Raw genomic sequence first — 124222 nt, forward strand, 5'->3', positions numbered from 1 at the left:
CATGTCTAGACACTAGCAAAGAGTAGAAAGAAATATGCAAACCAAGACTTGAGTTCTTGCCAAAGCAGTTCATGGACTCTCCTGGTACATTTTAATGAACAGAATTGTAATCTGATATAGTCACATATCACCTTGCCACTGGGCTAAGTCCTGAAGAATGTACCCTTTGGCCAGTCCATCACTGTGGGAAGATGAGAGAATGGACTTAATATAATCTAAGATGCTTCAATATCATCAAGATATTATGTTATGGGGGGCTGGGGATATGGCCTAGTGGCAAGAGTGCCTGCCTTGTATACATGAGGCCCTGGGTTCGATTCCCCAGCACCACATATACAGAAAAATGGCCAGAAGTGGCGCTGTGGCTTAAGTGGCAGAGTGCTAGCTTTGAGCAAAAAGAAGCCAGGGACAGTGCTCAGGCCCTGAGTCCAAGCCCCAGGACTGGCAAAAAAAAAAAAAAAGATATTATGTATGGTACCAGATTGTATATAGGGTGCATTATTAAATTGCCCAGAATGTCATTGTGTGTCACGTGTTTCTACTTGAAAGTCTGTCAAATAGGAGGAAGAATTTGTAAACTTCTATTTTGCCATGGAAGAACAGTACCAGCATTGAGGTATTAAAGCCTCATGAACACACCTCAGAATTCAAGATAAGCACAGCTTCCTGGCCATTGGGTTTCTTCCTAATTAGACTCTGCTTCTTAGTGCAGCAGCATCTGTGCAATCAGTGAAGGCCATTGAGAGGAATCTTGGTGTGGGCTGATTGAGAATGTGTAGCAGATTGAAAACAAAACAAAACAAAACAAAATGTTGGGCACAGCCTGAGTATTGGAACTTATTAGCAAGAAGCCTATGGATGAAATGCCAGGCTGAGCCCAAATGTAGGAACAACCTGAATCCTCAATGACACATACAGGGGTAAACTGAATTCCATCTGTCTAGACAATGAGCCATTCTTCTTCCAAAAGAAGGAATTTGGGATCTACCTTACAACAGTGGAGACCCTGGAAGAGCAAAAAAGGACCCAAATACTGCCTGATTCCACAGCATGTGAGCTGTATCAAGATGACTAAGAGCTTTCAGATTTATAGAGACAAAGAGTAGATTTGGTATCGCACGGGTACAAAAGTTCTGTTTGGGATGTCAAAAAGTTTCTGGTAGTGATGGTTGCACAGCAATGTGAATATGCTTGAGGCCACTGGACCATGCAGTTAAAAGTAGTTCATTCAAGTTAGCCACCTGTGGCTCTCACCTATAACCTAGCTACTTGGGAGGCTGAGAATGAGAGGATTACAGATCAAAACCAGACTAGGAGAAAAAAGCTTACAACACCCCTTTTCAACCAAAAGCTGAGCATAGCCTGTCATCCTAAGCTATGTGAGAGGCTGAAATTGGAAGGATCACGATTCCAGGCCACCCAGGAAGAAAAGTCTCACCCATTGCAATGGAAAGATGTTGAACATAATTGTGTGTCTCTGTCACCCCAGCTATGATGGAAAGCCTAACTAAATGGACAGTGTTCCAGGCATGTACCAAGGTGAGAAGTGAAACCCTATCTCAGTGGCTCATTCCTGTAATCCTAGCTGCAAAGGAGGCTGAGCTCTGAAGACCACTAGTTGAAGCCAGCGCTGGCAGGAAAATCCATGAGACTATTCTCTCCAGCTAACCAGCAAAAAGCTACAAATAGATCTGTAGCTCAAGGGTGCTCAAGGGTGAAAAAAAAATACTAAGGGACAGTGCTGAGGGCCTGAGTTCAAGCCCAGGACTAGCGTATAAAAAAAAAATGAGTTAAAAAGAGAGCTGGAGGTAAGGCTAAGCAGTACAACACTTGGCTGGCAAGGTTCAAACCTTAGCCCTACAAAATAAGTGGTTGTATATCTTTTGCCTTTTTATATTTTACTTAAATGTGAACCTGGCTCTGTTATTCTTATGTGACAGACACTTAGGTTCAGCAAAGTCAGCAAGTACCTCTAACCCATGAACTCTCGCTATGTTGTCTGAGCTGGTATCAAATTATGAGCTCAAGAGATCCTCCCACCCCAGCTTCCTGAGTGCTAGGATGCCAAGTATATGCCATTGCATCTGGCTTTTATTTTACATTGAGAAAGAAAGAATGAATGAGAGAAAAGAAGGAAGAAAGGTAGGAAGAAAGGAAGGAAGGAAGTAGAGAAAGAAAGAGAGAAGGAAGGAAGAAAAAAGGAGAGAGAGAGAAAAGAAAGGAGAGAAAGAGCAAAACTCCAGCAGTGATTCCATCAGGCCCTGAGAGCGTTGTAGTCTTTTCTGCATCATGCCTGATACACTTCCGCCCACAATGGGAAAGGTCGTGTTCTACCTTGAACCTGACGTTCACTGGAGTACAGACCAGTCAGGCAGTTGCAAATGTTTGCTTTTAAACTGGTTGTCAGGCTGGAACAGCTGATGACATCATGAGCTTCCACCTTGCTGATTGGAAGGAGCCACACTCCGAGGTACTCGGTGATAGATACAGTGGATAACAGCATCTTCTCAGCTTTGTCCATTCGTGACTTCTCTTGGGCCTTGGGAGAAGTGGTCTCAGCCAGAGCCCAGAGGAAAGGGCTTGGGCAGATCAGAGTCTAGGTTTGGTGGAAGGGAAGAAAAACTTTGGGAGAATCATGGCCAATTCTCAACCATCTTCTCAATCTGAGGACCAGAGTCCCCAGCCCTCAGGCTACTCCTCCGAGGTAGTGGTGGAAGAAGATGTGCCAGGGCCATCAGGTGAGGGTCTGGGGTGAGAAGAGATTTAGGAGGGTGACTGGTAATAAGGAAGTGGTACACAAGAAGGAAGGAGGGACCCAGGATGTCAGGGACTGGACAGGAAGGGAGGATCAGACATGGGACAAAGTGGTCCAGCTGGATAGAAAATCTTCAGAGTAGTGTTAGTGCTGGTGGCTCACACCTGTAATCCTAGCTATTCAGGAGGCTGAAAGCTGAAGATCACGGTTTGAAGCCAACCCAGGCAGGGGAGTCCATGAAACTCTTATCTCCAGTTAACCACCAGAAAACTAGGACTGGAGCTGTGGCTCAAAGCGGTAGAGTGCTAGCCTTGATTAGAAAATCTCAGAGACAGTGCCTAGGCCAGTGCCCACAACTGACTAAAAGAAAGAAAAGAAAACTTCCAGAGCAAGCAAGAGTTAAGAGATGAGATGAAGATCTGGGCACTGGTAGTCCACACCTGAAAACTTAGCTACCCAGGAGGCTGAGATCTAAGGATCATGATTCAAAACCAGCCTGAATAGGAAAGTTCACTAGATTCTTCAATTAACCAGAGAACCAGAAGTGGAGATATGGTTCAAAGTGGTGGAGCTCTAGCCTTGAGCAGAAAAGCTCAGGGACAGAGCCCCGAGTTCAAGCTTCATTACCAACCCGAAAAAAGAAAGAAAGATGAGATGAAGGGCAGGAAAGAGGGTAAGGGGTCCCCTCCTCTGTGGAGGAAGTACCTATAGTGAGGAAGAGTTTTGAGAAAGAAGGATAGGGAACAGAGGCCAGGTGATCTGCAGGGGACAGATCATCATGAGGATAGAGAACAATGGGTTATCTGTATTATGTTGGAGCAGGCTTTCTTTACTCAGCCCCATGGATGAGCCCCAGGCCCCAGCCTCAGTGCTCTAGTCTGAAGAGGAAGAGGGACTGGTCATCGGATTCTGAATCAGAGGAGGAGCCAGATGAAGAGCTGGTACAGGAGAAGGCGCTGGCCTCCAAGCCCATGTGGTGTGTGGAGAAGCTCTGTGGGCTGAAGATGAGGATCAAGAGGCGGCGCCTGTCACGCGTGCTTCCCGTGCATCACCAGGTCTTCACCCAGCTGCTTGGTAGGGACGCTGCCCCTACCAGAGCGCATGGCAGCTCCTCCACCACCACTGCCTCCGGGGAGTCGCCTGGTGTGCAGTTGGGGCGGGGGGGGGGGGGGAGACACACGTGCCTTTGATGGCTCCCATCCTTGGGGGACACATAGACGACCATGTCCACATGAGACCTGACAGAGGTTACACCCCACCCCAGAGCTTAGTCTGTACTAGCCCCTCGGAAACTTAGCTCTTTTCTTTTCTTTTTTTTCTTTTTGTGCTGGTCCAAGGGCCTAGACACTGTCCATGAGCTTTTCTTTTTTTGCTCCAGGCTAGTACTTAACCATTTGAGCCACAGTTCAACTTCTGACTTTTTTGGGGTGGGAGAGGTTAGTTTATTAGAGATAAGACTCTCACAGATTTTCCTGCCTGGACTGGCTTTAAACTATGGTCATCAGATCTCAGTCACCTGAGTAGCTAGGGTGACAGGCATTAAGCCACCAGTGCTCAGCTTAAAACTTAGGTCTTGCTGACCTTTGCTGACTCAAAGTGTGTGTCCCAAGGGAGTGACAGAGCCATGTTCACATCGTGATGTGACATCAAAGGACCCCATTGTGTGAGTTACTTTTTGGCTTCTGCCGTGGAGCCTTAAGATACAATGAGGTGCCTCTGTTGAATCAAAGACCTGAATCCAGCCCATATTTGACTGGTACCTGGGTGTTCTGCTCTCCCTCTGGAGCTCCTTGGAGTGGGTCAGACAGGCCATTGTCCCTTGCCTGGAGAATCTTCTCTTCTATCTCGTGCCCTGCATCTGTCCTTGGACTTGAGCACTCTAAAAGGAGCAGGACCTCCCTGTGCTCTGTTCCCAAGAAGTTCTGTCCTGCTTCCCACCCTCACACATGTGCTCTCTCCACAGAGGATCCAGTGGTGAAAAGATTCCTGGCCTGGGACAAGAAACTGAGGGTATCTGACAAGGTAAGGGGATTGTCCACTGAGATGGGCTGATGGGGAGAAGCCCCTCTAACCCACAGTCTTCCTGGCCCCTGATGACCTGTCAGTCTCTCCCTTGGAACATGGAGGTTTGTCACAGAGGGGAAGGGCAGCCCCTGCCACTGCTTGGGGTCTAGGTTACCCTCTTGCCCTGGGAAGCTCTTTTAAGCTGTTGCCACCTGAAAGTTTCTACTCCACTCCCTCCTCCTCAGCTCTCTGTGACCCTTTGCTCCAGATGACCAAACATCCTCCTGAACCATCTGTGTCCCCAGTGCTGGCCATCATGGGACTTGGCTGACATCCCTCCCCTTGACCTCTCTGACTCACCACCGACCTTCCAGCCCCTTTCCTCCCCTCATAAGCAGGTCATTCCACACTGAGGGTCGCTGCTCAGAGCCATGCCCATTCCCCAGCCTCCCTTTCCTCTGTCCCCAAGCCTCTCCTCTCCAGAGTGTAGCTTCTCTCTTACTGGTTTCCTCTGTGTCCATCAGTACCTCCTGGCTATGGTCATAGCTTATTTCAGCCGTGCTGGCCTCTTCTCCTGGCAATTTCGGCGAATCCATTTCTTCCTGGCTCTGTGAGTATTTTGTTTCTCCTGTCCTTTGGTGTCCAGTGCCCTGTGAGGGTTTGAGAAATGGGCTGTTATCTTTGATCCATTTAGCACCTCTCCGTGCTCTGCTCTGTATGTTAAAAGGACAGCTTGAACTCTGGTGTTCCTTTAAAACAACCTTTTTTTTTTTCCAGTCCTGGGCCTTGAACTCAGGGCCTGAGCACTGTCCCTGGCTTCTTTTTGCTCAAGACTAGCACTCTGCCACTTGAGCCACAGTGCCACTTCTGGCTGTTTTCTGTATATGTGGTGCTGGGGAATTGAACCCAGGGCTTCATGTATACAAGGCAAGCACTCTTGCACTAGGCCATATTCCCAGCCCTTTAAAACAATTTTTTACATTGTTTATACATAGGCAATGTACAGAGGGGTTATAGTTTCGTAAGTCAGGTAAAGAATACATTTCCTTTTGGACAGTGTCACGCTCTTCCCTCGCACTATCCCGATTTTTCCCTCCTGTCCCCATGCACAAGTCATATGGTTCATTTTCCACATTCACATGTCTAGTGAGTACCACTGCTGCATTTGTTAAGTCTGGTATTCTTCACATTAAAAAATTTATCTTTAAGTGGTTGTTCAAAGGGCTTCCAATTCAATAAATCAGTTTAAAAGTACAATGGATTTTAATGTCACTTCCTCCATTTTCCCCAACCTCATTCATACCCTTGTTATGTGTTATACTGATTTTATGTAATAAAAAATCAACTCTAGTATCAAGATTTTAAAAAAGTGAAACAAAGGGCTGGTTGTCCATATCTAATAATTGTCTACTCAGGAGCTACAGTCTGAGAATCAAAGTTCAAAACCAATGCCAGACAGACAAATCTGAGAGATTCTTATGTCTAAGTCATCAACAAAAAGCTGGAAATGGAGCTGTGGCTCAAGTAATAGAGCCTTGAACAAAATAGCTGAGTGAAGAGTGTGAGGGCTGCAATTGAAAACCCAATACCACTGAACACACACATACACACACCACACACATATATGTGTGCATACACACATACACAAAGATATAACTGGAACACAACCAAAGGCAACATAGAGAGGAGTAAGAAGGAAGGGAGAGATCTGACCTCCACACAAACGGTTCTGACTCTTTCACACCTGTCCTTCCTCGACCCACCCCACAGCTATTCCATTATCCTCTTCTGCCCTCTCAGACAGGTGCCCAATCCAGGCCTCCTTGTCCCGCACAGGTCAATGGTGAAATTCTCGCTGCTGGTGCTGCTTGCCAGCCTCTCCCCAAATCAGTGGGCTTTGCATATGTGTCCAGAGCATCCTTCCAAACACAGGCCAACCGCACCCAGGCTTCTCAGCAACTGCACTGTCTATTATTCTCTAGACAAAGGCTGTGGTTCTCAATGTGAATTCAGCCAGCTGTGCCATCTCTACAACCAAACTTGCTTACTATCTATATTCTTTTGGCTTTTTCTTTCTAGTGCCCTTCTCTCTATGTACAGCTTGTGTTTCCTAGGCTGCCGTATTCCCAAACATGAACCTAGAAACAATCACCATTCCTCACTTCAATTTGAACATGAAAAACCTGGTCAAACTCATGGGACTCACTTTTAGCCCAAGTCATTGAGAGGCTGAGGGCACGAGAAACCTTTGAACCCAGGAGTTTGACCATCCAGGACAACTTCAGAATATCCATTTTAAAACAACCAAACCAAACCAAAAAATGGCCCAAGGGGCTGGGGATATAGCCTAGTGGCAAGAGTGCCTGCCTCGGATACATGAGGCCCTAGGTTCGGTTCCCCAGCACCACATATACAGAAAATGGCCAGAAGCGGCGCTGTGGCTCAAGTGGCGGAGTGCTAGCCTTGAGCAAAAAGGAAGCCAGGGACAGTGCTCAGGCCCTGAGTCCAAGGCCCAGGACTGGCCAAAAAAAAAAAAAAAAAAAAAATGGCCCAAATCATTTTGCTTCCTCCATTAACCTGCAAGTTCTGCCATCATAATAGAATTTAGGAGATTAAAGTCTCTTGCCCTGCCCCTACCCCATTCCCTAATCCCCTTAGACACTATTGAAGGCGGGGACCTATCAAATCATACACCATCCTTAAAACACTCAGCTCAAGGCTGTTCATTGTGCATGTTTTTGTTACAGTCAATGAGGTATTCATTAATGGCATGTGGTACTCATGCAATAATTTTTTTGTACCAGTCCAGGGGCTTGAACTCAGGGCCTGGGTGCTCTGTCCCTGAGCTCTCTTGCTCAAGGCTAGCATTCTACCACTTGAGCCACAGCTCCATTTCTGGCTTTTTGCTAGCTAACTAAAGATAAGAGTCTCACTGTCGACATATTGTCTAATGTCGACATTACATTTAAAGCCCTAGGCGAATTTTCTTTGGCGTAGGCCACGTGGCTACTGTATATGTTCTTGGTACATTGTGTATTGTATATATGTCTACCTGACCTAGGGAAGGGAAAGAAAAACAGGGTGTAAGATATCACAAGAAATGTACACACTGCCCTACTATGTAACTGTACCATTTTTGCACAACACCTTGTCAAAAAATTTTTGTTTAATTAATAAATTACAAAAAAAAGATAAGAGTCTCCATGGACTTTCCTTCTGGGGCTGACTGCCAAACCACAACTCTCAGATCTCAGCCTCCTGAGCATCTAAAATGACAGGCATGAGTTACCAGTGCCTGGCAACAAAATCTTATAAAGAGCTTCCTTTTCACTAAGAGTAGAATAAGATAATAGAAACAGAAATCTAAGAAATCCTGGTCGAATCGATATACCTCATGAACTCATCCCTCCAGTGACCATTTGGTAGGGCAGAAATAAATTGGCAAGTGGATTAGGGATAGGCTGTACCTTGGGTCTGTGGCAGAGAGACAGGTGTACACATGGCATGAGTAGGGGAAAAAGAGTGAGGATGATGACGAGGAAGTCTGAAGTCAGTTGTATGGCACCAGCATGGGAAAGGCCCAGCCTTGAACTTTGCACATTAGCTTTGTCTTCAGCATCATTCGGAGAGGGGCCTTCAGGGGCCTCTGCCTAGCAATGAGTTCTGGATGGCCTGAGAGGGTCCACCAGGTACAGGTGCTCCCTGACACCTGCCCTGATTTCTCTCCCCAGCTACCTGGCCAATGACATGGAGGAGGACAACCAGGCCCCCAAACAAGACATTTTCTACTTCCTCTATGGAAAGAGCTATGCAGAGCGCCCCTTGTTCCACAGATTGCGCTACCAATGGATCCGGTCCATGGGCTGGAATGTTCGGGTTTCCCGGGAGGAGTGCGAGGAGGTAGGGATCTGGGAGTTTATGTGGGGATAGAGAAGGGAAGGATGAATGGAAGAGAAGTGGGAAAGGATGGGTAGAAGAAGGATGTGGGGACTAGACGGGGGAAAATGGAGGTTGGAAAAATGGAAGGGGTCCTTGTGAGGAGCAGCACCTGTTCAGAGAATTGTCTATTTTCAGATTCAAAGTTATGACCCAGATCTCTGGGTTTGGGGGCGAGACCGTGACCGCTTGCCCTAGGCATCCTGGGACTGTAAGGGTCATCAGCCTGAAGGCAGGTACAGCTGTGTCTTCTGGGGATCTGTTCTCTAATTAGGAAATCCACGGATCTACTTGCTTGGCTATTCTCATCCTACTGCCACAGATCAGACTGACACTCCCAGCCACATCACACAGCTGGACCCTCCCCTCACTTCTCAACCACACAAAAATGACAACCACAGGGACATGACCTTGAGAGACATGCTGAGTGACTCAAGGACATTCATCCTGACCTCAGAATTACCCATTGGCCACAGGAGGTACATTGGGTAGAAATCCTTTAACCCCAAGCAATTGGATCCAAATGATAGATTTGTCCACAGTAAATATCGTCTGGCCATAACTTTCTTCGGCCTCCTCCCTCTACAATTTGTGCTTTTATTTTCCCTTAATTCGTCCTTTGGTTCCTTTAGGGATCCTAACTCTGTGGACTTACTTGTCACAAAGAGTTTTAAGAATAGGCCACTGGACAGAACAGTCTATCTATTGGCAATGAAAAATAACCATTGACCTTTTTGCATTCTAATTTGCCTTCAAATAATTCTCTTTTGACTTCTTACTCTCCCCTTACTTTCCACTGCAAGATTAAGTTCTCCTCTTGGAAAATTCCAGATGTGCCCTTCAGGCTATGATCAAGAAAGTCAGAATGTGCGGGTTAAGAAATAGGAGGTTCTGCTGGGAATGTGGCTTAGTGGTAGAGTGCTTTCCTGGCATGCACGAAGCCCTGGATTTAATTCCTTAGCACTACATAAACAGAAAAGGCCGGAAGTGGTGCTGTGGCTCAAGAAGTAGAGTGCTAGCCTTGAGCAAAAAGAAGCCAGGGACAGTGACCAGGTCCTGAGTTCAAGCCCCAGAAAGATAAAAAAGAAATAGGAGGTTCTACTGGGTGCCAGTGGCTCACACCTGTCATCCTAGCTACTCAGAAGGCTGCGATCTGAGGATCTTGGTTCAAAGCCAGCCCAGGAAGGAAAGTCCGTGATATTCTTATCTCCAATTAACAACTAAAAACGCCAGAAGTGGAGCTGTGGCTCAAATGGTAGAATGCTAGCCTTGGGCACAAAAATGCATGGGCAGAGCCTAGGCCTCAAGTTCAAACCTCAAGACTGACTGGCACAGAGAGATACACACAGACACAGACACAGACAGACAGACACACACACACGGACGAAGGGGCTAGAGATGAAACTGGATCTATAAGGGTTTCTAAACTCTTAAGTGGGACTGACTTCTTGTGTCAATGATCTTCATGCCTGGAAATTTTCATCTAACATCCAATGTCTTTTGCCTCCCAGATTGCTGGACCCAAGGAAATGTACCTTTTCAACAGGAAGTCTAACCAACACTTATGACAACATGAAGGAAGAGAAGAGCCTTCTTACAGAAAATCTAGAAAAACCCAGGCTTTATTAGAAACACCTGCATAAAATGGCTATGAACCCTCCTGGGAGCCGAGGGTACATTTAGGATCTCCTGGAGGGATGATGACAAACCAGGACTCTTTCTGAATCTCTCCACCCTCCACCCCCCACCCCGCCAAAGCACCACCTTACTTTTAGATTGTTAAGATTCTGGTCTCTCCAAAATTGAAGGTCCTGATTTTTGTGGTGGAGATTTTGGTGGTGGAGATTTTGGTGGTGGAGTCAGAGACTATCTGAAGTTCTAGAGGTATAGACTTAGCCTGGAAAAAGGTTAGAATCATATAGTTTTAATAGATGGGGTTAGTATGTAAACATTCTTACTGAATTATTTTGAATAGGTTAGGCATGGAATTATTTATGATCTTTAAATAATTTAGGGATATCTATAGTTTCAAAAATAGTTTCCTATAGTTTTATGATCTCATGTATTCATGAACACTTTCACTTACATGTAATTCATACCAACAGCTTACACATCTATAATGCTTACAGCTAGGCAGCATTAGCTCAAATTCTTGTAAATATCAATTTGATTTGACACGTAGTCTTCCTAATTGGCTTGTAATCAGTGAGCTGTATTGGCTAATTTGTCTGGATTTATTTCTATGTCATTTCAAACAGGACATTTCTTTTGAAAGAATACATGAGAATTGTGTTTGTAAAGAGGAAAAATTCAATAAAAATGAAATATTTCCTACCTCATGATGTGTGAGATTTGTGCAAATATTATTTGACATCATTGTGCCTATTTGCCCTAATTCAGAGCTCTGAAACAGAATCATGGATTCTTTTTAATGTAGGAGAAAAATTTTAAAAAGCTGGCATGGCAGATCCTCAGCTAGAACTTGAAGCCAGAAACAAGGGGAAAGGTATCTGGGGAAAATCATTCAGAAGAATAGAAAAAAGAAAATTGCATGTGTGTGAAAAAGTAGTCCTCTACCAAACAAACAAACAAAAGAGGTAAAAACTTTGGTATTCCTTTCCTTAGTCTGTCCAGTTCTGCCTCTGGATGGAACTTCTCAGCAAGGTAGGTAGAGGAGCAGTGATCTTTCTGGAACTGTGAAGGTATTCTTGAGTTTCCTCACATGATGCATGAGGGGAGATAGGAAAGAAAAAAAAGTTTCTTATCTTGAATAGCTGAAAGCATGCTAGTCAGTAAAGGGCTGTAGTTACTGAAGTCACACTGCAGTTGGGAGCATAGTTAGATGTCTGCTCCTATTAGATTTTGTTGTCTGAATAACTGACTGCAACATCATACACGGAGTTCACTTAAATGCTGGGAATATGGGCTGGGGATATAGCCTAGTGGCAAGAGTGCCTGCCTCGGATACACGAGGCCCTAGGTTCGATTCCCCAGCACCACATATACAGAAAACGGCCAGAAGCGGCGCTGTGGCTCAAGTGGCAGAGTGCTAGCCTTGAGCGGGAAGAAGCCAGGGACAGTGCTCAGGCCCTGAGTCCAAGGCCCAGGACTGGCCAAAAAAAAAAAGAAATGCTGGGAATATGCCCAAATCTGACCTTCAGATTTGAGTGACCTTCAGAAAAGAATGGCTGCCATGAATTCTCCTATACACGGGATAGTGGGACTTGGGGGAGGGGAAATAGAAGCACATCCCTGGAAAGGAGGCACAGAAAAGGCAGAGGCAAAGGCTCCTTCCCCTGAGGAAAGATGGAAGAAGAGGCCAGGCCCCTGGAGAGGGAGGGCATGTGACATCTGACCAATCGGCAGAGATTATCTTCCCTTTCCAGTGTGATTGGCTAATGTCCAAACATGAGCCCAGTCAGTTCCCATAGATCAGGACTCTCTCAGATTCCTGGGGAGGCAGTTGTTGAGGCAGTTGCTGAGACAGTTGGTGCCTCTTGCAGTTGCTGACAGTTAGTGCCATCTTGTAACCTGAAAGACAGAGCCCAGCCCAGAGGGCAGAAGGCAGAGTCAGGAGAGGTAATTTCTGGTATCATCATCCAGCACCCAGGTACAGCCATGCCTGACACCATCTGCCATTAGATTGTTAGTGCCTGAATTTTTTTTTCAAAATTAGGGATTGAACTCAGGATCTCACACTTATTAGGGGAGTAATTTACCCCCTTGCCACACCTTGATAATTTTGCTTTTACTTTTTTTTAATGCCAGTACCGGGGGTTGAACTCAGGACCTGAATGCTGTATTTGAGCCTGCCTTTTTTTTTTTTTAAGCCAAGGCTAGTACTCTACCACTTGAGCCACAGCTCTGCTTCCAGCTTTTTTGCTGCATAATTGGAGGATAAGAATCCCACTTTCTTTCATTCCTGGGCTGACTTTGAACTACTATCCTCAGATCTCAGGCTCCCATGTAGCTGGATTACAGGCGTGAGCCTCCAGTGCCCTGCTGCTTCTTCTTTTGTTTTTCAGTTGGAGGTTTGTCCTAACTGTGCCCAGGATGGCCTCCAATGTGTGATTTTCCTGTCTCAAATATTTTAAGAATACAGGCATATACCACCACACGACACACCTACACGCTTTAGTTTTGTAAATCTTTCTCCCAACTTTGAATTGGGTTTTACTCCAGTAGCCAACCAAAGTCAGCCCGTCCTTCCAGCTGTCTTAAGGGATGAGCCAGGAGCTGCAGTAGCATGGACTTAGGCTAGATACCAGGATGGGCATCCTGGTCACAGTGCAGTTTGGGACTCCCAGCATACATGCCCATGGGGCTCTAATCTGGAGGGTTTGAGCAATGTCAGTGATGGGAGGCAGAGGCCAGCTCACCCATGTTGCCCAGAGAATGGTCTGAGGATGAACCCAGATAAGGAAAACAACCTGGAGTCACTGACTCGACTAAAGTGAGACTCACGGAAGGAAGAGCGGGGGGTGGGGGTGGGTCAGAAAGAGCAGGTGCAGAGCTGCAGAGTAGACCTAGTGTGTGCTCAGGAAAGCGGCACACACACTGTGAACTGTCTGTATGATGGGGCTCAGGGCCCTTCCCGGTGCTCTCCATCCCACTCCCTTCAGACGAAATGGGCAGAGGGCGCTCTGCTCCACAGTGGCAGGATGTCCACAGCCATCTTACACAGTGTGAGTTCATAGCAGGTAATTTGGTCACAGTCTAATGGTCTGGAAAAGCCTATGAGGATCTGTGAGTTGTTTTTGTTCCTCATCAGGGAAGTGTTGAATCCTATTTCCTTACAATCACTTTCTTTTGCTAGAAATCCAAAAGGCAAATGAGCAAATATCAATGCCCAATGAATAAAATTGAGAGAAAAAAAAACATTTTTAAACATTTTGTTGTCCTCTCAAATAAAAAAGTATTTTTTTCTCCCAATTAAAATGAACGATTCCAGCCCTTAGTGGAATCATATCCACATGTTCCTTATCATAAAAGGAGACCATGAAGGTCCTAACATAATTCTGTCAAACATAATTATTAGACTAAAGTGCTGTATGGAATTAGCATAATGAATTGCTAAGTGTTTATTTTTTGTCAGGCCTGGGTGTTGTCCCTGATCTCTTTTGCTGAAGGCTAGCACTCTACCACTTTGAGCCATACCTTCACTTCATTTTCTGGTGATTTGTTGGAAGTAAGTATCTCATAGACTTACCTGCCTGAGCTGGCTTTGAACCACGATCCTTAGATCTCAGCCTCTTGAGTAGCTTGGGTAGGTGTGAGCCACCAGTGCTCAGCTTTCCAAAAATTTTAATTATGACAATTCTAAGCCTTTTGCAATTGCAGTTTGGTCCTATTTTTTTTTCTTTTTTGGTGCCAGTCCTGTGGCTTGAACATCTGGTCCTGGGCACTGTCCGTGAGCTTTGTTTTTACCCAAGACTAGCACCCTACCATTTATTTCTGACTTTTTGGTGGTTACTTGGAGATAAGAGTCTCACAGACTTTCCTGCTCTGGCTGGCTTTGGACAGCAATCTCAGATCTCAACCTCCTGCGAAGCTAGGATTACAGGCGGGAGCCACTGGCCCCTGGGCTCATGTCCTTCTCATGACCTGCTGTGATGCAGCTTAGGGACTTGATGCCATTCCCAGTCTTGTGTGAGTGAAACATGGTGACCTCCATGTAGCCATGAGGAGATGCAGAAGGATCCACTCAGAAGGGACTTAGGAAGAGATTGGACTGGTCTTTTCCATGACAGGTTTTTCTTGTCCTTGCTTGTTCTCTAGCCACCACAGGAGCATCCGTTTGTACCACTTTGGGTGGCAATGACAAGAGCCATGCTTTTGCTAGATGGACTCCCATCTGCCACACGTCAAGGGTGCTTGGGCGAAGGGGAAGGGACAGCAACAGAGACTTGCAGTCTGCTGGTTGAAATAATGAAGACAAGAGACTTTGTAATCAAGGCTCAAAAAATGGTCAAGTTAGGAAGGTATTGTCCTGAAGCCTTAGAGAAGTTTTGAAGTGGCAGCTTAGAGCACAGAAGCATTCAGTATAGTGTTCGTGATGATGGGGGCAATAGCCAGAAATGATGGCAGAAAAGAAACATTTCCTCTGACTAGAAGTCTCCTAGAATAAAGTGTGTAAGGTCTCTATCATTTATGTTTTCCATGATGAGGGATGGTTTCCAAAATTGTGTGTGTGTGTGTGTGTGTGTGTGTGTGTGTGAGAGAGAGAGAGAGAGAGAGAGAGAGAGAGAGAGAGAGAGAGAGAGAGAGAGAGAGAGAGAGAGAGAGAAGGAGGGAGAGGGAGAGAGAATGTGTGTACCTGGGCTTGGGCTCAGGGTCATGTGCTCTGGGATAGTCAGCTTTCTTGCTCATGACTGGAGCTCTACCACTTGAGCCAAGCCTCGGTCCTGTCCATAGTTTAGATTATATAAATGAGAGTGATTGTACAAGGATGGTTGAAACTTTTGCATATTGTCCGTTTCATGAGACAGGAAGTAACCTGTGTCTTTGTAAGCCGTAGCCAGGCCAGTTTGCCTGGGCAAAAGTACCTTTGCCAGTGGACTATATAATGGTCTCTGATTTCTTCTCATAGAAGGAGGTGTTGTAAGGGACTGCTTTTCATAAGACTTTTTTCTTTTTAAGTGAGATTTAGCAGGATTTGTCTTTTTGAGGTGATAAGAATTACTTAGCTGTCTTGCAGTATCTAGAGATATCTGAAGATTACATTGCACTTATACATCTACATGCTTTTGAGTTGTCATTTTTGAGTGACGAGAGACTTATGGCAGAGATAAAATGATGTGCAGAAGCAGACCAGGCCCGCACCCCTGGGCTTGGGTTTCTGTGGGTCTTGGCTGTCATCCCCTTTCATTGGAAGCAGTTTGTTCCTGAATTGTTCTTTCTGGCAGGCAGGAAGCAGTATAGTCTTAGAGTACAAGACGCCAACCTTGAGTCTTGTCACAGGAAGAAACACGGAGCACACCATGGGGTTGTGCCATGGATATGGATGTTTCTCCTGGTGACATAGCAGCGAGTCTCTGCTTGCAGGTACCCCGCGGAGGATGCAAAGACCCCGTGAAGTCATGGAGTGAGGAGGAACTGTTCTCCCAAGGATGAGTATTGACCGGACAGGCTGATCACTTGATCATGCCTGAAGGCTGGGGGAGGGGGGGTAGAGGTGGGGAGGCCTGGTCACCAGCAAGTTCTCTGACCACACCCAGTGTTCATTCAGCCTGTAGGAGAGGCTAGGATCCCTTCATGGGGAATTAGTATGGTAGGAGTTGTTGTGTGAGCTTTTTCACTGGCAAACATGCCAACTTCTGTCCCACAGCCCTGGCATGTCAGCCAGGGGGGCCAGGAACCCAGAGGGCAGCTTTAGGACCACATGAAGAGGCTTTGCTGGAAAATGGCACTCACATCATGGAGAGGCATCGGCCTATCACCAGCAAGGTGAGCTCTTGCGTGTCCCTTCTGCCTTGACTGCTTGTCATCTTCAGGCAGATGTTGGTGTGAGGAGGAGGTGCAGGTGTGTTCAGCACGATCACTGGCTCTCCTCTTAGTGGGGAGACAGAGGTGGAAGGATCCTTTGGAGGGTCCTAATGTGTATCCCACAGATGTCTCTCCCCCACATGGATATCTTGTGTGGCACACAAACTGCATGACTATCATCAGTGCACTGGATTGCCTCAGTAGCTGAGGATCCCGACCTCTCGTGAAACGTGAGACATGGGAACCTATGGTGCAGGTGATGGTCACAGTCTCCCTAGGGTGACCAGTGGACACATGTCTTACCTGGGCTAAGCCAACCAAGCTGTCATGTGGGTTTGTGCCTGAGAGCAACAGAGAATAACTCCCAGATGATGGCTGAACTTGTGCAAAAAGGTGAGAGGGAATGTCTCCACTGCATGCTGGCTGGAGACTGCTGTTTCAGCTGGCAAACGCTGCCTCCAGGAGAGGGGAGAGAGCCTGTGAGCTGCCCCTTGGCTCCAGATATCAAGGGAGGGTCTATCACACGCTTCACCCTCAAAAACTTCTGGGGCTCAGGGTGTGCTGTGCCAGACATGATGTCATGATGCCGCTCAGCTCCAATCTTGGGCACCTAGTGCCCAGGTGTCTAGCCCGATCTCTCCTTTTGGGTTCACCAGAATGCTTCGTGGGGTCTGATCGCTGTGCTACTCTGCCTGTGGCCGGGCAGTGGCACGGGGCACGTGTGTTCTGCAGGACCGGGCATGTGTGTTTGGCAGGAGCGTGCCCAGGTTTCTCCTCCCCTGGGAGCTGACCCACCCTACCAGCTATGGTCTGGCAGATCTCCTTGGTTTCAATTCCCGGGACCAGGAATGTGTTGCCAATGCTTTCAATTACATGGAACAACTTGATCACATTTGGGTGGTCCCAGATTTTCCAAATGCCCCCTTGAGAGGAAAGTGGCTCATTTGGCTCAGCATTTGATCAGTAGGTATGAGTTCATGTGTCCATACTGAAGCTGTCGTATTGTGGTGTGGAGAAGCCTCTAGTGGTGGGACTCTTTTCATTCCGTGGCCAGTTTTTTGGTCAACTCGTCCCTTCTTTCACTAGAAACCTTTAGCATAAATACCAGGAACAATGCCAGGTAAAGAAAAAACTTGAAAAAAAAGGTAAAGGAATGGTTTCTGATATTGGTATACTTGCGATTAAAATGATGAGTCCTAGCAACCCCCTTCCACTTTCTGCCCTTAACAAGGAGAGCTTGAAGGTCCTAACACAGTGCCGCTCACTCTAATCGTTAACCTAAAGTGCTTCAGCAATGAAAATAGCCTGCCTCTGGTGACAATTCTTGTGTTTAGCTGAGCAAGCCATGGCCATTCTGTTTGTGTCTGGTGGTTATGGTCCTTGTCTTGCCTCTCTATGATGGAGCTCAGGCATTCAGTGCCATCCTCGGTGGGTGGGGTGTATCTGAGCTTGATGTTTCTGAGTGTGGTGGCGAGCAGACTCACCCTGAAGGGAGGTAGGGAGAGGTGCCTACTCTTTCCCTTTGCTTTGTCCTTTCTGCACCAGTTCCCAATGGCCAGCATCCCTCTCCCTTATTGGACAATGGTGGAGGCATGCCCTGTGGTGGGCCTCTACCTCCTCCCCCATTAGCCACAAGTTAGCACCCATGAGCTGCTGCCTGGCTAAGCTAAAGGGAAAATCACCGGCAGAGCTTAAGTCTGTTGGGGAAGTGCAAAGACTAGGGAATTTATAACCAAGTCTCAAAGGCTGGATTGCTCAGGAACCTGTTGGCCAGAAGTGTCAGAGAACTCTTCTCATAGCAGCTCAGATGACAAGAAGGTTCCTTGTGTAGTGTTCCATGACTGTGTGAGTGAGGGAAGGTACAGAGGTGGCAACACGAAAGACCCACTGTTCCTGTGTCTCCTGATTCTGCAACAACCCCAGGCTGCCATTTTCTATGACAAAGTCCATAAACTCTCCATAATAGCATTTTTCACTAGATGAGATGTGGCCATGTTTTGCATCATCAAGGTGGAATGATCCCAACTTGTGTCTCTTTCACTTGGTTTAAAGGATTCTGCTCTAACTTGAACATTATTTTCTCAACAACTTGGGTCTCTGTGAGTTAGTGGCAGATCAGTTTCACCTCTCCATACTTCAGCAACCCCCCTCCGTAACTATCCAGAGGAACGGGTTTTGGTCTCATGTCCTCTCAATTAGGAAACCTCAGGAGGAGGTTTTCTTTTTTTTTTACAGTCTACTTAATAAGTTTTGTTTATTTTCTGTGTCTCTAAACTTACTCCAGTAGTTTATTTGACAGTTCGGAGATTTTAGATTGTTGTGCTTGCACTGTCGATGTCCAAACAGAGTCTTAATATGCTTGAGCTCTGGTTTGTTCCTATAAAAAGTTGGACACTTTTTCTATTTGTTCTGTTACTTCTCTTTCAGATTTTTGTTTGAGAAATATTTTACTGTTCTACCATAGATATTGTACACTTGTAACTCTCATTTAGACGTTTTTGGTCTTCCTTCAACTTTGTATTCTCCTGAGCCTGTGAATCATTTTTCCTTTGCAGGGACTGTAACTGCTCTTTGAGAAATTTATTTTCCTCTTCCAGCTCTTGACATTTGCCAATCTGCAGTTTCTCTGAGACAGCAGAAACCTTAGAGATATCTTTGTATTTCTTGTTCTGAATTTTTGCACTGTGTAGTTTTTGATTCAGCTTTGCAATCTCTTCTCTCTGTGTCATATTTGCTTTTCATGAGCTGTAACTCCTCTGTGAGGAGATGTATTTCCTTTTCCAGTTGTTCACATTTTGAGGATTTGAGCTGCAGATTTTCATCCTTTGAAACATTCAATTCCGTATCAAGTGGCTTAATATCCGCTTCAAGTTCTGTTTTCAATTTGAGTTTGTTGTTACTTAGCTCTTCTTCTGGAACATTTGCATGAGATGGACTAGCTGCTTCTTTCTTGCTTTCCTCTTGTTCTTGGTATTTCCTTTCCATCTTATCCACTTCACATTCATTTACTTCACTCTTTAATGACGTCTCTATCTTTTGGAGTTCATATTCCTTTTCAGCAGTGCTAATTGCCAAGGGGTCATCCTTTCCATCTTATCCACTTCGCATTCTTTTACTTCACTCTTTAATGACGTGTCTGTCATCTGGTGTTCGTCTACCTTTACAGCATCCATAATTTCTAAGAGGATTTCCTTTCTAATGTTGTCCATGTTGACCCCAAATGCAACCAGTTTAGCAGCTATCCTTATGTTCTCCACAGAAAGGGCATGGTGGAGGGCAGTTTTGCCATAGGCATCTTTCCTGTTTGGATCAGCATCGTGTTTCAGTAGAATACAGACACATTCCTCCTGGTGGAAAAGAGGAGGTTTTCTTAACATTCACTTTAGCTTCAGCAGTTGGCATGACACATCAGCAACTTTCTGGTGTGATGGATGCGTTATGGAGATTGATGTAATTGTCCCACAATGTATAGATATATGTCAACTTTGTTCTCTGTCACCTACATAGATACAAGTATGAGGTGCCATTTGGAATGACGTTAGTGGTGGCGAAGATCAAACCAAATGCAGAAGTATAGAGGGCTCAACATTGCTACTTGCTCTTTGGTCCTACTTGCTCTGTCTACTCCTTTCATTGGAATAGGTGAATTCCTGAAATGTGGTGCTTCCTTTCCCACCTTTTGTTAGAGATAACACTGATAATCCTGATGACTGTTTTCTGGTTTCAAGTCATGTCCTGGACAAAACCTTGGCTCTCACAATTGGGCTGTCCCCTGAGGACTGGCATTTGTCGTGACACACATGGCTACAGACGATGTCACAGCATCGGAGAACTTGCTGCTGTTTGTGTCTTGACTAGGAGACTCAGCCACTCCAGTAGCACCCCAGTGTGGAGCTGGTGCCCAGCGTGGGGCTCCCACACAGAGGGAATGTGGGAGTGAATATCTTGTTAGTTTTCAGGCTATGGTTTGTGTCACAGGGGCTGGGTTTGGCCCCACCATCAGCTGGCCAAGTGGAGACCAAGTTTTCTGAGCAGGTCCTGTGGGACAACATCCCGGATGTTCTGGCTGGCACTAGGGTGGGATGTCTCCGTGGTCCAGTGGGGATGTGGATGACCACACAGAAAGACCATGCTAGAAACTGTTGTTCTTGACTTAGGCTGCATGGAGGTATCCCCCTCATGGTGGCTCTTTCCCGCCTCTTCTGCCCTGACTGCTTTTCATTCTCAGGTGGCTCCTGGTCTGAGAAATCAAAGTGGAGAAGGGCACACTCATTGGCCTTCATCACCTTCACTGAAGTAAGAGGTGCTGCCAAATGTGGGGTGTCAGCCAGCTGGTGCGTGCCCTTGACATGAGAGGGTCTCTTGTCACTATGCTGAATGGCTTCAGCCAGGCACTAAGGTGCCATCACCAAATCAAGTTTGCCTTATGCAGACAATTTGTGTCTCTTCTGCAGGGTGACGTGTGTCCTGTGTCATGATCACCTGTGATGATTTCTCCCTGTGTGGTGCACGGGGGCCCCATCTTGGGCTACCCCATGGGCTTCTACCCGGTGTCTTCGGTTAGTAATTGATTAATGATGTTTGAACTCTGGCAGGTATGGAATCTGAAAGTTTCCATGTTGGAAACCACTGTTCCAGCTGTCAGAAGCTGCCTGCAGAAAATAGAAGGTCCTATGCGCCCATGTTCTATCGGACAACCCACAGGCTGCAGATGTCAGCCCCAGGCCCATCATGCACTGGGCCTCGGAATACTTCTTGGGCAACCAATGGTTTCTTGGCACAGAGGGTGTCTAGTTTCTGGTTTTCTCTACACTTAATATGAAGCCAAGGTCACTAAACTTGGCATTGCCTTCAGTGTCTAACAAAACATTGTCTAGTTTCAGCATTGTATTTTCCTATGCCCTTCTCATGGCAGTACCACCGGGCACCTGTGAGCTACAGGAACACTGTTCCAGAAACTTCCACCAGGGTATGGGGAGATGGTCTCCATCTATGGATTCTATGGATCTATTCATTTTATGGGTCAACTTGGTCCCAGTTGAGTGCTCCAAATACTTTCTGATGTTCCTTTCAGATGGAGGTGGGTGGAGGGATCCCGCAGTACCTCTGTCAAGCTCTTCAGGGTCACCCCGGTCTTCATGATTTTGTTGTGGGCCATTTTGACTTTGTGGTACATTTTTTCTCCCTCTAGTCAGTAGGATCCTGTAACCAGGTGTTACTTCTCCTGGTCAGAAGATGTGTTCTTGGGTTCCTGCCCCATTGTCCCCTCCTGTCTTCTTTGCTTTTAATCCTCCTTACCAACACCATGTCACCATTTCAGGAAAATGAAAATTCCATACAGCCTTTAAATGACATGTTTTATACTTCAGAGTCATTCCAATTAAAATAGGGACGAAAGGCTTTGCAAGTGGAAGCTCTTCTGTTGTAACAAGCATAGCTTGGCGATTCTAAGATAATGCTGCCAATCATAGTTATTAGGATTTAGCATGGGTGCAGCAAAATAACTGGCTGTTTTCCAGTTTCTAACATGTTTTGTTTTCCTTAGCATTGTGATCATGGCTGTTCTAAGCTATTTGTCAACTTCAGTTATGATTCTTCTCTGGAGTGTATTTTCAGAATCACAGTGGACACAGTGGGACACTGTTATCCTTTCTAGTCATCTCCTTTGGTCGGGTTTGTTTGTAGTGTCCTTAATAGAGCTGTGTCCTTGTTGTCTGTTGACATTGTGCAAATGGACAGCTTCTAGCAGCAGCAGCCACACCGCGTTCTTACTGCTCAGACCTCACCTATAAAGCAGACACAATTAGAGAAGTTGTGCTCCAGGTAAGCTCAGGATAAGAGCCTCTTTTTCTAAGCCTCTTTGTTGCTGAAATTTGGCCAGAAGCAAAAGGAGTCTTCCTGGCAGCTTCTCACTTGACCAGTGCGTCCTTCCCTGTGACAGAGGGTCCCAGCAGACCAGCGAGGATATGTTTTCCTGGCAATGAGGAAAGACTCTCTAGAACAGCTCTCATCCCAGGATGAGGGGCTCACAAAAGGCAACCTCTGGCTGGCTATCCACTGGATATCTGCAGAGGACACCATTTAGAGGCAAATTGCAAAAGAATTCTTATACACCAGGGGCAGTTGTCTGATTTTCTAGGGTAGTGACTGGTGCCAGCCCGTCCACAAGTCACTGAGGCCGATGTGTTATCAAACATTGTTTCACAAGTATGGCTGCCTGGTGCTAAAGGCCATGTTGTCTAGGTTGTTTCCACTGCAGTGGGCAAGGGCCTTCCACCTTGCCTCTCTAGTGCCTGCTGCTCTTGTAGCACCAGGAGAAGAAGCGCAGCCACTCCTCCCCATGTCTGGGCATTGCCAGCCTCCTAGAAACAGGAGGGCTGTCCAGTGGGTCCCTCTGCTCATAGGCCTTGGAATGAGATTGGGCACAGGGACTCGTGTGATAATTTTGTTTTCCTCCTTGGTCTATACTAGACACCTTAGTCCAAACCCTCCCCGATGTACAGGCAGACATGGACTCCCTAGCAGCCATGATCCTACAGAACAGAGGGCTTTTCTTAGGCGCACTCCATCCAGGGGAGCTTGTGTAATGCTTGCGGGCAATGGCTGCTTATGGGAGATGCAGTCTAACACAGTCAACCCAACAGGCCTCTCAGCTTTAACAACCATCTCTCCAGGATGAATCTCATGGAAAAGCTGCTGCCCATGGCTTTCCTGTCTTCTCTTCCTCATGACCTTCTGTTTCCTCCTTACATTTCCTCATTGGACTGTGCCTCCTTCATTTTCTCACCGTGTCTTTCCTCTCATTCCCAGGGCACACAGTTACAGATGATCTTACAACGTTGGTTCCAGGCAGGGCCACCTGGCCTAGGGCCCCTCATCCACCTGACCGAAGGCTCTTTACAGTCTTATTCCAGAGCTCCATTAGACCTGCCATAGCCTCTCAGAGTACCCCAGAACCTTCTGCCAGAACAACAAATAAGTAGGCAGGGACATCTCTACGGCCCTGCCCAGCTTGAAGCAGTTCCAAGAAGATGAGACCTCCACCCCACTTGTACCAGGGCTAGTTTTGTTGTTCTGTCAGGGGGAGATGTGGAGGAAAGTCCCTCTTCAGGGGCTATGGCAGACGTAAAATGCCAAGGGCCAGGTGGAGTAAGAAAGTAAGGGCGGAGCCAGTCTAAGGAAGAAACCATGGTCCAAGGAAGAAAGAAGCCCCCCACAAAACCCATGGGAAAGGAAACAGCCATCAAGAGAATGCCCAGCCGCCCCTTCAAGCCTGTTCCCGGCCCCTATTGTCAACTCAGGAGGGTTTCTCTTGTTGCTAGGCTGCTGGCAGTTTCCCTTTGCATAATAAACCTTTGCTTTCCTAGTACTTTGTCTTGGTGACTATTTTTTACTTCCTGTGGGCTCCAGTATTCACAACACTCCCAACTTCTTTGTGTTCTCCACATCTTCCTCACCCCTCCCTGCCTTCTTGACAATTTCCCACCTTCTTCCTCCCTCCCCTACTCTGTGCTTCCTGTCTCCCAGACGCCCTCCACTCCCCACACCACATTATGTTCCCCTACCCACTTTTCTAACCTCCCCTTCTTGCCTCCTGTATTCTTCCCAGAGTTCTCTGCAACTCCTGAGCCACAGCCACTTACTTCATTCTGGGGTACCCACCTGAGCTCCCCCAACTTCTCTGAATCTTCTCCTCTTCCATGATTTCTCCTCCTCATGCCTCCTTATCACCATTTGTCTTGACTCCTATCTGCTTCTGGAACATTTCTTTTCCTTAAAAAAAAAATTCTTTTTGGGTCAGTTGTTGGTCTTGAACTCAGGGCCTGGGCACGGTCCCTTAGCTTTTTCCCTCAAGGCTAGCACCCTACCACCTCAAGCTACAGCACCACTTCCAGTTTTCTGGTGGTTAAGAGTCTCAGGGACTTTGCTGCCTGGGCTGGTTTTGCATGGCAACCCTCAGATCTCAGCCTCCTGAGAAGCTAGAATGACAGGCACGAGCCACCAGCTGAACATTTTCCTTTCCGACCTCCAGCGCTCTTTCTACTACACCACCCACCTCCCTTGCCACACTATGCTCACTGCTCCAACCCTGCCCAACTTCTCAAGCTCCTTTCCATCTCCAGAACCCCGACCCAGGTCCCTGAACTCCCATTCCCCTTCCCTTAACCTTATCTCCACACCTCCTGGCCTGCCCCAATTACCCTGACCCCCCACTCCACCCACCCTCCTATGCCTGAGGTCCCTACCACTCCATTCCCAACTCACAGGCTCCACTCCCCTCCCCATCTCCCTACCACCTTATTCACATCTCCTTGAACCCCCTACATTCTTCCTCCTCTCTACTCCCCCACAAACATATTCTCACCTGCCTGACCTTCCTTCACCTCCCTACCCTCTCTCCCAACCTCTCCTAATACCCCATTCCCTCTCAACTTCCTTGAACTCCCTTTCTACCTCTTGACATTTTCACATCTTTGTGACTGCTCCATACACCTCTGCACCCTCTTCATCTCCCTGACTCCTTCTTTCCTCTTCCTGACGATTCCCACCATTCTGACCCTTCTCTATCCCTTGACTGCTTCCAACCACCTTATTGACTCACCGTCCTCGACCCCTGTCTTATCCTATCCATCCTACCAACTTCCATGCCCCTCCATTTATCTCTGGGAGCCTTACCTGTTTTTACATCTCCTGAAACCCTACATACATGCTTGTGTCTCTCTGTCTTCCCTTTCTCACCTCAGCCAGCGCCACCGATCTGCTTGACCTCTCCCCACCCCTCTGACCACTCCTGAGCTCCCTGAGTCTCCATCACTGCCTTCATCCCATGTCTTCCCCTTTCATTGGCCCCTGTCCACTTCCTGTTGCCTAAAATCCTGACCCCTCCCTAGCTCCTTTGCCCTGGGTCCCTTCTTTGCCTCCCTGACACCCAGATGAGATAAAAGTGGAGAAACAGGACACTTTCCCAGAGTGGATATATCTGTTCTGCCACTATCCTGTGTGGACATGAGACCTCAGCTTCTTTAGCCTTTCCACTTGGACTCAACACCCTCCATGCCAAGGAGTTCGTGAGACTTCAGCCATGGACCTGTGAGCCCTCACTGGTTGGTTGTTGGAGGCATCCAGGTTCTGAAACTGAGCAGCCACCAAGTTCTCTCTCTAGCAGGCAGACAACCAAGTTGGACTATTCAGCTACCAATTGTGTAAGTAAATTCTCTCATAATTCTCCTCCTGTTCATTCTTCTGCAGACTGGGAGCTTCCAAGATGGCCAGTGGGGTTTTTAGTATCACATTGCACAGTGCCTGTCTGCAATGGGCCTTATTTCCCAGGAACACTTCATCCCACCATTATCCTTGTCTAAATCATTTGTGATCTTTATTTGGTGATGAGCCTGGTGTTTGAATTTGGAGCCTCACTCTTACTGGGAAGGTGATCTTTCCCTGAAGCTGTGCCTCAGCTCTTTTTTTTTTTTTTTTTTTTGCTCAAATTGTTTTTCTGGTGGGGTCTCTCATTTGTTGTCTGAGGCTAGCCTTGAACTGTGAACTTCCTACCTATGTCTCTGGTATAGCTGAAATTCCAGGTGCTCCTGTAATGAATCCACCTGACTAATCATCACTCCTCAAACCCATGCTCTCCTTCAGACCTGTCCCTGAGAATTGCTCCCTCTTTTATCTCCTTTTATCCCCTTTCCCCTCAGAAGCTGGTTTCCCTGTTGTCTGCCTCTTTACATTTCTTTGCTTCCAGCTCACACTTGGCTTCTGCCTGCTGCTTTTCCCAGCTGCTCCCATGTCTTCTGGTGCTCCCATTTCCCAGGATGCTTTTCTGCAATCAGCCTCCACACAGGTAGCTCTTTGCTGTGCAGACCCATTGACGTAGCACCATCACTTCTTCCTATCATCTTATTTTTCTCGGGAATTATACCAGTACACACTACTGTTTTCAATTTCATCACAACGTCTAGTTTTTCCTTGTGTTAGGTAAGACTGGATGAGAGTTTATTAAAAAGACTCCCAGGCTGACTGAAACAGCAAATGTGTCTGTCCCCATTTTTGTCCTCTCCTGGGCCCTTTCTTGGTAGGTATCTCTGTGGATCCACCCTTATTTTAGGAATAGGGAGTATTTGCTAGCCGTGGAATTTTCTTCCTTCTAGTCTTCCTGATGTTTTCCCCTTCCATATCTTCCACTTGCTGCTGACTTCAAATTCTCCCTTAGGATCTGCTACCTCTCATTTTTCTATGTAAAGAAATAATCTATGGTCCTTTTTCAGAGCTGGGAATTTGGTCAAACATACACAACCGTGTTATACAACAGTAACATTTGACAGCAAGGAGGCAATGGTCATCCCGTGTTAGGAGGTGAGTGGACATTCCATTCCATTTTTCTCCCTTCCTTCCTTCCTTCCTTCCTTCCTTCCTTCCTTCCTTCCTTCCTTCCTTCCTTCCTTCCTTCCTTCCTTCCTTTCTTTCTTTCTTTCTTTCTTTCTTTCTTTCTTTCTTTCTTTCTTCCTTTCTCTTCTTTCTTTCTTTCTTTCTTTCTTTCTCTCTTTCTCTCTCTCTTTCTCTCTCTCTCTCTGTCTCTCTCTCTTTCTTTCTTTATTTTGCCAGTCCTGGTGCTTGAACTCAGAGCCTGGGCACTGTCCCTGAGCTTCTTTTACTCAAGGCTAGCACTCAACCACATGAGCCACAGCGATACTTCCGGCTTTTTCTGTGTATGTGGTACTGAGAAATTGAACGCAGGGCTTCATGCATGCCAGGCAAACACTCTACCAGTAAGCCACATTCCCAGCCTGGACATTCCATTTTTATTGTACTCCCCCAAGGGAAGCGTGACCTTGTCCTTTTTAGTAATCTGAGACCTGCTTGCCCTTTCAAAAGAAATGTCCTTTAAATGCCATACATATTTGTCAAGGTAAGTTAAAGAAATGTAGTTCGAGGTTCACTATTCAATGATGAAGGCTAACATCAAATATAAGTGTGTGTGTGTGTGTGTGTGTGTGTGTATCTGCAAGAATTTGGAGGTATTACCTCTTGCTATAATAGATATATAAGTATAATGCAAAAATAGTATCTTTTTAAAACCAGAGTTTGTTATTTTACTTTTATTCTGTTTTTGAATTAGTATATATCAACAGTAAGAGGGAGTCTCATTTTGGTCATTCCAAAGATGTACACAGTGTACTTTGAGCAAGTTCACCCCTCCATTCAATTCCCACACTCTGCTGCTATCCCCTGCCAGTATTTGGCTAGTTTCACCATCTCACCTCATCTTCATGTGCACAGATATGTACATATGTGTTTTTATAACATATACATAACTTACATCATTCCTCCTCACCCTTCAGATTCCTTTCTTACTACTTCTTCCTCTTGCTGACCCTCTCACCCTAAGCCTTCTTCTACATTAATGTGTCTTCAGCAGCAGCAGCACCACCACCACCTTCACCACCACTACCACTGTCACTGCCACTTCAGTTTTAGGTTATACAAGTGTAGAAAAGAGTCCCATTTCCCAGGATGCTTTTCTGGGCTCCCAGTCTCCACATTGGCAGCTCTTTCCTGTACCCACTCAGCTATGAAGCACGATCACCACTTCCTATCATGTTATTTTTCTCAGGAATTATAAAAGCTCACCTGGCATTTTGAGCCTGACTCATCTCACTCGACATGATGATCTCTGGTCCCATCCATTTTTTTTTTTTGGCAAATGACATAATTTCATTCTTTTAAGGCTGAGGGATTTTCCATGGCATATATGTTTATGTATAACAATGAGATATTAATAATTGATATCTTTTATGATATATAAGACTTCTATAATGTATGATTTTAAAGACATTAGCGTAATTTTCTTTTGAGCACAGGGTGAAAGATAGGTGTCTAGTTTTAGTCTTCTGCGAGTAGATATCCTAGTTCAGCACAATTTGCTAAATGAGATACCTTTTCCCAATGTATGTTGTTTGGCTTCTTTGTCAAGAGTCATGTGGCTGTGCCTGTGGGAGGCTTATTTCTCAGTCTTCCATTTTTATTCCACACATGTGTGTGTGTGTGTGTGTGTGTGTGTGTGTGTGTGTGTGTGTGTGTGTGTGTGTGTGTGCCAGTACCATGCTGCTCTTGTTACAGTGGCTCTGTGGTATAATCTAAAGTCAGATATTGTGATACCTCCAGCATTGCTCTTATTTATTTATTGTCTGTCATGGGGCTTGAACTCAGGGCCTGGGTGCTATTCCTGCGCTTTTCTGCTCAAGGCTAGCTAGTGCTCTACTACTGTGAGCCACAGCTCCACTTCTGGCTTTCTGGGGGTTAATTAAAGATAAGGGTCTCATAGAATTTTCTGACTGGGCTGGCTTTGGATTACAATCCTCAGACCTCAGCCTCCTGAGTGGCTAGGACTGTAGGAGCTGCCCAAGCCCTGCCAGCATTGCTCTTTTTTGCTCAGGATTGCATTGGCTACTCCGAATATTTTTATACTTCCAGCCTTAGGATTGCTGTTTGGATTTTCTTTGAAGACTGACATTAGTGCTTTGATGGAGATTGTATTGCATCTTTATGTCACTATTAGTAATGTAGCCATTTTGATACCATTAGTTCTGTCAATCCTGAATATAAATCTTTCCATCTTCTTTTGTCTTTTTACAATTTCTTCCCTGCTTTATGATCTTCATTACAGAGGCCTTTTTCTTCCTTATTAGACATTTTTCACATTTTGGGGGATGAGACTGTTGTCTGACGTACTTGTCAGTGAGTTTGCTGTTAGTGTGCAGTGAGGAGATGAGGTTAGTTGTGGATTTTGTGTCTTCCTTCTTTGCTGGATATGTTTATCAGATTTCAGAGTATTCTGGTGTCTTCTATACCTTTCAAATGTCAAATCATATCATTTGCAAAGAGACAATTTGACCTCTATTTGGAATCCTTTTATTTACTTAATTTTTGTATAGTTTTGAGAGGTTTTCCATTTCTATTCAACAAAAAGAAATTATCCTGTAGTATTTTGGGGTCATGCTCTTACATGGTTTAGATATCAACCATACTGGCAATCACAGAATATGCTTGAAAGACTACCTCAGTGGTTATGCCTCTGAATTACCACAGCTGTCACTCAAGATGTAGCAGGCATCAAGCCCATTCAGGGTTTGTCAATGGAAAAAAATTTCCTCCTCCTCTAAGGGGCAACTCATTGGTGTACAGACTACATACTGTACCTTGAGCTATTAAAAAAACACACCTGGAATAGTGTCCCAAGGAGGGTTTCATCTTGCTTTCAAAAACTGTGCTCTTGTCCAATGGCTGAAAAGAAATACCCCAAAGGTATAAATGCAAGTGTCTCCTCTGAGAGAGGCAGTTAACAAGAAGAATAACAAGAGCAGGTAGGTATGGTAGCAGCTCTGCTTTACAAAATGTAGATCTAGTTATATGTTGTGAGATGATTAAATCTTTCTATGCATCTGTCACCTCAGAAAGCCAGATTCTGCCACATCCAACTTGTACAAGTTTGGAATTAGAAGTAAATGGTGGAATAATGCTTTCCAGAGGCTGGGAGGAGGAAGAGAGTGATTGGAAGGGATAAGTTGTCTGTCAAAGGAAATAAGAGTTTCAGACAGGAAGAATCACCCAACAAAGTAAACACAGTCAAGAATAATGTCCCTTACATTTATTTTGAAGTCGCTGAAATGGTTGATGTTATGTGCCTCTCTGCATTTTAGTGATGAATGAAAGAAGCCTGTGCTCTGGGGATCCTGACTCCAGGATGTGTGGGTTTGGTCAGGTGTGTATTCGAACACCTGAAGGAGGAAGGCAAGCATGAAGTTTACACTGCTGTGTGCCCAGTGCGTTGGAGGCCTCCTTGCAGATGAGGTAAAAGTAGACTACTTCCAGATGCTCCATGTAGAGTTCTTGTCAAGAGTGCACTGGCAAAATAAGCCCCGGGAAACAGGTTCTTAGTGTGGGGCCAGGAGGAAGAGGGGCAAATGAATGAAGAGAAGTGGTGGAGAATGCAGTCAAGAATTCCATCTATAATTCCTCAGAAGGCTAAACATAGAGCTCCCCACTGACACAGCAGCCCCACTTTTGGGCATCTACCCAAAAGACCACAAACAAGAACATATTAAAGCCACCAGCACAACAATGTTCATCGCAGCACAATTTGTCATAGCTAAAATATGGAACCAACCCAGATGCCCCTCAGTAGATGAATGAATCAGGAAAATGTGGTACATATACACAATGGAATTTTATGCCTCTATCAGAAAGAATGACATTGCCCCATTCGTAAGGAAATGGAAGGACTTGGAAAAAATTATATTAAGTGAAGTGAGCCAGATCCAAAGAAACATGGACTCTATGGTTTCCCTCATAGGGAATAATTAGCACAGGTTTAGGCTAGTCACAGCAGAGGATCACAAGAGCCTAATAGCTATGCCCTTATGAATGCATAAGATAATGCTAAGTGAAATGAGCTCCATGTTATGGAAACGAGTGATATATCACTGTTGTAATTACTTTCAACATGCCATGTGAAACCATAAAAAAAAATTCCATCTATATGCTAGAAATCAAGAAAAGGGAAGAGGTGGGTGGAGAGGGGTAGGTGAGAGTTGAAATGGGTGACCCTGATCAAGATGCATTGTATTCATAAACTGCTAAATGGAAACTCTTTTGTACAACTACTTAGATAATCTTTTTTTTGTTTTTAGTGCTTTGGGAAACCTGCCAGCCTCCCAAGGCATCCAGTACAGAGGTGAAGCCAGGTGAGCTGGGATGCCCTTCTGCCCTCCCTGGGGGAAAAGTGAGAGGCTTCTGTTTCTTGGGAAACTTCCCCCCTGACTCCTTATCTGCCTATCACCATGGAGATGAGAATTACTCAGACCAGCACACCTGTCCCAGGCAGGTAGTCCAGGTGAACCACCAGTGTCCCCAGTGAGGCCAATCTCTGCCCCCTTTCTATCCAAAGGCCTGATAGGCAGCAGAGAAGGCAGTGGGTCAGTGGGAACTGGGATGCAATGCTGTCCTCGAGAAGAGTCCTGTTTTATGTTTGCTTCCCTGCCATCCCCTCACTGCCTGCTTGCCTTCCTCCCTGTGGAAGTATCACTCCCAGATAGATTGGGTCCTACGGGGTCACTGCCAACAGCCTCAGCATCTCATGGTGACTGAGGGCTACATGCTGAGGCCAAGGCTCAGTTAAAGGTTGCTCTTTTAAGTTAAGCATGGCTGTGAGGTTGTCCTTGTCAGACCTAACTGCTGGGAGAAACTGAGGCTCTAAGAGACAAGGGCTTTGACCCAAGCTATAAAGAGGACTTCCAATCTAGGTCATCCCACCCATGATGCTGTCCTCCAGAACCAGAGCATCTTCTAGGGAGATAGGCTGAGTGAGGAAATTGCTTCACACTGAGGAGATGAGAGAGAGAGAGAGAGAGAGAGAGAGAGAGAGAGAGAGAGAGAGAGAGAGAGAGAGAGAGAGATGTTGTGGTGAGGTGGGGTCAGTGGGCCAGCAGGAACAGGAGAAACTTCCCCAGAAGAGCAGAGTCTTGAAAGACTGATGGACATGGGCAGCAGGCTGTTCCTGGTGGAGGCTCAGTTTGTATAAAGAATGGTATTTCCAGTTTGTATGAAGAATAGTTTGTAACAGTGCATTCATTCATTGATTCACATATTCACTCATTTACTTATGCATTCATTCCACAAGACCTTTGGAAGTGCCTGTAGTTAGGACAGTCTAGGAGCCCGTGGACTTGTCCTGGGACCTTTGTTCTGTCTCTGGATTGGTCACTATCACAATGGCCTAACCCAGTGCCTGTCATCCATGCTTCCTGTCTTCCTGAGAATGTTCATCCATGTAACCACTATCCCATGCAAAATCATCTTTTATGTTCTCTTTTATGTACTAGGGTTTACACTCCATTTCTAGACAGGTGCTATACCATGGGAGCCACCCCCTCAGCATTTTGTATTGTGGGAGTGAGAAATCAGGACCCATGCCGGGCTCTCTATAGGAAGGAACTCAGCTCCACTGCCAGCCGGGAGACACAGCTCACAGGGCCAGGCCAGGGGCAGCAAAGGGTTGGGCCCACTCATACGAGCCACATGTCACTCTCTGCAAGTTGACATTTCCAGCCTCCAGACACTCAGAGAAGGTCCTCTGAGGCTCTGAGGAAGGATGCTCAGAGGAAGAGTCGGCAGTTTGGTTGGGCAAGGTGGTGGGCATATGTTCAGACACAAGCATGGCAGTATATCTACCATATACAGTCTTCTAGAACAAGAGGGGATTCTTGGTCAGCTGACCAAAGAAAGCTCACTGGCTCATTGTCATACTCACTACAGCTAGAAACTAGCACAAAGCCATCAGCAATGAGCATACCTGAACAGCTTTACTCAATTAGATGTCAGCCTTTCCCCTAGACACTTATTTTGTTGTAATCACTGGGGTTTGAACTGAAGGCCTCATGCTTGCTAGGCAGGCAACTCTACCATCAGCCCACACCTCCAGGCTATTTTTGCTTTAATCAATAATCAATAATCAATTTTCAGATAGGACCTCTCCTGTTTTGAGCTGAGAGGGTCATAGGGCAACAACCTTACCAAGATTTTCTTGCCTGGGATGTGCAGGTAACTTGGGACTGAAGGCATGTTTTACCATGTCCGGTTTTTGGTGGTTGGGATGGGATGACTCACATTTTTTTCACCCTGGATAGTCACAAACAATGATTCCCCTAAGCTCTACCTCCATCCACCTCCCCAAGTAGCTCAGATTATAAGAGTGAACCAGCTCCCTCGGGCAGACTCTGTCAATAGATAAGTGGAAAGTGATCAGTCAGCAGGGATGCCTTGGCCAACAGCCATTATGCAGGCTGTCTCCTGATGTCTTTCCACCAACAAGCCTTTTGGTGGAACAGGGCACTTGTGTCCCCCAGGAGTCGCTGCCTCTCCCACCTGAACTAGCAGTTCCCTGAGGGAAAAGGCCAGTGACCAAGTGGAGAGATGTTGGCCAGCATGTGACTGGCAGTACATTTGTTTCCTTCAAGTCCCCAAGATGCAGCGGCTTCTCTGAATGCCCCTCAGTAGGTGTCAATCAGCTCTTTCATGTTGAGTCTCTGAATATGGCAAAACAATAAAACATTGTATACAGCCTCCCTTTTGGTGGTTTATATCCAGCACACTTCACCTACAGCCAATTTGTTTCAGCTTCTATGGACATAGTCATCTCAATTGTAGCCAAGTACCCCAAGAAAACCCTCACTCTGTCATCCCAGCTTGAGGTACTCTCTTCTGGGTCAGCTCAACTGAATCCATCTTCAGCGTATCTCAGCATGAGTCCCCTCCTCTGCTCCCCCCCACCCCCTTAGCTCCAACTGTTGCCTTGTGACCTCTTAGCTCAAAACCTCTTTCCTTTAGGCCAAGTCCTCTGGAACTGCTCTCCTGTGAGCCAGCTCAGCTCAAGCCACTCTCAACCGGGCCAAGCTAGCCGGAATCACGCTCCTGCGAGTAGACTCAGCTCCAGCTGCTTGCCTCTGGGTCAACTCAGCTGAAACCACTCTTCTAGATCAACTCAGCTCGAATGCTTCATTTCGGGGCCCAGTCAGTAGGAATTTCTGTCCACTGGACCAGCTCAGCACGAATCCTTCTTTCCCTCAGGCCAACACAGCTGAAACTCCTCTTCTCTGGGCCAAGCCAACTCCAACTGCTCTCCTGTGGGCCAAGTCAGCTAAACAGAATGCCCTTGGGCCATGCCAGCTCAAACCTCTTTCTTTCTGTCTGGCACAGCTCAAACTGGTCGTCTCTAGGCCAGCTCAACTGAAAACCCTCTCCGGTGGGCCAAGTCAGCTGGAACTGCTGTCTTCTGGACCAATCAGCTAGCACCCTTCTCTCACCCTTCCCTAATGAGCCAACTTGGCTCCAGCCCAACTCCCCTGGGCCAAGTCAGATCAAACCTATGTCTTCCTGGCCTACAACAGCTTGAGCCACTCTTCCTCCAGCCAAGTCATCTCAAGCCCTTTTCTCTCCCAGGGATACCTCCACTGGAACTGCTCTCCTCCAGGACAATTCACTTGGAACCCTTCTCTTCTAGCCAAGTTAGCTCATGTCAAACTCCCCTTGGGCCAAGTCAGCTCAAACCTCTCTCTTCGTGGCCTACGCAGTTCAAACTGGTGGTCTCTGAGCCACCATAGGGAGCACCACTCTCTCTTCAGACTAAGTCCACTGGGAATTTCTCCCTTCCAGGCTGACTCAGCTCAGCCCAATCTCCTTGAGGCCAAGTCAACTTCATCTCCTTGAGGCCTCGTCCACTGGAACTGTTCTCTTAGCCAGATGAGTCTGAACCACTCACTCCTTTAGGCCAACTCTGCTGTGAATCACTTTTTTGTAATTTGGCTACTTCATACTATGAGTCATTGTTAGTAACCAGAATGTCTATCCATTTTCTGCCATCTCTTATTATATTTACTTTGTTCCATGTTACATAATTTTCAGCATATACTTCTTTCACTTTATTTATTCCTAAGGAGTTTTGACATAATTATGAATGAAATGGGAATTTTGTCTTGCCTTTTTTTCCTTGCTTGTTTTTTTTAAATGTGCATGTATGTGTCTGTATATCTAGTAAAGTTTTGATATTTGTTTGTGGATTTTGTATTCTGCTACTTTGCTGAAAGTGTTTGATTTTTTAAAATCAGATTTGGAGGTTTTTGATTTTGTTTTTTGATTCCATAGCATCTCTCAACTATGAAATCATAACATGGGTAACTTAACCTTTTCATTTTTTTAATTTGTATCTTTTCCTTCCCCTTCATCTCATTGAGGGTTTTTCTCTAGGTATTCATCAAGGAAAATTATCCTGTACAGTTCTTTCTCTTTCGGCATGTCCTTATGTGCTTTTGATATCAGAACAATATTCTTTCAGAAGAGTTTGTTCTTTTGTACTTTGTGGAAATGTTTGCAGACTGTTGGTGCTGGCCCCTTTTTAAAGATCTGATACAAATGACCAGTGTATTCCTCTAGACCTAGGCTTTTGCTTGTGGGGGGATTTTTTTCAGTACCTCTCCAATATAGTTGGTCATTACTGTTTTGGTTGTATTTTTGTTTTTTTAAAAGAAACAACAAATCTTCAAAAGTGTCTCCAAATCATCCACTTCTTCTAGATTTTGCATTTTCTTGCAGCACAAGTATCCAAAATCTTCCCTTAGGAGCCTCTGGATTTCGGCGGCGTCCTTTGTAATAGCACCCTCTAAATCTCAACATTTTTGCGTAGTCTCTTATTTCCTGGTTTGTCTTGTTGTTTTTACTTAAAAATTTAAAGGTTCAACTCCTTATTTCCTTTTTGTATTCTTCTTTTAGTTTCTGTTTCATTCATTTCAACTCTGACACTATTTCTTTGCTTCTACTTTTGAGTTTGATTTCTTGTTGTTTTTCTAAGACATTGGGGTGCATCGGGCTATTTGAATAGAAGATCTCTTTGCTTGATTTAGATTTTAGTTTTGTTTCAGTGGTATAGTGGTTTGAACTCAGGACTTCAGGCTTGCTAGGCAGGTGCTCCAATCCTCAGCTCTGATGTTTTCATGTAGGCATATGTACAGAAACTTCCCCTTTAGAAGCACTTTCCATTTGTATTTATCTGGCTTTGCTATTGGGTGTTGCTACTGAGCAAAAAGAAAAAAAAATGAGATGACAATGAGTTGAGCCTCATTGTCATTTGAGGATGAAAAGTTCATCGACTACTATTGGATCCTTCTCAACATAGGAAAAGATGGCGCTTTGCAAAGTTAAAATGGCCTCAGGACCCAACAGGCTGTGAAAATCCTGCCAAAGGAAGAATAGAACTCCTCTTGGGTTTTCACCTGAAGTTGGCCTCATAATCACGGTCCATGACCTTTGGACCATTTTCTAGAAGATCCTCGAAGCATCTTTCTAGTCGTGGAATATGGAAGCTGTGGGGGCTGACCAAAGGAGAGAGAGTTTTCTAACCAGGTGTCCTGGGAGATGTGCACTCACTCCCCCAAGAGGCAGCCACAGGATCACATCTGGGCAACTCCGCTGAATATGGGCCGTGCACCCCTACAGGCTGCAGAGGGGAACTGCAGGCATGGAGGCTCCACCAGCATCCTCCCTCCCTGACCCTTAACCTTTGTCAGACACCAGAGAGTCTGAGGGTAAAAAGATGGAGAGATAAAGGGCAGATTCAGTGGTTCTGACCATTTGGGAACAGTGGAAGAACTTTTGGGAAATAGGCAAGGCCCTGTCCTCTGAGATGCCCTGCCTGGACTCCCCCCAAGTATCTGATGTTGGAGCATTAGGTATGGAGCCAGGATGTCATTCAATTTTATCTTTCTTAGACTGCTGGGTCTCATGTCCATGACAATTCAGGTCACACATCTTGGGCCATGATCTTGTTCTATGACCATTTGGGGAAAATGTCACTAACACGGAATTGGTGAGCATGTCTGAATTTGTCTGAGAACCACGGTATCCACTGTTGTGCTCTGACTTGGGCTTCCACCTGGGGTCAACTCGGGTGAATAATGGATGCAAGACACCTGCTTCTCTAATTTCCAGGTTGTGCTCTGGCTTCACAGGGCTGGACTTTGAATGGAATGCTTCCCGTTACCATAAGACAGAGGGTAAATACCAAGGCATCATTCTTTTTACCCCTTAGAAGTTCAGGTGCCATTAATGGCATAGAAGTGGTCTAGTTTCAGCCCAGTGTTGAACAGAGCACTCAGGGCCCAGTCTGGGCCACTCACCAGGGTGCTCATTGGCTCTGGGTGGCTTGTAGGAGCTTTAATTTTCCCAGCAGCAGTGCAGGGCACACTTAATTTCTAAGAGTATCCTTAGGGACTCTTCCCCCTCCAGGTATATTCAGCCTCTGAATCATGACCCACAGAGCTGAGAGGCTTTCCAGTACAAGTGGAAAGAAGAGAAGCCCCTCCTCCCTGGGCATCACCAGGGTGTGATGGGACTCAAGAGAGCAACCAGACCTGGTGAGTCTTGACATGAGAGGGCAACTGGATGGTGAATCGCTGCCTCTGCTGGAAACAAGACCAGAGGCAAAGGAGGAGACTGGGAGGATGGCCTCATATGTTCTCACTTTATGCTGCTGCCTGACTGCCCTCTAACGTCAATTCAGGAATAAGTGCTTCCAATGAAAGGGGAAAACAGCATTGCAGTTGCCAAACACAAATTGGCCAAGACAGGCCCACCATGCTTCTGTATGTTATTCCATTGATTGTCCTTATTAATGTCTTTTTCATTTGACAAATCATAATTGTGTAACTAAAGGGTCCAAAGCAAAATGGAATATGTTTCTATACCCTGGGGTGATTAAATCATTCTTCTGAAAGTAAGACTTGATGGTAGGTGGCAGTGGCTCATGCTTGGAATTCTAGCCGCTCAGGAGGCTGAGACCTGAGGATCTGATCTGAGATCTGAGGGTTGTAGTTTGAAGCCAATGAGCCACCAAAAATCTGGAAGTGGCGCTGTGGTGTGGCTCAAGTGGTAGAGCACAAGCCTTGAGCAAAAAAAGCTCAGGGACAGTGCATAGGCCCTGAGTTCTAGCCCTAGAACGGGCACACACCCAAAAAAGGTATCTAGGATTTCAGAAAGAGTTATCCTGTTAGAGCTTAGAAGTAATTTTTAAAATATTGAAAAACAAGTAGACAATAGAATGATGATTAGTAGGGCCTGGAGGCAGAAGACAAAACAAGAGGGACTTGAGAGTCAAAAGTGACACAAGTTCATAGGAGGTGGAATCCCCTAGGAGATCTATCACCCAGCATGGTGAGCACACTCAAGAATAATATCCTGTGTATTTATTTCAAAATCAGTTAGACATTGTGTTTGACATGTGTCCCTCTCTGTCAATGGAAGGGCACAACCCAGGAGTAAGGGAGCCCTGACTTCATGGTATGGGGAAGTCATCTAGGGGTGCATGCTCCCAAGGAAAGGAAGCTGGGCATGAAGTGTGCTCTGCTGTGTGCCCCATAACCCAGACCAGGCCTTGCTCAGCTCTGGAGGGAGCTTTACAAACTTCTTGAGACCTTTCCGGGTGAACTTTCAGTTAAGAGGATCTGGCACTCTGCTAGCCTCCCAGAGGCTGGGGATGAGAATCCATTCTGGTGCAGATTCTCTTCCCCTCCTCAAAGGACACATCAGTGTCTGTTTCCCTAGGTCATTTCACCATGACAATCTCTCCTTCACGTTTGGCCCTCATGGTGTGATGCAGGCATGTGGAGTCACTTCTGTTGCCGTGGCAATGACTTCTGACATCCCAAGGCAGGTTGTTCAGGTGATGCAGGCAGCCCCAAGGTGCCCAGGAAGGCCCCCTGGAAGGCCCCCTCTTACCACCCTGTTCAGAGGACTCAAAGGCAACAGGAAAGGGTGTGGGTGGGAGAGGCTGTGGTTGCAGTGCTAGGCAAAGCTGGGCACTGTCCCCCCAGGAGGGCCATATTTCTTCCTCTACCCCCCCACCCCACATGATACTAATTGCTCCCCCTCCCACCACACACACCAGAAATACTGACTCCCAGATTCCAGAGTCAGCACCAAGAGCATCTCACAGTGAGGAGCAGGAGCCAGGCCTAATGCCCCCACCACTCATGGCTGCTTGAGGTGCAATCTCTGCCAGAGGCATAGAGGGAACAGAAATCTGAGACATCAGTGCATCTCATCCACTACTGCTCTTCATCATTCAACCTGTGTCGGGGATGGCTATACCTTTAAGACCTGGGACTGCTGGCTGTTATCCACTCCTACCTTCTCCCTGGGTCTGGAACCTCCCCTGGAAGAGGGAGCTAAGCCAGCCCCGCCCTCCATCTGTAAGCACGTGTGCCACAATAGCGCCAACCTGAGCCCAGGGGACCAGTCCTGGGGGGACTGTGGTCTCCGCCTCTGAGAGATGTTCCGTGACATCACCGTGATGGACAGTTCATCAGCCAATTGTTAATACCCAGTTAGTCCCTCCTCTTCCTGCCGCCATTACTGTTATATAAACCCCTCCCCTGAATAAAACTTCGGGAAGCTTCTGAAGCTTACTCCGAGATGTCCACGCGTACCTGGCCTCCTTGGCAGTATGGGGTGGGGAGGGCATTCTCGTGGCCACACCCGGTCCGGAGCTTACCTGTGACCCTCGCTCCCGCATTACTTCCTACTGGCCAGAGGCTATGTGTGAGAGCGAAAGGGGAACACACGGAGGGGGCAAATAGGCCTGGGATCTTCACGGAAGGGGGTTTAAAGTTAGCCCGGCAAACCTGGGTTAGACTCTTCCTCATGGGTCCTTTGCACTGCGGCAGAGAGGAACACACAAAGGAGTGATGGGGGAGAGGAGTAAGCATGACATCATCTGCTTGCTTGCCATGGTAGCAGCTGAAGACACTCTCAAGGTCTTCAGATAGACTTTTTCTATCATGGCATTGGCATTTGAGGGGATGTCAGGAGGCCGCTGTCTAGCAATGGGCCCTACAGTCCTCCTTTGCACTGAGCAGGGATAATGTAACCCTTGGCTGAGATCTATCTTTTTGACAAGACTTTAATTCTTCTCCCTAAGTATCTAGCCAGTGACAACCAAGCCCCTAAACAAGACATACCCTGCCTCTTGTATGAGAAGAGTTAAACTGTCTCTTGGTCCACAAATTGCTATAGTGATTTGCTATAGTCCATAGTCATTCCAGGCCATTGTCTAGATACTTGGGCTCTTGTAGGGGTCTGTGACTGTGGAGGAAAGGGGTGCCCTGGAGAGATGGGAAGGGGTGGTAAGAGGAAGGATGCAGGGAGGACCCTTGGGGGAGCATCAGCTATTCAGGGAGCTCTTTTTCTCTTCAGATCCAGGGCTAAAATCCAGAGCATAGGGGTGGGACCCTCTCCCCTTATACCCTAGAACTCCTGAGACCCAAAGGCCTGAGGTCATTCTACCCGAGGGAAGGAACTTCTGTGTCCTCTCAAGTATGGCCGGGATGTTTTGTTGTCTGCTTAGGAAATCTAAGGAAGCCGCTGACTTGACCAGGCTCATTCCATACCCACCATGCACAGTGTGAAACAGCCAAGCCATGTGACACAGAAGACCCTCCTAGTCGCAGCCATAGATGATGCAGGCAGAGGGACACAACTGGGAGAGAGATGCTGTGTGTGAGGGCCCCGTCAGCCAGCCCTCAGAAAAACTCATTTGTTGTGCTAGATCAGTGACTTCCCTGGATAGAGGTGGATGAGTGAGGAACATGGCTCAAAGGCAAGAGAGATTCAGGCAAGAGGAATCAGGTTGGATATCTATCATACATGGTGACCCCCATCAAGAATAACATGTACAGTAATAACAAGTCACCCACAGTCCATTTTACTTGGAGCCCTGCAGTTTGGTAAGGAGATGCTGACTTCCTGGTGGGAGGAGGGTTGGGAATGTCAGCCAAGGGTGCACTCAGACATGAATTTGACCAGGAGCCTGCATCCAGCTCACACTGTGGCCAGCTCACACTCCTGGTTGACTCCCATCTACCCATCAGGTTCTTTAGCTCTTGAACTATTCCTCTATTCCTTTCCAGTGTGTGTGTGTGTGTGTGTGTGTGTGTGTGTGTGTGTGTGTGTGTGTGTGTGTGTGTGTGTGTTTAGGCAGGACAGGACAGAAGGGAGCCAGGACCTGTGGAGAGGAACTCAGCTCCAGTGCCAGCTGGGAGTCACAGGTTGCTGGTCCCCACTCTTTGACAGCAAGGGATCTGGCACCTGCATGTCAATCCCTCAGTTAGGGGCCTCTGTTCAGGTATTTCCAGCCTCTTGAAGCCCAGGGCAGGGTGTTTCAGCCTCTGTCTGAAGCTCAGAGCTGAGCATGGGATGCAGGGCTGCAGCTCTCATGGCAGGATAGCGGGTAGACAGACACGGGCAGGGATTCTATTGCCTCCAACACTGAGCCATCAGTTTCTCTTGAAGAACCCAAAGGGACAGAGGTGAGTGGTGGGTCAGTAGGTCCAATGTGTCCTAAAGGTAGGAAGTCAGGAGGATGAGGATTTTGTGGACACCTCAGTGTGTGTGTGTGTGTGTGTGTGTGTGTGTGTGTGTGTATTACTAAGGCTTGTACTCAGGGCCTTAGCTTTTTTGCTCAAGGTTGATGCTCTACTGCTTGAGCCATACCTCCATTTCTGGCTTTTTGGAGGTTACTTGGAGATAGGAGTCTCGGATGTTCCTAGCTTCCTCCTCAGATGGCTGAGTAACTAGGATTATAGATACGAGCATTGGTCCCCAGTCACAGATCTTATTTCTTTCTATTCAGTCATATTCTCAAATGCCAGGTGGATGTGAGCTTGGCTTGGGACACTGTTCAGCCCAATCCAGCTTAATGTAGGTCAAGCTTGAGTATACAGAACGACCCTCCCATCTGTCCAGGGCAAGGACACCTCTGTGGACGGTCACATGCTCGAAATCGCCCCAAGCTTGTGGGTACAGATGCTGACCCAGGGGAGAGGCTGAGCTCCCAGGCCCACAGGTTCCCCACAGTGTCTACCTGGCATCGCCAACTGGGCTGTGGGTTCAGGTTACATGGAACACCTGAACCTGCCTCTGGGACCTTTGAGGGGCTCTCTCCCATGGATGTCCTGTGGCGTCTCCTCAGGTCTCAGTGTCCTGCGGTTAAAAAAAACTCCACAACAAGGAGTGTGCTTGGTGTTAACTCAGAGCATTCAAGCTTTATGTAGCAGTAATGGCCATATTTCATGGGCATGAGTTGTACAATGGCACAAATGCTATTCCCACCACAAAGTCCAAGAGTGTAAGGTCACAGTACATAGCCCCACCTCCTCACCTTTCACGCCCATCAGGTGTAGGCTGCTGAGCACACCTAGCCCAACCCGCATCTCCCCCTGCAACCTGCTCTGCTTCTCCGCCTACCCTGGTCACTCTGCTAGAGGGGGAGAGCCAGAAGCACCTGCACCCGCTTCTTCCTTCTCCAGCTCCTGGGTGATGTGTCTCATGCCAGCACCCTCAACCCACCTCCTCAGTGAACTCTGAACTTCTGCGCTTCAACAAGGAAGATTAATTTACAAAGCACACCACACTCACAAAGTAAGTGGCCTTAACATAGGACCAGGGAGCTGCAGAGGCAAAGCACAGAGGGAGCAGCTGGGCCCCAGTGCTGTGAGGGGCCGTAAGGGGCTAAAATTCATCTGAGTTCTAGCTCAAGTTCATCCCAGCAATGGTCCTTACAGTGCCAGAGGGATTCTGGGAAGCCCATGCCACACATATCTCTCAGTGTGTCCCCGTGTCCGTGTATGACTTTTTGCTTTGTATCCAGAACCTTAATCTCCTTCCCACTTCTTTAGTATAAGTCTGTGAGAGAGATAAGATTAATGAGGTGATGGCTCTGCACCTAATCCTCCAAAACCACGTACACAAGGGACAGATGCCCAACCAGGTCAAGGCTGGACATCTGGGGATAGGCCACAACTTCACCCCGAATGTTTTTCCACCTTCACAATGATGGGGGTGGCAGTGAACTTGTCCTTTCTTTGTCTCTCCATCTTCTTGTCCTCAGGACAACAGGCACCGCAGATGATAAGAGGTGAGGGAAAGAGGACACCGGAAGTGTCATTTTGCCTGTCATCTGCACTGGAGCCTGCAGATGTGCACGCACACAAGTAGGAGTGGGAGGGAGACAACTTTCAGCTTATTTTTCCAGGGTTGATAGAAAACTCCCCCTCCATAGGTCCAACCTCATGGCTTGCACAGTCCATGATTAGAAAGGTGTTATTAGTCTCTTCTGTAGCATGGTCCAAAGATTTTGTAAGGCCAACTTCAGAGGAAATACAGAAGGAGTTCTGCTCCTCCTTTGGTAGGGTTCTCACAGCCAACTGGGGCTATGCCAGTCCATTTTAACTTTAAAAAATTCCATCCTTTTCCATATTGGGAAGGACCCAATAAAAGTCTGTGAACGTTTCCTCCCAAGATAAAGTGTTCTTGAGGGTCTCGCGTCATTGTTCCAGCCTCACCTTTTCCTTTTTTACTAAGTAACAATACCAGATAACAATTCCATATAATAAAAATTAAAATGATTTTAACAGGAAAGTTTATGTCTACAATGCCTACTTTAAAAAAATCAGAGTGGGGGGGGGCTGGGAAATATGGCCTAGTGGTAGAGTGCTTGCCTCATATACATGAAGCCCTGGGTTCAATTCCCTAGCACTACATATATAGAAAAAGCCATAAGTGGTGCTGTGGCTCAAGTGGCAGAGTGCTAGCCTTGAGCAAAAGGAAGCCAGGGACAGTGCTCAGGCCCTGAGTCCAAGCCCCAGGACTGGCAAAACAAACAAACAAACAAAAAACCCTTAAGCTGCAACAAATTGTGAAATCTATAAATCTGGAGACATATATGACCTATCAATATTAAACCAGGAAGGTATTTTTTTTAAGAAAATGAAACAGAACAACAATGACACAGTAATACTGAATATCGAATACTAAGAAGAGGAATATGCTGCTAAATTGTAACAAACTTTTAAAAAAGAACTAACAATGGGCTGGGAATATGGCCTAGCAGTAGAGTGCTTGCCTCGTATACATGAAGCCCTGGGTTCGGTTCCTCAGCACCACATATACAGAAAATGGCCAGAAGTGGCGCTGTGGCTCAAGTAGTAGAGTGCTAGCCTTGAGGAAAAAGAAGCCAGGGACAGTGCTCAGGCCCTCTGTCCAAGCCCCAGGACTGGTTAAACACACACACACACAACAACAACAACAACAATGACAACGACGACGACAAAAAACCTAACGCCAATGCTCTATAAACTGTTCAAGGGCAGGAACATTTCCAAACTCCTCCTATAAAGAAAATATTATCCTGAATCAAAACCATATAAGGACATGACAAAAGGGAAAGAAAACTACAGGCTAATTTCCTTGATGAATACATAGCCAAAACCTTCAATAAAATAGAGGGAAACAAAAGGAAAAAAAGGGATAAAAATAGAAAATAAAGAGTTCACATCACTGTGTATTTATAAAGATTGTGATTCTATGGTTGAAAGATGCTCAAGAATCCAAAAACTAAAGAAGCACTTTCAGAAAGTGGAGCTTTGAGCTGAGCACCGGTGGCTCATGCCTGTGATCCTAGCTATTCAGGAGGCTGAGATCTGAAGATTGTGGTTCAAAATCAGCCTGGGCAGGAAAGTCCGTGAGAATCTCATCTCCAATTAACCACCAGAAAACCAGAAGTGGCACTGTGGCTCAAGTGGAAAAGCACCAGCCTTGAGCTGAAGAGCTCAGGGACAGTGCCCAGGCCCAGAGTTCAAACCCTATAACTGACCAAAAAGAAAGAAGAAAGTGGAGCTTTGGCTTAAGTGATAAGAGCACCAGCCTTGAGCAAAAAAGCTAAGGAACAGTATCCCAGGCCCTGAGTTCAAGGGGCCCCAGTATAGGCACAAAAAAGACAAAAGGAACACTTTCAACAAAGTAGGATACAAAATCCACAAAGAAATATTAATACCTTACTATACACCAAGGAAGCAAGCAAAAAAGCAAGCAAGAGGAGAAAGGGAAAGGGGGAAGGGGGAAGGGGGAATGAGGAAGGAGGTAACAAACAGTACAAGAAATGTATCCAATGCCTAACATACGAAACTGTAACCTCTCCGTAGATCAGTTTGACAATAAAAATTTAAAAGCAAGCAAGAAAGCAAGAAAGAGAGAAAGAGAGAGAAAGCAAGCAAGCAAGAAAGCAAGCAAGAAAGGAAGGAAGGAAGGAAGGAAGGAAGGAAGGAAGGAAGGAAGGAAGGAAGGAAGGAAGGAAGGAAGGAAGAAAGGGAGAAAGAAAGAGAGAAAGAAAGGAAACTCAGTGAAAGGGAAGAAAGAAGACAGGACAAAATTCTCATTCACAATAATGTCCAAAAATATGCAGGAATAAACATAGGAAAGGTGGCTAAAAAAAGAAGTTGCCAGGCAGCGGAGGCTCATGCCTGTAATCCTAGGTACTCAGGAGACTGAAATCTGAGTCAGGAAAGTCTGTGACACTCTTATCTCTAACCAACCACCAGAAAAACGGAAGTGGCACTGTGGCTCAAGTGGTAGAATGCTAGCTTTAAGCTGAAGAGCTCAGAGACATTGCCCAGGCCCAGAGTTCAAGCCCCACGATGGACCGAAAAGAAAAAAGAAGCTTCAACTGAAAAGTATAAAGCATAAAATGAAATGTAAAAGGCAATGGCTAATGGAAAAGACATTCTGAGTGTGGCAATGGACAGGATGAATAGTTTAAATGGCTACATTACAGAAAGTGACAAGCCAGACGATTCAATGTAGAAGAGAGAGCGGTGGGAGGGGGAGCTTTGGAGGAAGAGGGCCTGGCACAGATGTCACCCCACAAAGGTAGACGCAGCTGGGCTGACCCAGGATAGTGCACTCAGCTGAGGGAACACAGCAAGTGGCCCTAGCATGGGGTGACCGGAGGTGCCTGGCCATGCTGATTTCAGCTGGAAGTGAATGGCTAGAGATGAGGTTTGCTGGATGCAGACACTAAATGAAAGGATGTGTACAATGGTCATGGTTTTCCTGTTCTGAAATAATTCAGAGACTAAACAGGAAGGAAATGCTTGCCAGCCAGGGAGGGATCTTCAGAGGGGTCACTTGAAGAGAAGGAAACAAGAGTTCTGCCAGTCCCTTAGCTGGCCAACAGCCTTTGTTCTAGATGAGTCTCTAGTTCAGGGGGAGGAGGCAGTGTCTCCCAGGGGACAGAAGTGACCCCTCCCATCCAACTGGCTGGAAGGCCAATGGAAAGGCAGTGTGTGTGTGTGTGTGTGTGTGTGTGTGTGTGTGTGTGTGTGTGACAACTTGCACAGTGTCTGGCCAGCATTCTATTTTCACCTGTTCTGCTTATTAGCAGGATCTGCCCCAGTGAGCTGGTTCACTCTTATAATCTGAGACTAGCAGGGTCATGGTCTGTGGCAATCTGAGACCCCATCTCAACTGCTAACAAGTCAGACATGGTGAGGCACACCTTTAATCCCAGGTACTTGAACAGCATGGGTAGGACAATCATGGTTTAAGGTGACCTTGAGCAAAAAAAAAGGGGGGGGGTGGGGTGGGGAATAACTAAAGCAATGCCCCAGAAGTGTGGCTCAAGTGGTAGTAGTAGTAGAATGCCTGCTTCATAAGAGTGCTTCCTTGCAAAACACACTAGTACCAACCTAACAAGCAGGAGAAAGTTTGCAACAACTATTGGAGAAAAGGTACTCACTTGTCCTAGCCTGGTTGCTGGTGGCTGATTCTGGCTCCCAGCCCGGGGGAGCAGGAGACTGAGCTCTCGAGCCTTTTCGGGTTTGGGTATTGCCCACCATCCCACCAACCCGAGCCACAGCCTTTGCATCCAAACACCTGACTCTGAGTCTCAGAAGATCTTTCCTTGAAGCTCTGGAGGCTGGAAATGCCTGGAACAGCCACTCACGCAAGCGCTAGACCTGGGGCTGCCATTCCCATAGTGCTGTTCTGCCTGCTCGCTCCAGTGCCAAAAAAAGAGCTGGCAGTGTGGCTCAAGTGTTACAGCACCTGTCTAGAAGGTGAGAGGCCCTGACTTACACACCCCAGTACTACTAAAAGAGAACATGAAAGATTAACAAGATAGCTTTGAGAGGGATGCAAGCAACTTAGGGGTGACTGTTTCCAGGAAGGTTCCAGCACTGGGTCATGCCATTCTGAGGCTGACTGCCTGAAAGGAAGTCAAAGGTCCCACATCCAAGTCCAACGGTTCCTCTAGACAAACTTAAAGTTTGGTGCTTCAAAATATTTGATCGAATGAGTAAGTGAATGAAGAAATGAATGTGTGAATGGATGGATGGATAAGTGACTAAATGAAAGCATGCAGTTAAATGTCACTCTCCACACAAGCTGGGCCTCCACCAGGAACAACCCTCCCCTTCTCTCATCAGCTGCCCATTGTTCTTCAATCTTCCAGACTCTGCTCTCCCAGACGGCTGCTCCTGCTCAGGCCCTCCCCATCTCAGCCTCCTCCCTCTCAGCTGGCTGCAGCCCATGGCTATTTTCTCCTTCAGCCTCTCTCCCTGGGAGGCCCTCTGCACACCACAGGTGCGCTGACCTCGGTCCCCAGCCACTCTTTGGAGCTTTGGTCAAAGTCCTCAGCCCTTGGATTCTCAGTTTCTCTCTGCAGACACGTGTGACATGCCACCCTCACAGCTATGCTAAGTTAAAAGAACCGCCATCAGCAGGGCACTGGCCCTCGGCCCGGACCCTTGGTCACTGGAAGATGCTGTGGAGTCTGAGACCCAGTGTTTCTATGGAGAATGAGGAAGGAAGGCAGTAAGTGAGCAGCATGGGGGAGAAAGGAAATATGGCCCTCCTGGGGGACAGTGCCCAGTTGTGCCTTTCCAACTCTGCTCAACACTGCAATCCAGCCACACCCAACCCAGTCACACCATTTCCTGCTGCCTTTGAGGTCCCCAAAAAGATGGCAGGAGGGGGCTGACACAGGGGCCTGGCTGGCTAACTTGCCTTGGCCCAAACAGACTGGTTTCTACGGTGACAAGAAGTGGCATCACATGTCTGCCCCACCCCTTGAGGAGGACCAACTTCCTTCCCAATAAATATGCAAAGTAGTACCAAGAAAAGGTCAGGAGGAGGTGTCCAGAAATGTCCTGCTTTGTCTTTTTCCCTGGAGAGGGCGGAAGGGCGTCTCAAGTCCAGGTAACATTGGCAGCCTCAGCTCAGCTCAGCTCAGCTCAGCTCACCTCAGCTCAGCTCAGCTCAGCTCACCTCTGCATTGCAAGACTTGCAAGGCTGACACGGTTGACAGTGCACTCCTGTCAAGAATTCTACATGGAGGGGCTGGGGATATGGCCTAGTGGCAAGAGAGCTTGCCTCGTATACATGAGGCCCTGGGTTCAATTCCCCAGCACCACATATACAGAAAATGGCCAGAAGTGGCGCTGTGGCTCAAGTGGCAGAGTGCTAGCCTTGAGCAAAAGGAAGCCAGGGACAGTGCTCAGGCCCTGAGTCCAAGGCCCAGGACTGGCAAAAAAAAAAAAAGAAGAATTCAACATGGAGCATCTGGAGTTGTCTGCATCCATCCCATCAGCTGCAAGGAGGCCTTCGACGTGCCTGGAACACAGAAGTGTAAACTTCATGCTTGCCTTCTTCCTGCGGGTGTTCAAGTACACACCTGACCAAACCTACATATCATGGAGTCAGGATTCCCAGAGCACTGGCTTCTTTCATTCATCACTAAAATACAGAAAGGCACATAACATCGATGGTCTTAATGACTTTGAAATAAATATAAGGGACATTATTCTTGACTGTTGTCACCAGTTCCTCCTGTCTGAAACTCTTATTTCCTTTGACCTACAACCTATCCCTTCCAATCACTCTCTTCCCCCTCCCAGACTCTGGAAAGCATTGTTCTGTTGTCTACTTCTCTTTTATTATTTTTACTTTACTTTTTATTTTTCCTGTATAAAGCAGCTGTCATTAAGCAAGGCAGTTTATGAATACAATGAATCTTGATCAATGTCACCCCTTTCAACATTCTCACCCATCCCTCTCAACCCACTCTTCTCCCACTATTCCCCATTTTGTAGGCTATGCATTCTCCGCCCCCCCTTCTTCTCTTCACTCAACCCTTCTTCCTTTGGCCCCACCCCTTTTCAAGTGCCAGCTTCCTGGTGTCTAATTTGAACTTTGCCTTTGCCCTTCTAAAGCATCATGCCATATTGAAGTGCCAGACTTTGAACTCAGGCCCCACTTTACCACGCAAACCCCACTTTACCACGTGAACCTGAGATAAGCAGGCCCTGTGAGCAAACCCAGGACAAGCCCATTAGGGCCCAGCCAGTCTAGAACTCTAACCACTGGGAATGCTTAACTCTGACTGCCCCCAGAATGCCTCGAGCCCTGAGCCAATCAGATTTGTACCTGTGTCCTAATTTGCTTGCTTGAACACCTGATTGCTGTAACTTTGTTTTTGCCTTTATAAGCCCTGTGTAAATCGCAGCTCGAGGCTTTCTCCTAACCTCCGCTGTGTCGGTGGGTAGGACGTGGCCCAAGTTGCAGCTCGCTTGAATAAAGCCTTGCCTTGCTTTTGCATTTCGGAACGTCTGAGTCTTGGTGGCTTTCTTGGTGGTCATCTCGCGACTTGGCACAACATTTGGAGGCTCGTCCGGGATAGCCCCAGAGACCCCCCCCCCCCCGAGACCCCAGACTCCGAAGGTAAGGAAACAGCGCTGTTCATTTGTTTATTTGTCTTGTCCTGTAATTTGTCTGTTTGTCTGTTTTGCTTTTGCTTAAAGGGGTTCTTTAAGGGGTTGTCGAAGCGGATGCGCTTACTCGACAATCCCGGGGAGACTGGGGGACGCCCCAGACTCTGAGTCCACTTGGGTCCACTCCTCCTGCACCCTTGCAGGAGGTTGGGCCAACTTATGTCTGCTCCTGCTGCTTAGCAGGAGGAGGCTTGTGGGCCAATCTAGGAGATCTCCAACTCATAACTTTTCTTATTCTCAGGCCTGTGTGTTGTATTGTTTTTTTGTAGCCGTTTGAACTAAACATCTGATCAGAGCTATGGGTAATGTTCTATCTTGGGGAGCTTCATCTAGCCCCCTAGATTTGACCCTAGTTCACTGCAAGGAGGTCAAGGAGATAGCTCAGACACCTGGAAGGAACTAGTTGACAGGGACACTCCAGCTTGGGTTCGGCCTTTCTTAAAATGTTTCAGCTGTGCCCTCCGCTCTTGAGGGTCCCTACCAGTCCTGGCCCCGGCAGCCCACGGCACGGAGGCATCGGCCCTGGGTCCTGACCCGCGGCCGCCGCCGCCAGGGGCAAACACGGGGCCAGCCCAAGCCACCCGCAGGCGGTGGGGAGTGACCCCACCGTGCAGTGCTGTTGTCTGTGTTTGTAAATCTGACAGTCTCTTTTGTGTCAAACCTGCATGAGACATACAGGCAACAGCTCACAATCAGTGTGAGTGTTCGCAAAAAGAACTCTGGGGGGACACCCACCCAGCCTTCTTAAGCAGAAAATTATTTGGTGTGCTAAGATGTTTTACTAAGACTAAAAATGTTTTACTAAGACTATCAAGCCCTGGAAAATGAGGCTGGAGAATGCTAAAATCATATATTAAAGGTTTTGTCTTAAAATTTGCGTGTTGCAAGAGTAAGATTGGAAAAAATATCTCTCGCCACTGGAAAATGTACGGCCGATGCCTATTTTGCATGTTTTAAGATCTTTTGAATATGTATGTGTGTGTGCATGTGTGAGTGTGAACATGTTCAAGACTGTTAGTATGATGTAAAATTGAGTGAGTTTAAGTTTAAATTCAAATGGTCATCAAGTTTGGGCATTACCAAATGCTTTAAAGGATGATTGCATTGTTTTAAAGAGGAACTAGAGTTAAAAAAAATTAGAGCTAAGTGTCAGAAATTTGGATGTAAAAGGATATATATATTAAACTAATGGGGATAGAAGTAAACTCTCATTAACTCTATGTATGTAGGAAGAAATGGCAAAATGGGCCAATGTTTCTCACTAATATATTGGAAAGCTGAATGGATAAGTATTTCTAATTGTAATTCTTACATTAAGGAAAAATTCAAAGGTCTTCATGCCATGCAGTAACTGGGACTGAAGAAAAAAAAAAAGAGGCTCTTTTGAAACAAGCAGTCCATAGGCAAAGGGCGGCACCTGGTTTCAGAATGCCTGTGAGCTTCAGTTTTTCCAATGCAGATAAAAGCTAAAGTGTTGGGTTAGTGTTAAAAAGGCTTTGGAAATCAAGAATACATTTCTAGATAAGAAATTTGGAAGTAAAATTGTCCTAAATAATTATTGCAAAGTGAGAAAAGGAGAATTATGGCTACCAAAATGTTTAATTGCCATTCCAGCTTCTTTGTAGGTTTTTTGTAACAGTTTCCAGCAGGCCCACAGAGAAGCACAAGTGATTCCTACAAGTTTGTCAAGATCTAATACTGGCCCTTAATAAGTTCCAGGTAAGAGAGCATGCTTAAAAACTACTTCTGTGTGGACCACCTTGTTGCTTCTAATTGGAGTAAAATGGCCTCTTGTAAGACTCACTGATCTGAAATCTGCGGTTTGAAGCCAGCCCGGGCAGAGAAAGGTCCCTGTGAGAGACTTGTCTCTAAGCAGCCAGCAGAGTTCTGGGAACAGAGTTGTGTGGAGCTCAAAGTGGTAGGGTGCTAGTCTTGAGCTGAAGAGCTGGGGGACAGTGCTCAGGCCCTGAGTCCAAGTCCAGTGGAAAGTCACTCCTCCTGGGACAAAAGTGATGGAGCATCCAGAGGCAGTAAGCCATTGCTTGGATGGCAGAGATGGTGTCAGTTCCTAGAGTCACTCGTGTTTGGCCTTTCAAAAGTTAATCAAAGCCGGGAAGTCCTAGAAGAATAGTTCGTAAGCATGCCTTTCCAATGCACATGTCTGTGTACTGGGCAGGAACTTGCCAGTCATCTGTGATAGTAAGGGTAAGTTTGTCAAATGAGAGGATAGATTAAAATCTCAACCCCCCGCATTTACTCAAAGCTCTGACTGGCAGTGAGAATTTTAAGCTGATACATCTGTTTAGGAAAGAAAGCTTGTAGACCTGAGATTGTGTCCTGATTGAGATGTGTTAAAAGGCCTGCAAAGGTAATTTTTTTTAGGTCATCAGAGATCAGTTCCCCAGCCAGTCAGGAAAAAGCTTTTACAAACTAGAATGTTAAAAGGCTTAAATTTGTAAACCTGAAGTCACCTATCTGGGCTTCATATTAAGAGAGGGTAATCGTTGGCTGTCAGATGCACGTAAAGAGACTGTGCTGAAAATCCCTGTGCCTAAATCAGCCAGTCAAGTCAGAGTTCCTGGGAACAGCAACAGCAGGCTTTTGCTGGCTGTGGATACCTGGGTTTGCTGAGATGGTCAAGCTTCTATCTGAACAGAGGTATTGACTTTAGTAGACCCAGGGCCACAAGCTTTGCCTCCTGTGCTCCAGTATTCCCAAGAAGATTTGGAGTGGATAAAGAAAATTCTCATGGCCCACAAAACCCCGGACAGAGAAGGAAACAATGACTGGTGGAAAATTTGTGAAGGGAAACTTATCTTGCCACAAGGCAAGCCCCCTTAGGAACCTGGTGGCCAGACTTAGTAATAGACTTATGTGATCTGGCCACAGGCAACAGGGATGTGCCAGATCACTTGGACCCGAACCTGAATAAGCAACTTCCCAAGTGTGATGAGCAGGAGTCCTGTCCAGTTTGATGTGTGCAGTCCCTTGGTAAAGTAGACTAAGGTTATAGGTTCCTGGCTAGGTAAGGTCAATGCCCCTGAGTCAGCCTGAAGAAGTTACAGAAGATGGATGATTTTCACCCATCAGCCCCCCTTTAAAACCGAGGGACCAGAGTTATTTTTGGGAAGATGAGGCAGGATAAACTAGAGCCATGCAAAACAGAGGTACAGAGACTGTACTTGTGAGAAATGGTGACAGGCCTTTAGGTTACTACTTTGGGCCCTATTGGCCCATGCCTTATCTCTATATCATCCCCTAGACATGCAAGCCATTGAAATGGACAGAATGGGCCATGATTGGCTCCCAAGGTACCAAAGAGAAAAAGGGGGAAATGAAGTGCCAGACTTTGAAGTCAGGCCCCACTTTACCACGCGAACCCCACTTTACCACGCGAACCTGAGATAAGCAGGCCCTGTGAGCAGACCCAGGACAAGCCCATTAGGGCCCAGTCGGTCTAGAACTCTAACCGCTGGGAATGCTTAACTCTGACTGCCCCCAGAATGCCTCGAGCTCTGAGCCAATCAGATTTGTATCTGTGTCCTAATCTTGCTTGCTTGAACACTTGATTGTTGTAACTTTGTTTTTTGCTTTTATAAGCCCTGTGTAATCACAGCTCGAGGCTCCCTCCTAACCTCCGCTGTGTTGGTGGGTAGGACGAGGCCCGAGTTGCAGCTCGCTTGAATAAAGCCTTGCCTTGCTTTTGCATTTCGGAACGTCTGAGTCTCGGTGGCCTTCTTGGTGGTCGTCTCGCGACTTGGCACAACAATATTTTAGTTAATATATCTGTTCTCACTCACATGCCACCCAACAACTTACCTAATGTTTAACCACCTCCATTAGTGGGATGCTTCAGGGTCTATCTGAGGTGACAGATTCATAGAATAATTTAACCATTTCATAGTGTATAGAGAGATCTAAACTTGGCTTTTCAAACCATACTATGTATATGTGCATGTATATATATATACACATATATATGTATATATATGTATATGTGTATATATATATATATATATATATATTCGATCCCTTAATGACAGCCTAGAGATAATAAAATGCAGAAGCAGAAGCTGGTTACCATACCTACCTGCTCTCATCACTCTGGCTGTTCTTCACCTATGGGCCTGTTCCACTGTGGGCTTCTCCCTGGAGTCAACCTTTAAAATGTCACATTGGGCTGAGAGGTCATCTAGTAGGCTCCAGCTAAGAAAAGGGCTCTCCCTTCAATGGGCTGGGGCCAGATGCTCTGTGCTGTTGATGGTATTGGGATATTGAGTGGTTGTCCACCTGTAAAACAGAAACTCAGGCCAAAGCTGAGCCTAAGATTGTGGCTGCAGGATATTCTTCTGCTTCAGATATCATGGACATTCCCCCCGCCCCTGCCCCCATGTCAGTACTGCAAGATACACAGAGCCTGCCCCAGGCAGTGGCACTCCATGCAGTGATCTTAAAGGTCACCCAGGCCAGTGTCTTCCAACACATTCAGATCGTCTCAGTAATTTCAGTGACATAAATAACCTCATGATATCTAGGTAGCATAAAAACTTCAGTTCATCAGCCTCATGGTGAGATGGGGGTATGCTCTAACTTGCTCAGGATTTCATCCACCCCCTGGTTGTTGGTCAGTCTATGGTAGGCCAATTTCTCTTTCCTGTAGTCTACAGGACCCTGTCATGTTTGCTGAGTTCTTCCTCCCTAGATGAGCTATACTCCAGGTTCTGGCTTGTCACCACCCCACATTCGGCAGACTTTGTCACCACTGCCACCTAACAGTGCCAGATAAATTGAAAATTAAAAGTGGTTAGAAAAGGGATATATGCAACTAGAAGTATCTACCTGGAAAAAAATCAGAGAGGAACAACCTAATGATCTACCTCCAGGTCTTAGAAAAATAAAAACCAAACCAAACCCAAAAGGAGAAGGAAAGAAATAATAAGATCACTACTGGTCATTCACACCTGTAATCTTAGCTACTCAGGAGGCTGAGATTTGAGGATCATGGTGCAAAGCCAGCCCAGGCACTTAAGACTCTTATCTCCAAGGAGCCAGCAAAAAGCTGAAAGAGGAGTTGGGGCTTAAGTGGTAGAGCGCTACCAGCCTTAAGTGAAAGAGCTAATCAAGAATGTGAGGCCCTGGGGCTGGGAATATGGCCTAGTGGCAAGAGTGCTTGCCTTGTATATGTGAGGCCCTGGGTTCGATTCCTCAGCACCACATATACAGAAAATGGCCAGAAGTGGCACTGTGGCTCAAGTGGCAGAGTGCTAGCCTTGAGTAGAAAAGAAGCCAGGGACAGTGCTCAGGCCCTGAGTTCACAGCCCAGGACTGCCCCCCGCCCCCCCAAAAAAAAAGAATGTGAGGCTCTGAGTTCTGGCCACAGGACCAACGCGCGCGCACACACACACACACACACACACACACACACACACACACACACAAAGCCTTGTCACCTATTCTTTCTTACTGTTCAGATAAAGTAGCAGTTCTCAGAAATACAAACTAGGGTGAGCTTCTTTTAGTGGCTTCCTATCATTTTTGAAAACTATCATGCCTTTTCTCTGGTGATTTTTTTTTCCATCTGACTATGGAAGTTTTCCACTTACTACTTGCATGATTTTGCTTTTAACTTTTGGAATAGCTCATTAACTTTTGTACTAAGATATATCTTTGTATGCATCTGGGAAACATTGTCTTAATTTGGGCAGTATTGAGGTTTAAACTCAGGACTTCACCCTTGATAGGCAAGTGCAATACTACTTGAGCCTCAATTCCATACCTTTTGTGTGATTTTTTATGATTTTTATTCTCATACTGGCCTGGGACTGCAATCCTCCTACTCACACCTCCATGTAGCTGGGATTACAGAGGTGCACAACCCTACCTACCTAGTTTGTTGAGGTGTCACTTTTTTTCACTAGATTGTCTTCAGTGTTGACCCTCCCTACCTCTGCCTCAGGCATAGCTGAGATTACAGACATGTACCACTATGTCTGACCCTCCTTTGTCTAAATATGATCAATGTTTTTTTTCAGTCTATTCAATATTTTTTTCTTCATTTTTCTCTCCAAAGTGAATTTGTTGAAGTTCTAACCCCCAGTATTTGACCCCTCTGTGCCTTAGTTTCTTCATCTGACAAATGGGGCTGTCATTCTGGTACCTGCCCCATTAAAGGTTAAAATGCTACTGTTCATAAAGGCCACTCAGAGGTCACTGCCTCCCCTCTCTATCCAGCACATCTACATGTATGTGTCTTTCCTGTTGCCACCTCCAGCTCTTCCATCCCTCTTTCTGTCCCCACACTTCCTTCCATGAGTCTCACTTTAGTCGTCTCAGTGAGTCCAGGTTCTTTCCTTATCTGGGTTCATCCTCAGACCATTCTTGGGAGAACATGGGTGAGCTGGCCTCTGCCTCCCATCACCGACATTGCTCAAACCCTCCAGATTACAGCCCTGTGAGCATGCGTGCTGGGAGTCCCACACTGCACTGTGACCAGGATGCCCATCCTGGTATCTAGCCTAAGTCCATGCTGCTGCAGCTCCTGGCTCATCCCTTAGACAGCTGGAAGAATGGGCTGACCTTGGCTGGCTACCAAGGTCAATTCAATTGGCTACCAACCCAATTCAAAGTGATGAAACCACCAAATAAAATAAGGAGAATCAATAAAACTAAAAGGTTAGGTGCATGTGGTGTTACCAGCCCTGTGATGATAGCTACTTGAGAGGCAGAGACAGGAGGACCACAAATAGAAGGTAATCCTGGGAACAATTAGCTGGAGACTTATCTGAAAAACAAAACTAAAAACAAAATGACCGAGGGTGTGAGAAAAGTAGTAAAGCACTGGCCTAACCAGCTCGAGATATGGAATTAGGAACTTAATTCTCCACTACTGCAATTAAAAAAAAAAGATTAAGGAATCTAATGGCAGATGGTGTCAGGTTTGGCTGTACCTGGGTGCTGGATGATGGTACTAGAAGTTACTTCCCCTGACCCCATGGCTCTGCTTTCTGCCCTCTATGCTGGGCTCTGCCTTCCAGGTTACAAGATGGCACTAACTGTCTCAGCAAATGTCTCAGTAACTGCCTTAAAAGGGTTCCAAGACAGTCCTAATCTATGAGTCCTGATTGGTCACATGCCTAGGTCTTAACTAATCACATTGGGAAGAGAAGATAGTCTCTGCTGAGTGGTCAGGTGTCTGTCACATGACCTCCTTCTCCAAAGTGGCTTGGGCTCTGCTTCTTGGTAAGGAATCTTGTGATGCCTGAAAGGACAGGGTTAATTAAGTGTTGTCTCATTTTCTTGCCTGCTTATGTCTGCACCATGCACCCACTATCATCTGTTCACTGTAGTATTCATAGTAGCTCTCCCCTTCCTAGGCACCATTTTACCTCCCCAAATAGTGAAACTTGCTCCATGAAGGTGGGATTTGGGATTTGATCCCAGCTTGTAGGCCTGTTTCTTGTGTGATGTGTGCAATCTGTGAGTCACTAAAAATGTTGACTTTCTATGTGACAGGCCCTTACTAGATTCCAGATCTAGGAATCAACAAGACTAAAGATGTTCCTCTCTTCCTTAACAAAGAGCCAGAAAGGCTACAAATCAAAGAAAGGTTGGACAAATGGGACTGCATCAAACTGCAGAGCTTCTGCACAGCAAAGGACCTAGCTCGCAAGATAAACAGAAAGCCCACAGACTGGGAGAAGATCTTTACCGGCCATTCAACGGACAAAGGCCTCATATCTAAAATATATGCAGAACTAAAAAAATTACCTTCTTCCAAAACAAAACCGCAAAGAACCAATAGCCCCCTCATCAAGTGGGCTAAAGACTTACAAAGAGACTTCTCTGATGAGGAAATGAGAATGGCCAAGAGACATATGAAAAAATGCTCTACATCACTGGCCATAAAAGAAATGCAAATCAAAACAACATTGAGATTGCATCTCACCCCAGAAAGAATGTCATATATCAAGAAAACTAACAATAACAATTGTTGGAGGGGATGTGGCCAAAAAGGAACCCTACTTCATTGTTGGTGGGAATGTAAACTGGTTCAGCCACTCTGGCAAGCAGTATGGACATTCCTCAGAAGGCTAAATATAGAACTCCCCTATGACCCAGCAGCCCCACTTTTGGGTATCTATCCAAAAGACCACAAACAAATTCACAGCAATGCCACCAGCACAACAATGTTCATTGCAGCACAATTTGTCATAGCGAGAAGCTGGAACCAACCCAGATGCCCCTCAGTAGACGAATGGATCAGGAAAATGTGGTACATATACACAATGGAATTTTATGCCTCTATCAGAAAGAATGACATTGTCCCATTTGTAAGGAAATGGAAGGACTTGGAAAAAATTATACTAAGTGAAGTGAGCCAGACCCAAAGAAACATGGACTCTATGGTCTCCCTTATTGGGAATAATTAGTACAGGTTTAGGCAAGTCATAGCAGAGCATCACAAGGCCCAATAGCTATACCCTTATGAACACATAAGATGATGCTAAATGAAATTAACTCCATGTTATGAAGACAATTGTTATATCACAGTTGTGACTACTTTCAACGTCCCATGTGTATCTGTAGCTTCTATTACTGATGATGTTCTTGTATCACCTTCCTGTGGTTGTACCTACACTATCTCTGTAATCTTATCTGAGTATATTGGAAACCGTCTATACTGGTATTAGAACTAGGAAATTGAAAGGGAATACCAAAATTGAGAGACACAGGGTAAAAAAAGGCAACTAAAAAAGCAATACTTGCAAAACTGTTTGGTATAAATGAACTGAACACGTCAGGGGGGGAAAGGGAAAGAGGGAGAAGGGAGGGGGGTATGAGGGACAAGGTAACAAACAGTACAAGAAATGTATCCAATGCCTAACATATGAAACTGTAACCTCTCTGTACACCAGTTTGATAATAAAAATTTGAAAAAAAATAAAGATGTTCCTCTGTCCAATGTATTATCACTCTGAAGTGCCAGACTTTGAAGTCAGGCCCCATTTTACCACGCGAACCCCACTTTACCACGCGAACCTGAGATAAGCAGGCCCTGTGAGCAGACCCAGGACAAGCCCATTAGGGCCCAGTCGGTCTAGAACTCTAACCGCTGGGAATGCTTAACTCTGACCACCCCTAGAATGCCTCGAGCCCTGAGCCAATCAGATTTGTACCTGTGTCCTAATCTTGTTTGCTTGAACACCTGATTGTTGTAACCTTGTTCTTTGCCTTTATAAGCCCTGTGTAATCACAGCTCGGGGCTCCCTCCTAACCTCCTCTGTGTTGATGGGTAGGACGAGGCCCGAGTTGCAGCTCACTTAAATAAAGCCTTGCCTTGCTTTTGCATTTCGGAACATCTGAGTCTTGGTGGTCTTCTTGGTGGTGGTTTCGCGACTTGGCACAACATTTGGGGTTTCATCCTGATGGCCCCAGAGACCCCCAAGACCCCAGACTCCAAAGGTAAGAAAATAGCACTGTTCATTCTGTGTGTCTGTGCCTGTGTGTTTTATAGTTTTGTTTTCTGTTTTGGCCAGCCGCCTGAATCTGAACCTGTAGGTAGTGAAGGACCAGCCAGAGTGGACATTCTCATATGGGCAGTCCTGGAGGACTTGGGGGACATCTCAAGCCCTCCACAGGGGGCTCAGGCTTCCCACTAACACCCTGAACCTGAAGGACTGGACCGGGAGGCCCTTCTAACAGGCGCCCGCCCAGTCCACTCTATATTCAGGGTTGTCTGGTCCGCTCCTACACAGGAACAGGAGAGAGATAGCCTCAAGACTGTGTGGTCTGCCCCCTCACAGGGGCAGGAGAGACACAGTGAGACTGTGTGGTCTGCCCCCTCACAGGGGCAGGAGAGACACAGTGAGACTGTGTGGTCTGCCCCCTCACAGGGGCAGGAGAGACACAGTCAAACCTGTAAGCCGCGGCTCCCTAAGTCTGTAAGTGTTGTCTGGTCTTTGTGCCTGTGATTATTTTTGTGTGTTTCTTTCTTGCGCTGTGCCTGACTGACAAATGGATGATGGGGAATGTTCCTTCCACTCCCCTGGACTTGACTTTAGCTCACTGGAAAGATGTACAGGTGACAGCCCACAATCAGTCAATCAGTGAGAGTATCCGCAAAAAAGAACTCTAGGGGGACCCCCACCCAGCCTTCTTAAGCAGAAAATTATTTGGTGTGCTAAAATGTTTACTAAGACTATCAAGCCCTGGAAAATGAGGCTGGAGAATGCTAAAATCATTTTGTTAAAAGTTTTTGTCTTAAAATGTACGGCCAATGCTTATTCTGCACACTTTAAGATCATTTGAAAATGTATGTGTGTGTACATGTGTGAGTGTGAACATGTTAAAGACTGCAGTATGATGCAAAACTAAGTTTGTTTAAATTCAAATGGTCATCAAGTTTGGGCATTACCAAATGCTTTAAAGGTATTATTGCATTGTTTTAAAGAGGAACTAGAGTTAAAAAAGGATTTCTCAGGGTTCTTTAATTAAAATTTAAAAAAATCAGAGCTAAGTGTCAGAAATTTGGATTTAAAAGGATATATATATATATATATATATTAAACTAATGGGGTAGAAGTAAACTCTCATTAACTCTATGTATGTAGGAAGAAATGGCAAAATGGGCCAATGTTTCTCACTAATATATTGGAAAGCTGAATGGATAAGTATTTCTACTTGTAATTCTTACATTAAGGAAAAATTCAAAGGTCTTCATGCCATGCAGTAACTGGGACTGAAGAAAAAAAAAGAGGCTCTTTTGAAACAAGCAGTCCATAGGCAAAGGGCGGCACCTGGTTTCAGAATGCCTATGAGCTTCAGTTTTTCCAATGCAGATAAAAGCTAAAGTGTTGGGTTAGTGTTAAAAAGGCTTTGGAAATCAAGAATACATTTCTAGATAAGAAATTTGGGGGCTGGGGATATAGCCTAGTGGCAAGAGTGCCTGCCTCATATACACGAGGCCCTAGGTTCGATTCCCCAGCACCACATATACAGAAAACGGCCAGAAGCGGCGCTGTGGCTCAAGTGGCAGAGTGCTAGCCTTGAGCGGGAAGAAGCCAGGGACAGTGCTCAGGCCCTGAGTCCAAGGCCCAGGACTGGCCAAAAAAAAAAAAAAAGAAATTTGGAAGTAAAATTGTCCTAAATAACTATTGCAAAGTGAGAAAAGGAGAATTATGGCTACCAAAATGTTTAATTGCCATTCCAGCTTCTTTGTAGGTTTTTTGTAACAGTTTCCAGCAGGCCCACAGAGAAGCACAAGTGATTCCTACAAGTTTGTCAAGATCTAATACTGGCCCTTAATAAGTTCCAGGTAAGAGAGCATGCTTAAAAACTACTTCTGTGTGGACCACCTTGTTGCTTCTAATTGGAGTAAAGTGGCCTCTTGTAAGACTCACTGATCTGAAATCTGCGGTTTGAAGCCAGCCCGGGCAGAGAAAGGTCCCTGTGAGAGACTTGTCTCTAAGCAGCCAGCAGAGTGCTGGGAACAGAGTTGTGTGGAGCTCAAAGTGGTAGGGTGCTAGTCTTGAGCGCTCAGGCCCTGAGTCCAAGTCCAGTGGAAAGTCACTCCTCCTGGGACAAAAGTGATGGAGCATCCAGAGGCAGTAAGCCACTACTTGGATGGCAGAGATGGTGTCAGTTCCTAGAGTCACTCGTGTTTGGCCTTTCAAAAGTTAATCAAAGCCGGGAAGTCCTAGAAGAATAGTTCGTAAGCATGCCTTTCCAATGCCCATGTCTGTGTACTGGGCAGGAACTTGCCAGTCATCTGTGATAGTGGTTAGTAAGGGTAAGTTTGTCAAATGAGAGGATAGATTAAAATCTCAACCCCCGCATTTACTCAAAGCTCTGACTGGCAGTGAGAATTTTAAGCTGATACATCTGTTTAGGAAAGAAAGCTTGTAGACCTGAGATTGTGTCCTGATGGAGATCTGTTAAAGGCCTGCAAAGGTAACTTTTTAGGTCATCAGAGATCAGTTCCCCAGCCAGTCAGGAAAAAGCTTTTACAAACTAGAATGTTAAAAGGCCTAAATTTGTAAACCTGATGTCACCCATCTGGGCTTTATATTAGAAGAGAGCAAGCGTTGGCTGTCAGATGCACATAGACTGTGCTGAAAATCCCTGTGCCTAAATCAGCCAAACAAGTCAGAGTTCCTGGGAACAAACTTTACTAGACCCAGGGCCATGAGCTTTGCCTCCTGTGCCCCAGTATTCCCGAGAAGGCTTAGAGTGGATAAACAAAATTCCCATGGCCCACAAAACCCCTGGACAGAGAAGGAAACAATGACTGGTGGAAAACTTGTGAAGGGAAACTTATCCTGCCACAAGGGCTGGGTAAGGGGATCCTTAAGAGAATCCACTGAACTTCTCACATGGGAACCCGAAAAATGCAGGACTTGTTCTGACACTCCAAAGTGAAAATTAGACAAGGAGATCAACTTATTGAAGATATTGTTAAAAATTGCAAGGCCTGTCAGCTTGTCAATGCCCCCAATCAACAGATTACTAAAGGAGCTCGCCTCTGTGGGAATAGACCAGGCGTGTATTGGGAAGTAGATTTCATAGAAATTACAAATATTTGCTAGTTTTTGTAGACACCTTTTCAGGATGGGTTGAAGCCTATCCAACAAAGCATGAGACCGCGAATGTAGTGGCTGAGAAGATCCTGGAAGAAATCCTACCCAGGTATGGCTTCCCATCCACCATTGGGTCGGACAATGGACCGGCTTTCGTCTCAAAAGTAAGTCAGGGAATAGCTGCTGCACTGGGGACGGATTGGAAATTACATTGTGCTTATAGACCCCAGAGTTCAGGACAGGTAGAGAGAATGAATCGGAGTCTAAAAGAGACCTTAACTAAATTGGCCTTAGAGACTGGCGCAGACTGGGTGTCACTCCTTCCTTTTGCTCTGCTTAGGGTAAGAAATTCTCCCTATCAACTTGGCTTTACTCCTTTTGAAATAATGTACGGGTACCCTCTGCCCATTATCCCTAGCCTTCAGACTGAATTGCTTGCTGATTTGGATGATACTGAATTTTTGTGTAAACTTGATTATTTGCAGCTCGTGCACAAGAATATGTGGCCCCAACTTAAGGCATTATATGATTCTGCTTCTGTCCCTACCCCCCATTTATTCAGGCCAGGAGATTGGGTGTTCGTCCGGAGGCATAACCCCAAATCCTTAGAACCTCGATGGAAGGGACCCTACGTGGTGCTACTGACTACTCCCACCGCCCTTAAGGTAGATGGCATCACCACTTGGGTCCATTGCTCCCACGCCAGGCCAGCTGAACCTTTTGCCCTGGACAACGACTACTGTAGTGGATGGGAGGTCTCCAAGCACCCAACTCAGCCGCTTCGCCTTCGCCTCAAGAAAAGAAAGTTAGACTGAATATTGTTATAATTTTCTTTTTGCCTTCTTTCCTTACTACCCTGGCTAGTGTTGATGTTATTTTGGCAGCTCACTCCAAAGTGAGGTAACCCCCTTATTTTAGGTAGTTTTGGGCTTGCTCAGGAATACGGGTATAGCCACCCGACCCTTAGAGCATAGCTGAGAAGTTTATGTATTTTGTTGCCTACATTTGTATACTAAACACTATACAGCTAATGGTAAGTCTGTATAGCTGAAAGTTAATTTTCAGTTTGCAGTAATCCTGCAGTCCCTTGGTAAAGTAGACTAAGGTTATAGGTTCCTGGCTAGGTAAGGTCTACGCCCCTGAGTCAGCCTGAAGAAGTTACAGAAGATGGATGATCTTCACCCATCAGCCCCCCTTTAAAATCAAGGGACCAGAGTTGTTTTTGGGAAGATGAGGCAGGATAAACTAGAGGCATGAAAAACAGAGGTACAGAGACTATTCTTGTAAGAAATGGTGACAGGCCCTTTGGTTACTACATTGGGCCCTACTGGCCCATGCCTTACCTCTATATCATCCCCTAGACATGCAAGCCATTGAAATGGACAGAATGGAGCCATGATTGGCTCCCAAGGTACCAAAAAGAAAAAGGGGGAAATGAAGTGCCAAACACGTGAACCCCATTTTAGAATTAAACTCTGAGCCAATCAGATTTGTACCTGTGTCCTAATCTTGCTTGCTTGAACACCTGATTGTTGTAACCTTGTTCTTTGCCTTTATAAGCCCTGTGTAATCACAGCTCGGGGCTCCCTCCTAACCTCCACTGTGTCGGTGGGTAGGACGAGGCCCGAGTTGCAGCTCGCTTAAATAAACCCTTGCCTTGCTTTTGCATTTCAGAGTGTCTGAGTCTCGGTGGCCTTCTTGGTGGTGGTCTTGCGACTTGGCACAACAAGTGGAGCCATTCAACCATCATACCCAGTTGCTCGTGGCCTATGTTGAGTATGAGCAGTGAAACAGGTGGCACTGATGTAGTGAGCTTGTCTACTCTGGGTCAGCTCAACCACACTGTCCATTGCATTGATGCAGTGTTCTAACTGAAGCAGATATGGTGCCCAACCCATGCCAGAGCATCTGCCCACCATCCTACCCATCTGAGTTACAAGCTCTTCATATCAACACTCTTCTCTGAACCACCAAGGACCCTTCTTCCCTGAGCCTCTGATGACTGGAAATGTCTGGAACAAACATTGCCTATCTAAAGAATAACATGTGGGTCAGACAAGTGCCAGAGACCTTGCTACTGCCAACTGGGCCCTGTGAACTAGGACTGCCAGCTAATGATGGAGCCTTTTCCCTTCCATTCCTACCTTGTAACTCCCATGCCAGGCCAAACAAGATGCTTTGTTTTCCTTTCACACCAATCCTCATCTAGATCCTGTGCCTGGGACCCCAAACTGAAACCCAAGCCAGCTTCACAGTCCATCCACTCCCAGGGATATCGAAGTGAAGGTGTGCTTGTTAATCAGAGAATGGTGGGTCTAGAGCAGTCATCCCAGCACATGGAAAGTGAGGAGAATCACAAGATTAAGGCCAGCCTGAGGCACACAGTGAAACCTTATATCCAAAACATCAAAAATAGGGGCTGGGAGTATGGCTTAGTGGCAAGAGTGCTTGCCTTGTATACATGAAGCCCTGGGTTCGATTCCTCAACACATACATAGAAAACGGCCAGAAGTGGCACTGTGGCTCAAGTGGCAGAGTGCTAGCCTTGAGCAAAAAGAAGCCAGGGGGCTGAGAATATGGCCTAGTGGCAAGAGTGCTTGCCTCCTATACATGAAGCCCTGGGTTCGATTCCCCAGCACCACATATATAGAAAATGGCCAGAGGTGGCGCTGTGGCTCAAGAGGTAGAGTGCTAGCCTTGAGCAAAAAGAAGCCAGGGACAGTGCTCAGGCCCTGAGTCCAAGACCAGGACTGGCAAATAATAATAATAAATAGATGAGTAAATAAGAATGTGTGTTTACTTCATATGTCCTGAAAATGCTTTATTACATAAGTTAATTTGTAAATGCCACATACTGTGAGAGTACATTTTACCTTAAAAAATATTGTGCCCCTTATCATATTTTCATTATTATTTCTGGTGCTATATTTACTTTAGCATCTGCCTAGCATGCAAGAGGCCCTGGGTTCCAGAATATGTTAGATAGAATAACTGAATCATCCCACAGTGTATTGATACATCTGAACTTTCCACTGCAGACCATAAATTGATGATTTGTTGGTTGAAAAGGACACTAATAAAAACACAGATACAGAAGCACAGCTGGCCTATCTCTCTTACTTGGCTTTGCCTCTATTGATGTGCTCCAACTTTCATAAGAACCACATGATTCCTGCACTGGGAGGATTCTGTTTTCTTGGCATGGCAGTGCTGCCGGCCACACATGATCTGCAGGATATGGTCCTTCAGGTCTCCTCAGCTGATGTGCTGCAGGAGGATTTTTCAGTTGTTCAATGCTGTGACACAATCTGACTACATACAGGTGGTTCAAAGTTTTCATATCAACTTCAGTGATGGGTTTCTCCTCTTGTTAAAGTTTTCATGGGAGCCTAGGTCTTTGTGAGTTTGTAATGGCCTAGTATTATTTCAGAAAAGCTCAATAGTCTGGAGGAACCAGTAATGGTTGGTGAGCTCTTCTCATCAAAGAGGCTCTGAGAGTCCTACTTCTTGGTCACTTCAATTCTCTGGTGGAATTCCTGCTATCAACACCTACTAACAATGCCAGTTAAATAACACTTTAAAATGGTTCTAGGAGGGAAGTCTATAGCCCCAAATGCCTATATAAAAAAGACACCTCAAATAATCTGAGGATCTATCCTTAGGTCTTAGAAAAATAAGAATAAACCAAACCCAATAGCAGAAGGAAAGAAATAGTACAGGTCAGAGCTGAAATGAAATAGAAACTAAAAGAAGAATACTAAGGCATAAAGGATCAAGGAAACAGGGGTCGGGTCTGTGAGGGACAGAAAAAAAATAGCCAAAATAGCAAAATAAAAAAAAGAACAATAAGATTAGAGATGAGATAGGCACCGATGGTTCAAGCCTATAATCCTATAATCCTAGCTGTTCAAGAGGCCAAGATTTGAGGATCGTGGTTCAGAGCCAGCCCTGGCACTGAAAGTCCATGAGACTCTTATCTCCAATTAATCACCAGAAAACCAGAAGTGGTGCTGTAACCCAGCAGGACACAAAATACTCAACAAATGTCACCTCCCCACTGCATACCAACAGCAAAATCACAGAAAACAAGTTCACACAACAATCTCATTATTCCCACTCATGTGAAACATACCTACAAGTAAGCTTAAATAAGGAGGAAAAGACCTCTATAATGAAAATCATCAAGCATGGAAGGATGAAATTGCAAAATAAGAAAGACCTCCTGTGTTCACAGGGTACAGAACTAATGGTGTAGGTGTTACCAACAGGGAAATACAGGGGGCCATGTAATCCCCACCAAGGCACCAATGTCATTCTTCACAGAAATCCAAACCGCAATCCTAACATCCACATAGAACCATAGAAGATACTGAATAGCCAACACAATCCTGAGCAAAAAGAGCAATCCTTTAGGACTCACAATACCTGATTTTACAACATGAGGACTAGGCCGGTCTTCTTTGCTGCCAAACGTTACTGTTGTGTAGAACAAACATGCATAATTGACCAACTTCTAGCTCTGGAAAAGGACCATGGATTATTTCTTTACATAGAAATAGAATAAGGTAGAATTTGAAGCCACCAAGTGGAAGACATTGAAGGGGGAAACAACAAGAAGAGTAGAAGGAAGAAGAAAAATCTGTGGCTAGAAAATACTCGACTCCTAAAAGGAGGGTGGATCCACAGGGATACCTTCCCTAAAATCGTTCAGGAGCGGGAAGACGTGGAGAAAGACACCTTTGCTACTTTAGTCACCCTAGGAGTCTTTAAACAGGAACTCTCATCCAGTATTACCTAGTACAAAGAAAATCTAGAGGTTGTGATGAAATGGAAACAATTGAAAAGAATAGGTTCAATTGGTTCAATTCTTGAGAAATGACAACAGGAAGAAGCGATGGTGCTGCATAGATGAGTAAGGACAGCCAAGAGCTACTAATGTGGAGACTTGTGGGGCACGCCAGGCTGGCCCCGCCTGTTTGCTGCCCCAGGGTCACGTGGGGTGATTATGCAGAACCAGAAAGGCGGTTCTAGCTGGTCTTGCCTCCCATCCTTGGGACCACGTGTGGCCAAGATGGCGCCTGGAGGTGAACCCGGAGGTGGTCCTGTGGGCTGTGAGGTAGAATTAGGCTGCCTCTTAGGATTGGTCCCTCGGCTCTCCACCCTTGACGGACAGCTCAGGCCGCCCCTCATAGCCCCTAGCTAGGTGTGCGCACACCCCCTCCCCCTCCTGCCGTTTTAAGGCCGAAGCTCCTCCCAATAAAGTGAGACCATGCGTGACACTCTCACGGGCTGTCTGATTGTCCTCCTGCGAAAGGGGGGCTGGGTGTGGGAGGGGGTCGACCTTTCACCTTTTCTTGGCTCTCCTCGGTTGGGGCGGGCTTCCCCGCCTCTCCCGCTGGCCAAGAGAGCACTGGGGGCTAAGGACCCCACCAGAGACTGACTGCAGAAATGCCCATTGGGAAATGCTAGCACCAGAGAAGCATCCTGGAAAATGAGAGCAGGTGGGGAAAGGAGCAAGTGAAAGCCAAGTGTGAGCTGGAAGCAAAGAAAGGTTGGTTAATTACAGGAATACCTGTGATGTTAACCTATATCAGAGGTATAGGCAGAGGGCTGGCAGAGGCCCCCCTCCCCAGACACACACCTGAAATATAAAGCGAAAAAGATCTGAGACAGGGCTCCAGTAGTGTATAGTTGCTTAGCAAGAGTGAGGCCCAGAGTTCAAAACCCAGTACCACAAAAAGAAAGAAGGAAAGGAAGAAAGGGAGAGAGGGAGGGAGGGAGGGAGGGAGGGAAGGAAGAAGGAAGGAAGGAAGGAAGGAAGGAAGGAAGGAAGGAAGGAAGGAAAGAAAGAAAGAAAGAGCTGGGCACTGGTGGCTCATGCTTGTAATCCTAGCTACTTAGGAGGCTGAGATCTTAGTATCACAGTTTAAAGCCAGCCTGGACAGGTAAGTCTGTGAGACTCTTATCTCTACTAAAAAAAAAAAAAAAAAAAAAAAAAGAGCCAGGGGCTGGGGATATGGCCTAGTGGCAAAAGTACTTGCCTTGTATACATGAGGCCCTGGGTTCGATTCCCCAGCTCCACATATACAGAAAACGGCCAGAAGTGGCGCTGTGGCTCAAGTGGCAGAGTGCTAGCCTTGAGCGGGAAGAAGCCAGGGACAGTGCTCAGGCCCTGAGTCCGAGGCCTAGGACTGGCCAAAAAAAAAAAGAGCCAGAAATGGAACAATAGCTCAAAGTGGTAGAGCACTAGCCTTGAGCACAAAAGCTCAGAGACAGAGCCCAGGCTCTGAATTCAAGCCCCAGGACATACTCATACAGTCTTGAGTCATATTATTTCAGGGAAAGATAGTGGTTGAGGGAGTGGTACGACTGAAGGTTCCTGAGAAAACAGGAGTCATTACCAATAGGCAGTGCAATGTGATCCTGACCCACTAGAGAGCCATCAAAGAGGTCAAAGTCACAGGCCCTTAGGTGGCTCTCACTTCCCCTCCCCTGGCAATCAGTGGAGGCTCTCAGATATATTAGAGTTTTTAGAATAGAGAATTGGGAGGAAGTTTATTAGATTTACTTACACAACTATAGAGTGCATCACCCAATTTGATCATCTGTATGCTAGAGACAGATCCTAGTAACTGCTCAGTTTCAGAACCTGGATGCCTCTATTAAAAGGCAACCAATGAAGATGCACAAGCCAGGGCTAAAGTTTTGTGAGCTCCCTGGGGTGAAGGGTGTGAAGTTAGAATGCAAGGGTGAAAGAAGCTGAGATCTCATATCCACATGGGATGGCAGCAGGAACAGACATACCCATTCTTGGAAATTGTCCTCTTTCCCTGCTTTTATCTCATCTGGGTGTCAAGGAGGCAAGGAATGGACCTAGAGGTAGAGAAGGTCAGGGAGCTAGAAAGGAGTTAAGGAGCTTGGGAAGGTATGAGGGAAGTAGGCACAGGAAGTTGAGGCTCAGGAGAAGGGTGGAGGGGGAGCATTCAGAAGGAGAACAGAGGCTGAGAAAATGGGTATTGATCAGGAAAGTGAGGAAGGTCAATGAGGTACAGAAGAGGTGAGGAAATGGGGGGTATTAGGAGAGAGAGTGGATTCTGTAAGGTTGAGAGGCCTTAGATAGAGAGGTGATGGAGCTTGGAGGGGTCAGGGAGGTGGGAGGATTTGTGGGAGGTGTGTGGTAGTCAGGGAAGAGGGGAGAGGCCAAAGAAGTAGGAAAATGCCAAATAAGTGGGAGAAATGTTAGGAGGTGGAAAGGTGGGTTGAGTCGGGGCAGTTAGAGGCAGTGGAAAGGAGACAGGCAGGTGACATTCAGGGAGGTGTGTAGGATTAAGAAAGGTGGGAATATCACAGACTTTGGGTAAAAAATTATTTCTGGAGACGACATGATACAAAATTGAAGGTTTATTGAGACCTCTCCTAAGGGAGGCTATAAGCAGCCTAACACCAGAAAGGCCCCAGCTATCCTGATGAGGGTAGAGGCAAATTTTTTACAGGGGTCACTAAATACTCTCTGATGGCTTCTTTCTTCTTTAAACCATGGTTTGATTTCTCAGAAGCAGGAACATGTCAACTGCTCTGCCCTTACTTCTTCATCCCACCTGGTCCTTGGCATTTTTTTTCTACCATGCCTTCAAAAGAGGGACTGTCCTCCAGACCTCCAACCCACTGACAGAGCAACAAACCTAGCCCTGGTTCAAGTGGGGCGGAGGTCTCATCTTCTTGGAACTGCTTCAAGCTGGGCAGGGCCGTAGAGATGTCCCTGCCTACTTATTTGTTGTTCCGACAGAGGGTTCTGGGATAGTCTGAGAGGCTATGGCAGGTCCAAGGGGGCTCTGGAATAAAACTGTACAGAGCTTTGGTCCAGGTAGATGAGGGGCCCTAGGCCAGATGGCACTGCCTGGAAACAATGCTGTAACATCATCTGTAGCTATGTGGCCTGGAAAAGAGAGGAAATACATGATGAGAAAATGAAGGATGCACAGTCTAATAAGGAAAGGTAGGAAAGAAACAGAGGTCCTGAGAAAGGGGAGCCAGAAAAGCCATGGGCAGCAGCTTTCCCAGGAGATCCATCCTGGAGAGAAGATTGTTAAAGTTGAGAGGCCTGGTGGGTTGACTGTGTTAGACTGCATCTCCCATAATCAGCCATTGCCCACAAGCATTACACAAGCTCCCCTGGGCGGAGTGCGCCTGAGAAAAGCCCTCTTGTTCTGTAGGATCATGGCTGCTAGGGAGTCGATGTCTGCCTGTACATCGGGGAGGGTTTGGACTAAGGTGTCTAGGACACTGGTTAACTCTAGGGACAGGTGTCCATACACCAAGGAGGAAAACAAAATTATCACACGAGTCCCTGTGCCCAATCTCATTCCAAGGCCTATGAGCAGAGGGACCCACTGGACAGCCCTCCTGTTTCTAGGTGGCTGGCAATGCCCAGACATGGGGAGGAGTGGCTGCGCTTCTTCTCCTGGTGCTACAGGAGCAGCAGGCACTAGAGAGGCAAGGTGGAAGGCCCTTGCCCACTGCAGTGGAAACAACCTAGACAACATGGCCTTTAGCACCAGGCAGTCATACTTGTGAAACAATGTTTGATAACACATCGGCCTCAGTGACTTGTGGACGGGCTGGCACCAGTCACTACCCTAGGAAGTCAGACAACTGCCCCTGGTGTATAAGAATTCTTTTGCAATTTGCCTCTAAATGGTGTCCTCTGCAGATATCCACTGGATAGCCAGCCAGAGGTTGCCTTTTGTGAGCCCCTCATCCTGGGATGAGAGCTGTTCTAGAGAGTCTTTCCTCATTGCCAGGAAAACATATCCTCGCTGGTCTGCTGGGACCCTCTGTCACAGGGAAGGACGCACTGGTCAAGTGAGAAGCTGCCAGGAAGACTCCTTTTGCTTTTGGCCAAATTTCAGCAACAAAGAGGCTTAGAAAAAGAGGCTCTTATCCTAAGCTTACCTGGAGCACAGCTTCTCTAATTGTGTCTGCTTTATAGGTGAGGTCTGAGCAGTAAGAACGCGGTGTGGCTGCTGCTTCTAGAAGCTGTCCATTTGCACAATGTCAACAGACAACAAGGACACAGCTCTATTAAGGACACTACAAACAAACCCGACCAAAGGAGATGACTAGAAAGGATAACAGTGTCCCACTGTGTCCACTGTGATTCTGAAAATACACTCCAGAGAAGAATCATAACTGAAGTGACAAATAGCTTAGAACAGCCATGATCACAATGCCAAGGAAAACACAGCATGTTAGAAACCGGAAAACAGCCAGTTATTTTGCTGCATCCATACTAAACCCTCATAACTATGATTAGCAGCATTATCTTAGAATCGCCAAGCTATGCTTGTTACAACAAAAGAGCTTCAACTTGTAAAGCCTTTCATCCCTATTTTAATTGGAATGACTCTGAAATATAAAACATGTCATTTAAAGGCTGTATGGAATTTTCATTTTCCTGAAATGGTGACATGGTGTTGGTAAGGAGGATTAAAAGCAAAGAAAACAGGAGGGGATAATGGGGCAGGAACCCAAGAACACATCTTCTGACCAGGAGAAGTAACACCTGGTTACAGGATCCTACTGACTAGAGGGAGAAAAAATGTACCCCAAAGTCAAAATGGCCCACAACAAAATCATGAAGACCAGGGTGACCCTGAAGAGCTTGACAGAGGTACTGCGGGATCCCTCCACCCACCTCCATCTGAAAGGAACATCAGGAAGTATTTGGAGCACTCAACTGGGACCAAGTTGATCCATAAAATGAATAGATCCATAGAATCCATAGATGGAGACCATCTCCCCATACCCTGGTGGAAGTTTCTGGAACAGTGTTCCTGTAGCTCACAGGTGCCCGGTGGTACTGCCATGAGAAGGGCATAGGAAAATACAATGCTGAAACTAGACAATGTTTTGTTAGACACTGAAGGCAATGCCAAGTTTAGTGACCTTGGCTTCATATTAAGTGTAGAGAAAACCAGAAACTAGACACCCTCTGTGCCAAGAAACCACTGGTTGCCCGAGAAGTATTCCAAGGCCCAGTGCATGATGGGCCTGGGGCTGACATCTGCAGCCTGTGGGTTGTCCGATAGAACATGGGCGCATAGGACCTTCTATTTTCTGCAGGCAGCTTCTGACAGCTGGAACAGTGGTTTCCAACATGGAAACTTTCAGATTCCATACCTGCCGGAGTTCAAACATCATTAATCAATTACTAACCGAAGACACCGGGTAGAAGCCCATGGGGTAGCCCAAGATGGGGCCCCCGTGCACCACACAGGGAGAAATCATCACAGGTGATCATGACACAGGACACACGTCACCCTGCAGAAGAGACACAAATTGTCTGCATAAGGCAAACTTGATTTGGTGATGGCACCATAGTGCCTGGCTGAAGCCATTCAGCATAGTGACAAGAGACCCTCTCATGTCAAGGGCACGCACCAGCTGGCTGACACCCCACATTTGGCAGCACCTCTTACTTCAGTGAAGGTGATGAAGGCCAATGAGTGTGCCCTTCTCCACTTTGATTTCTCAGACTAGGAGCCACCTGAGAATGAAAAGCAGTCAGGGCAGAAGAGGCGGGAAAGAGCCACCATGAGGGGGATACCTCCATGCAGCCTAAGTCAAGAACAACAGTTTCTAGCATGGTCTTTCTGTGTGGTCATCCACATCCCCACTGGACCACGGAGACATCCCACCCTAGTGCCAGCCAGAACATCCGGGATGTTGTCCCACAGGATCTGCTCAGAAAACTTGGTTTCTACTTGGCCAGCTGATGGTGGGGCCAAACCCAGCCCCTGTGACACAAACTGTAACCTGAAAACTTAACAAGATATTCACTCCCACATTCCCTCTGTGTGGGAGCCCCACGCTGGGCACCAGCTCCACAATGGGGTGCTACTGGGAGTGGCTGAGTCTCCTAGTCAAGACGCAAACAGCAGCAAGTTCTCCGATGTTGTTTTGTTTTGTTTTGTTTTTTTGGCCAGTCCTGGGCCTTGGACTCAGGGCCTGAGCACTGTCCCTGGCTTCCTTTTGCTCAAGGCTAGCACTCTGCCACTTGAGCCACAGCGCCACTTCTGGCCGTTTTCTGTATATGTGGTGCTGGGGAATCGAACCCAGGGCCTCATGTATACAAGGCAAGCTCTCTTGCCACTAGGCCATATCCCCAGCCCTCCGATGTTGTGACATCGTCTGTAGCCATGTGTGTCATGACAAATGCCAGTCCTCAGGGGACAGCCCAATTGTGAGAGCCAAGGTTTTGTCCAGGACATGACTTGAAACCAGAAAACAGTCATCAGGATTATCAGTGTTACCTCTAACAAAAGGTGGGAAAGGAAGCACCACATTTCAGGAATTCACCTATTCCAATGAAAGGAGTAGACCGAGCAAGTAGGACCAAAGAGCAAGTAGCAATGTTGAGCCCTCTATACTTCTGCATTTGGTTTGATCTTCGCCACCACTAACGTCATTCCAAATGGCACCTCATACTTGTATCTATATAGGTGACAGAGAACAAAGTTGACATATATCTATACATTGTGGGACAATTACATCAATCTCCATAACGCATCCATCACACCAGAAAGTTACTGATGTGTCATGCCAACTGCTGAAGCTAAAGTGATTGTTAAGAAAACTTCCTCCTGAGATTTCCTAATTGAGAGGACACGAGACCAAAACCCATTCCTCTGTATAGTTACGGAGGGGGGTTGCTGAAGTATGGAGAGGTGAAACTGGTCTGCCACTAACTCACAGAGACCCAATTTGTTGAGAAAATAATGTTCAAGTTAGAGCAGAATCCTTTAAACCAAGTGAAAGAGACACAACAAGTTGGGATCATTCCACCGTGATGATGCAAAACATGGCCACATCTCATCTAGTGAAAAATGCTATTATGGAGAGTTTATGGACTTTGTCATAGAAGATGGCAGCCTGGGGTTGTTGCAGAATCAGGAGACACTGGAACAGTGGGTCTTTCACGTTGCCATCTCTGTACCTTCCCTCGCTCACACAGTCATGGAACACTACACAAGGAACCTTCTTGTCATCTGAGCTGCTATGAGAAGAGTTCTCTGACACTTCTGGCCAACAGGTTCCTGAGCAATCCAGCCTTTGAGACTTGGTTATAAATTCCCTAGTCTTTGCACTTCCCCAACAGACTTAAGCTCTGCCGGTGATTTTCCCTTTAGCTTAGCCAGGCAGCAGCTCATGGGTGCTAACTTGTGGCTAATGGGGGAGGAGGTAGAGGCCCACCACAGGGCATGCCTCCACCATTGTCCAATAAGGGAGAGGGATGCTGGGAACTGGTGCAGAAAGGACAAAGCAAAGGGAAAGAGTAGGCACCTCTCCCTACCTCCCTTCAGGGTGAGTCTGCTCGCCACCACACTCAGAAACATCAAGCTCAGATACACCCCACCCACCGAGGATGGCACTGAATGCCTGAGCTCCATCATAGAGAGGCAAGACAAGGACCATAACTACCAGACACAAACAGAATGGCCATGGCTTGCTCAGCTAAACACAAGAATTGTCACCAGAGGCAGGCTATTTTCATTGCTGAAGCACTTTAGGTTAACGATTAGAGTGAGCGGCACTGTGTTAGGACCTTCAAGCTCTCCTTGTTAAGGGCAGAAAGTGGAAGGGGGTTGCTAGGACTCATCATTTTAATCGCAAGTATACCAATATCAGAAACCATTCCTTTACCTTTTTTTTCAAGTTTTTTCTTTACCTGGCATTGTTCCTGGTATTTATGCTAAAGGTTTCTAGTGAAAGAAGGGACGAGTTGACCGAAAAACTGGCCACGGAATGAAAAGAGTCCTACCACTAGAGGCTTCTCCACACCACAATACGACAGCTTCAGTATGGACACATGAACTCATACCTACTGATCAAATGCTGAGCCAAATGAGCCACTTTCCTCTCAAGGGGGCATTTGGAAAATCTGGGACCACCCAAATGTGATCAAGTTGTTCCATGTAATTGAAAGCATTGGCAACACATTCCTGGTCCCGGGAATTGAAACCAAGGAGATCTGCCAGACCATAGCTGGTAGGGTGGGTCAGCTCCCAGGGGAGGAGAAACCTGGGCACGCTCCTGCCAAACACACATGCCCGGTCCTGCAGAACACACGTGCCCCGTGCCACTGCCCAGCCACAGGCAGAGTAGCACAGCGATCAGACCCCACGAAGCATTCTGGTGAACCCAAAAGGAGAGATCGGGCTAGACACCTGGCTCTAGGTGCCAAGATTGGAGCTGAGCAGCATCATGACATCATGTCTGGCACAGCACACCCTGAGCCCCAGAAGTTTTTGAGGGTGAAGCATGTGATAGAACCTTCCTTGATATCTGGACCCAAGGGGCAGCTCACAGGCTCTCTCCCCTCTCCTGGAGGCAGCGTTTGCCAGCTGAAACAGCAGTCTCCAGCCAGCATGCAGTGGAGACATTCCCTCTCACCTTTTTGCACAAGTTTAGCCATCATCTGGGAGTTATTCTCTGTTGCTCTCAGGCACAAACCCACATGACAGCTTGGTTGGCTTAGCCCAGGTAAGACATGTGTCCACTGGTAGCCCAGGTAAGACATGTGTCCACTGGTCACCCTAGGGAGACTGTGACCATTACCTGCACCATAGGTTCCCATGTCTCACGTTTCACGAGAGGTCGGGATCCTCAGCTACTGAGGCAATCCAGTGCACTGATGATAGTCGTGCAGTTTGTGTGCCACACAAGATATCCATGTGGGGGAGAGACATCTATGGGATACACATTAGGACCCTCCAAAGGATCCTTCCACCTCTGTCTCCATACTAAGAGGAGAGCCAGTGATCGTGCTGGACACACCTTCACCTCCTCCTCACACCAACATCTGCCTGAAGATGACAAGCAGTCAAGGCAGAAGGGACATGCAAGAGCTCACCTTGCTGGTGATAGGCCGATGCCTCTCCATGATGTGGGTGCCATTTTCCAGCAAAGCCTCTTCATGTGGTCCTAAAGCTGCCCTCTGGGTTCCTGGCCCCCCTGGCTGACATGCCAGGGCTGTGGGACAGAAGTTGGCATTTTTGCCAGTGAGAAAGCTCACACAACAACCCTCCCCTCAGCCACTGAGGGGGCAGACCATGTTCCTGTGTCACCAGAACACTGGGTGTGGTTAGAAAACTTACTCGTAACCAGGCAACCCCATGGTGTGTCTCTAGCCTGTACTCCTGACCCAGTGGTCAGTCTGTCCTGTCAATCGACATCAATGGATGGAAAGTCAGTCCTCACTAGGCAAGTCTATGTTATGTCTGTTTCCCTCCACGAAACCAAGGGAGCAGCAAGTTCTCCCTAATGCCCATCAGCATAACCATCTACCCTCAAGGGACAACCCTACAGTGGGCGCCATGGTTCTATTCATGACAAGATCCAAGGCCAGGGCAGGTATACTACGACAACCGTGCTTCTTTATTACAAGATCATTTAACTAGCTATGCGAAGGGAAAACACGATCCTATTTTAGAAATGACCTTGTTTTGCTGAAAGGAGTGGACAGAAGCAACAGTGACGAGAGCAGGTATGAATGAGTGGCGGGCCAGCAACGGCTCTGCTTTTTCTGTGTGTCATAACGAATGTCATTTTCAAATGACAGATCATAAGTGTATATGGGTGGAATGCAAGCTTCATATTGGTCCATAAGTTGTCGGAACATGATATCATTCTCAACTTATCTCTCACTACAAGACAAACCACACTGAATCCCAATCATGGCTAATGCAAATAAGTTGAACTAGTCATGGACCCCAGGATCATCTCCTGTGAGGAGAGAAAAATCAAAGACCATAACTGGTTCTTGTAAACCATTGGGAAAGGCACTTTGCTGAGGTTAAACTGGCCTACCACAAGCTCACAAAGACCCATGTTGCTGTAATCTCATGCCAAAGTTATACCAGTACCTCTTATGTTTTGGGAAGTGAAAATAATGAAGAGTTTAGGTCATCCAAATGTGACCATTCTATTTTCTGTTATAAACACCATGGAAACTTGCCCTTCATGAAAAACACAGTCATAGAGACTTGTCAACATTTGCCTGCTGGAGTGAGAGACCTCCTTCACAGAGGGACAGTGTATTCCTTGTGTCCTCATCTGCACCTTTGTCAGTCCTGTCATCATGAACACTACACTGAATGCTTTTGTGCTCTAAACCCCTACAAGGAAGGTTCTCTGAAACTTTAGACCAACACCCTCCTAAGTGACCCAGACTTTGGACCTTGGATACAATTTCTCTGGCCTTCACCAGAATTGGCTCTATCCCTGTCTCTCATCTTTCACACAGGCTGCAGCTCAGGTGTGCTGTCTGACTTGTGGTGAATGGAAGATATCCTAGGGCTCCCACGGACATGACTCAAATCACTGTTATATACAAGGTGGGGGTAGAGGATGCTGGGTATTGGTAGCTGGTGAAGTAAGGACAAGAAAACCATGTCACGCAAAGACTAGATCACTCCCTTCTGAGTGGTAGATATCTTTGTGATTCTCATCACAGCCACATGGTTGTTATCATGTCTCAGAGCCCCAAAGATCACTGGGGATGGCAATGAGTGCCTGAGTCCCATCACAGTGAGGGGAAAGGAAAGGACCAAAACTCTAATGACAAAAGACTTAGAGTTGTTATGGTTAAAACTGAAAAGAAAAAAACATTATCAAGTAGTTATTATTGCATACAGCATTTTAGGGTAATAATTATGATTGCTACCTTTAATATTACGGTCATATAGCTCTCCTTGTTATAACTGGAAACCCATGGGAATCAGGTTACAAAGGGCTGAATGACTATTTTAGGTCTTTTAACTTTTTTCTACCTGACATTGTTACTTGCTGTTGCTTGTAGGGATTGGTAGCAAAAGAACTGAGAAGGCAACAATTCAGACCCTGAGTGTGATGACAAGAAATCCCATAACATTAGAAACATCTCCAGACCACTGGACAAGGTAGCATCTTTGTGGCCAATGGCCTGCCACCACCCAATCAGGGTGCAGGTGGCTTATGCACATCCTGCCACTGGTTAGAGCATAACCCCTCCCTCATATTCTCTGAGATGAACATCAAGAAACTTTTGTACCACCCCCAGAATGATCAAAGTTTGACTGAAATGAAAACCATGGAAATATTTTCATCATCATCAAAAATGGAATTCAAGGTGGCCTTCTGGGACCATAACCTTGGAGGACAGACACCTAGAGGAGGAATAGTCCTAGAAAAGGTCTTGCCAAAAATATATGCACTGAGGTACTGCCATCATAGACCAGAGATCCGAGGCTGGAAAGCATGAGGGTGCTTGGCAGAGGCGATGTCAAGATAAGTGATCTTGGGCTTAGTGCCAAGATTGGCACCAGGCAGAAATGAGACATCTTGTGTGACAGGATTCCATTCTGTGCCCTCAGAATCTTTTTGGGAGGTGAAGTGTATGATGGATCTGGGGGACTGTCCTAGATGATATGCTCACAGGCTCACTCCCACCTCCTAGAGGCCACGTCTGAAAGCTGAACAGCAGTCTCCATTGGATAGTGAATGTGATTCATCTCACCTTTCTGTGTACGTTCAAACATCATCTGAGAATGATTCATTCACACTTTAGCATATGATGGGAACCTCTAGCTCCACAAAGGGGACAGATGTTCACCCAACAGTCATTCTAGGGAGATGGTAAAGTCTACCCATCTCCAGACCCAGATTCTCCACACATTTCATCCAGTTTCTCAGCTATCTAGTCTCTCAGTGATTCCAATGAGGTGACAGTCACATTGCCTTCATATCATAAACCCATTGCCCATTGGTATAGCTTCACCATCTATGGCAAAGACAGACATCTAGGACATGCACCTTGTTGACCTCCAAGAGTTTCCATCCACTTCTCTCCACCCCCTCCCCCATGTGAACAAGAGAGCCAGTGTGCCTATCCTGAATGAATCCACATCTGCCTGGGAAGGACCAGTCAAGGCAAAAAGGTCACAACAAAAGAGACAGCTGGCCTGTGATACACCAATACACCCTGAAGATGAGGGCAAAAATTCCCAGCATCGCCTCCCAATATGGCCCTGAACCTGCCCTGAGACCCATGAACCCCTTATATGAGTAGCAGTGGATGCGAGACAGAAATCAGCATGTTCTCCTCAAATGCCTTCCCCATTAGAAAGCCCACAGCCTCTCCCCTAAGTCATAACTCTCTCCCCTGTGAGCAACCCGGAAGGTGGCTCCCCAGTCTCTAACTCATGATTCAGTGATCAGCCCTGTCTTCTCAAAGTCCATCACCAGAATAAAAATGTCCGTTCAACTGGGCAACTTTGTGAGGAGACAGAGTCTGCTACAACAGGCCCAGGGAATCACAAGTTCTCCTAAGTATGTCACCAAGAAAAACATCCTTTGGAAAACCCAAGGGTGTAAGTCAAGGTTGTACTGAGACAAGACTGAAGGCTGGAAGAGGGTAACTAGAACAGTTGCCTCACAGTGTATTCTTAGACTATGTTACTATCTGCCAGCTGGAAAGATACTATCACAATTCAGAAATTAACGGGTTGCAACAAAGGGGGAAGAGAGCAGAGACTGACACAAAACTAAGTGGGAAGCCCACATGACATCACATAATAGGACAGCCATGGTTAAGTGAAGGTGAGAGGTACTCACCAATGTTCATTTAAGGGAGAATGTGGCCAGGACGGAGGACATGCAGTTTTATGCCCAAGAGATCCAGATTCTCTGCTATAGAGAAAACATAATTCTTGCTCCAAACCCAGAAGTCTGGTGTGGAGGTGGACAGGGAAGCAAGCTCAGCCTCCCAAATTAGGGCCAAGCTTCGGATGGATATGTCTTACAGAACCCTCACACAGCTTTATTGCTTCCCTCTCCCCATAAGAAGAAAGCCAGCAAGTCTGCCCTGAATTCTTTCAAGTTCTTCTCAGATTGTGAGCTGCTGAGGATGACAAGTAGTCCAGGCAGAAGATAAGGATGCCAGTTTCTAGCATGGCCTCCTAGTGGGGTCCTGAACCTGCCCCCTGGGACTCCTGGACTTCTTCCATGAGGAGTAGCAGTGGGTGTGCTGAGCTATCTTCATGTTTTCCCCAGAGCACATGCCTAGAAGACACATACTCCACTGAGAAAGCCCTCAGTGAGACCACATTCTTGCCCTGTTGACATGGAGAATAGCACTGAAACTCACAAGTGTGAGAAAACCCCCAACCCCCTGAGCAAACAACCACCCAAGGATCCTCAGCCTCTACTCATGACACAAAAGTTGCTCCTGGCTAGGCAATTCCATGGCGTGACTGTGTCCTCGCCAGAGTCCTGGGGTGTAGTGAGTTCCCCCAAATATATCACTAGAAGCAGCTTCAATCCCCAGGGGGAATAAGCCAAAGGAAAAATCTTCATGGGCCAAGAATCTACTTGTAACAAGTGGCAGGTCCCAGGAGGGTGACTGTTTCAATCACTTCCTATAATCTATACAGTTGCCTGTTGTCAGGAAGGAAACCAACACAATTCAAGAATGAAGTGGTTCCAATGAAAAGGGAAGACAGCAGAGACACAAATCAAGTAAATGAGGTCAGGGGGATAATGATGATAAACTTTATTATTTACATTTATCTGTCATCATTAGAATCATTTTCAAGTGATAAATCTTATTTGTACATACCAACAGGGCACAACACAAGATTTACATTTATCTATACATGTGGGATGATTAAATAATCCTTCTTGACATATCTATCCCATCAGAAATACAAATTTTGCTGAGTGACATTTATGTGTAATCCAAAAAAAAAAAAAAGAATTAAAAGCTGACCTACTCTGACAAGAAGAAATTAGGCCCTTATAGGTTCTTCCAGACAACTGGGAATGCTGCCTTGGTTCAGATAAAATTTAGAATATCGTCCCAAAGTTAGAGCAGAATCCTTCATGTCTCATGAAATGGTCATCACATAAATCCTCAAAGTATTTCATTTCATCAAAGCCATGGGAATTTTTTTTCCCTGGAAAATGCAGGTGGCAGAGACCTTGTGGCTATTATCCTGGACAACAGCTTCCTAGAGCAGAAGTTCTGGAAGAAGCAATTCTGTTTCCACTTCTGGACCTCCCATCACTCACATCATCAAGAACTTTACAATGGAATGCTTTGTGGCCTAAGCCACTCTTAGGAGTTCTCTGATATTTCTCCCAAGTGAGATGGCCTTGACAAGATGTCTCTTGACAGTTGTCTCCTTTCTGCCCTGTCTGTCACCCTTTACACAGGCATGCTCCCTGACTGGGGGCAAGTGGGGACTAGCCAGGAGGTGGGAAGAATATGCCTCTGTCATGGTCAAGCAAAGTAAGAGAAACAGATGCTGAGAATTGGGAACTGGTGAAGTAAGGACAAGAAAACCATGTCATGGGAAACACTAGACCTCTCTTTCCTTCCCTCCCTTCAGGGTAGACACCTTTGTGAGTCTCATCATAGCCCTATGGTGATGTCGAGGTCTCAGACACACACACTGGCCCAGTGAGGATGGTGCCCAAGTGCCTGAACCCCATCACAGAGAGAAACAAAAGAAGGACCAAAACTGCAATGACAAAAGACCTAGAAGCACCATGGCTAAAAATTTAAAACACATCTGAGCAATTTTTTGAAGAATCAAATTTATTTTCATTGCCTATAGCACTTTAAGTTACTCATTATGACTGAAAGCATTGTTAGGGCAATGAAGTTTCCCTAGTTACAATCAAATCTATAAAAAGCTGGAATTGACTAGCACTGTCATTGGGAGGATGCCAAGGTGATAAAGTATTTTAAGTTTTTATTTAATTGAAGTGTACCTGGCACTGTTATGTGGTATTGCTGCTAACAAGGCAACAAAGCAGAAGTAGACCAGATGTGAAAGAAAAAAAAAACCCACTGCTAGAAGTGTCTACAGGTTATGGACAAGGCAGCAGCATCCTAGACAAAAAATCCTACCAAAGACGAAACAGGAACATACCCCTCAGCCCTGCCTCTCCCCCCCTCCCCCCGCCAGAAGTGAACGTTATGAAAACAGAATCACCCAAATGTGGTCAAATTGTTTCATCTGTTAGAAAACACTGAAAACAAAAATAATCTTCCTCATCATGAAAAAAGTCAGGGAGTTCTTCTGGACCATAGCCTGAAGGACAGTCACTTAAAGAAAGAAGAGACCCCAAGCATGTACTTGTAAAAATATATGTTCACTGTGTATGCATGTGCCGTGGGAATGGCACAGGAGCATAGAAACGTGAGGCCACCAAGAGGAGATACCAAGGTGAGACACCAGGGTTAAGTACCAAGATTAGAGCTGAGCAGTATCATGTCTGGCACAGTCCTTCTCTGAGCCCCAGAAATTTTGGGGGATGAAGACTGTAATAGGCCTGCACTTGATATCTGGAGCCAAGAGGACTGTCCTATAAACATGTCCACAGGCTCACTTCCATTTCCTGCAGGTCACTTTTGCCAGCACAAACAGCAGTCTCCTGTCAGCATGCAGTGTAGATATTCTCCATCTCACCTTTTCACAAAAGTTCAACCATCATCTGAGAGTTAGTCACTGTCAGTCGCAGGCAGAGGCTCACATCCCAGAGGCTCAGTCCCAGGCTGAGCCCTGTGGCTCAGCCAAGGTGAGAATATTGGCCAATAGTCACCCAAGGGATTCTGTAGCCATGACATGTGAGATGGGTTACTATGCACAAGGGATCCAGATTCTTAGCTATAGGCAATATGCAAGAGGTGATAGTCATGTGACTATGACTTGGAATACGACTCTCATGGGAAGAGCTGTACTTGCAAGTCAAAGCTGGGTTTCTGGGGGATATGCCTTTAAATACCCCTAAGAGGATCCTTCCACCTCTGCCTCTCCACTAAAAGGAAAGCTGGTTAGGCACACCTTCAAGTTCTTATCCTCAGATGAACATCTGCACAAAAATGATAAGCAGTCAAAGCAGACAGAAGGGTCACAAAAGAGCCCATCTTGCCTGTGATGTCAGTGCAGCCTGAACCAAAGAGGAGGATACTAATTTCCAGAAATGTTTCTCCCTGTGTTCCTAAAGCTGTCCCCGGGTTCCTATGATCTCCTGGCTTTGAAACAACACCTTCTTCCAGCTTATGTGTTCAGAATTCTCCCTCTCCATAATGAAGCCCATCGTGAGGACACAGCTTGTCCCTTTGACACAGAAAGCAGCTTGTGTACTCACAGGGTATGTGGTCAGAAAACTTGCTCCCCATTGGACAACCCCACAGTGAGTCCCAACCTCTGGTCACTACCCATTGATCAGCCTGTTCTCCAAAGCTCATAATTGGAAGGAAATCTGCTCTTTATTGGCAACTCCATAGGGTAACCATGTCCTCTCATCAGAGTCCCAGGAAGCAGCAAATTCTCCCAAATATATCAGTAAGAGATCTGAGGCCCTAGGTAAACCGTACAGTTTATGCCAAGGTTTGAACTAATTCCTGAGGAGAGTCACCAGGACAATTTTCTCTTTTCTCTGAATATTGTTGTTAGCAGGAAGCAGACAATCACAATTCTGAAGTGAACTAGTTTCCATCAAAGGGGCAAAAAGCATAGCCCGACACAAAAACCACGTAAGTACAATGGGCCGGCTGCCATCACAATGTTATTCTCCACTAACCAGTTCTGTTATTTGTGTATGTTTACAGGTGTACTGTTATTTGTAGATACATCGATAGGCTGTGGGATGGTTAAACCATACCACTTAACTTATCTGTTACCTCAGGAAGACAAATTTGCTGTCACCCACTTATCTTTAATTGAAACTACTTGACCTAAAAGCTGAAACCAAAAACATCTCCTCTGATAAGAAGAAATCCCAGACCATAGAGTCCTCCAGATGATTGGGAAACACATCTTTGTCCAGGTCAAACTGACCTTCCACAAACTCTCTAACACCCAGACTACTTAGAAAATCATACAAACATGAGTGACTTGGGTCCTGTGCTATTGAGAAAAGTCAATGAGCTGATAGGCAGCTCGTGCTTCATACCAGACACCCATGAGTATAGCTTCAACACCCACATGAGGGACACATTATGACCCTGAGGAGGACCTTCTATGTCTGTCTCTCCACTAAGTGGAGAGCCAGTGAGCCTGTCCTTCATACCTTCAAGTTCTCATCCTCAGATCAACCATCTGCCTGAAGATGACAAGCAGTCAAGGCAGAAGGGTTGCGAAAGAGCCACCTGACCTATGACACCCCCAATGCAGCCTGAAAAGTAAGACCCCCAATTTTCAGCCTAAGCTTCTAGTATAATCTTGAATCTTTCCCCTTCTTCCTTGAGGACATTCCCCCACCTCCTCTGGCTGGCTAGCAGCAGGTAGGAGGCAGAAATCAGCACATTCCACATTCTCCCAAGGTACATGCTAGGAAAACCCCCTCCCCATTCACAGCCTGGCCTTCTGAGACAGGCACTTACAGGATATGTGGTCAGAAAACTTCCTTCCCGTTGGACAGCCCAACATGAGTTCCCAACCTCTTTTCATGATTCAGTAAGCAGCACTTCCTCAAATTTCATCCTCAGAACATTGCTCCTGCATTACCAGCTCCATATGGTGACTATATTCTCTGAGACCCAGGGAACCAGCAAATTTTTCCAAATACATCAAGAGAAATACGCCATTCCTGTAGGACAATGCAATCATGTGATTCATGTTTCTAGCAGTGACAAATACCAAGGTTGGAGGAGGGTGCCTGGGATGGTTGCCTCTTGTATTTTAAGATTATGTTGCTCGAAAGAAACAACCACGATACAGGAAATGAAGTGGTTCTGATTAAAGAGGCAGAGAGCAGAAACCAAGTAGGTGCAGCCGGCCAGTTGTGTTGGGCCTTTTATTTTTATTGTTGACCATCCCTAGTGCCATTTTCAAAGGACAAATCATAATTGTCTATATATACATATGTATTTATGGGCATAAGGCCAACCAATGGACCTAAAAGCTGACCCAAGGGAGTCTCCCCTCTGATGAAATCAGAGACCATTATAGCTTCCTCAACCTCATTAGGAAAAGGCAGATTGGGCCTGACAGACTTTCCATCAACTCAAAAGGACATAGATCGCCAAGAAAATCATGCCAAAGTCAGAGCAGAATCTCCTTGGTCATACGGAGTGAACATGATGCAAAGTTTACATCACCCAAATGTGATGAGTCTCACTTCATGTCCTTAAAAATGATAGAACCTTTTCCATTCTTAAGTCAGAAGATGTCTGCCTGGAGGAGCTGGGGGACTCCCAGAGGAACAGCCGGTCTTTATTATGTCCACTTCTGGAATTCCTGCCACTCCCACCATCACGAACACTACTTTGAATGCTTTTGTGCTGTAGGCCACTATTTGGAGGGTTCTTTGATACTTCAGGCCAACAAGCTGGTCTTTGCAGCTTGGTAACAAACCCTCTGGTCTTCACAACTTCACCAGCAAACTCAAACCTCTGTCCTGCCCCTCACTTGTCACCCAGGGAGCATCTCATACACACCATCTGCCTTGTGACGTATGGAGGACACACAGGAGGTCACAAGAGCATAACTGCCATGGTCCAGCATGGTCCAGTAGGGGAAAGCATGCTGGGTATTGGAAACTGGTGAGCTAAGGCCAAGAAAACCATGTCACTGAAAAAGACTAGGCCTCTCTCTTCTTACCTCCCCCCAGGGTGGATACCTTTGTGAGTCTCATTCATGGTCACAGAGTGATCACCACATCTCAGATACCCACAGTATATGGAGGATAGCACTCAATGCCTGAGCTCCATCACAGAGAGGACCAGCACTGCAATGACAAAAGAAGAATCACTTGATGAAGATTGCTTACAAATGTTTTAACAATTTTGCAAAGATGAAAATCTTTTTCGTTCCACCTGTCATTTTCCCCTTAATAATTATGATTGGCTGCATTATAGGAGGGCCCTTAAGCAGACTCTCTTCTTTATAATTTGGAAGCCAAACTTAAGTCTGGAAATGGCTGGATTATCAGTTTTAATTAGGAGGGCAACAACATTTTAAAGTGTGTCTTGAAATTTAGTTCATTTTTCTTCATCTGGCATTGTCACTGGTTTTTGCTTTTAGGATTTCTAGCAGGAGTTAATATGGCCACAGGGTGACAGGATCCAACAACACCTCCTCTGATGGGGGGGGGGGGGGAAGGTGGGAATCACAGATCCTTCTAGAATTCTCCAAATCATTAGACAAGACAGCTTCCCCATAGCCAAATTATCTGCCACAGAACCAAGAAGATGGAGATGGCTGTGAATATCCAGTGTGGAGGAGAACTCTCCTCATTTCATCTGAAGGGAGCATCCTAAAAGTCTACTTCTTCTACTTTATGTCATCAAAATCAATGGAAACTTCTCACCATAGAAAATGCAACTCATGGGGCTGGGAATATGGCCTAGTGGCAAGAGTGCTTGCCTCATATACATGAAGCCCTAGGTTCGATTCCCCAGCACCACATATATAGAAAATGGCCAGAGGTGGCGCTGTGGCTCAAGTGGCAGAGTGCTATCCTTGAGCAAAAAGAAGCCAGGGACAGTGCTCAGGCCCTGAGTCCAAGCCCCAGGACTGGCAAAAAAAAGCAACTCATGGAGACCTTCAGGACCTCATCATGTAAAACTTCTGCTGGCAGAGCTGGAGAATTCCCAGACATTCCTTTCCCATTTCTACCTCTGGGCCTCTCAGCACTCACACAATCCTGAGCTCTACATCTGAAAGCTTTAGTGGCCTAAGGTGTTACTAGAAGGATTCCCTGATACTTCAGACCAACATCTTCTGAAGCAATCCTACCTTAGAGGCTTGGTTACAATGGTCTGGCCTACATGATGTCCCCACAAGATTCACACCTCAATCCCTGGCCCTCACCCTCAACCTGGGCAGTATGTAGACCATGCTATCTGACTTGTAGCAAATGGAAGATATCCAGGAAGTTACATGAGGATGACTCTCATTGTGAAGCAAAGTGAAGGCAAAGTATCCTGAGGGTGGGGAGCTAGTGAAATAAGGACAAGAAAATCAGGTCACAGCAAAGACCAGCCCACTCTGTTTCAGGCGGATACCTTTGATTGTCACCATGACCACACAGTGATGACCACCTATCAGACACCCAGAGAGTGTATAGTTTCCCTGAGCACACGCCAGGTCTACACTGCAGCTTTGCACCTGCTCTTTCTGACCCTGCTCTTCCTTCCATGAGCCTCACTTTTGTCCTCTCAGTGAGTCCAGGTTTCCTTATCTGGGTTCATCCTCAAGAGCATTCTCCGGGGAACATAGGTGATCTGGCCTCTGCCTCCCATCACCGACATTGATCAACTCCTTCAAGTTAGAGCTCCAGATTAGAGCCCTGTGGGCATGCGTGCTGGGAGTTCCAGGACACACTGTGACAAGGATGCCTATCCTGGTATCTAACCTAAGTCTATGCTGCTCCTGATGCTCTTGACTCATCCCTTAGCTGGAGGAACAGGCTGACTTTGGTTGGCTACTAGAATAAAACCCAACCTAAAGTGGCATAGACCACTAAACAAATCAACAAAATAGAATAAGGATCTGTAAAATTACACTCTTGCCTGGCATTGTCACTCATGCCTGTCTTCTCAACTTCCTCATAGGCAAAGGCAGAAGGATCCCAGGTTTGAGGCCGTCCCAGGTACAGTTACCACAAGACTCTGAAAAACAAAGCAAAAACAAAATAGCTGAGGTTTCACAAAAGTAGTAGAGTGCTTCTTAAGCAAGTATGAAGCCCTGAGTTCAATCCTGATTCTGAAGGGAAAAAGAAATCAAAACTAAGGAGTCCAATGGTAGAGGGATTCAGGCATGACTGGAGCTGAGTGCTGGATGATGGGATCCCCTTTCATGATTTACAGCTCTGCCTACAGCTCTCTATGCCAGGCTCTGTCCATTTAAGAAGGTGTCGGCTCTGCCTTTCAGATGACAAGACCCCAACTGTCTCAACAACTGCAAGAGGCACCAACTGTCTCAGCAACTGCCTCCCCCCAGGGTTCCAACATGGAGGACTCACCCACCACAATCTGATTAGCCATGGGCCTAAACCTTAGCCAATCACACTGAGTAGGGAAGATAGCTTCTGCAGATTGGTCAGGTGTCAGCCATGTGACCCCCCTCCTCCAAAGTGCTCTGGGTTCTGCTTCCAGGAAAGGTACCCTGTGAATGGGCAGGGTAAAAGGAGGGGCCTCTGCCTCCTCTACCTCCAATGGTGGGGCTGCTTGTGAATCCCCCCTCACATCCCTCCACCTTCTGTTCTCAAGAGAATTTATAGTCATTCTTCCCTTTCCAGCCTGCATTGTACTTCCAATATGATACTGCAGTCCATTATCCAGCAGACACTAAAGATGCTCACAACTATAGTTTCAGTTCAATGACTAAGTTATTTTACAAGATCAGCATACCTTCAGTTATGCAAGTCAGAAAGACTATTTATTTCTTTCTTCCCTCATATCCCACTTGAGAAACATCAAGAATGTCTTCACAGCTCCAAAAAGTTCACTATACTCCTTATTTGCTTATACTGAAAGTAAAATGCTGCTGAGAGGCACCACTGGTGGATTAATGAAGGCAGCACAAAGGTTTTGGCCAGTTATGGTTTGGTTGTTTTGAGATGGATGTCACTGTGTTGCCCTGGCTAGTCTCAAACTCCTGAGCTCAAATGAGGTTTCTGCCTCAGCCTCGAATGACTTGGGCTACATATGGGCCCCATGATAGCCAAATAGTTTTTCATCTTTGAACTCACTTTAAGGATATGAAATTGTCTCTAAGTACATGTGTGTGAAGACAGCGGCACAGAAAACACAAAATACAAACAGAGGAAGTGGCACTGGAAAGGAGCACCAGTAGTTCACACCTGGAATCCTATCAACTGAGAAGGCTGAGATCTGAGGACTAAGGTTGGAAGTCAGTCTGGGCAGAAATTCCATGAGACCTTATCTCCAATAAACCAGCAAAAAACTCAAAGTGGAGCTGTGGCTCAACTAGAGTGCTAGCCTTGAGCAAAAGAGCTCAGGGACAGCACACAGGCCCTGAGCTCAAGCACCAGGACCTGTACACACACACAGACACACCATCAGTACAAGAACACCAGCTTTAAAGCTGTTTTATTTATTTATTTATTTGCTTGTTTATTTATTTATTTATTTATTTAGTCAGTCATGGGGCTTGAACTCTGGGCCTGGGTGCTGTCCCTGAGCTCTTCAGGTCAAGGATAGTGCTCTACCACTTGAGCCACAGTGCTACTTCTGGTTTTCTGATGGTTAATTGGAAGTAAGAGTCTCATGGACTTTCCTGCCCACGCTGGCTTTGAACTATGGTCCTCAGATCTCAGCTTCTGAAGTAGCTAGGATTACAGGCATGAGCCACTAGCCACTGGCTAAAGCTGTCCTTTTAATATGGAAAGTACAGAGAAGTGTTTAAAGGACCAAAGTTCACAGCCCATTTCTCTAAACCCTAATAGAGCACTGGATATTGAAGAATAGGAGAAGGCAGAGCCTCACAGAGCTAGAAGAAATACATTTGTCTAAACTGCCAGGAAAAGATGCCAGTGTGGGTGAAATAAGCTATGACCATAGCCAGGAGGTGTTGTGCCAAGTCGCGAGACGACCACCGAGAAGGCCACCAAGACTCAGACATTCTGAAATGCAAAAGCAAGGCAAGACTTTATTTAAGAGAGCTGCAACTTGAGCCTCGTCCTACCCACCGACACAGCGGAGGTTAGGAGGAAGCCTTGAGCTGCGATTACACAGGGCTTATAAAGGCAAAACAAAGTTACAGCAATCAGGTGTTCAAGCAAGCAAGATTAGGACACAGGTACAAATCTGATTGGCTTAGGGCTCGAGGCATTCTGGGGGCAGTCAGAGTTAAGCATTCCCAGCAGTTAGAGTTCTTGACTGGCTGGGCCCTAATAAGCTTGCCCTGGGTCTGCTCACAGGGCCTGCTTACCTCAGGTTCACGTGGTAAAGTGGGGTTCGCGTGGTAAAGTGGGGCCTGACTTCAAAGTCTGGCACTTCATTTCCCCCTTTTCTCTTTGGTACCTTGGGAGCCAATCATGGCTCCATTCTGTCAATTTCAATGGCTTGCATGTCTAGGGGATGATATAGAGATAAGGCATGGGCCAATAGAGCCCAAAGTAGTAACCTAAAACAACTCTGGTCCCTTGGTTTTAAAGGGGGGCTGATGGGTGAAGATCATCCATCTTCTGTAGCTTCTTCAGGCTGACTGAGGGACGTTGACCTTACCTATCCAGGAACCTATACTTTACCAAGGGACTGCAGGATCAGATGTCCATTAGGAGCTTTACTCCAAACTGGAAATTATACCCGTATTCCTGAGCAAGCCCAAAACTACCAATGCCTTCTTGCTTGCATGGGATTTTACAGGACTCCTGCTAGTTGCTAAAATAAGGGGGTCACCCCACTTTGGAGTGAGCTGCAAAAATAACATCAACATTAGCCAGGGTAGCAAGGAAAGAAGGCAAAAAGAAAATTATAACAATATTCAGTCTAACTTTCTTTTCTTTCTTTTTTTTTTTGGCCAGTCCTGGGCCTTGGACTCAGGGCCTGAGCACTGTCCCTGGCTTCTTCCCGCTCAAGGCTAGCACTCTGCCACTTGAGCCACAGCGCCGCTTCTGGCCGTTTTTCTGTATATGTGGTGCTGGGGAATCGAACCTAGGGCCTCGTGTATCCGAGGCAGGCACTCTTTCCACTAGGCCATATCCCCAGCCCTAACTTTCTTTTCTTGAGGCGAAGGCAAAGTGGCTGAGTCGGGTGCTTGGAGACCTTCCATGTTCCACCACGGTAGTCATCGTCCAGGGCAAAGGAGTCAGCTAGCCTGGTGTGGGAGCAATGGACCCAAGTGGTGATGCCATCTACCTTGAGAGCAGTGGGAGTAGTCAGTAGCACTACATAGGGTCCCTTCCATCGTGGTTCTAAGGATTTGGGGTTATGCCTCCGGACGAACACCCAGTCCCCTGGTCTGAATAAATGGGGGTTAGGGACAGAAGCAGAATCATATAATGCCTTAAGTTGGGGCCACATATTCTTGTGCATGAGCTGCAAATAATCAAGTTTACACAAAAATTCAGCATCATCCAAATCAGCAAGCAATTCAGTCTGAAGGCTAGGGATAATGGGCAGAGGGTACCCGTACATTATTTCAAAAGGAGTAAAGCCAAGCTGATAGGGAGAATTTCTTACTCTAAGCAGAGCAAAAGGAAGGAGTGACACCCAGTCTGCGCCAGTCTCTAAGGCCAATTTAGTTAAGGTCTCTTTTAGACTCCGATTCATTCTCTCTACCTGTCCTGAACTCTGGGGTCTATAAGCACACAATGCAATTTCCAATCCGTCCCCAGTGCAGCAGCTATTCCCTGACTTACTTTTGAGATGAAGGCCAGTCCATTTCCAACTCAATGGTGGATGGGAAGCCATACCTGGGTAGGATTTCTTCCAGGATCTTCTCAGCCACTACATTCGCGGTCTCATGCTTTGTTGGATAGGCTTCAACCCATCCTGAAAAGGTGTCTACAAAAACTAGCAAATATTTGTATCCAAATTTTTCCAGGTTTAATTTCTGTGAAATCTACTTCCCAATACACGCCTGGCCTATCCCCACGGAGGTGAGCTCCTTTAGTAACTTTTTGATTGGGGGCATTGGTGAGCTGACAGGCCTTACAATTTTTAACAATATTTTCAATAAGTTGATCTCCTTTCTAATTTTCACTTTGGAGTGTCGGAGCAAGTCCTGCATTCTTCGGGTTCCCATGTGAGAAGCTCAGTGGATTCTCTTAAGGATCCCCTTACCCAGCCCTTGTGGCAAGATAAGTTTCCCTTCACAAGTTTTCCACCAGTCATTGTTTCCTTCTCTGTCCAAGGGTTTTGTGGGCCATGGGCCTGAGCACTGTCCCCCAGCTCTCCAGCTCAAGACTAGCACTCTACCACTTTGATCTCCACACAACTCTGTTCCCAGCACTGTGCTGGCTGCTTAGAGACAAGTCTCTCACAGGGACCTTTCTCTGCCTGGGCTGGCTTCAAACCGCAGATTTCAGATCAGTGAGTCTTACAAGAGGCCACTTTACTCAAATTAAAGCAACAAGGTGGTCCACACAGAAGTAGCTTTTAAGCATGCTCTTACCTGGAACTTATTAAGGGCCAGTATTAGATCTTGACAAACTTGTAGGAATCACCTGTGCTTCTCTGTGGGCCGGCTGGAAACTGTTACAAAAAACCTACAAAGAAGCTGGAATGGCAATTAAACATTTTGGTAGCCATAATTCTCCTTTTCTCACTTTGCAATAATTATTTAGGACAATTTTACTTCCAAATTTCTTATCTAGAAATGTATTCTTGATTTCCAAAGCCTTTTTACTAACCCAACACTTTAGCTTTTATCTGCATTGGAAAAACTGAAGCTCACAGGCATTCTGAAACCAGGTGGCAAGTTGCCCTTTGCCTATGGACTGCTTGTTTCAAAAGAGCCTCTTTTTTTTTTTTTCTTCAGTCCCAGTTACTGCATGGCATGAAGACCTTTGAATTTTTCCTTAATGCAAGAATTACAATTAGAAATACTTATCCATTCAGTTTTCCAATATATTAGTGAGAAACATTGGCCCACTTTGCTATTTCTTCCTACATAGAGTTAATGAGAGTTTACTTTTATCCCCATTAGTTTAAAATATATCCTTTTACATCCAAATTTCTGACACTTAGCTCTGATTTTTTTTAATTAAACATTTTTTAACTCTAGTTCCTCTTTAAAACAATGCAATCATCCTTTAAAGCATTTGGTAATGCCCAAACTTGATGACCATTTGAATTTAAACTTAAACTCACTCAATTTTACATCATACTAACAGTCTTGAACATGTTCACATGTTCACACTCACACATTCACACACACATACATATTCAAAAGATTTTAAAGCGCGCAGAATAAGCATCGGCTGTACATTTTCCAGTGGCAAGAGGTATTTTGTAAATCTTACTTCTGCAACACCCAAATTTTAAGACAAAAACCTTTAACAAATGATTTTAGCATTCTCCAGCCTCATTTTCCAGGGCTTGGTAGTCTTAGTAAAACATTTTTAGTCTTAGTAAAACATCTTAGCACACCAAATAATTTTCTGCTTAAGAAGGCTGGGTGGGGGTCCCCCCAGAGTTCTTTTTGCGGACACTCACACTGATTGTGAGCTGTTGCCTGTACATCTCATGCAGGTTTGACACAAAAGAGACTGTCAGACTTACAAACACAGACAACAGCGCTGCGCGGTACGGTCACTCCCTGCCACCTGCGGATGGCTTGGGCTGGCCCCATGTCTGCCCGTCGATGGCTGAAGGTCAGGACTCGGGGCCAACGCCTCCATGCCCTTGGCTGCTGGGGCCAGGACTGGGCGGGCCCCTCCAGAGAGGAGGGCACAGATGAAACATTTTCCTCAGAGTCCTCTTGTAACTGGGGTGGGGAGTATGGAGGGGGAAATATTTCCTCCTCCACGCTTCCTCCCTGGAGGACAGGTGGGTACAATTTCTTCTCTTCCCTCTTGGTTTCTCTCTTGTCACCCCGTGAATATTGGGGTAGGGGAAGGAGTGGAGGAGGGAGTCGGTAAGAAAGGCCGAACCCAAGCTGGAGTGTCCCTGTCAACTAGTTCCCTCCAGGTGTCTATATAAGAAATCAGGTCTAGATAGCCTGAACGAGGGGCATCGATTAGGCTTTGTAAAGTCCTGATCTTAACTATGTCAAGGCTCCCCTCAGGTGGCCAATTAGCTCTCTCAAGGATGGGCCATTCTGACTTGCACAGGGTGATTTTCCTCCTTACGGGCCACACCTCAGTTCTGAGCTATCTCTTTGACCTCCCCCCAGTGAGCTAGGGTCAAATCTAGGGGGCTAGATGGAGGTCCCCAAGATAGAAAAGCTATGAGTTGGAGATCTCCTAGGTTGGCCTACAAGCCTTCTGCAAGCTAAGCAGCAGGAGCAGACCTAGGTTGGCCCACAAACTCCCGCAAGGGTGCAGGAGGAGTGGACCCAAGTGGACTCAGGTAAGGGTGGAGAGTCTCCTAGGTTGGCCCACAAGCCTCCTCCTGCAAGCTAAGAAGCAGGAGCAGACATAAGTTGGCCCACAACCTCCTGCAAAGGTGCAGGAGGAGTGGACCCAAGTGGACTCAGGTAAGGGTGGAGAGTCTGGAGCGTCCCCCAGTCTCCCCAGGATTGCCGAGTAAGCACATCCGCTTCGACAACCCCTTCAAGAACCCCTTTAAGAAGCAAAAGCAAAACAGACAGACAAATTACAGGACAAGACAAATGAACAGCGCTGTTTCCTTACCTTTGGAGTCTGGGGTCTCGGGGGTCTCTGGGGCTATCCCGGATGAGCCCCCAAATGTTGTGCCAAGTTGCGAGATGACCACCAAGAAGGCCACCAAGACTCAGACATTCCGAAATGCAAAAGCAAGGCAAGACTTTATTCAAGCAAGCTGCAACTTGAGCCTCGTCCTACCCACCGACACAGCAGAGGTTAGGAGGAAGCCTCGAGCTGCGATTACACAGGGCTTATAAAGGCAAAAACAAAGTTACAGCAACCAGGTGTTCAAGCAAGCAAAGATTAGGACACAGGTACAAATCTGATTGGCTCAGGGCTCGAGGCATTCTGAGGGCAGAGTTAAGCATTCCTAGCAGTTAGAGTTCTTGACCGGCTGGGCCCTCAGGTTCACGTGGTAAAGTGGGGTTCACATGGTAAAGTGGGGCCTGACTTCAAAGTCTGGCACTTCAGAGGTACTGATGGACACAGAGGAAACCAGTAAGAGAGAAGCTACACCCTGGAGAGGAGGGGCTTGGGGACAGAGGAAAGGGAGGCTGGGGAAGGGGCATGGCTATGAGCAGCGACCCTCAGTGTGGAATGACCTGCTTATGAGGGGAGGAAAGGGGCTGGAAGGTTAGTGGTGAGTCAGAGAGGTCAAGGGGAGGGATGTCAGCCATGTCCCATGATGGCCAGCACTGGGGACACTTGGGGCAGGGGTGGCAGATGGTTCAGGAGGGCTTTTACTCAGCTGGAGCAAAGGGTCACAGAGAGCTGAGGAGGAAGGGGAGGGGCAGAAACTTTCAGGTGATGATGCTATTCCCAACCATGGACAAGAGGAGATACTGGTGCTGAAGGCAGGGGAGGGGGAAGGGGAACGGGAGAGAGAGGGAGAGGGAGAGGGGGAGGGAGAGATTAGAAAAGGGGGTACCAGTGGGTCCAGCACCCACTGGCTTCTGAACCCTGAGTTCCCATTAGCAAGCTTGTTTGTTTAGTTCAGTGCAGGGGAGGTGACTATAGGAACATGCAGAAAATAGGGTATCAATCGATCTGTGGCTACAACCATTAACATGAAATATCGTTTGTGTATGTATACAAACTGGCATCCTGGGTTCCTCCTTCCTTCTTCTGTATCCCCTCCCCCTTAGTCACCCTCTTAAATCTCAGCCCAGTCTCCACACCTGATGGCCCTGACACATCTTCCACCATTACTGCTTGCCTGAGCTACTGGATTGGGGTCTCTGGCTTCCTTGAAACACCCAGTACCCTGCTCACCGATCCCACCCTTCTGCCCTTAAGTAAATTGCCTCGACAAGCTCTCCTTTGTCTCTCCCGGGTCATATTCCCACACCAGAAAGTCAGGCACTTCTGAAGCGAGGAAGAAGATTTAGGGACCTTGTAGGCGACCAGGAGATAAAGGGAGTGAGGGTATGTGCGAAAGTGAGGGCGGGCGTCAGGGACTAGCATTGCCCCCAGCGTAGCCCCTCGGTACTGCTGGACCAGGTGGAGACTTGAAAGACGGTCCCTGGCTGCCTGTCAGCTTAGCCTTTGGGGGCCTTGAGTCCTGGGTCCTGCCGCCGGGAGCCTCCGAGGCCCGCTTGGAATGCGATGCTGCGCGTGCGCGCCTCGCCCGCGTGCGTATCCACGCACGCGCGCGTCACCTGCGTCGCCGCCGCTCTACCCTGGCTTCCTGCAAGTGGGCGGTCGCCCCAGCCCTCGCTCCCGGGCTCTGGGTCGCCGAGCCTGTGGGGCTGAGGAACACGCGGCCTAGGGGCGGCCCGGGCGGCGTCGCTGCCAGTCCGCGAGTCACCAGGGGCGCAGGCCAAGTCCAAGGTGGGGAGACCCAGACGCCAGGTGGGGTGTAGGCGGAGCCGCTGCGTCTGCTGGGACGCTTTGTGGGGGTCTGACCGGATCCCCACTCTCCCTCTTCTCCCTGTCGCCCCTTCTTCGCTCCGGCTCCCGCTGCATGTCCCCCAGGGGTCTGCAGATACCCCTCAGCGCCTCGTTCTGTCTGCTGGTTCCCCCCCCCCCCCCAGCTCTGCCCTTAGTTTTAGAACCACAGTGCAGGGCAGGGCAGAGAAGGAGAAGTCTATTGTGTCTCCTGCATTGATGCGGGAGCAGATGGGTGAGTTGACCAAGGTCAGTGGTTGGTTGGCAGGTGTGGTTATAGGATTCCTCTGGCCAGAACTGTTCATTCACTGTACGTTTCTTAATTTTTAAAGAATGTCCTTTTGGACAACATCACTTCAGTTTATACAAGTGAAGCCTCAACCATACCGATTGTTCCTTTATTCTGAGCATCCGATAGAATTTCTGATCTTCGGTAGATAACAACAATTAGTAAGAGGGGCTGGGGATATGGCCTAGTGGCAAGAGTGCCTGCCTCATATACATGAGGCCCTGGGTTCGATTCCCCAGCACCACATATACAGAAAATGGCCAGAAGTGGCGCTGTGGCTCAAGTGGCAGAGTGCTAGCCTTGAGCAAAAAGAAGCCAGGGACAGTGCTCAGGCCCAGAGTCCAAGCCCCAGGACTGGCAAAAAAACAACAACAAAAAAAAAAACAATTAGTAAGGGCACTGATGGTTTGTGTCTTAAGAGAAAAAGCCAAACTAAGAGCAAGGCCTGAGTGCAAGGCAGGATAAGTCTGTTTGCTGGAAGCACATAACTCTCCGTGTTGAAATCAGACATTCAAGAAATTAACCCTCTAGTATCAGGAAAAAGTAATAGACATAAAAGAGATAAGGGAGAACTTGCTAAGGCTTTTTTTTTTAATGCACAGAAGAGTATGTAGACTAGGCAGGGTGGTCTCACTTTTTATCCTAACATAAAGAGTGGTGCTATCCCTTTGCCTTCAGAGCCAAGCACACATTCTGCTTAATAATTGGCTACCAAGGTGATAAGGTGATACAAAGAAGTTAGGAAACCTTCTAACAGTGAAAAAGTTCCCACTGGTGGTGATGTCTCTTTATCCCTGTTGGTAGGGACTCATACTCCTGACATGCTGGCTGGTTACAAACAACATAGCTGACAATCACAGCTTAAGGACAAAAAGTAACTAATTCCAGAAAATATAAGTACCAGGAACAAAAGGGTGACTAGTTACAAAATGAAGACACTTTAGTTTGAAAGAAAAGATTGCTTTCTCTCACATTGGATTGCCTGTGTTGATGAACTGAAGAAGGTGGAAGACTTGACCAAGGTCAGGAGTTTGTCAAGTTGTAATGTACACCACAGATCACAAATGGAAATGAAGCCCTTTCAATGCATAGAATGTGGAAAGTCCTTCTGTAAAAAGTCAAAATTCATCATACACCAGAGGGCTCACACAGGAGAAAAACCCTATGAATGCAATGTGTGTGGGAAGTCCTTTAGTCAAAAGGGAACCCTCACTGTACACCGGAGATCACACTTAGAAGAGAAGCCCTATAAATGTAACGAATGTGGGAAAACCTTCTGTCAGAAGTTACACCTCACACAACATTTGAGAACTCATTCAGGAGAGAAACCTTATGAATGTAACGAGTGTGGGAAAACCTGCCAAAAAACATACCTCACCCTACACCAGAGAAATCATTCAGGAGAAAGACCCTACCCATGTAACGAATGTGGGAAGTCCTTTTCCCGAAAGTCAGCCCTCAGTGACCATCAGAGAACGCACACGGGAGAGAAGCTTTATAAGTGTACCATGTATGGGAAATCCTACTACCACAAGTCTACACTGATTACACATCAGAGAACACACATGCAAGACAAGCTTTGTAAGCATAAAGACTGTGAGGAATCCTACTACCATAAGTCTACACTGATTACACATCAGAGAACACACATGCAAGACAAGCTTTGTAAGCATAAAGAGTGTGGGAAATCCTACTACCGCAAGTCTACACTGATTACACATCAGAGAACATACACAGGAGAGAAACCCTATCAGTGTAGTGAGTGTGGGAAATTCTTTTCCAGCATGTCATCCCTCACTATACATTATAGGAGTCATTTAGAAGAGACACCTTATGAGTGTAGTGAATGTGGCAAAAACCTTCAATCTAATTCAGTCTTCATCAGGCATCGGAAAGTAGACGCAGAAGAGAAACTCAGCAAATGCAATGAATGTGAGAAATTCTCTCAGTTGCCATATATCCCTGTCATCCAACTCATCTAGGAAAGAAACTTTATAAATGTGATGAGTGTGGGAAAACCTTCCTAGAAAATTCAGCTTTCAGTGAGCGCCAGTCACTTTCAGAAAGGGAAAAAACCTATGAATGTAATATATGTGGAAAATCATTCTCCAAGTCCATTACAGAAGCCATTTGGAAGAGAAACCCTTTGGATGTAATAAATGTGATCTTATCCCATAATTCAACCCTGTTTAGACCATCAGTGAGTGCACACAATGATGTTAAAAGCTGTATTATTGTTATGAATGAGGAAAATTCAGAAGTCATACCTCACTGTTCATCAGATTCGTTCAGGTGAGAAACTTTACAAATGCAGTAAGTGTGGAAAAGTTTCCTAGAAGTGGAACCTCGCTGTGCACTATAGAAGCCATTTATGAGAGAAGCCCCAGGAGTGTAATGGATATAGAAACACAATTTCCCCCTTTTTGGAGATGAGAAAGCATATACAGGGCGGGGAATTGGCTTAGCAGTAGAGTGCTTGCCTAGAATGCATGAAGTCCTGGATTCGATCCTCAATACCACATAAACAGAAAAAGCCAGAAGTGGTGCTGCGGCTCAAGTGGTAGAGTGCTAGCCTTGAGCAAATGAAGCTCAGGGACAGTGCCCAGGCCCTGAGTTCAAGCCCCATGACCAACAAAATACATACATACATACATACCCAAGAAAAGGATGAGATTTTTCAAGGGAAAAAAAACACCTTATGATGCAGTGAGAGCAATATATATTGTCCACAGATTCCAGAACAAAAGGGTTTCAGTTTTTCTTAACAACTCACATTCAAAACCATCTTAAAAGTCCTAGCTATTTCTTTAATGTATATTAACAAGCTAATTCTAATGTACAGATAAGCAGTTAAAAAACCAAAGTAGCCAATGTTATCTTGTCAAATAGAGCTGAACAATGTATGGTCCCATATGTTAAGACCCAGAAATTGGGATGGCGTGACCTTGGCACAAAGATAATGAACCAGTGAGACAATATTAGAAGTTCCAGAAACCAACAGGTATATACACAGTCGGCTGTCTTCAAAATCCTGTAGTGAGTGCAGTGGGGAAAAGGATGTTCTTTATAATTCCTATGTGTCAACGACATGACCCAGTTGAAAAAAAAAATAGAAAAATCCAGTGTAAAATGTAGAGTAAAGCTCAATGGAAGAATAAAAATCAGGAGACTTTGTGACCATAGAGTAAGCTGTCTTTTTAAGTAATCTAAAAAGTATTAATAAGGTTAAAAAATAGACTAGCTACTTTAGACATGCTAGCATGTATTTGCCTATACGAGCCAGTACTTGGCCTTGAACTCAGGGCTTTGCCCATCAGTCAAGGCTGGTGATCTACCACTTGAGTCACAGCTTCACTCTGGCTTTTTGCTTGTTAATTGGAGGTAAAAGTCTTAAGGAAACTGGGTGGACGCCTGTAAACCTAGCTACTCAGGAGACTGAGATCTAAGGATTGCAGTTCGAAGTCAGCTTGGGCAGAAAAGTCCATGAAACTATTATCTCCAATAAACTACTTAGGAAAAGCCAGAAATGGCACTGTGATTCAAGTGGTAGAGTGCTAGCCTTGAGCACAGAAGAGGCCCCAGGACTGGGGGGAAAAAAGGTCTCAAGGACTTTCCAGCCCAAACTAGTTTTGAGCCAGGATCCTCAGATTTCAGCCTCTGCAGTAGCTAGGATTACAGATGTGAGCCACTGGTGTTGGGCTAACTTTTCAGGACTACTTTTTTTTTTTTTTTTTTTTGGCCAGTCCTGGGCCTTGGACTCAGGGCCTGAGCACCATCCCTGGCTTCTTCCCGCTCAAGGCTAGCACTCTGCCACCTGAGCCACAGCGCCCCTTCTGGCCGTTTTCCATATATGTGGTGCTGGGGAATCGAACCGAGAGCTTCATGTGTAGGAGTCAAGCACTGTTGCCACTAGGCCATACTCCCAGCCCTCATGACTACTTCTTAACAAGACACCGTTAAGAAAGTGAATAGGGAACCACTTTTTCTGTACAGGTGGAACCTGGGGCTCGTAGAACCTGGGAATTGTTAAGACCATAGTAGAATGATAAACACCAATAATAGACTTCCTAATGAAACAAAAATCCCTGATTCATGGCGCCTACCAATTTCCACAATGTCAATAATCCCACTGTGGCCAATTTGAAGTTGATCCTTCAAATTAAGAACTGGCTCTCGGGAGGAAGTATGGGCCAGCTGTGGCACACCTCTGGCTGTCATAGTCATAGATAATGCCAACTTCTATGCTCCAGGGGTGGTGTTCTCCAGGCATTTCTGCAAACACACAGAGGAGCAGTCATCACTGGAGGGTTCTGAAACTGCCTGTGTTGAAAACAAACAAATGAACAAGTGGGCCTGAAGTCTGCAGTTCTCTAGAAATCCAGATAAAGAATAAAATAGTAATTCCCATGAGCACCAGTCTTCAGAGACCTATATCCAGAATATCTACTTTATATCAGCCATTGCAAGAAATACTTAAGGGCTGGATCCCAGTGGCTCATGCTTGTAATCCTAGCTACTCAGGAGGCTGGAATCTGAAGATTATGGTTCAAAATCAGCCCAGGCAGGAAAGTCGGGAAGTTCATGAGACTCTTATCTCCAATTAATCACCCTAATACTGGAAGTGGTGCTGTGGCTCAAGTAGTAGAGTGCCAGACTTGAGCTGAAGAGCTCAGGAACAGTGCCCTAGGCCTAGAGTTCAAGCCCCACCACCAACGACAAAAAAAAAAGTACTTAAGGTTCAAATGATTGAGAAACTCAAGAGTCTAGAGCAAAACAAGTGTATTAGCACCTGAATCATGACTCCAGTTCTTTTGCTTTTAGGGTTTTTAGGAGAAGGATTTTTGTTTTGTTTTGTTTTGTTTTTTAGATAGTGTTTCTTGCATTTGCCCAGGCCAGCCTCAGACTGTTGTGCCAAGTCGCAAGACCACCCCCTAGAAGACCACTGAGATTCAGACACTCCGAAATGCCCAAAAGGCTACAAAAACAAAACAATTAATACAAAAGGAGGAAAACACACAGGCCTAAGAAAAGCTACGAGTTGGAGATCTCCCAAGCTGGCCCACAACCTCCTACAAGGGTGCAGAAGGAATGGACCCGAGTTGGCCACAACCTCCTGCAAGAAGGAGTGGACCCGAGTTGGCCCACAACCTCCTGCCAGATAAGCAGAAGGAGCAGACCCAAGTACAAGGTGGGCGGGTTGAGTCTCGTTTAGGAGACCCTCCTGGTCAGTTCCGGCCAAAAACCAAACTGACTCGAGCCCTACAAGTATAAGCAAAAGCAAAACAGACAGACAAATTAAAGGACAAGACAAATTATCCATAGCTCTGATCAGATGTTCAGTCCAAAAGGCTACAAAAAACAAACAATTAATACAAAAGGAGGAAAACACACAGGCCTAAGAAAAGCTACGAGTTGGAGATCTCCCAAGCTGGCCCACAACCTCCTACAAGGGTGCAGAAGGAATGGACCCGAGTTGGCCCACAACCTCCTGCAAGAAGGAGTGGACCCGAGTTGGCCCACAACCTCCTGCAAGGGTGCAGAAGGAGTGGACCCGAGTTGGCCCACAACCTCCTGCAAGGGTGCAGAAGGAGTGGACCCGAGTACAAGGTGGGCAGGTTGAGTCTCGTTTAGGAGGCCCTCCTGGTCAGTTCCGCCCAAAAACCAAACTGACTCACGCCCTACAAGTATAAGCAAAAGCAAAACAGACAAACAGACAAATTACAGGACAAGACAAATGAACAGCGCTGTTTTCTTACCTTCGGAGTCTGGGATCTCGGGGTCTCTGGGGCTATCCCGGACGAGCCCCCAAATGTTGTGCCAAGTTACAAGACCACCCCCAAGAAGACCACCGAGATTCAGACACTCCAAAATGCAAAAGCAAGGCAAGGCTTTCTTTAACGAGCTGCCAACTTGGGCCTCGTCCTACCCACCGACACAGCGGAGGTTAGGAGGAAGCCCCGAGCTGTGAATACACAGGGCTTATAAAGGCAAAGAACAAGGTTACAACAATCAGCTGTGCAAGCAAGATTAGAACACAGGTACAAATCTGATTGGCTCAGGGTTCAATTCTAAAATGGGGTTCACGTGGTGGGGCCTGACTTCAAAGTCTGGCACCTCACAGACCATAACCTATTACTTCTTGAGTTGGAAATCACAAGTACGCACCATCCAGACAGCTCAATTATGTTATTTCTAAAGATGGATTTCTTTCTCCTTTTTTTTTTTTTGTTGGCGGTGGTCATGGGGCTTTAACTCTGGGCCTAGGTGCTGTCCCTGAGCTCTTCAGCTCAAGGCTAGCCCTCTACCACTTGAGCCACAGTGCCACTTCCAGTTTTCTAGTGGTTAATTGGAAATAAGAGTCTCATGGACTTTTCTGCTTGAGCTAGCTTTGAACTGCTATAATCAGATTTCAACCTCTTGAGTAGCTAGGATTACAGGTGTGAGCCACTGGGACCCAGTTTAAAATTATTTTATTTATTTTCTGTTTATGTGATACTGAGAAACAAACCCAGGGCTTCATGCATGCTAGGCAAGCACTCTACCACTAAGCCACATTCCCAGCCTAAAGATGGATTTACTAGAGTTGGGAAATAAATCAGAATCTGGAAAAGTTTTATGTCTTGAGCTCATGACACCTTGTCTTTGCAGAAAGGAATTTTTGCCCTTTGTCTTCTGCTCACCTGTGCTCCCCCTGCTGGTGGGTCTGGTAAAATCCATGAGTATCTCTGCCTAGCCCTGCCTTGCAGGGTAGCTTGTCCTTAGTCCTGTTTGTTGTTTGCTTTTTTCCCTAGCAGAAGACAACTGTGGTTTCTCATTCCACCTGGGACTGGCAGTATAGGGAAACCCACCTGGCCCTGGGCCTAGTTACCTTCTCCAAACTGCTGTTCTGCTTTGATTTAGGTTGTACTGGGATCTGAGTTCACAGCCTCTAAATTGCTAGACAAGTGCTCTACCACGTGAGCCACACCTTCAGCCTTTCTTGGTTTAGTTATTTTGCAGATCAGGTTTGTGCTTTTTGGAGGGCTGGCCATCGACCATGATCTTTTTACCTCTGCCTCTGGTGTAGCTGGGATTATAGGTATGAACTATCATACCCGGCCCCAATCCATTACTGTGAAGATCCTACTGTGAAGATCCTGTACCTGCCTCTCAAAGGCCTACAAAATGAGGAAAGGGAGGGAAGGAGTGTCAACCACTTCCCAAAGTTCCCTCCCCTGCAGGCTACAACTAGTTCCCAAATCTGCAGGATGCAACCTCTAACCTCTCCCCCATACCCTCTGTAATCTTCCCAAAGAGCCTGCAACAAACAGGAGGTATTCAATTGTGTTCATGGCTATTGTTTGTGTGGGGATAGGAAGACAGATGGCTAGAAAGCCTCTCCCACTGCTGAGCCCTGGGAGTTAATAACATACCCAAGCATCACCCTCAGGCAGAGTGGACAATTCCTGGCTAGAAAAAGGACTCCCCCCATGGGAAAAGACTCTCAGCAGCATTTGCACCAGCAGCGGTCTCAGAGGAAAAATGTGGGTAGCTCTGTCTTCTGGTGGCAGCATGAAGAACTGGACCACAAGCACATGTTACTCCCAGAATTTCACTGATCTGTCAGGGATCTGGGACACTGATCCATATAAGTGCCTTGTGGGTTTGCAGTCTGATAAGGAGAAGAGGCAAAGCTTCTGTGTAAAACAATTCATGCTTTGTCTGGGATGTAACTCAGTGGCAAAGCGCTTGCCTAGCAAGTGCAACATCCTGGGTTCGATCCTCAGTACCAAAAAAGAAAAAAACAAAAACAAAAACAATTCATGATTTAAGGGAAACAAGGCACATATGGAGGCCACAAGAGAGGGGTCACCTGAAAGCCTGTCAAGCTGCCCTATAAGATACATAATTGGTAGATTTGAGGGTAGTCTCTGGGCTCTGGACAGGGACCAAACTCTTGTGGCTGGGCTTTGTCACTGGTGACTCACTGGGCTTCAGAGCTGAGCTCCTCTTAAGTCCTGCCTCTCCACTGCAGGCTCTAAGTGGTAGACTGGGGATTCCAGTCTGACCTTGGAATTAGGACCTCTGGGCTGGTCACTCTCAGTGGCCTAGGCTCACCTAGATTCAAACTCAAGAGTTTGGGTTGGGCTCCTGGGGTCCTATTTTGTTGATTCTGACCGTAAGGTTACTGCCAGGTTCTAGGCACAAGTTCTCTTGGGCTGAGAGAACCTGGGAGGGAAGAGATGGGAACGGAGTGATGGTTTAAATACAAAGCATGGGAAATGCTGAGGCAGGCTAGTGTGGCCTGTGCTTGATGAGGACAGTTCTCTACCTCAGCCAATCCATCCTGAAGACAGTCATCCATCAATGTGTCTGTGCTGAGTGAGAATTGGTATCCCCAAAGCCACATGGGGAGTTCCCATGATTGTTCTTCCTCCTCAGGACCTGTCCCCAGGATCCATGAGCACCAGGAAAGCACAGCTTGGGAAAGAAGGATATCACTCTCACCAATGCCAAAGCCAGAGACCAAACCCAAAGCAGACAAATTAGAGAGGGAATTGCAGAGTCGGGAACAATATTAAGGAGACCTCCTCCACCTCCTGCTGTTACCCACCTCATTTGAGCTTGAGCCTAATTTATGTTCCTGTCATTCATTTTGTTTTGTTTTTCTTTTAGTTTGTATTAATGGCACCAAGAGACAGGTCAGGTTGCACTAGAGAAAAGTCCAGAGCTCTTGGAAGGTTGAGGCTGAGGCTGCTGCCCCCTCCTCTGGGAAGCCTGGCAAGGAACCCAAGGATACAGCAGATAACCCATAGGTCAGAAGTGACTGCCTAGCAAGAAGTTCAGACCTCAGTAGGTAGGATGACAGGTATGTACTGCTGCACCCAGCCATTGGTTGAGATAGAGTCACATAAATTTATGCCTGAGTCAGACTCAAACCCTTTAATCTCTGCATCTCAAGTAGCTAGAGTTTTTTGCTGGTTCATTGGAGATAAGAGTCTCACAGACTTTCCTGCCTGAACTAGCTTTGAACTATGATCCTCAGATCTCAGCCTCCTGAGTAGCTAGAATTATAGCCATGAGCCACTGGTGCCCAGCTTGATCATGTCATTTTGATCTTTGATTTGGTTAACATGGTGTTTCCCATTGGCTGAGCTGCAAATATCAAACCATCCTTGCATTCTGGGCATAAATCCCACTTGGTGGTGATATAGGATCCTTCCATTGAATGTTCATTTGTGAGCATCCACTGAGAATTTTGTGGAGCTTTTTGCATCTGTTTTCATCAGGAACATGGCTTCTAGCTTTCCTTCCCTCTGGTGTCATTGTCTGACTTGGTGTTAGGATGATGGTAGCCTAATAAAAAGGAGTTTGGAAGTGTTCTTCCTTCTTATACTTGTGGGAAGAAACTAAGAAAGGTCAGTAGTAATTCCTTTTTGGTTGTTTGGTAGAATTTTCTGGCAAAGCCATCTGGTTCTGGACTTCTCTCTGTTGGAAGGTTTTTAATTACTGAATTAATCTTATTTTTATTGATCTGTTCTGGTTTTCTATTTCTTCCAGATCCAGACTTGGCAGGTCATATATAGTAATTTATCTATTTCTCCTAGGTTATCCAGTTTATTAGCACAAAATTGTTCACAATATACATCTGAAATAACATGGTGAAGTCTCTTGGTGCCATTAGTACAAAATAAAAGAAAAACAAAACAAAACAAATGACAGGAACATAAAGTAGGCTCAAGCTCAAATGAGGTGGGTATGAGCAGGAGAAGGAGGATTAACAAAGAGGATGAAAGAGCATAAAATTGTTGATATAGTTACAAGTATAAAAACAGAATAATAAAACCTGCTGACATTGTTTTATGAAGAATGAGGGGCCTGGTGCCAGTGGCTCATGCTTATAGTCCTATCAACTCAGGAAACTGAGATCTGAGGATCACAGTTCAAAGCCAGCCCTGGCAGGAAAGTCTGCGAGACCCTTATCTCCAATTAACTACCCAAAATGCTGGATGTCGAGCTGTTGACTCAAGTGGTAGAGCACTAGCCTTGAGCAGAATAGTTCAGGGACAGTGCCCAGGACCTAAGTTCAAAGACCAGGACTAGAAAAATAGAACAAGAACAAGAAAGAGTAGGAAGAGGAGGAGGAGAAGGAGGAGGAAGAGGAGGAAGAGGAGGAGGAGGAGGAGGAGGAGGAGGAGGAGGAGGAGGAGGAGGAGGAACTTGTATAACTATAATATATGCTAATAAAGATGTTTATAATAGTCCTTTATGATCCTCTTTTAAGGTATCTGTTGTAATGTCCCCTCTTTTTTCCTTAAAAATTATTATTATAAAGGTAATGTGCAGAGGGTTACAGTTACATAAGTAAGGTAATGAGTACATTTCTTTTTGGACAATGTCACCCCTTCCCTCATGCTCTTCCAGTATTTCCCTCCTGTCCCCACTCACAAGTTGTGTGGTTTATTTTCAGCATAGTGTCTAATGAGTACTATGGCGACCTCATTATTCTATTTGTCCCTCCATTTCCAAAGACAGATAAACAGGACTGGGAATATGGCCTAGCGGTAAAGTGTTCGTCTCGTATGCATGAAGCCCTAGGTTCGATTCCTCAGCACCACATATACATAGAAAAAGCCAGAAGTGGCGCTGTGGCTCAAGTGGCAGAGTGCTACCCTTGAGCAAAAATAAGCCAGGGACAGTGCTCAGGCCCTGAGTTCAAGACCCAGGACTGGCAACCAAAACAAAAACAAACAAATGTTTCTCCAAAGACAGATAAACAAACAAACAAGACAAAAGGAAAAAAAAAAACAGTAATAAAAAAAACCTCTTGTTTCCTCCTTTTGCTTCTGACTTTATTTGTTTGAGCCTTCTCTCATTTTTCCTAGTTCATTGAGTTAGGGGTTTGTCATTGTCATATCTTGTCAAAAATCTAAACTGTAGTTTTTATTTTTTTCATTGTTTTTCTATTCCCTCTCACTTTCTTCCTCTTCCTCCCCATCTTTCTTCTTGTATTGGGGTTCAAACCTTGGGCCTCACACTTGCCAGGCAGGTGCTCTACCACTTGAACCATACCACCAGTCCTTTTTTTGTCTTGGTTATTTTCAAGGTAAGGTCTTCCTTTATGCCTTCAATTCTCCTACTTGTGCTTCCTGTGTTGCTGAGGATGCCAGGCATATGCCACTATATCCAGCCATCATGCAGCCTCTATAGGCTGGGCTAACAGGCATGCACCGTTGCTCTTGCTTATTGAGACGGAGTCTTTCAAAATTTTCTGCCCATGTTGGCCTCAAACCAAGGTCCCCAGCTTCTCAGGGTGACAGTGCAAAAAGAATTTTTGGTCTGTAATCCCAGGTACTAAGATGGCTGAAATATGAGGCATGCAGCTCAAAACCAGTGGGGCAGGAATGTCTGTGAGACTCTTCTCTCCAATTAACCAGCAAAAAATCCCAGACGTAATGCCAGCCTTGAGTGAAAAATCCAAGCCAGAACATTAGGCCATGTTCAAGCCCCCATACTAGCACACAAAACAAAACAAAATGAAACAAAACAAAAAGTGTATATTACTTAGAATTACTTTTCAGATAAGTCATGGATCTCCTTTTCTTTGGGGCCAATAAGTGGAAATTTATTGTTTTCCTTAAGTGGTGGCACGATTTCCGAGTTTCTAATGTGTTGGGCTGTAAATTGCCGGGCTTAGCTCTATCCCTCCCCAACACGTGGGGAGGGGTCCTGGGCTTATCTATCTATTCTGCGGGGGATCCATACCTACTCTCTCACGTCCCCCCCGGACAGTAGGGTTCTGACGCGGGAGCGGGGTCCCAGATGCCTTGGTTCGCGTGTGGGTGCGAGAACCCCTTGCCTGCCAGCCCAAGGAAGACACAGGCGCGTGGGGTCTCGGAGAAAACCTCTAGGGCTTCTGTTTATTCAAATGAGGAGCCAACCCAGATATACCCTCGAGGGCGGGCACAAGAGAGGGATTTCAGATTGGTCACAGAGGGCTGTCCATCAAGTGATGTCAGGGAACCTCCTTTGGGGGCAGAGGCCCAGCCACCCAAGGATGGGCCCTTGGGGTACCCCTCCATTATACACGTGCTCGCCCCAGGAGCAGGGCTTCTCTTCCTGTTAAAGGCAGGAAGGGGAGGGGCAGGCCAAGGTCAGCTGTGGCCCCTTAAAGGCACAGCTGACCCCAACACTAATGGTCTTAGACTAGGTCTATGCATTTGAAGAAATAGGATTTACAGATTTTATTGACTGACTTCTGGATGTAGACTTTGACCTGCAGGTGGACATGGCAGTGCTGACTGGGTGTGTGGAAGTCATTATGGCCCAGGACCCAAGGATAGGAGGGGGAATATATGGTGGCTTCAGCTCCTAGAAGATATGGTGGGTGTGGAGTCAGAGACTTCAGAAGCTGGAGTCCAAGACAGTGAGGTCCATGGAGACCTTGGCCATGAAGGCAGTGGGTATTTGGGGCTGCAGTAAGGGCTGGTTGAGATCTTCCTTCTCCCTTTTGTCCTGCAAAGGAATTTGTAGCCAAGGAGAGCCTCTCATCCCCAAGCTCTGCAGGCCTTGGAAACCAGATGACATTGGAACAATTTAAATATATTCTTCCTATGCAATTTGATGAAGCGATTCTCAGATTCCAGGTTGTATGGGGGGGGGGGGGCATCATAATGTTTTATTTAGACTCCAGAGCTCTACCAGAGCTATTTTAGTTCATTGATTGCTTCTAGATCATTGCTTTCTGTGAGGGTTCAAAGGTGTAAGACCTCTTAGTTTGTCATCTCAATGATATGACCCCAAGTTTGACATTATCAGTATCCTGGCCACTCCTTGGTTCAAATTTTGGAAAAATGGTGGATAAAGTAGCAACTCTTCTATCCTTCCCCCAAGCGGATGCTATCAAAGTGCTTTGAATAGGTCATCCCCTGGGTTCCTGGCTCTTACTACAGTTTTGATCTCACTACAGGAAAATGGTGTGCTCTCCTTGTCCTGTCCTCCAGAAATTTCCAACTCCCCCAGGATAGCACAGCTATGATTTCCCCTTGCTCTCCACTCCTTGTCTCTCCACAGCCCCAACCTTCTGAGACAAGCAAGATGACACAATGAAGGCTAGAGCTTACTAACAAGACCCTGGGGTTTTGAATCCAGCCAGACCCTTAAGTGGGCCCTGGGAAACCTATTAGCTATCTCTTTCCTTACTGAACGGAAGAATCACATCCTTATTGGGAAGGGAGTCTGGAAACATCAGGGGAAACAAGAGTATAGACATAGCACAGTCAATTTGGACTCATTTTCTACAAAACCCTTCTGCAATTGATTCTGTGATTTTATTATATTTGTTCAGGAAGGGATTGTGTTTACTCGGGACCTTGAAGGACAAGTAAAGTTCCAGGTGGGCAAAGTTGGATATTTTGGTATTGGAGATGCATGTGGAAGGATCCAAGAAAAAAAAATGGGTGGCTGCTGTATTGCTTGAGGTACACTATAGCCAGGGGGAGATCACAGAACTTTGGTGGGTTCAAGTTGTGGTGGACAATTGGGACTTGAACTTCTAACTGGGATCCAAAGGACCTCCTGAATATGGACTTGATCTCTTCCTACACCAGGATTCATTTATTAGAACTTGTTTTCCCTCTAGAATAGATGGTGGACAGTGGGCCGGGCGGGGCAATAATTAGTAGTTCAAAAAGAGGGGCTGGGAATATGGCCTAGTGGCAAGAGTGCTTGCCTCCTACACATGAAGCTCTCGGTTCGATTCCCCAGCACCACATATATGGAAAACGGCCAGAAGGGGCGCTGTGGCTCAGGTGGCAGAGTGCTAGCCTTGAGCAGGAAGAAGCCAGGGATGGTGCTCAGGCCCTGAGTCCAAGGCCCAGGACTGGCCAAAAAAAAAAAAAAAAAGAGGGGTAGTATTCAGGATATGATAGTCTAGAATTTGGATATATTCTATACTCCAAATGGTGCAGTGGTTTATGTCTGTAATCCTAGCTACTAAGGAGGAAGATCGTAGTTGGGAGGACAGGGGTTCAAGGTCAGCCCAGGAGAAAAACATTCATAAGGACCCATTTCAACCAATAAAAAGTTGAGTGTAGTAACACGTGCCTTTCAACCCAGCTACACTGGAAGCATAAATAGGAAGACGACAGTCCAGCCATCCTGGGAAAAAAGCAAGACTATCAGAAAGATAACAGTAAAAAGGCCTAGGGATTGGGCTCAAGTCATAGAGGACCTACCTAGCAAGTCAAGGATCTGAGTTCAAGCCCCACAACCACCAAAATAATATTCCATATTCCGGTCTTTTCCCTCAAGGAGCAAAAGAAGGCATGGCTCTTTGTGGGTAGTAAGTGCTATGGGTCAAAATCCAAAGTTGCTGGCAAAATTTAGCGAATGAAACCCATTCTGTAAGACAGGCATCTGAGCTTCAGAAGCCGGGGTGGAAGATTATTATTTCTTCTTCTTCTTCTTCTCCTTCTCCTTCTCCTTCTCCTTCTCCTTCTCCTTCTCCTTCTCCTTCTCCTTCTCCTTCTCCTTCTCCTTCTCCTTCTCCTTCTTCTTCTTCTTCTTCTTCTTTCTTCTTCTTCTTCTTCTTCTTCTTCTTCTTCTTCTTCTTCCTCCTCCTCCTCCTCCTCCTCCTCCTCCTCCTCCTCCTCCTTCTCTTCCTTCTTTCTCTCTCTCTCTCTCTCTCTCTCTTTGCTTCTCTCCCATCCTCATCCCACCTCTATCACCAGAAGCTAAAAGTGCTTAGTCAAGTACAGCAGGCCTCCAGCCCTTACCTGTCTGCAGTTGCCTGTCAGCCAACACGCACCTGCCCAAGCAGACTCTGCTGCTTCCTTTCTCGGGGTCTTCACCTCTTCATCTCTATGTGTGCTGTGGCATCTGCTTCTCGCATCTTTGTTCCCTTGTGCTTTTCCCCTCCTGAGATGGAGACAGATAAGTCCAAAGAGAAGCAGGGTCCCTTACCTCTCCTATATGTGTGGACAGGTCACAGTGTAATCTCCTTTATCTCTCTTTGGGTCTCAGCTCCTCTTCTATAAATTAATGATAATGCCTACTACACAGTTTGTGTGTGGCGGGAGAGTAAGGATAGATATAAGGATTGGGGTTTGAATTCAGGGTCTTGTGCTTGCTAGGTAAATAGTCTGCCACTTGAGCTGCACCACCAGCCCTTTTCTACTTTAGTTATTTGTCAAATGGGCTCTCACATTTTTCCCCCATAGCCAGTCTCAGACCACCTATGCCTCCTGTGCAGCTCAGATGACACTCAGCTTGTTTCTTGAGATAGAGTCTTGCTGACATTTTCCTGGGCTGGCCTCAAACTGTGATCTTCCCAATCTCTGCCTCCCAAGTCTCTGGGATTACAGGCATGAGCCTCTGTGTCTAGTATGTATTAAATAATATTCCTGTAGTTTGTTGGGAATACCATTTGCACGTTGGACAAAAGCTGGGCAAACAAGAATAATAGTACTGGAGTAATAGCAAGGCAACAGTTGAAGCTGTTTCCATTCTGTCATCTGTTTGTAGGGAATGTGGGGACAGTGGCAATGGTGAGGAGTGAGGTTAGAGACAACATCAGCAGCCAGGAGAGCCTGGAAAAGGAGCTAGGGGCTAGGGTGGGGATGGAAGACTAGGAAGCCTTAAAGGATCCATCTTGGCACAAGAGAGCAGCAGGTGAGGGGCTTCTGGTGTATTGCAAAGCTCTGCCCCACCACACACACACCATGGCTTCCTCTTCTCTCTGTCTCTCACTGTAGACTTCACCTCTCAGTGGGCATCCAGAGATTTCATGGAAATGATTTAGCATATAGTAAACAGGAAGCAAAGAAAAAGGACTAAATGCATTGTGATATTTTGGAGATTTTTTAATGTTTCACTAATATTTTCTCCTACTGTATCCTTTTTGTGGTTAAACAATAATATATGCCATATATTTATATTTATATCACCGTGTGTGTGTGTGTGTGTGTGTGTGTGTGTGTGTGTGTGCGCCAGTACTAGGGGCTTGAACTCAGGGCCTTGACCCTCACTTGGTTTTTTCACTCACAGCTGGTATCACCTGAGCCACAGCTTCACTTCCAGCGTTTTGCTGGTTACTTGGAAGTAAGAGTTTCTCAGATTTGTCTGCTTGGGCTGGCTTTGAACAGTAATCCTCAGATTTCAGCCTCCTGAGTAGCTAAAATTATGGGTATGAACCACTGGCACCCAGATAATCATATATTTGAAAATGAATTAGAAAAGATTATACACTAGAAGAAGATGAAATTCACATTTATTTTTGTTTTGTTTTGTTTTCTGATGTTGGGGCTTGAACCCAGGCACTAACCCTCAGCATTTTTCTTTTGTTCAAGCCTGGTGCTGTACCAGTTGAACCACAGCTTTTTTTTTCTGGCTTCTTTGTGCTGGTTAATAAGAGATAAGAGTCTCATGGACTTTCCAGCCTGGGCTGACTTGGAGCCACGATCCTCAGATCTCAGCCTCCTAAGTTAGGATTATAATCATGAGCCACGGGGTGGGTACTCAGCCTCATTCTATTTTCATGCATGCATTTGGATACCTTGTTTATTTACACACACATGCGCGCACGCGGAGTTCTTCTCATCTTGGTATTTGCTTATTCCTCAGTATTTCCTAACTGCAGATTGCCTTCTGACACGGGTCTACTGCCTGGGATTGAAGGACTGACAGCCATTAGTGAAGTGCAGGGACTTCTCCTTAGATGTGTGTGGACTCAGTGCTCCTATTTGTTCTACTTGTGTCAGCCAGCATCCAAGAACAAAAGGTGGGTTCCTGCTACCAGCACACAGGAACACTAGATTTAGGGGTGCTTTTAGGGACCATAGAGCTTGGATCCTCGATCAAAGAGAACAGATGAGACATTTGAGACCCAAGGAAAAAATAGGTGACCTGAGCCATGTCACTCGCCACAGGACTAAAGCTCAGTCCCTGACCCAGCCCCAGATTCCTCTGCTACCTATGGCTGCCTCAGACTGCGTCCTGGGACATAGCACACAACATGCACACACATACACAGGCACCGAGCCACCAAGAACCTGCTGGTGATGACACTGGGGTCCAATCCCTTCTAAAGTCCATTTAATAGCCTCAGCCATGTTATTTCTGGGTTTAGGGCTGCCTTGCCAACTTCCTGTTCTGTATTCAACTAGTACCTCACATTCCTTTATGGGTTGTTGAAACATCAAAAGACCCTTTGAATTTTTATTTATTTTTTTGCCAGTCCTGGGCCTTGGACTCAGGGCCTGAGCACTGTCCCTGGCTTCTTTTTCCTCAAGGCTAGCACTCTGCCACTTGAGCCACAGCGCCACTTCTGGCCGTTTTCTACATATGTGGTGCTGGGGAATCGAACCCAGGGCTTCATGGATAGGAGGCAAGCACTCTTGCCACTAGGCCATATTCCCAGCCCCCTTTGAATTTATTTTGTTTTGGTTTCATTTTTTCAGTGTTAGGTAGCAAAGCCAGCACTCTACCCTGAGTACATCTTCAATACCCCTCAAATGTCTTTTAAATTTTTCTGTATGGCCAGCACTGGGATTTGAACTCAGGGCCTTGGCTTTTTTGCTCCAGTGGTAGGCTGTGCTCCACTACTTGAGCCACAGTTCCACTTCTGGCTTTTGGCAGTTAATTAGATATAAGAAACTCACAAACTCCTGCCTGTGCTGGCTGTGAACCTTGATCTTCAGATTTCATCCCCTGAGTAGCTAGGATTACAGGCATGAACCATGTGCACCTGGCTATCTTTTATTTAAGAAACAGTGGTTAGCTTCATTTGGGTATAAAAGCAATAACCACAAACTCAACTTGTGTGTGTGAGTGTGTGTGTGTGTGTGTGTATGTGTGGTGTTGTACTGGTGCTGTGATTTGAGTTCCAAGCTTCACACTATCACTAGGCATTTTCTCTCACAGCTGATGTTCTACCACTTGAGCCATGCCTCCAGTCTGGCATTGTGCTGGTTAATTGGAAATAGAGTCTTACAGTCAAACTGCCATGATTGCCCTCGAATCATGATCATCAGACATGATCCACCAGTGCCTGGTTGACAAGCTCCACTTTTGATCATGCCACAAAAGAGCAGAACTGGAAGACACACAGCCTATTTAGTGTGCTGTCCTTCCTCAAGGGAAGGAGCAGATGGATGCAGCTCTCCTCTCCTAGTGGATGCTCAAGGCTCTCAGTGCAGGGGCTGACATTCAAGTTCTATACAAGGACCTTCGTGTGCTGCAAGCTTTCTAAGAGGAGAGAAACCATAGCTAAACATGAGGAAATGGCCCCGGTGGGGGGGGAGGGGATTTCTCCTCAGCCTGCTCCGAGGGTCTCATAGGCTGGATGGCAGGTGAAATACCTTGAAGGAGGCAATGATCCAACCTAGCCAGGTGAGGCTGGCTCCCTCCCTCCCTCCCATTCCTCTTCCTCCTCTCCTTCCTTTCTTTCCCATCTTCCCTCCCTCCTTCCCCTTCCTCCCTTCCTTTCTCCTCCCCTCCTTTCTTTCCCATCTTCCCTTCCTCCTTCCCCTTCCTTCCTTCCTTCCTCCTCTCCTCCTTCCTCCTTTCCTTCCTGCAATACTGGGGATCAAGCCCAGGACCTTGAACTTCCTGGGCAGGCACTGTAGTGCTGAACCACGCCCCTAGCCCTTTTTGGGATTAATTATTTTTTTGGATAGGAGCCTATGTTTTTGTCCTTGGGCCAATAGAAGGATGAAAGCACGGGCTGGCTGGTGTATAAAAAGAGACTTTGAAAACAACCAATGTAAAAAAGGGCTGGAGAAATGATTCAAGTGGTAAAGTACATGCCTAGAAAGTGCAATGCCCTGAGTTCAATCCCAGTCCTGCCCAAAAAAGGGGGGAGAGGGAGGAGTGAACTTTCCTCCTTGGAAACCTATTTCAGGTATTCCAGATAAACTTAAGAAATGTTGTGGGGAGAATAGTGTAGTGGTACATGCCTATGTTCCTAGGTACCAAGAGGCAGAGGATCGAAGGCTTGTCTAAGGACAAAAGCATAAGACCCTATCCAAAAAGAAATGAAAAAGGCAACTTTTAAAAGGGCTGGAGGTGGGCTGGGAATATGGCCTAGTGGTAGCGTGCTTGCCTCGTATATGTGAAGCTGGATGCGTGGTTCAGCAGTAGAGTGCCTACCTGGGAAGCTCAAGGTCCTGAGTGGTTTGCAAACAATGAAGACAAATACAACTCAAATCTTTGATTCCAGGAGACTGAGTTTTGTGGCCTTGCTGTAAGTGAAACTGTGGAATCGGAGGGTGACACCACATCTGCCTGGGGGACAGGACTCTTTGCTCGGGAAGTGGTGATCTGAGCACCACATTGGAGAATGTTTCCAGGTAGATAATATGGGGACTGAAGAGAATTCTAAGAAATGGGAACAGTATGTGCAAAAATAAGGTGCACATGGAAAGGCCCTCCCTCCCAATGGGGTCATTGTGCATAGAGGAGGCCAAAGATACTTGTCTTTCTGAGCTTTGTTTCTTCACTTACATGGAACATGGTTCTACCTATGTTGTCATGAATGACTGGAGTTCATTGTCTTTATGGCTATATAATGTTCCATTGTGTACACATGGCACATTGTCTTTATCTACTCATCAGTTAATGGACACTTATGGTTGCTTCCATTCCCTTGGCTCTTATAAACAGTGCTGTAATTGACATAATATGTCTCTTGACCATAATGATTTCATTTCTTTTTTGGCAGGACTGGAGTTTGAATTCAGTAGGCAGGCACTCTACCACTTGAGCCATACTCCCAGTCCTTTTTGCTTTTAGTTTGTTTTTCAGATAGGGTCTTGTGCTAACTTGATTTTATGATTGTACTACTTCTTCCTCCTAACTAACTGGGAATACAGGCAATGTGTCACCACATCAAGCCCTGATTTTATTCTTTTGGAAATACACTGTAGATAAGTTAGTTCTGTTTGCAATACAAAAGAAGAGAATGGAATGAAAGCAAACTTTGAAGGACCCCAATTCCACAGTGTGGATTAGTCCTGATAGCCAACAGGAAATAATTAAGTGAAAAACTGGGATCTGTTCTTGAGGAAAAGGCCACTGTAGTTGATGGTTTGCAAAGGTAAATAGGAAAGTCAAGCATGGTTATAAGTGCCTGTAACCCCATACCTTGGAAAGCTGAAGCTAGAGGATTGTAAGTTCAAGGCCAGCCTGTGCTAGAGTGAAACCCCTTCCCTCTTTTTTTTTCCAATATGGGCATTTGAATTTAGTACCTGACACTTGCTTTTTGCTCATTGGTTGGTGCTGTATGACCTGAGCCATTCCTCCAACCCCAACATTTGGTTATTTCTTTTGTCTTTTCTTCTTCTTCTTCTTCTTCTTCTTCTTCTTCTTCTTCTTCTTCTTCTTCTTCTTCTTCTTCTTCTTCTTCTTCTTCCTCCTCCTCCTCCTCCTCCTCCTCCTCCTCCTCCTCCTCCTCCTCCTCCTCCTCCTCCTCCTCCTCTTCTTCTTTTTATGAAAAAGTGATTGGGGGCTGGGCATATGGCCTAGTGGCAAGAGCACGTGCCTCATATATGTGAAGCCCTGGGTTCGATTCCTCAGCACCACATATATAGAAAATGGCCAGAAGTGGCACTGTGGCTCAAGTGGCAGAGTGCTAGCCTTGAGCAAAAAGAAGCCAGGGACAGTGCTCAGGCTCTGGGTCCAAACCCCTGGACTGGCACAAAAAAAAAAAGAAAGAAAAGTGATTGGAAAGAGGCTGAGCAGAAAGCAGAGCCCTGGTGGTTCATGCCTACAAACCTAGCTACTCAAGAGGCTGAGATCTGAGGATCTCAATTTGAAGCCAGACAGACAAGTCCAAGAGACTCTTAGGTCCAATTAACCAGCAAAAAGCCAGAGTGGAGCTTTGGCTCCAGTGGTAGAGCATCAGCCTTGAGAAAAAGAAGAAGAAAAAAAGAAAAGAAAACAATGGGAGAGCACTTTGACCCTGAGTTCAAACCCCAGTACTGACACACAGAGAGAGAGAGAGAGAGAGAGAGAGAGAGAGAGAGAGAGAGAGAGAGAACAAAGCAGTCTAGGGAAGGTGAGGAGGGGGTTGGTCTGTTTGTACAGAGCTGAAAAGCTGTGTCTCCCTGCAGGGGTGGCAGGGGCAGAGGGAGTCAGACAGACCTTTGTGAATGGAAGAGTCTAGTTCTATTCTATATGAGACACTTCATCTTCATGGTGTTATCTACAGGAAGGCCCAGCTCCGTCTCTCTGAACCTGCTGACTCTATGTGGCAGTTGTCCAGGAGGAACCTAAACCCCTCCAGCTGTCTTCCTGCCCTAGGAAGGCTCCTGGTCCTCAGAGCTACGAGTTGAAAAGAGGATGCTTGGCTCCTTAGGTATGGACCATGGGGGATTGAAAAAGGCTAGAGGCAGGCCAGGTAGTAAGGCTCATACTTGTAACCCTAGCTACTCAGGAGGTAGAAATTATGAGGCCTGTGTTTCAATGCTAGCTCAGGCAGAAAGTTGTTGAGACCTCATCCCAACCAATTAAAAACTCTGCAAAGTAGCATGTGCCCGCTATCCCAGCTACACAGGATGTGTAAATTGGAGGATCACTTTCCAAGCTAAAAACAAACAAACAAACAAAAAAACCAAACATGATTCTATCTAATAATGATAATAATGCCTATAATAAATTGGGCTGAGGGCATAATTCAGGTGGCAGAGTGAGGCCCTCAGTTCAAATCAAGAAGAAAACCCAGGGAAACTGAAGAAGCCAGGTCTGAAGGAGACATGGGGTTCCGGGGTGCACACGGGCCCAGCAGGAAGAGTGGATGGTGGAGGCATGTCAATTCCTAGAGGATGTTGGGACTCCAAGACCCTGGGCGGGGGGGGGGGGGTTATGGATAGGAGTGCAGGACGCCAGAGCAAGAACCTCAGATGGCTGATGTCATGTTCTGGGGCCCCGGAGGGAGGGCGGTAATACCGTGCTGCCTCTCTTCTAGGCCCCAACACCAGCTACTGGCCTGAGTCTAACTGGACATCCCCACAGGAGTTTGTTATCCTGGGCTTCTCTGGGTGGCCACAGGGCCTTCGCATGCTGCTCTTTGCCCTCCTGCTGCCACTCTACTTGGCCACCCTGGCGGGGAACCTGCTCATCCTGGGCCTAGCCCTGGCAGAGCCTTCCCTCCACACACCCATGTACTTCTTCCTGGGTGCACTGTCCACGGTGGAGGTGGCTTACACCCTGGTCCTCACCCCGCGAATGCTGGCTGGCTTCCTCCTGCCTCCAGGTGGCCAGGCTGTGGCCCCCTCCACCTGTGCTGCCCAGATGGGCCTTTTTGTAGCTCTGGGAGGCTCTGAGTGTCTATTGCTGGCAGCTATGGCCTTGGACCGCTACCTGGCCATCTGCCACCCACTCTACTACCCTCAGCTCATGACCACAGGGCTCTGCTGGGGCCTCCTGGCCTCCTGCTGTATGGGTGGCTCTGTCTTGGCCTTAGGTCTCACCACTGCCATATTCCAGCTGCCCTTCTGCCGAGGTGGTCTTGTCAACCATGTCTTCTGTGACCTCCCCGCGGTGCTGGTGCTGGCCTGTGGGAACAGGGACCTGCAGGAGCATGTGCTTCTGGTGGCCTGCCTGCTGCTGCTGGTGCTCCCGCTCATCCTCATCCTGCTATCCTACACCAGGGTGCTGGTGGTGATCCTGGGAGTGGGGGACACAGCCGGACGCCGCAAAGCCTTCAACACAGTGGCGTCCCACCTCACAGTAGCCGTCCTCCACTATGGCTGCGCCACGGCCATGTACGCCAGACCCCTGAGAAGCCGTTCCTTGGAGGAGGACAAATTGGTGTCGCTCATCTATATCAACCTCACACCACTGCTCTACCCGGCCATCTACACACTTCGCAATCGGGACATGCAGGGCGCCCTGCAACGGGTAGTCAGCCACAGGATGGGCCACGACACGGATCTCACCTAACTTGGATTGCCAGGCCACGGACACCATGAAGTTGCCCCCTTCAGATGGACATTGCAGAGCCATCCAAGGTTCCCCAAACCTGCAGGAGGTAAACCTGACTATGGCATGCAAAGACCTCAAAATCAGACTCCAGCTCCACTCAGCTTCTGTGGACACTCCAAATGGATAGTCCATCCTTCCTTCCTTCCTTTTTTCCTTCCTTCCTTCCTTCCTTCCTTCCTTCCTTCCTTCCTTCCTCCCTTCTTTCTTTCCTCCTTCCTTCCTTCTTCCCTTCTTGCCTTTCTTTCCCTTTCTTTCCTCCCTTTCTCTTACCTTCCTCCCTTCTTTCCTTCATCCTCCGTCTCTTCCTTTCTTTCTCTTTCCTTCCTCCCTTCCTTTCCTTTCTTCCTTCCTGTCCTTCCTTCCTTTCCTTCCTCCCTCCTTCATTCTCTTTCTCATTCTCTCCCCCTTCTCCCTCTGTCTCCTGTCTTCTCCCTCTGTCTCCTTCCCTCTCCCTCTCTTTCTTCTTTCCCTTTCTCTCTTCTTCCTTCATGTAGTACTAAGCACTGAACCCAGGGCCTCATGCTTACTAGGCAGGCACTCTACCGCTTAATCCATGCCCCAAACCCCCAGTCCTTTTGCTCTTAGTTTGTTTTCCAGATTAAGGTGTCATGAAAGGAACTCTGCCCCAGCTGGCCTCGAACAGAGATCCAGCCGAGCCACTGGGAACATGGGTGTGTCCCACCCCACAGCTGGTTTTCAAGAAACAGTCTCATTAACATTTGCCTGGACTGGACTCAAACCATGCTTCTTTTGTCTCTGCCTCCCAAGTAGAGGCAGGATTGTAGGCTTGAGCCATCCTGCCTAGCATCTGTTTGGATACAAATGTCCACAGACAGAGACTAGATAAACAGCCAGTGACGTGTTTACAGAATGTAATTCTGTGTACTAATAGAAGAGAACCAACTATTGATATTGGCCTCTCCCAACCAAAACAGAGTAAAGCCAACACAGATATCACATTTAGTCTAAGAAGCAATGTCCAGGCAGTAAATACCATAGTGTTCCATATAGACAAAGGGCAATGACAAACAGATCAATGGTGTTTGGTGGTTTTTGTGCCCAAAGTGGTTGGCTTGGTTAATGACTCAGGTAGGCACAGCACAGGAGAGAGTGCCCGGGTGCTGGAAATGTGCGCTAGATCTTGGTCTGGGTGGTAATTCTAGAAGCATATTGACATGCAAAACTTGACCAAGATGCACATTGGATATTTGGGTCCCTCACAATGTGTAAAATAAACTACAGCTGATTCCAGTTACTTCCAAGACACAGTAAGCCTACACATATTCCCACGCCTCTGCTCCAACCTCTATGTCTCATTAGTCACCTCCTTTGTAAACCCCTGTGTGATTCAAGGATCCACCAAAGTACCTTTTCTTCTGTGAAGCACTCCTTCCCTTCTCCCTGTCCAATGGGAATATGAAATCCCCAAAATATTAAAGCCCTTCCCCACCCCCCACCCCCACCCCCACCTCCCATAACAGGAATCTGAGTTCCCAGGAGCAGGCCATACCTGGCTGAACCAGGACCTGATCAGTGGGTTTGCACAACAGATTCCTGGAAACAGGCATGCGTAATTCACTTTAGGCCAAAACCACAAAGTTGTAAAACTGCACCCTCCAGCCACTGTCACCCAGGACCCTACTTAAGTCCCTTCACCCAGGCCCCCCAGCATGCTTCATGACTCCTGACTCTCCTTGGGTCCCCTTGGCACCCCACTTCAACATTCCATTAAAGTGGATCTGGTCTATTGAGGTCCAAGTCTCTGCCTGCTTTCATTCTTCTCACCCTTTCAAAGTCACTCTTTTTCCTAACACTCACTACTGATACCTAAAATGAATTGTAGCATCTGCCTCAGTTCTTCACCACCAGAACCTATAATTAGACTGTGAGCTCGTTAATGTTTGTTTTTCCTTTTTTGACCAGTCCTGGGGCTTGAACTCGGGGCCTGGGTGCTGACCCTGGGCTTTTTTTTTTTTTTTTTTTGCCAGTCCTGAGGCATGAACTCAGGGCCTGAGCACTGTCCTTGACTTCTTCTTTCTCTCTCTCTCTCTCTCTCTCTCTCTCTCTCTCTCTCTCTCTCTCTCTCTCTCTCTCGCTCTCGCTCTCTCTCGCTCTCTCTCTCTCGCTCTCTCGCCACAGAACCACTTCTGGCATATTCCCAGCCCCTGACCTTGGGCTTTTTTGTTCAAGAATAGTGTTCTACCACAGCTCCATTTCTGGCCTTTTTTTTTTTAGTTTAGTGGAGTTAAGAGCCTCGTGGACTTTCCTGCTTAGGCTGGCTTTGAGCCACAATCCTCAGATCTCAACTTTCTGTGTAGCTAGGATTACAGATGTAAGCCACCAGCACCTGACTCAGTTGTGTGTGTGTGTGTGTGTGTGTGTGTGTGTGTGTGTGTGTGTGTGATTGGATTGAACCCAGTGCCACATGCGTCCTCCAGGGTAGGATGAGGCAGGGGCTCTGGAAGCAGGTTTTCCTACATTCACTATAGCTTAAGGCTTCTCCCCTGTTTACATTCTCCAGTGCAGGATGAAATGGGATCTCTGGAAGACTTTCCACATTACTGCAGCTGTATGGTTTCTCTGCTCTCCAGGGCCACTCAAGGTGGGACTTCCGTGAGAAGGCTTCCCCACACTCACCACACATGGAGTGCTTCTCACCCATGTGGGTGTGCTGGTATTACATGAAATAGGACTTATGCAAGAAGCTTTTCCACACTCAGAACAACTTGAAGGGTTCTCTCCAGCAGGTATCAGCTCAAGCACAGAGAGACCTGTATTAGGGGACACCATGTATGCTATGGGTTTCCCTTTCATTATATAAAAGGCAAAGATATGGCTGGGAATATGGCCTAGTGGCAAGAGTGCTCGTCTCATATACATGAAGCCCTAGATTCGATTCCTCAGCACCACATATATAGAAAAAAGATGGAAGTGGCGCTGTGGCTCAAGAGGTAGAGTGCTAGCCTTGAGGAAAAAGAAGCCAGGGACAGTGCTCAAGCCCTGAGTTCAAAGCCCAGGACTGGCCAAAAAAAGGTGGGGGGAAGATAGATTAGGAAAAATGAGGCCTGGTGGTAAACTGCAGCCAGAAACTCAGAAATAAACAAGGCATTTAAAAATACAGAAGCACTACCATTTTTGTTTATAACAGAGACAACAGGATGCACTCCTTACTTCAAGAATTAGCATCTGTTTGGTGGCAGGATGCATTTCTTCCTGAGAGAAATGCCAAAGCATTAAACAGAGTTACTGAACCAGGAACTCAGAATGTATTCTACCATCTCTCCCTTTGAGTATCTCTCCCCCATTAGAGTATGCTTTTGCCTTTCTGCTTGTCTGCTTGGTCGCTTACTCAAGCTCTGTCAAGTTTTCTTGCCATTATAACTTGTCCAGAAATTCTTATTTTGTGATTGAAGTCAATGACCTTAAGTGGAGAGTCCCTATTTCTAAAAGGAAACTTCACAATCCCTCACCTAGACCCAATGACAAGGTAAGTCTTTCTCCTGGCCCCTCTCTCCTGAACACTGTCCCTACAGAATCTGTCATCTCTGTGCACCTAATAATAGACAATGAATTTTGATCTGCACAAGAAGATTTTTCCACACTGGGGACATTTGTGAGGTTTCTTAGCACCACTGGGTTCCCACTCAACAGTTACAGCTATCTGCATCTTAACTGAAAGTTCTTCTGTACTGGGTACACTCCCCAGGGTTCAGTGTAGAGGATGGAGTCTCAAGCTTACAGTAGAGAAGTAACTTCCCAGGGATGTTACACTCAAATCTCCTCAAGGTAGGCAATGGCAGTGAACTCCACACTCAGCTCCAAACTCTCTCCACACAAGCCACGTGTGTGGGCCTGCTGCATGTGTGGAATAAGGTGTATGGTCACAGAGAATTTTATTCCAAATCTTTTACAGATACTGAGCACTTTGTTAGTTAATTTTTTCCCATCTGCAACTTGCCCACCATGTTTGTTTCAATGTTTCTGAACTCTGTCTACCTGGGTATCAACTTCCCAAACTTCTAGAAAGAGAATAGAGCAAAATGTTTCATATTTCTAATATTATATCATAGATTCATTTCAGAAATGTTGTGAGGAAGGACTTATTTGGAGATTTCAAGCTCATTTGCCCAGACTGAAAATAGCAACTGGGCATGGTTCCTCACACCTATAATACCAGCTACATAGAAGGTGGAAATTGGGAAGACAATAGTTCAAAGACAGTGCAACTAAGTCAGTGATATCCCAACCAACAAGATAGGCATAGTGGTTCACACCTGTAGTCACAGCTACTAGGAATGAGACATAGGTAGGAGGACCATGCTCCTAGGCCAGCCCTGAATAAATATGTGAAACCTGATACAAAAAAATAACTGAAACCAGAAAGTTCTAACAGTGTACAGCTCAGCAATAGCAAGTAAAAGCTTTGAATTTAAAATCCTAGTACCACCAAAACGAAAAAGGTCCTCCTCACTCCTCTCCCATCTACATACAGGAGATGACTTTGTACTAGGAAAGCAAGTCAGGTTTCAGAGACTGTCTCCTCTAAGCAACCTGCTAAAGTTAGGACATTCCCATGCAGATGCTTAGCAAGAGGGAAGGAGTCAGAAAAGTGGGAGGAGCCATAGAGTCCTGAATAATCATTTGGAGTGTAAGCGGTATGTGCATAACAGATTGTACAAACAGATCAGAGGGCCCTTCTGAATCAAACTTCTCCCTATACCTTGAAAACCTTTATTGAACTTTGATCTGAATTGGATGGATTATATTTACTATAATCAACAAAAGTTTGTCAACTATACCAGAAATGCAATCAGAGAAATACCCAAGTAACTTG

The 124222-nt window shown here is 46.4% G+C and overlaps 2 protein-coding genes across 2 annotated transcripts; both read left to right on the forward strand.

Moving 5' to 3' along the window:
* The first annotated feature begins 2315 nt into the window (after positions 1-2315).
* Positions 2316-10512, forward strand: Spdye4 (speedy/RINGO cell cycle regulator family member E4). Its single transcript, XM_048351282.1, has 7 exons — positions 2316-2738; positions 3578-3829; positions 4719-4777; positions 5284-5369; positions 8491-8659; positions 8834-8927; positions 10207-10512. The coding sequence occupies exons 1-6, from the start codon at positions 2636-2638 to the stop codon at positions 8891-8893; spliced, it is 729 nt and encodes a 242-aa protein (XP_048207239.1). The 5' UTR covers positions 2316-2635; the 3' UTR covers positions 8894-8927; positions 10207-10512.
* Positions 10513-15688: 5176 nt separating this feature from the next.
* On the forward strand, positions 15689-119346 carry LOC125351164 (olfactory receptor 10AC1-like). The gene is made up of 4 exons (XM_048345878.1): positions 15689-15779; positions 16023-16141; positions 117706-117760; positions 118370-119346. The coding sequence occupies exons 1-4, from the start codon at positions 15689-15691 to the stop codon at positions 119344-119346; spliced, it is 1242 nt and encodes a 413-aa protein (XP_048201835.1).
* The last annotated feature ends 4876 nt before the right edge of the window (positions 119347-124222 follow it).

The sequence above is a fragment of the Perognathus longimembris genome, chromosome 1 (genome assembly GCF_023159225.1).
Source record: "Perognathus longimembris pacificus isolate PPM17 chromosome 1, ASM2315922v1, whole genome shotgun sequence".
Lineage (NCBI taxonomy): Eukaryota > Metazoa > Chordata > Mammalia > Rodentia > Heteromyidae > Perognathus > Perognathus longimembris.

Excerpts from the sequence above, each read along its gene's own strand:
- Spdye4 (XM_048351282.1), top strand. The coding sequence starts at position 2,636 with ATGGCCAATTCTCAACCATCTTCTCAATCTGAGGACCAGAGTCCCCAG. Across the intron at positions 3,830-4,718 it reads GGTCTTCACCCAGCTGCTTG|AGGATCCAGTGGTGAAAAGA; the intron begins GTAGGGACGCTG and ends CTCTCTCCACAG. Across the intron at positions 5,370-8,490 it reads ATCCATTTCTTCCTGGCTCT|CTACCTGGCCAATGACATGG; the intron begins GTGAGTATTTTG and ends TTCTCTCCCCAG.
- LOC125351164 (XM_048345878.1), top strand. The coding sequence starts at position 15,689 with ATGGATATGGATGTTTCTCCTGGTGACATAGCAGCGAGTCTCTGCTTG. Across the intron at positions 16,142-117,705 it reads ATCGGCCTATCACCAGCAAG|GAAGGCTCCTGGTCCTCAGA; the intron begins GTGAGCTCTTGC and ends TTCCTGCCCTAG. Across the intron at positions 117,761-118,369 it reads GAGGATGCTTGGCTCCTTAG|GCCCCAACACCAGCTACTGG; the intron begins GTATGGACCATG and ends CCTCTCTTCTAG.